At 40.9% G+C, this 125,432-nt stretch overlaps 2 protein-coding genes across 7 annotated transcripts; both read right to left on the bottom strand.

The window, feature by feature from the left end:
- Nucleotides 1-4,101: 4,101 nt before the first annotated feature.
- On the bottom strand, nucleotides 4,102-5,571 carry LOC146625421 (apolipoprotein D-like). The gene is made up of 4 exons (XM_085362063.1): nucleotides 5,425-5,571; nucleotides 5,203-5,333; nucleotides 4,921-5,006; nucleotides 4,102-4,334 (listed from the first exon to the last, which is right to left on the bottom strand). The coding sequence occupies exons 1-4, from the start codon at nucleotides 5,533-5,535 to the stop codon at nucleotides 4,102-4,104; spliced, it is 561 nt and encodes a 186-aa protein (XP_085218189.1). The 5' UTR covers nucleotides 5,536-5,571.
- A 10,686-nt stretch (nucleotides 5,572-16,257) lies between these two features.
- Nucleotides 16,258-118,909, bottom strand: arhgap21a (Rho GTPase activating protein 21a). Of its 6 annotated transcripts, none has more exons than XM_085362811.1 (24): nucleotides 118,541-118,909; nucleotides 117,596-117,704; nucleotides 68,296-68,484; nucleotides 64,662-64,683; nucleotides 48,554-48,646; nucleotides 47,634-47,712; nucleotides 43,843-43,897; nucleotides 37,415-39,383; nucleotides 30,714-30,860; nucleotides 30,521-30,623; nucleotides 29,963-29,999; nucleotides 29,549-29,668; nucleotides 28,951-29,250; nucleotides 27,196-27,260; nucleotides 26,960-27,102; nucleotides 25,948-26,090; nucleotides 25,699-25,857; nucleotides 25,323-25,401; nucleotides 25,160-25,233; nucleotides 24,957-25,046; nucleotides 24,539-24,784; nucleotides 23,453-23,558; nucleotides 19,990-20,021; nucleotides 16,258-18,615 (listed from the first exon to the last, which is right to left on the bottom strand). In XM_085362811.1, exons 2-24 carry the CDS (start codon nucleotides 117,671-117,673, stop codon nucleotides 16,930-16,932), a joined length of 6,015 nt encoding a protein of 2,004 aa, XP_085218937.1. In that variant the 5' UTR covers nucleotides 117,674-117,704; nucleotides 118,541-118,909; the 3' UTR covers nucleotides 16,258-16,929. The 6 variants fall into 6 exon arrangements, with proteins under 6 accessions (XP_085218937.1, XP_085218936.1, XP_085218934.1 ...); XM_085362810.1 differs by having other exon boundaries at nucleotides 117,596-117,851; XM_085362808.1 differs by lacking the exons at nucleotides 117,596-117,704; nucleotides 118,541-118,909 and adding an exon at nucleotides 72,998-73,729 and having other exon boundaries at nucleotides 24,539-24,580; nucleotides 24,659-24,784; nucleotides 30,521-30,593.
- Between the last annotated feature and the right edge of the window lie 6,523 nt (nucleotides 118,910-125,432).

Consider the following 125,432-nt stretch of genomic DNA (forward strand, 5'->3'; position numbering starts at 1 on the left):
TCCAGTCAGGACGTCAGCTACTGCTGTTTGCTCGTTTTTTTTTATGGGCGATCGTTTTCAGGCTTCAAGTAGCACCATTATACCAACATTTCACATTCTAGACATTGTTTTAGGTGTATTTGACCAAAAGTTTGACTGAAAATTCACATGCAAGCTTTTTTCAAGGCTGTGGTATTTGCCCGCAAACAATACCTTTCAGCTAGCTAAAACAGAATGTTATGCTATCACCGAGCAACATGGCTAATGCCTTTCACACAGCTTTGTCTCAACTCCAAAGAGCCACAGAAGTAAAAGCTCATAATAATAATTGAAACAATCTTTGAAAAAATGACTTACCAAGCATGGCAAACAACTCAAATATGTAGAGCAAAATGTTCCGAAACGGCTTCACTTCAGCTTCGATTGGAGCCGTGCTGGGGGCGGAGTCTGTGAATTTACTCTGTTGGTGTCATAGCCCCTGTAGGAGTTCAGAGTTAAGAGGTCAAGAGTTAATGTTTCCATTGTAACACCTCCAGATTTGACAGAGAAACACTCATTTTTAACACTCGATTTTAACTACTATCATTTTACACCTCAGAGTTACATTAAAAGAATGTGACTCTGCTTAGAGTAAAATTAACTCTACTTTTGCAAGAAGACTATTAACACCAAAACATTTAACACTTTTGAATTTGCTGTGTGAGATTTACATGGAGGGAAAACAGTACACCTCTCTGAACAGTGTCTGGGAGGCTGTGGTTGCTGCTGCACGCAATGTTGATGGTGAACAGATCAAAACACTGACAGAATCCATGGATGGCAGGCTTTTGAGTGTCCTTGCAAAGAAAGGTGGCTATATTGGTCGCTGATTTGTTTTTTTGTTTTTGAATGTCAGAAATGTATATTTGTGAATGTGGAGATGTTATATTGGTTTCACTGGTAAAAATAAATAATTGAAATGGGTATATATTTGTTTTTTGTTAAGTTGCCTAATAATTATGCACAGTAATAGTCACCTGCACACACAGATATCCCCCTAAAATAGCTAAAACTAAAAACAAACTAAAAACTACTTCCAAAAACATTCAGCTTTGATATTAATGAGTTTTTTGGGTTCATTGAGAACATGGTTGTTGTTCAATAATAAAATTATTCCTCAAAAATACAACTTGCCTAATAATTCTGCACTCCCTGTAAGTTCAATACAGGGCAACGCGGCTAACAGCCTTGGAAACGCTTTACATGAAATTCAACTTTTTAGAAAACCCTTTACAAGAATAAATGTGATGATCTGTTTTAGCTGAATCAAATGTATTTGTTTGTTTACTTGAAATAAAACTTATTTTGGAAACCCTGTACATGAAGTAAAAAGTATTGTGTTGTAAGTTCTGGCTTTAATATTTCCAGCTGATAAGGAGACATATTGCATTTCAAACGCTTAATACAAAAGACTTTTAAACGTCCACTTTGTCTGTAATGACAGTATCAAGCTACAAAGCATTGTTTTTACTAAAATTCAACATTTTCAGATGAAAATTTTACTGCTTTTAAAAAAAAATTATTTTACTGTAACAACCCCCCGAATGCAGTTTTAGGATGATGTTCTTGGAGATTCCAATTATATAGATATATGCTTTTGGAGTGAGGGTGTCTAATACACAAGTTGTCACGCCACCGTGCGGACTTTGACGTCGTCCATTTTGATGTTGTGGGCAATCAGCAGACGTTGAATGGAAGGAATGAAACGAGGGGTGAGGAGACTCTCTTGCACGAACTGACATCGGTAAGGAAAGTCTTTGACGCCATCGCCGAGGCATACCACAATCTGGTGGGGTTGGACGAGGTGAAAATCGGGCAGCTACGGTTGGTCACAGAGTGTTACAAAGGAGGCTGCTAATGTTTTCTCTGAAACACTGATTCTTTCCAAAAAACAAAAAACGTATTGTACCGTATCTTTCAAACAGCTACCCTGCTTATTTTTTCAAACATGCATCCAGATTTTTCTTTTTTAAAACATGTAACCTGCATTTTACCACGTTTTTAAAAGCATGTATCCTTTTTCAAACATGTATCCTGATATGGCCACCCTTCCAAGGCCCTGAGAAATTACCCAAATCACTATGGGTTAAAGATGAGGACTTACCCTATGAACCCACGTAAATGGTGTTGAATTGTGAAGTTACAATTCTTTTCTGTAAAAAAGAAAAAAGCATTTTTATTTTGTATATAAATAAATGTTGATGTTGTGCGACGGGATTGTGTGCTTCAATTTTACTTATGTGCCAAATCGCTACAACATCAACATTTATTTTAAAAAACAAAACAAAACTAGCTGGCTCTGTCTCCATCTAGTTCAACATCCCGAAATCCCGATTTTTAAATAAAATGGTCGCATCAACCCGTGAAAGAAACCCCAGTAGATGCGTAAAAAACTAGTTAAACTAAAACTAGTGGTATGATTAAACGAAATGCTTGTGAAAAGGCTGAAATTGCCCATTCAGAAGAAATTGACATTGTGCCGTTTTTAAAATAAAATGCTTCCATCACTGGAAGCAGGTCTGTTTCCTTTTGGGTGTTTTGCATACCACATGTTGCCACACCAGATCTTGTGGATTCACAATCACTATTCTATACTGTGTAACAATTTAAAAAAAAGAAAAAACTAAAAAAAGAACAATTAGGAATCATTCAATTACATGAAACACCTGTTGATATTCCGAAAGTACTTGTACGTGTTTTATAACATATTTAAATAAATAACATCAAACTTTTAAGATTGCAGTTTGGTGTATTTCCCTTTGACGCTATTAAAGTTTTCTTGCCTAAACTGTTCACCGATGTCATATGGTGGTCTGACGCTGGTAGGCACCGAGTGTATGAGCTCCTACATAGCAGCTGACGTGCCCAAATTATGAAAACACTAACTATGACAAGCAATAAAATATTTAATTTATCCAGATCCCATGTGTTTCTGCTTCTTAATCATTATCTGGTTTGATTAGATTCATATAAATATCTTGAAAAACACGAGGATGACTGGCTGTTGACTGGCTCTAGATAAGGCTCTACTATGCCCATTTTCTGATTGGGTGAGCAGCCTACAGACTGTGTACAAAGTCTCCCACTGCTAACTCTTCACATGATCAGAAGATAAAGTCAGTGGATCAGGTGAGTAATCACAAAGTACGAGCATTGCGAAAAAATACGCGCACACACACACACACACACACACACACGGTGTGATATTTATAATATTGTGATTCTAACACCTTTAACATAACAGTAAATGCCAGCATGTTTTGGTTATGCATTGGTGTTATTGCTGGTAGAGAACTTGCACTGTGTCAATGACAACCTTTCAGTTTGCTCCACATTACAGTTTTGAATTGTTATTTCTCACAGTCCTACATGCATAACAACATGAAACAAATACATTCCTTATCTAACAAGCATACATTTTTCTTCTTCTATGAACCAGAGACATTCAGTGAAAACCTACATTTTAATTGATTATTTTAAATTTGCAAACTTTGGAACAAATGAGTGTTCTAAATATTAGTGACTATAAGTTTGTCTAACACTTCTGTCATCTTCCACATTAAATACCATCTAACCTTGTTGGCTTTTCACCTCCAAATAATCAGATAGTATTCGTCAGGCTTTTGTTTTTGCATTTTCTTAGTTTGTTGTTTTTTTTTGTCTTTGTCGGCCTAGAGACCGGTCAGTGAACCCCTAGCAACCAATTACAACGATCAGTTATAAAAATGTTCAGCAGAAGAATGAAAAGAGATGAAACAATTGAATAATGGATGTAACTTTAATTTATACAGAAGCTTTATAGTTTTTTAATTACCAAAAGTAGCTTGTTTCACTGATTATTGTAAGTAAATAAACATTGTTCTGTTAATCAAATAATATCTTAAATGAATACCTTAACATGCTGATATAGTACCAAATGAATATTTTAGATGTAACTTATCATTTAAGTGAAAAATGTACTAAAATTGTGACAAAATTCTCTGGCCCTAAAGAATTCAAAGGATTAAAAGGCCACAGAGTAATACAGGTAAACTGAGTAGTTTATATAAAATATTCAGGAAGGAAAACTCTATGTATTAGACCTCAGTTACACAATTCACAGTTATGATCTGTGTAGGTCATCTTGGAAGTGTTGATTCCTTCTTCATTCAGCAGCTTTTTAGCATAAGCCACAATTACGCAGGGCAAGGTGGGCGACCGTGAGAAAATCCAGGCGTAGTTGAAATGGAATCTCTTAAAGATGTCTGTGCAGGAGTACACTACAGAATAGGTGGTGTAGTCAGTCGACACAACCCAGTATGGAGAGTAGGGAAGAACTGGAAACCAAAAAAAAAAAAAATCAAAGATACTCAGACAAAAATGAACAAAACAATACAATTTTCCATTTAAAGTTGACAGGCTGTAAAGAGAGAGATTTCTTCAATACATATTGTACATTTCTATGTAGCCATATTTGCTCCTCTCTTTGGGCAGCATAGACTATAATACTTTGATTACATGACAACATTTTCAGAAAGATTTCATGTCAAATTTTTACTTATATAAGTGGCAGTATAATCTACATGATGATGATTTGGGCATTCATTAGGCTACAGTAAGAATAGTGATCACGTGTTTGGTGTCACGGTTTTTTAACGTAAATACTACTGTTAGCATGCTAACATACGAGCAGTGTTAGATTATTTATTCAACACCTTGTCCTAAAAAGTGCAAAAGTAAGCTTGTTATAGCCTAAACCAAGCAACAATTTCCAAAAGAAAAATTAAGCCAATACAGACATGCCATACAACTTTTAAGAGCCTGATCATCCTTATGAGAATAAAAGGCAAGCAAAAAAAAGAAAAGCAAAAACAGATAAAGAAAAACACTGTTATAAAAGAAGTTGATAAGATGGGTACTTACAAGATGTGAACTGGACTCCAAGCTTGGCTGGTTCTTTTGGTTCCATGACTTTGGCTGTCCCCTCTACAACCCACCTACCGCCATTCCTGAGACATACAAACATGTGCACAACATTATATATTAAAAGACTAATTATTTCCCAGAATTTTAAGTCTACCACACAGACAACACAGTGGTACGAGTCTCCTGATCTAATCTGCCACACCGGCAGACAGACAGAATAAGTTAAAGATAAATTTTGCCCTGCTGAATCAGCATATGGCCCAATCCTTCATCACTTACCGTACGTTTAACACCTGAGAGGTCAGTACTCGCACAGTCCCATCTTCCCTCATAGAATAGTTTGCCCGGACGCACTCTCCTATTGCAAAGTAAGCAGGCAGCTTCTCAATCTCGTACCACTCTCCCAGGTACTGTAAACAAAGACAAGCCATTAGTTCAAACTCTTTATATACCGAGTATACATAGACAGTAAACCAAAAATATTATGCTATTTGTGCTCACCGGTTCAAGGATGAAGTCAGATTGCACCTTTGGAGTAGGGCAGGGACCCCAGTGAAAAGTCTGAGCCGAGATCACAGGGACCAGCAGGAGGAGAAAGTAGACAGGAGACATGCTTCCTTCAGGAGATCGGGGAAGATTACTTGACGTTATGCTGCACGGGTGTGCCTAAAGCTCATCGTTTGTGTCCACTTTGTTATTAACAAGGTGGGGCTCATGTGCACGTCAGTACTGATTAGGCAACCCTTGTGGCACACCAATGAAACAAAAAAAAAATGTCACTCAACAAGTTTTCAGACAAAACACAACATCCTCGATTCTGACATGAAATAAGGGGAATCACTTTTTTTTTTTTTTTTTTTTAAGAGAAATGACAAACCCTTGTTGCTTGTGTATAGTGTAAGGGTTACAAAACACCCCACATTATTCTCAGACTTATTTTATGATGCGAGTTGCTGAATAATGTTTTTATGCCTGTAGTCGTTTAAGTAATGACTTGAAGGTAATGTGCAATGTTAGGAATCTCTTCATCTCTCTGTGTGGGCTTTCAATCTTTGCAGAAAAATCACACAATGCTACACCTGTTCTTCTGGTTTCACACGAAACCTTTCAAGGTTCTCCTTATGTTCAGCATTATGTAAATAACAAAGCTCAAAATATTTAAATCGGAATTTCAGGTTAGAAGGAAAGAAAAACTGAATTGGTAGCTGCTCTACTAAGCCTACCTCCCACTCTCAACACACCATTCTCAAGCTTAGGATTAAGCCTATAGAGCTCACTACTCTTCTTCACCTTTTCACCCCTCTGCAACCTACTGATCTCATCTGAATATCTCCTCCTTTGACAAAAACAAAGAACTGCATTCTCTGCCTTGTTAAGTTCTTTTACAGAGAGAAATCCTTTAGCAGCATGGTCCTTGACAGTTTGCAACTCTCTTTTAAGATTTTCCTCAAGATTTTCTTTAGTCACGCTAGACGCAAAGCTCTCTTTCAGCCGTTTCCTCTTTTTACTAAGTTCCTGCAGCAAATCTTTGAATCTAAGAATCCATGCAACCATCTTTTTCAGACGAGTCCACGAAGAAAAATAATTAACTTCATCGCACCATCTTTGTATTCATTTGCATCAACAGCATTAACTAAAACGCCCATTTTAATCTCTGGATCATTTGAAGAGATCTTTCCAAAAATCAAGGTTCACTGGCCAATTAATTTCTGGTTGAGCAAGAAACTTTGGCCCTGACAACCAGGAATCATCCATTTTTACCTGATTGCACCTAAAAGGTAAACCAATGGTGTAATGACCATCAACCAACTTAACAGAATCCATCATTGACTTCATAAACTGCTGATCTTCTCTAGACAAAGCAAATTGCTCATCCTGAATACATTCTGGAAAATCAGCCTTCATTTGACGTTCCCACAGCTCATCCAATCTTGCCACGGAAATCCTATTGACACTCACATCAAAAATGTCAGTCTTACAATCCTCTCTGAGAGGACCATTCACCGTCCAACCCAGCATAGTTTTTACTGCACAGGGACCTCCATCCTGACTTCTAACAACATCCCATGGCTCTAAAGCCTTGGGCACATTAGTCCCGATCAACAGGTCTACCCCGGAATTTATCTCCAGTATCTTAATATGGCGCAAATGTGGCCATCTATCGAGATCTTCCTGTCGGGGAATATTACATTGATGAACAGGCATGCTTTTCTGAGTAAATAAGTCAGGCAAGTCACAGTAGTGATCTAAATCCAAACCAGCTACTTCCAAATCTGAAACAACATAACTACTGACCATTTTCTCCTGACCCATTGTCTGCAAAAGAATGCCAGTTTTCCTTCCTGAAAGATTCAGCCTATTCATGAGCCCTTCAGTACAAAATGAAGCTGAGCTCCCAGGATCTAGAAAAGCATAGGTTATCAGTGACTGATTACCTTTCTTGGCCTTCACTCTAACTGGTATTATGGACAGAGCACTATTTTGCTCACCGGCCCCAGTAACACCACTGCTTTGCACAGCACATGAAGGACCTTCATCTGGTGGTTCTCACCCTCCTATAGTTTGCACTGAAACACTTTCCCTCTGCTTGGAGTGGATATGTAAGAGTGTGGGGTGTTTCTGTTTACAGACTTTACACAAGAGACGTTTCCTACAGTCCTTGCTTCTGTGCCCAATGCGCAGACAACCAAAACACACACCATTCTCTTTCAAAAAAGATAATCTTTCACAGTGCAACTTTCTTTCAAATGAAGGACACAAATCCAACATATGCCCTGCTCCACAAAACAAGCAAACCTTGGTCACAACTGAACCACTCTCTCGCCTCAATACTGGCTCAATCTTCCACCTTGGCCACAGTAGTAGCAAAACTACTCCGCTTAGCCTTAGGGTAAAACTGAGACTTACCATTCCTAGCCTCTTTTCTGATGGCTGTCAGAGGATCCTGTATATCTCCAAACAATGGGTCACTTGTGATCTTAACTTGCCTTTCGACAAACTCAACATCGCAAAAAACCACTTTACGTTGAAACCTCTCCTGCAGATCGCAGACAACATTCCTCCACTTATCCCTGAGCTTATAAGGTAACTTTTTTTATACCTGCTTGCATATTAGCAGAGACATCCAACTCATGCAAGGACTCAACGTCTCCCATTGCATTACAACATTGCCTTAATAAAAACCCATATTCCTGCAAAGCCTTCACATCATCAGATTTTATAGGTGGCCATTTACTGACCCTTTCAATGTAGGCAGCAGCAATTTTCAGCGAATTGCCAAAGTTCTCCTGGAGCAAAGATTTAGCTTTAGCATATCCATACTCAGCAGGGATATACTGACAGCTTCTGACCATTTCTCTTGGATGGCCTCTAGTATATTGCTCGAGAACATATAAACAATCCTTAGCACTGTGAGCTTGACTCTCCACCATGTGCTCAAAAGCTCTCATAAATGTTTGATATTGCAAAGGATCACCATCAAATAACTGAATGTCACGCCTTGGTAGCAAAAACAGAGACTGCTGCTCAGCCAATAAACTTGTAATTTCATTTTGTTTCTTCAAAACTGACTAGATGATCATGACCCTCACCAACTTGCATTGTATGTGTAAGAGGTTTTGATTGTGCGTGAGACTGCGACATCATCTGAGTAGTTGAAACTGCACCTGGAAATACTTGATATAACTTCGCCTCTGACTGTTCCAACAAAACGACCTTAGGCTGAGAAATATTCTTAACCTTGGGCCTCACATCCAATACATGTGCTTGATGATCACTTTCATCAACACCCTGATATGGTCGCTCTGGTAACACAGTATTGAACGTCGGAGCATTAGGATTTAAAATGCCTAAACGCCCCTGCTCTCGTTCTAAATACAAATTCATTCCATCAGATTTACCATTAACAGCACTTGAGACTCGGGACATTTCAGAAGCTTTTAAAACATTCACCTTTGCTGCTGAGGCTGCTATTTCAGTTTCTAAGTCAAGCAGCTCCTTTCTTTTCTTAAGCTGTATTTGTTCTTCCAAAGCATGCTTTTCTTTCAATAACCTCTGTCGAACAAGAAGGGCAGCCATGTCAGCTTCTGCCATTATGCGTGCTGACAAGGCAGATGAAACCATTGAGCCACTGAGTGATGATTTACTTTTCCTACAACTTCTGCTTGCAACATTAGAGATGCTATCACTTTGATTAACATCATCTATCGCAGCACCTTTACCAACATTCCCGGCGTGCCTAGAAGCACCAGAACCATTTCCAGCAGGTAATACATCAGAAGACTCAACACCAGGTGGATTTAAATGTGGCAAATCAAGCTCAGACACCTGATTTCTACTCTGCAGGTTTCCCTTTGCATCATGAAGCCATTTCTTTATCTCTTCCATAAACTCAGTATTATGTGCTCGCACACTTCTAAACCAAGCAGTTTGTTTTTCTTGCTCTTATTGAGGAAGCAAAGGAAGCAAGGTTTCATGCAGACGAGTTGCCTCATTAAGCAACACAGACAAATTCTCTGAGCCTGAACAGTGGAAACATTATCTTCAGATTGCTTTAATTCTTTAATAACCTTTATGACCTTTTTAATTTTATTAATCTTAGTGGGATGTTCTGTTTGAAGTCTTTCAATCTGATTCGCCAAAGCCTTAGCAGTCGGTTTCGGCTATCTTTTTTTCCATCCACATCACCACATTGTATTAATTGGTGTGTCTCCATTTTTTTCACAACATTACAAAATCCAAACGCTGAACTGCACCTATGCCACACAGCCTCATTCCAACACATCAACTTGATGACATTCCCTTCAATAAACCTTGGACACACACAATTAACAGGAGAAATATCCCCCTCTGCCTATTAAACCTAACTCACTCAACCTAGTCTTCCGTACATACTAGCGGTGGGTATTTATGTACCTCCATACCGTCAGCTGTGAGGAAGACAAACTGTCTTAAACACAAACTGCGGCGGTACTCCCAAGCCAATGGCTTCAGCCGCCTGATGCACAATAACTAGAAAGCAAATCAGTACAACGCCTTGTGCAGCTGTACTGCTAAAACCTAACAGGGGAATATGACTCCTGACAGAAATCTATTTTGTGTAGCCAAAGGCTTAATCTAAAAGCTGCGTGGACAAAGGCAACAGCAAACTATCATCAATAAAACTCATCTATATATGGTAAATGGCCTGTATTTATATAGCGCTTTACTAGTCCCTATGGACCCCAAAGCGCTTTACATATCCAGTCATCCACACACATACATTGTAGTCACAGCCACCCTGGGGCGCACTGACAGAGGCGAGGCTGTCGGACACTGGCGCCACCGGGCCCTCTGACCACCACCAGTAGGCAACGGGTGAAGTGTCTTGCCCAAGGACACAACGACAGAGACTGTCCAAGCCGGGGCTCGAACCGGCAACCTTCCGATTACAAGGCGAACTCCCAACTCTTGAGCCACGATCGCCCAGTATATAAACAATCTAATAAAACCTAAAAACACTTTCTGTTGACAATTTGTTGCGGCTCCTCCAACCGCGGCAGGCTAAACATGAGGACACAGATGACGCGCAACAATAAAGGCATAAAATACACTTCTGTACCATTTGCTCCTTTTATTCCACATGCAACTGTCCAATATATAAATCAGCACATGGGATTAACTATTAAACAAATGCACAGATTGCACAAACAAATAACTGCAACTCAACAATAACTGCACTAATTACAATGCCAACTTACAATTTGGCCTATGGCATCAATTAGTGCACAAATATACATAAACCATCAAGTTCCAGTGAAAATACATCAAAATCATTCAAGCTGCGGGCAACAGAAAGTTTTGCTTCATGCTCACCCTGCCTTTCTGCTCATCATCAGGTGCCGTGAACAGGTGAGTGCAACCACATTTATCATCTACCACACCCATGAGACATGCCCCACACCCCTGCACTTCTTCTTCAGTCAAGTTTAACGGCAGCTTGCATCCAAGACGGGTGTGTATGGCTACGTTCACACTGCAGGCGAAAGCGCATCAAATCCGATTTTTTGGACCCTATGCGACCCATATCCGATCATGGTATGACAGTGTGAACGTAGCCTATCCGAGACTGTAGATTACAAAACCGTTCTGACCCACACTCCTTTCCAGAAGGTGGTGGTAAATGCACCTAAAAGTTGTTTGCCAACCGCCATTAAAATGTAGAAGAAGAAGCTTGCATCCAAAACTGTTGCATTACTGCCATCTCCTGGCTGTTAACCATCCGTCACTCCTGAATCCTCAGATCCTCTTGATGAGACCAGTACTTCTCAAAAAACGAAAAGCCACCACTTTCCCTTCACCATGACTTAACTTATTAACCACTTGTTCAAATGTAAGTTCCCTTCCACCACTCATTTCACCCCACATCACCCTCCTGTGACTTACATACTTCCTACAACTAAGGAGTACATGCTCAACTGTCTCCATATCAGTGCACCCATCACACAACCCAGTCGGATGTTTCCCTATCTGAAAAAGAGTACCATTTAAAAAGCAGTGGCCCGTTCGTATTCGACTGATAACAACCTCCTCACGTCTCTGCAATCCGCTACTCCTCTTAGCTTCTATTGTGTTTTGCACCCTATATAAATGTCTCCCTTTTGTTTCATTATCCCATGCCATTTGCCATAAGTTCCGACTTTCTGCCCAAACTACACTTTTCCCTTCAGATTTTGACAATGGTAACTGTACATCTATGTCGACTCTTTTAACAGCTGCTTTTGCCAACCTATCTGCCAACCTATAGTACTGATTGAATAACACTGCAAACAGCCGGGCCCCAGGTTTATAAGATATAAAGCAACAGACGAAGAGATATATGTGAACACTTGACCAAAACTATTGAGCCTAGATTATAAAACCTTTGTGTACACAGCTAGCTAACAGGTGGTACAATCTACACCTATTATTGAAAACTCTCATGATGTAAACAGCTGCACTAGCTGACATGTTTTAAAGCATATTCTTATGATAATTATTCTTATTGGTAATTGGTTTTGGCTTAAATGGCTGACATCTACTACCAATAATTTTATCCTACAAAGGGAGCTTATGCAGGTGAGCACAGTGTCTTGTGATTTACGGGATGAATCAGTTTGAAAATTCTGAACCCATGTTGTCGAAATCACTGTGATTTTACTTTCCACAATAATTAGCTAACACGACATAACACACTTTTCAGCTTTCATTTATTTTGAAACTGTGTTGTTGTTGTTTTTTAGATCTGGAATGTAAAAATGTTTGTCTGTTTAAATGTGCTGTGGGCTGTAAATTACACCATCATGAAGATCACCACAAAAGGGTTCAGCAATTTTTCACAGTGTATGATTGAGGTTTATTTATTTATTTATTTATTTAACAGAATTTAGTGGGCTACATATTGAACTTCTCAATATTCCCCTGAGCTGACTTCTTCCCAATGTGGAGGAGTGGCAGCTTCACTCCACTCAATCTAGGCCAAAGAGCCTAATAATCTCTCAAGTGTAATGAAAATTTCAACCACATGGAGGCAGTATTCTACTAGTATGTGTGCTTGATTTTTACAAGAACTGGGTTTGCTTAAATAAAGCAGGAATGTGTCATGTAAGAGTCAGGGTTGAATGTTACCCTGACTTAATGTGGTTTAAAAACAGAAAGTAGTATTAGTGAGAGTCCAGCCAATGTCAGGTTCAGGGTATTGTTTTAACACAAAACAGCATGGCTGTTTTTAGTAGTTTAAAAGCTTTCAAAGTTAAGTAAATGTTTTAAACATGATTGTTTTGTAAAAAGAATTTAACTTTCAATGGTAGACACCATGTATACACAATACTTGCTTTTTTGTAATTGTTTGCATTGTTTTACTTTATTTTACTTGAGAAAATCTCTGCTGCTCGGTGTTTTAGTTTCGGACAGCAAACAGGTTGTTTGTCGCACCTGTTACACCTGTTCTTCTGGTGTCACGTAACAAATTCCTGTGGGACTCAGGTGCTGCTTCTTCTCAGTGCTATGTAACAAGAATGCAAATATTTGAAATATATCCAAAGACGGGATTCCATAATATTATTAAAGAAAAATCACAATAAACTCTCATCTAAGACAACGGACGGTTAAACCAACGAGAAGAAAAGAAGATCAAACCGTAGAAAATAATCTTTTGTTTTGTTATCTAAAAATTGAATAAACAAAACAAAACCAAAAAAAAAAAACCTTGCCAAATAAACGCATGCCATCTTCCACTTTCAGATAGGTGCTCTTTTCGTTTCGTTTATTAAAGTAAATAACTCTGTCTTACCTGAGCGGTGCACAGGCGTCAGGTCAGGTGGAGGCTTGCATAAAGTGAATGTCTCCAGCTCTACGGAAAAACACGCCTTTACGTTACGTCACGCGAAGCAGAGCTTTATGTGCGCTTTATGTGGAAGGACCGTGACAATTGTGCATCTTGGTTCATGGTTATTGCAGCTTTTGATGATTTGGTGCAATGACAGGGCAAGGCTCAGTCTTTTGCAAAACATACAATCAATAATAATAAAGCAAAATATGCTAATTGCCTTGCTGTGTCAGTGTAGTAAAGGATCCATTCAGACCCCACAGGGTTGATGTTGTCAGCTCTGATTCACTTTTATGTATTTTGAATTGTTCAACACGCTTATGTATGCTGATTACGGAAGTGTGAGGCTGATTGGTATGTCACCCAGAAACAGGAAGTATAGAGTTGCCATGGATACCATGAGTACTGCCGTACTGTGATGGGAAACGACATTTAATAAGCCATTATTTATTTATTTATTTATTTGTTGTTTTTCCATAACTTGTGTATCTGCAAATATACACATTCTGTATTTTTCATATGAAAGAAACTATACTGTGGTGGGGCTTGCTAATTTCTTGTTTTTGATTTATGTATGTTATGTTTTGTTTTACTTCATATGTTTATATGTTTCATATGTTGTTTGTTTAATTTAAGACAAAAAAAAAAATTAAATGAATGAGAGGTAAAACTTGAGGGGGTAGGGACAAATAAGTAAATACTTCAGCCTACTCCTTTTCAAACAAATAATGGAATGATATTTTGTAATGATTGTGAAGGCACATGTTTGAAATGTTTGAAATAAAAATGAACTGAACTGAACTGAACTATTTATAACACATATCAAGAAATGAGCGAGATTTGTGTCATTTGTATCTGCGTCCTAAACTCCAGCCTTCTAATTCTAGGTTTAAAAAAAGAAGAAAGGAAAAAAAAAACAATCGCGAGGCATTAGAGTAAATATAGTGAATGAAAATGTCCTTCATAATGAAAACAAACTCCATCTCACTCTAGTAAAAAATTAGTAAAATAAAAAAAGAAATTCTTCAGGAGCAGTTTAATCCTCTAAACCAGTTTTCATGCTGTATTTGTTAATATAACTTTATTCTGATTTTAACCACAACTAGCAAAGTAAGACAGGGTAACGACACCCATTCAAACCTTTACTCTGATCAGCTCTGATCATTACAAAAGCAGAGAGCTAAGTAGTATCTGTCATATTCTGGGTTATGTTAGTGCCTACATTGAGCCGTGGGGTATTGTGGATTTACGCCATATGATATGCTTTTGCGGCAGGGCTGTCTAGTAGTTTATTCCTAGCTGTCGTACCCGTTATTGTGTTGTTCTAAGTGATGGATGCTGAGCTGCTGATAAGGAAAGCTACCGAGTGGTCATTCTACAGTATCCTTTGCGTTTTCATTTATTCATTTAGCTCTTCTGGTGTTTTACTTGTTGAAATTCATGCTCCGCGAACAGCTTCACTTTCCAAATTAGTTCTTCCCAACTAATAATGATGGACCAGAAAAGAAAGTAGTTCTTTTCAGAAGAAAAAATAGAAAAATCAAAAAAATTAAAATTCATCAGATCCTTTTGGTTTACTGTGCAACTTATCCTACAATTTCATTCTGTTTTATTCTGTAGGATTAAGTCATATAAAAGAGTCGAGAATAAAAATATAAAAATATACATTCCTATTTTTAAAAGATACAATCTTTAATATGATAATTCATGTTGCTAATTATTTAACTGAATTTCAGCATACGTCTCAGGTTTTCTGCATTTTTAAGAAAAGTTACTGTAGTTAATGAAAGCAATCTGTCAGCATGGCTCTTTGACATTTAATATTTTGAATCAATTTATAAAACTACAGGAAAAAGTTGGTGGAAAAACAGGAACTTTTCTCTTTACTAAATTACTTTTGTTTAGTATGAGTGGCCAATGATGAGGTCTTCATCAGTAGGAAAAGTTGTAAAACCCTCCTTCCCGTTTTCCAAAGCCTTTCTTTCTGTGGGCTGCTTCTGGACCCCGAGCCTCTGGTTTGCCACCCTAATTATGACTTTTGTTATAAAACAGGAAAATCTACAAACTTTGGCTGTAAATTACAAGAGCAGTAAGTTTTTTGTGTCAGTTATTTGTAATTTGTTTATTTCTGCAACTATTTATGCTTCATATTATTTGCAGCACATGACCTGATCTCAGATTTCTATTTAAACTTCTTGGAATGAGGCAGAATTTTATATCTTGAAGGCATCAAAATTAAGAAACATTTGTCTACGATCCCTGTCAGTTTCACCCCATCTGTTTAAAGCAGGAAAGTAAGCCAAGAGATCATTGTATATTCCTGAGCTTTGAAGCTGGTGTTGCATTACAACAGCTGTCATGATTGTTGTGATTTAAATCAGGCTGTTGTAATATTTCAACGTGATGCAAGCATACAAATCTGAAGAGCAACACAATGCTTTGATAAAAACATATGCGATTTATTGTAATAAATATATTTGTTTGGACAAAAAAAAAATCTGGTCTATTATTCTTCCCAGATGTTTTCTGAGAATAACAACAATGACGCCAAAGAGACGAGGGTCTAAATAAAGGTTATTTATTTCCAGTGTTTGTTGAGGGGAGGATGTGGTGTTGCGCCCATGTTTTTCTGTAAACACGGGCGAGATGTTCACTCTTCAGCAAACATTGTCTCATGCAGTTTCAAACATTTTTTTTTTCTCCCAGCTTTTTAAAGCACCCGTTCAATTTTTACTGCAAAACCCGGGGGGGGGGGGGGGGGGGGGGGTGGAAAACTGAAATAAAACTATAATGAAACATTACCGCGATAAAAATCCGATGTTGCTCCGATGCTGCTGTGAGTTTAACTAAAAACAGGATAAAATCTGGAATGCCTGTGAGGTTAAAAGAAAAAAACAACCCTCCTTGTGTTTCCAACCATCCATAAAAACAGTTTAAAAACAAAACAAATAAAAGAGGCACTTTTTTTTCGTATGTAAAAACTCACTTTTTGGACTATACCTTCACAAAACTACTGTACCAAGCATTACATACTGTAGTATCAGCTTTTATTACTGTTTTCTCAGTCTTTTATTTCATAAAACTATAATAATCCCCCAGTTCCTCAAGCTAATATCTGGCTGTTGTGAGTGTGCTGTGAAAATACAAAATAAAACGACAAGAAACATAAAAAGAAAAAAATAAACTTCCCACAGCACTCAGCTCAGAAAGCAGCCCTCAGTTACTTCCACGTACTTCAAGTACAGCCGAGAAAAACACAGACATGCCGTTTTGAAAAAGACATTATTGTCACAAGCAACTCATGTTAGTCCAAAAAGTGTAATACATTCTTCATACCGCTCCAAAGAGGAAGAACTGAGTCATGATTCCTTATTAAAAAAAACTCTTGCACCTGCTTTCCTCAGTAATACTCGAGTTGACCCTTATATTTGTCATCGTGTCCTATTAAAGTCAGATTCTTGCACTCGTTGGGTTCGATCTTACAGGAGAAAAGTCTGTGTTAGACATCTCTTCAGTCGAATTCCAGTAACAATCATAATAAGTATGTACAGTAGATACATAAAGTATACTTTGTAGAAAAAATATTGTGCAGTAACCTCAGCTAAAATACCCACATTCATACACGTACACATTCATCCCGGTTTTGTTTTTTGTTTTCCATTTCACAGATACTGGTAGAACCGTGAGCGGACAACTTGCGCTCCAGAGAGTTTGTGTGGGTGAGCGTCGTCCCCTAAGGAGCCTTTGTTTTTGCTTTGCAGCCCTCTGCCGTTAATGTGCTCCCCGGCTGGAGGCTGAGCCCCAGGGGAATCCGAAGGCGGTGGAGGTGGAGGTCTTTCGGGAGGTCTTTCTTCATGCACTTCTGCGTGATCATCCTCAGGCACCGCTTTGGGCGCAACCTCGACGCTTGGCTCGGAGCCTCTGCTTTGCTCCCTCGCAATCCAGTCTCGAATGGATAAGTCCTGAGAGGAGCATCTAGGCCTCAGGGGGTCTAGAGCTGAGAGTTCAGCCGCCTGGTCCACCCCACCCTGCTCCCGCCAGTCGTTGATGATTGCCAGCTCTGCGAAGTCTCTCTGCCCGCCCATGGTGTGCCTCCGTCGGATGTTCTTTTTCTTACTGCGACCGTCGGGAGATCGGTTCTTCTGAGTAAACATGTCATCAGCGGACGTTCGTAGCCTAAACTTGAGCCTCTCTGTGATCTTAAGGTGCCAGGCTGGTTCGGATCGCTCTGACTCACTGCGCGAAGAAGAGCTGAGGCTGCTCGTGGATCGGCCCTTTTTCATCACCTCCAGGACTCGAGACAACCGGCTGGAAGACTCCGCCCTGCCCTCGCTTCGCTCCCCGCTGCCAGCAGCCCCTTCGACTGATGATTCACTGTCTGTTTTCTGTTTCAGGGACCACCTTCTTGAGAGGGTATCGCACTCGATCATGCGGTGTGTTGGGAAGAGCCGCCGTGCTTCCAGTTTTGGTGAGGTGCCCCCTTCGATAGCACTGCCCCCTTTGGCCTCTGCCTTTTCTTGACTTTGCGCTGGGCAGGGTGTGGACTGGCTGCTGCCGCCGCCTGGAGCAAAAACTGGAAAGTCGCTCTCGCTGTCTGTCTCCATCGGTCGTCCCTCGCTGATGAGCTCACTGCGCTCATCATCTGCCTCCTCGCCACCCTGCAGCTCTGGACTCAGCACGCTTGATTCCGCTCCAGTCAGGAACGTGATAGAGGAGGTGGTGGAGTAGTCAGAGGTGATAGAGCTCACCTCTGCGCCAGCGGACGCCCCCGCACCTGCTCCCAGAGCGGCTCCTGCTGGCAGGTCAGGGGACACTCCCGCAATCCACTTTTTCGGTCTGGATCGTGGCACTGATGCTCCAGAGCTCATGGTCCCAAGGTCTGAGGTGTTTTCATCAAGCTGGGACGGAGGGTCTGACAATGAGGATTTTCCCTGAGGAGCTGTTTGGTAGCTGATGTTGGGAGAGTTGGAAATCTTTGGGGAAGGTAAAGGTGAAGGCGAGGAGCGTCTGGGGGTAATCTTCTCCCTCAGGAATAAAGAGTTTCGGTGCTCTCTCTTAGCTTTAGGTGTGAGCTCCACTGTCCTCCCGTTCTCCTTCCTCTCTTCTGTCCGTGCTTGCTGCTTCGTGCTGGGTTTGGTGTTAGGGCTGGGACGAGTCTCGCCCTGTGCCTCGGTCTGCTGGTTTGGCTTCTGGCCAAGGATTTCCTTCTTGAGGAATACAGAATCCAGATCATCGTCTGAGCTGCTAGGCTGCGGCTTCTCCCTTGACTTCTTTCTTTTGCGGCTGGCTACAGCAAAGATGGAGGAGACCAGGAGGTCTCTGCTGCACTGATCCTTCCCTGAGGAACCCTGCACAGAGGAGAGGGGAACAGAAAGAGAGAGCACAAGAAGAACAAAATGAGCACTGCTGAATCTAAGAAACACAAAAGACGACACAGAAACTTTTAACCCCAACCCCTTTCCTCAAGTCTGTACTCCACCTGTTCCCATGAAGCACCAGACAAACAAGTAGACAGAAAGAGGGACATTAGCAGCATCATAAACAGGGAGCACAGTACTGATTCATGCTGGCTTTAAAGCAGAAGCAGAAGCAGCAGCACAGCATGAACTGAAGCGCGGCTGAAGCTGAAGAGAACAGCAGTGCAATGATGGAAAGCATCTGCCTTTTTTTCCCTCCTACATCCTAACAAGCTGTTGAACACTCCCAAGTTCCTCAGCCACAAGTTTTTAATCCAGGGTGTCCCCGAGAAGGACTTCATGAAAGACTTGATGCACAGCAGCCTTTATGGCTCCAACTCGCTGACCATCTAACCATGGAAATTGTTTCGTTTTCACTGTGGATGTGAGGGTCAAATAATGTGTGGTCACAGCACTGAGAATACACAATGGGCCTCAATCACTTGTATGTCCAGACAAATATTCTGAATTACCATCAGATTCATAGTGAACTTTTTTGTTATTCACCAGGACAAAGATTTTCCCAGAAACTACTGAGAAATCAATGAAGTTGCTGTAAAACGGAACACTTGCAAAATGCAAAAAAGGAAGACTTTGGTGAATGAAAGCCGGAAGCGGCACACCTCCTCCTCGGGTAAACTGAGAGAGCTGGGCTGCAATAACAGATGTGGAGCCCTTTGAACCACAACTAGAAGAAAATGAAAGAAGCAGGTGGAGGACAGGGACCACGTGATCTTTTAATTTTTGTGAATGAGGCCCAGTGTGTAGCAACAGATGAGTGAAAACTGTTCACAGTGAGGTCTGTGGGTGTTTTGAAGTACAAAATCCCTGCACCCTGTGACAGCAATCGTGCATGTTTTCAAACGCCAAACAAATTTTGTGGTCAGTCATTTGTTTAAGTTTTGTGTTTACAATCTTTCTTTCTGATCCTCTGGTATTTAACACCAAATTATCTTTTTAACGTTCCTTATTTTTTGACAGGCTGTCTTTGAACCATAAAACAAAGTCCAGCATCACATCTGTCTCTTAATGAGAACATTGCAGATGTTGCTGTTTAACTTCTTATATGTATTCTAGTAGTGTTGTGAGTACCACAAATTAGTCTTTTTCACTGTTCAGGAATAAGGCAGAAAATCAGAACAAGTAAACAAGATGCTGCTATAAATTAAATTAGGTGAAAATGCCTTCAGCAGTAAGTTTATATCATCTGTTCTCTTCCTACCTCCTCTCATCTCACACCATCAGACACTGGAGACACACACTCACCTTTGATTTAGCCGAGTCACTAGTTGGGGAATCTGTAGGTAAAAGAGAAAAAGAGAGACACGTTAGATGATTTAACAACACAGGTGAGCACACAGAGGGGGTTAAACGTGTGGAAATGAGTGTGACAGGAAACAAAGGAGGAGAAAGAACCATGTTGATGAGAAGAAGCATGATGAAAAACACGAGACCGATGAGAGGTGAGAGCAAACACAAGCGGACAACAGGCCATGCTGCACACGGGGACAGATGAGCTCAGCGTTACACTCAGGTCCACGTCTGTATGTGTGACATGTGACATGACATGTGACATGACATTGTTTCCTAATTAAGTGTAGACCAGAGGGTGTCAGAAAACCCACAGAAGATGCTGACGGCTATTTCCATCAAAGCTCATCTTGGTGATTCTGAGTGCAACTTTTGCAACGAACAGCAGCGGGGCAGATGACGTGCCATGCAACACGAGGATGGTGATCGATTTGTTATCCAGGAATGAAACCGTGGTCCTGTGGTAGCATTTTCTGATAGAAAAAAAAATTGGTAGTGGCCACATATGAGGATTTCTCCTGATACTTTCAACAATTTCTTGGGCTGCACTGTAAGAATTATGAACAAATGCTTCTGTTGTAATTGTCACTGCAAGTGTCAACCTCTCACGTGTCTTAATCTCTGTGGTTTGTGCTACTTTTCAGATCATCCAACTAGGTTTTAAAAAGTTTCTTTAGGTTAAGAAACACTTGAGTTTACTATCATTTTCAAAGCCATGAAGAGGTGAAACTCTCCAAAAAGCATGTAATTTGTTACTGTAGATGACCCAGTTCATATCATTCACATGCTAGAATATCAGCTAGGAGCACTGCACATTAATGTTGATTGCATCCTGATGACACAGTAACTGCTAGCTAGCTACAACCCATAGACTGTATATAAAAAATGCAAGAGCCACCAAAAAGGCTTCTATTACCTGTACTTTTAAAATAGCAAGCACAGACTGAAATTGCTTCTTTAAAAAGTCAGTGTTCAGCTGATGTTCATACAGTAAATTATGATTTCATGTAGCGTAAAATGGACAATAGAGTCTGGCTTCATTTTGACTGACTGGTCACTATTTTATGAATGGGCAGTATTTTCAGTTCCTCAGTGAGATCCAAACCTCTCGTCATGTCAAGTTTAAGGTGAAAGTCTAAATTCCCAGTTCATGTTTTACACAGAACCTTAAAAGTCAACAGAAGCGGTTGCTTCCATCTTTTACATACAGTCTATGATAAAACCACAGTATATAGAGATTTTGGAGACACGTCGTCATAGCTTCTTTTTTCTGACTAAGATTCGTTTGCCAGAAAGGAAATAAACACATAATAAACAAAGTTGCAAATAATTTGAATGATCTGAATATTCTTTTTCTGATTTTCCAGATATTGCAATAATGTTGTCATGAAGCTTTTTAGCACAAATATTTGTACAGTGACAATCTAATGATGTGACAGCCCTTTTCCTAGCCATGTTTTTTTGTAACTGTCAACCTTATTTTAAAAAAAGCCTAAAATTAAACTTCAGTATTAAAATAACAAATATGGTTTAAGCTTCTAACTGGAGATCAATGTCACCGATCCATTTCTGTCAAAACAGGTTGATACCAAATTTGCCAATGAAGCAGTGTGAGATGATATGAGGTCTCAGACACATTGACACAGTGATGACAAAAAACATCTATGGAAGAAACCAAATAAAGAAAAAAAGAAATGAAGGTGACGGGGGGGTCACAGAGGGGCTAGCTATATGAGAAGAGAGGACACTACATGAGAATGAGTGTGTCAGCAAGGAAAACCTATAATCAGTCCTCACCTGCTCTGCAATCTGTCACTCATAGCATCCCTTAGCTAAAATTTGTGTTTGTGTGACATAGCCAAGCCCCCCTATACACCCCTTACAATACAGATGGAGGCACAATATGCAGGTGCACACTGACCAGTGACGTAGAAACCGTACCATGCTATCTCTCCTGTTGGCAAGCTTGCGAGACAGTGAGGAGAGACAGCGGAGAGCCTTTCAGACAGTAGCACCGGCCTGTGTTAGGTATACTCTGATAGAAAACCGGACACCGTACAGTACCGTGTTGCCGCTTCGCTTCCCCTTTTCATCAAGCTTTCTTTGATTAACTTTTTTGTTTGTTTGTTTGTTTTGTTTTCTTCTCTCTCTTTGGCATTTCTTAATAGAGCTGCGGGTTCCTGCAGACTAGGCAGCTACACTGCGGGCAACAATCCTCCTTCTTCCTACAGTTCCAGCTGTCCATCACAGACATTATAGAGTCCATCAGTGACATCATGGTGTGATAGACTCCTCCCACTTGGCCTGTGTCAAGATCAGTATGTGTGAATGCTGGGAAAGCCGTTAGGACACCCGACAGAGCCTCACTAGAGACAGAGGAATCAGAGGTCGCCTTTTACTGTAAAAACATCTAGTTCTGACGTGCCAAAGAACATGCCGTATTAGTGCAACAGTAGGCAGGAAAAAGAGGGGGAAATGGGGGTACCAAAAAGGGCAGAAGGTTGTTTAAAAAGAACTGCTTAAAAGGCTAGCATATACCGAAAAGGAGGAATAGATTTTAAAGCAAATGAAGGAGGGAGGCAATTTTTTGCATCCTTTTGGGGATGCAAATAAATTGCCCACTGAATCCCACACAGGGATTTGGACCGGCCTGTTCTCATATCGGGGCTGTCAGATAATGCCGTTTTGTCAAAGCTGCTGGCGTGTCTCAGCAGAAGGTGTCCTTTCGCAGTAGCGTGCATAACACGCCGGGTTATAGAATCAACGAATGGATCTTTAAAGAGGTGTAAACTTAACCAAGGAATAAATATTAAGACAATCCATGATTTTTCCCTGTGCACAAAACTTGGAATAAATTGGAATAAAGATGTTTTTTTACCAGGTGAGCTACGTGGGGTTTCATTTACAGAAGTTAAGTTCTTGAAATGGTCAGAATTAAGATGAAAATTCAGACTTTTGTTATGTAATATGTGGCCCCCAAAAGCCCAGTTTGAGGTAATAAAAAGTCTTCTAAGCTCAAAACAGGATGCGAACCACAGTGGCATCAACCACAATAATCGTGCTGTTAAGCTTGTAATTTCTGACACTGCCACCCTTACCGATGTCCTAATTCCTAACACCTAATAAGTTTACAGAACTGCAAAAGCAGGGCCAAAAGACACCTGACAAAAGGGCATTATGTAACGTCCCAGAATGAGAATTCATTGTTTGGACTCAGTGTTAGCCATTCTTCCTAATGGCAACAGCCAAAGGAGCAAAAGGGGAAGCTTGGCCTGGGGAAGAAGCAGCATCATCAACATTTGTTTCTAATCTTAAACACAACCGGTCCCTCCCAGCTTTGACCACAGTGCTCAGCGGTGAAAGGGTAGAGAAAGGTTAACCCACCACAGAGTTGGCCTGTCAAAATGCAGCGTGTTACCTGATACTTCACCCTGCGATGTGCCCGTACGGCCGATGTTGGTGAGCAGGTGATCGATGTTGGGGAGGGGCTGAGACTCCACTGCACTCTCCTCCTGGGACACAGTCTGAAAGGAGGAAGGAGAAGTTAATGATTTGATTTGGGTATCTTTCATCATAAAAGGTAAAACAGTTTTTTGCTGGTTTGTTAATTTTCTTCATTCAACGTCCAATCAAAAAGCAGGTCAACTTCATAGCAATGTTCAGTGAATGCAGCTCGGTGTTGGGCACCTCATTCTTCCATTAACTTTGCTGTTGTAACTGTGAACTATCCTTTGAAAGAACACATACTTGGGTGCTGCATAAGTTAGTTGAAACCAATTTTCAAACATGTACTCTGAACAACATCAGGAGTCTAAAGCTGTCCTTTCTCACATGTAGCACACAGCACATGGGAAATACTCAGAAACACCACAAGGGACAGTGGTGTTGCTACTAGAGTGTTTTAGTTGGGGTAGGAAGCATTGCTGCAGTTGTACTGTTACTTCTTTCACACTGATGAGGTTCCACATTTCAACCAATAGGAGAACGAAGCATTACAAAGATGAAAGTGTTTCTTTTAGGAAAATCATGGTGGGCAGATTCTGCAGGATGCAACTGAAAATCACATCCAGTAGCCACAGAATGGCACCAGCAATTTGTTGGTGGTGGAAGAAAAAAAAAAAACACTAAAATTTTGTCCTACCACTTTTTGCTTTTCTATTTGATTTAGCAGCACCCACAAACCCTCCTTTCCCTTGCAGTCTGCCTCTTTTCTTCGCCTTTGGAAAACCTCTAAGCAATAAATACCGTGGCTGAGCCACGTCCATCTGGTTTTATGTTACTTCCCTCCTTCCTAACAGAGCTGGGTAGTAACACCAATCATGTTTTTGAACCGCAATGTTTTTGTTTTCACTGAGTAAAAACTGATCAATGCTTTCGAACTGATTCAGTGTTTTTTCTCTTTGCCATCTACATTTTTTTTGCCAACTCCCTTCACCAAAACTGCCTTTTTTGTTTTAGTATTTAGAGAAGAAAACAATGTTATTGTAGTAACGTCTGTACCCACCACTGGCTCTCCATTTCCATCTTCAGTGAAGAACCAATCGTACTGCAAGACACGAAATAAACGTGAGAAAATAAAAATTTGTGTGCATGTTTGAATCAGTGACCCAACACTGAAACTCACATTTTGAATGAGGGTCTCCACTATCTTGTACTGGTCGGGCATGTGCGTCACCATATGGGTCATGTTGTCCTCGGTGGTGCGCACCAGAGTTGGGCCGAACACGATGGCCAGGTTCCTCGGTTCCATCTGACATTTTTTTTTAAAAAAGTTGTTTTTTTCTTTTTTTTGTTTGTCTCCAAACTGAGTAACTCAGAACAGAGGGGTCTACATAATTGTATAATAAGACTATAAATTACACTACAGACAAGAACAAAAATATGTAAACAACAAAAGCAACAATGACAACAACAACAAATACCTTATTTTTCTCAGAGTTGTCAGCCACAGTTTTCAGGTGAGCTGAGAGGAACTTGAGGGTCTCGTAATGATGAGCCGGTAACTCGTGAAGCTGTAAGGAAAAGAGAAATTACACAAAACACAAATTGAATGTCTGACATCTTAGTTTCTTGCATTTTGTGTAATTTTAATGAGGTTAAATGTTACAAAACGACTTCTACTCACCAGTCTCTTCAGCACTTTGAGTCTCTCCACTGGGTCCTCTATCCTGTTGGCCTCTATAAAATCTGAGTACCTCTCTGCAGGACGAAAAAAGAAGACGTAAAAGTACTTTTACAGATGACAGTTCTCCTTTTTAACCACTAGATGGCAAGAAGAATCAACTTACCATTGGTGAACAGGGGCTCGGGGAGTTTCCGAAAGAAGGACTTGAGTAAACTACTGATCACATTGAGGTCCCTCCATTTCTGTACAAAAACACAATTAATTTAGCAAAAGGCTCATTTGGGAAAACAAGTATGATGGTTTTCTACAGCTTCCACTGCTGCTGCATAATGTTTGTGATCCAGAAATACAAGCTTACCCAGCTTCTGCAATAAATAGATATTACATTTTAAAGATTTACCCATCACTGGCCAGAGTACAAAGATGTAGAAAAGAGACCTGTCAGTCTGCAGCTTTTAAAAATACTTCAGGCCATTAGGGAAACGCACTTCAAGGAGAGTTTAATTAAAGCAGCAGCAGATCAATGAAAGGACACTCACATCGTCTTGGATGTCGATATCATTCATGCCCTTGTTATTGAGCTCCTCCTGCATGTTGGAGATCGCAGCATTGTTTCCAGGAACTCTGTAAATGCCCGTGTACTCCAGCCCCCTCTCTTCCACCAGCTTACAGCAAACCTCCACAATCAGAGGCACAAACTGGAACACAGAGGAATGAGGACCGTGTTTTAAAAGGCCCATTCCAGAGCAGAACATTGGGTTTGTGCACTGAATAAAACCAGCCCGAACCTTGTTGGTCTGTGCAGGAGGACAGTCGTCCAGTCTCACTCCAAACGTGACTCCAGGAGATGGCTTCTTCTCGAAAGGTTTCCTCATCAGTCCTGGGATGCCCTTTCGCCATGTCCCTTTATCCTTGGGAGGGCTGGTGTCATCTGCACACACAGGACAACACACAGGATACCGTGAATAGTAGCTTCTAATTACAACATGTCTGAGAAGGATAAGTTAAGGATATGTAGTAAAATCCAATAACTCCTTTTATATGATTGATGTTTAGCTACTGTGTGTAAATCCTGAGCACTTCTGCTTTTATTCTTATCTGGATCCAAATGCTGTCAAATACAGGATTTATTAAGCACAGAATGGATTCGACTGTCAGGATTATTGTGATGCTCCAGATATGAATACAGAACTATACTGACTGTTTTCTTGCAGTCTTCTTGCCACTCTAATACGTTTTGTACTGCTAAGCTGAGCAGTTTCTGGCACAAGGTGCAACAATCTTCAAGTTTATTACCTTTAACAGGCACGAATCAAGCTCTACGGGTGTTGTACTTGAGGCACAGCTCATTGAACGTGTACTTACTTGCATTAAAGTAACATTAACTGTAAAACAATGAGTTATTACTTCCAGAAGTGATACCCTCCATCGTCATCATCAAAACACCTTCAACGCACTGTGCAGTTTGCTCTGTGAGCATTTATGATTCATTTCCTTTAACCATTTGTACCCCTTTAAAAACAGCCTGTAAGAGTTTAACTACAAAGCATTGTATTAACCATATAGTCACGCTGCCTGATCTAAATATGTAAAGGCTGCATAAAGCAGAGGCACCGTGTACTCAAAATGAAAACCAGTGATCAAACTGCCAGCCTTCTGATTTGTAGATGACCTGCTCTGCCTCCTGAGCCACAGCCACCCCAGTAAATGTTTATATACTACTTTTACATAACAAATGAAGGAAGCATTAGTAATTAATTTTATTATTTATCAGATATAAAATGTTCTTCCTTTTCATACCTTTGTGCATGTTCTTCCTCTCCTGCTCAGCTTTGGGTGAGTGTGGGCTTGTTGCTTTGGTCTCTCCTTTCCCTCCCAGCAGCGTCTGCCTTAGCGACTGGCGTGAAGTTCTGGGAGACGGCTCCGTCTTGCTGCCAGTCGGGCTGCATGAGACATGGACACGAAACTTTCAGAGCTTTCCCATGAGCTATGAGACACCTCCCTTCCCCGCTCACCTGCTTTCATGTCACCCTTACCTCATCAAGGTGTTGTACTCTTTGATCTTCCTGCTGATGAGGTCGTGGCTAGTAAAGTCGGCATTCTAAAAAAAGGGAAGACGGAAAAAACGACAGGGCGTGATATGAGACGTGATAACAAATGTTTATGGGAATCTGGTGCAATTGTGCCCTTCAGCCCGGCCTTACAGACTATGACAGATCGTTATATAACCTGCAGCTCTCAGGTGTCACAGGGAGGACTGTTAGAACAAAACATTTGGCTGGTTAGGTCCTCAAAAGAGTTTATATTTCAAATACGGGAAGATGCACCTACTTTGTTCTTCATTTCATCTCCAAAATGTCACAAAACATTCCAAAAAGTTTCATCCAACCAAAACTCAAAGAGATTCAGTTTATTCAGTTTTAGTCACATAAATGTTACCCAGAAGTCCAGAAAAAGAAATGAACACAACGAGTCCTGCTGACAGAACTCTGCAGATGAACACACAAATTCAGCTATTTTATTGTCCCTGTGCAACTGAAATGTAACTGTGTCATCCTTAACTGTCACATTTATTTTGAAATCCCGCATATTTAAAACAAATAATTAGAACTAGAATAAGCACCATAATAAACACCATGGAGTCGCAAGCTAGCATACTCCTAGTCCTGATCCCAAGCTCGGATAAATGGGAGGATTGCGTCACGAAGAGCAACCAGAATAAAATCTGTGCCAAATCAAATATGCGGCTCTATCCACTGAGGCGACCCCCTGGGAAATAAGGGAGCAGCCGACAGTACCAAGAATCACATGAATGTTTACAATCGAAAGAACGCGGAAAGAGCACAATTGAGGAAACAAGTAAATACAAATTTGAAGAAAAACTAACTGGTGTGGGGAGTTTTGATGAAACGCCATGCAGAAATTCTGCATTTATGTAGCAAAGATCGTCGCTGCCTCAGTGGCTTTTAGAAAGCCCCTAATTATTAGAAAATATCAATAACTGAGCGGAAAATTAGAGCAGCACTGTATGTGAGAGAAGAGGGTGGCTTATGGATCGCTAATTTGATATTTTCCATTAATATTTTAATTCGATAACTTGAGTAAAAATATTCCAACAGCTCATCTGTTTAAGAAGAAAGTTGTAAATCTTTGTTTAGATTAGAGCTGTACAACACATGTTCTCGCTGAATCTGGAAGCTGTTTTCTGTGCTAAACATTATGAATTTTGTCCGTCTTTTACAGGAATCAAATTCCCGTTTATCTGCTTTTTAAACCCCAGTGTACTCGCATATGTCAGCCTGTAACCCATGCACTGTACTTCATAAAGTTTCAACAAATAAACAGATGCTAATCACACAGCTATGGGTTGAGGAAAATGTCTAAACTTGCCTTGCAAGAAGGTTACATGCTTTAAAAGCTTTGCTCAATCAAAGGAGATGAAAGCTAATGCGCATGAAAGCCCCCGAGGACACTCTTAGTGAGAACTACTGAGCTGCAAGCTGCCAAATATATCAGTAAAAATCATAAAATTAAAAATGCCAAACCGCTTATTCAACCCGTGACGAACATGATAATATTGGTATCTGTTTTTATGACTTTATCACATCTGAAAACAAAATTTTTCAAATTCTTTCAGTGTTTTTTTTTTCTCCCGAGGAGATGAGCAGAGTCACAGCACTTGGACTCAAACAACTTAACTTTAACTTAATTTGCCTGCTTATGAAAGTTTGGGTCTTGTGACTGCTTTTTGTATAATGACTGTCCCAACAGTTTGAACCCAAGACTCGCACCTCGTCATCCAGGTTGCTGTTCTCCTGTATGACTCTGATCCAGGCCAGCATGTCTTCCCGGTCCTCAGCCTGGAACAGGTACTCGCAGTCCGACGTGGTCAGCCTCAGGACGTTCTTCCGCTTCGTGTCGCTGTAGGAGATGTCAATCAGGCAGGACTTGATGCTGATCGGCAGCGGCTCATCCACTGCTTGGCAGTTGGCGTGTGCTTGGCCCTCCTTTTTGTCTTTGTATAGGCAGAGGTAGTTTCCTCTCAACACGGCGTACATCTGTTTCCACGGCCGCATGCCGCCTCCGACACGCTACATAAAACACGTCATGAAGAAGAGAATAGTTTACAAAGCAAAACAGCAGGAATTCAACCAATCTTAAAAGCACTACTATTGCTTTATAATCACGGTGTTGTGGACAATATGAGACAAGAAAATCTAAACTGCTCAAGCAAGTAAAACAAACAGCAGAGGAAATATAGATAAGATATCATCAAGAAGGAGCTGTTATGGTTAATAACCCAAATTTCGAGCAGGTCAATGGATATAAAAGTGTGTGAGGCATGATTTCTGTGGCACTGTGTGGGTTTTAAACAGAGACGGTGCACACCTTGGCCTTTTCTGTATGAAGCTGCTTAAAATGCAGCAATCCCTCCTTGGTGGCGTCACAGAAGACGTCTGATGAGGAATCTCTCCTTGACCCTGAATCATCCGATGACCTGTCCACAGCCTGAAACGGAGACGAAACCAATGCAAACGCATGAAAGCCCGAAAGGTTTTCAAGTGCAAGACGAGGCGAAAGTGCACCAGTGATATACAGTAAATTAAAAACTCCTTTTAAATGAATCATTTACAAAAGCAGCATGACGCAACTCCCACGGCTCTCCCAGTTTCCACAATATATTCACATTACGGTGAGAGACGTTTATAATGTGGGTGTGAAACAAAGGTTGCATAAATATCTGAGCAGGAAACGCTGATAAAACAAAGAGCCGACAGTGAGCTCATAAAAAAAAAAACTTACCTTCATAAGACTTTTCAGACCAGGTATCAAGGACCGCCTAGACAGAAATGGAAAAAAATGTGAGGGCAGCAGAAAGTATGAGATGTGTGTGAGAATAAGCGTTTAAAACTACATCAAATAATAAAACCTGCTTCAGTGGGATTGGTTCAAACAAAATGTGCTCGTTCTCTTTGGTTTTGGAGTAAAACAGAACCAAAACAACCTCTGACTTTACTGCTTAGGAAAGACAACACCCTCTCTTTCTTGAGAGTGTAAAAGCAAAATTGATCAGTCACAGGAGTAAGGTACCCATAAATCCATCCACTGCCAATAAGCTTTCCAGAAATGTGACCTAACAAGTGATCAGTAAATTGTTAAAACTCTGCACACAGCTGATGGACCCGCATCGGAGTTAAACCCAGAGGTATGTTTCGCTTTTTGTGCAGCGCCATGTTTTTACTACTAAACTGTAAATAATCTACTAAAACCTGCCTTTGTTTGTCCTGTTTTTTTTAAATACAAGACTGATAGTGGCTGTTTTCACAAGTTTTTACATGCACTGTTGTGAGAGCATCTTACCCTTTGCCTTCTTCCCGGTAGTTATCGAGGCCTTCATCGCACGACTTGGAGCGCTCAGTTTTAGAACCAGAATCTGACTCAATAATTGTGAGACGGAGAGAATCTATTAAAAGAGGGTCACATAATTATTTGAAACTGTCCCTTTCTGCGCCAAATTCAGCAGCTGACTAACCCTTTGATATGGAAAACACACCTTGGTCATGTGACAGCTGGCGGCGAATGAGAGGGGACGGAGAAGGGGGGCTGGCTGGGATGGTGGTGATGATGGGAGTTCCAGATATCACGGCTGAGGCGGGGATGTGCGCACTCTCCAGGTCGATGCTCGGACTGGACGGTTCATCTGAGGACAGAAAAGAGGAAACTGAGTTCAGCAAGGCAAGAAAATCATAAAACACTCCCCTGAACATGAAGTATAATAGTCAGAATATATCCGCTAAAAGCTTAAACATACTTAAAAAAGGATCACATGAACACTCAGGCTGGTTTTAAAACATTTCTTAAACAAACTGTAGTAAAATTACAACATGTTAACTAGGTTTTTACCCAAATATTCAACTTTTCATATATTTGACTATTTCACTGGGTGGATCCCTCGGGTTGGTTGCTTGGCTACAGAGTGTCTAACATAAGGACCAGGCTGGCTTTGGAAAACGTAAAATGCGAGCATAAATGTTGGACTTTTAATTGCATTTCTAAGTTTCACAGCTTTTTCTACTAATAAAGATCTCCCCCATTTAAATTCATGCTACACCAAAATAATTAAGTTACAGATTTCTGTAGTTTTACACATTTAATTCTTAAAATGTAAGCTCAAAGAGTGCCGCTGACAGGAGGCTTTTATACAGGTAGCACAACACCTGATCCAGAACTGTAATTAGGATTGGCTTTAAACAACGTGAAAAACTGTGTGCATGTAACCAAAGTAAATGTGCAAACGTATCGTAGCAGTCGTAACCAGATTCCTACTAGCGCCCTGTGCATGGGGCTTGTATTGTAGGCAGCCTGGTAGCTCACCTGGTAGAGCAGATGGTCAGAACCTGCATGCAAAACGGTCACTGGCCAGTTTTGCATAGAGTCAAACTTGCAAAGAAGTCATTAGTAATTCTAGTTTTTCACTGAAGTCCATCTCTTATAAATTATGCAAAGATTCAGTGAAAGTTGTATTTAAATTAGGAACTTCATCATAGATTTTCACTAAGTTTATAATAAGATTTTAAAAGATTTTTTAAAATCACTATTATATTAGGGTAAGAAGTAAAGAAGAACATTTGTGAAACTAATATGAATAAAAGTCAATAATTTATACAGCATAAGAAAAAACATCAAAGACAAAAATCATCATGAAGTTAATAAACTACTGTGACTCAATCAGGCTTGTCACAAATGGCAGGCACATCTATGAGTACAGACACAGGCCACTTATTGTTATGAAGCAGCCTGAGCCCGAGGCTCAGAGAAGACAGACATGGTGATGATTCAGGAAGACCTGACAACAAATCAATGATTACATTAAGTCCTCAAAAGTTCACAATTCAGTTTCAAACTGTTCAAGTCAAAAACATGAGGCTCTTCCAGTGTATGACAGAGGTTGCACAACCACAGGAAAGTGAATACCATTAATGGTACACGGCCATAAAGTGTACAGATAAGCTGACGCTGTCACTTAAAGGGAAGAGAGCTGTGACAAACCAACAATTCCAACCATGGCATAATCATGATCCAAATATGTATTTTCCTAACACAGTTAATCTGCTGGAGATGCTAATCATACCACATCTTTGAAATGTATTCAACTTAACTCAATAGGAGCCATAATACTGCAAATTAGAGCAACATTAACCAAGGTCTACGTCATGTCTGCTGTCTCAACTTGAATAAACATTGCAGCAAACCGCAATAAAAAGCAGCGATAAGACGTATGGAGAGAAGACTACATGATGCAGACAGAGACTCAGTCAGTCAGTCAGCTGATAAGCACTTCAGTCCAGATAAGCTGCTACAACCCCTTTCCTTTAAATACACAGATGCAGTACAGTCAGCTTGCATTATATCATCACAGGCGAGACTGTGTCATAATGAGTGATATGCAATATCTGCAAAGCGGCAAACCCTAAAAACAAATTAGGAGACCGGTACAGCGAACAAGTAGTTGCAGAAATGAATCTTATCAGCGAATATGGTGATGAAGAAAGTAGGGCGAGACCACACCGCGGATATTGTTACTGAAAGCTCTCTTTATAATAGTGCAGAGCACAAGTAAATGGTTCAACCAGAGACTTCAAACTTGTCAGGTCATTGTGGCACACCTGAAGGAAAGAATACCTTTTTCAAATTCTTACAAATTCATCTCCAGAAACGTAACTGTCGCTGTTATTTAACTTGAAAAGTGCCCTGACTACAAAAGACAAATAGCTAAAAAGAACAACAGCGAAAAGATCTAAAAGACACAATTTCCTTGCAAACTGTTTACTTTCAGTGGTGCCATTTAACGTGAAACATGTGCTCATTGTAGGGTACAGATTCCTGCTGTGAAACCTCTCTTTCCTCAAACCGCAAAGACATCTCCCATGACACTGCAAACCTCATTTCTGCAAGCAAGCCAGATGCCCATTTGCTTTAATCACTTGTTTATATACCTCTAACTCTGTTTCTGGGAAGATGGTGGCAGCCAGCGAGTTTTAACACGTACAATTACAATTTATTTATTTCACTTTCATACATCAAGACTGATTTGGCTTTAAGCAGGAGAACATGCACCTATCCACATCTAGACAACATGTTTGGTGTCTTTTTGTTTCTGGTCAATATAGTAAATACAAGTGTACGTCGTTTCTGTGGGTACAATAAAGTTCTCATAAAACATCTCTACAGATATGACTTTCATATGGTTTTATTTGTGTTCCGTGTGGAAAATAACAGCATAAACTCATTAACCTTCCAGATCTGTTCCAATATATTTACCAAAATCGTTAGAATATAGGCACACTACATAAAAGCAAATGGTGACTCCAATTCAGTCAGAACCACTGTAGTGAAAAAGCCTGTTACTGTATTTCAGTCTGCAGTAATTCATATTATGCTTCAATCACAACTGAAGTACAAATAAGCCTCTACCGCCTTGTGACTAGGAAAAATCGGTGGTTGCCTGGTAACTGCATCGAATTTTTCTGCTGTCACACACCGATGGCAAGCGATTGGGTCACCACTAATGACTGCAAAGCAATTGGACAGGTTGCCTGATGGGAGGCAACCTGTCTCCAAATAATTGCAGCACAGCTTGGACCGACTGCAATCACTCATAGACAGACTGTCACAGGCTTACTAATAGCTAATTTATTGATGCAGACAGATTGCCAACACAGCAATCAATTTACAGCAAAATACATTTCTGTTTAATGTAAATTTCTCTGCATGCACACAATTTTGGATTTTCACCAATTTCTCACAGCTAATCACTAATTATCACAAATAGATTGCACGTTAATGCCAACTTGACCCCAAATTGACTGACAGCTGACTGACTCCACCTTATTGCCGTTTAATTGCCATTGTTGATGCACCAAAGTTGCTTGGAAGACAACAGCTGACTTCCAAGCAACTAGCTCAAAGTCAACAAGATGCCATGTTCATTGCACATGCTGTGGTCTCCAAACATTAGGCAGTATTGCTCTTTTCTGGGGGGTCCCTACCTTCCCGTGGTAGGTAGCACTGTTGTTATCAAGTAACAGGACTGCAAACTGAGCTCAACTTTTTGACTTGTCAGCAATAAAGCTAGTATTTTAAATGAGGCTCATTTCTTCCTCTGAATCTTGGAAATATGTTGTAGTTCTGATTTTCAAAATAAATGCTTGGACTTCAAAGTACAGAATTCACAAACACAAAGTGGATCTAACAAGTAAATACACTGGAGTCTGGGACAAGTCTGCTGTTGCTTGGAGTAATTTAAAGTGAGAGGAAATGGGATAAATAAACAAACTACCCTCCAACTTTCATAGCAAGATAGAATGAATTTACACACTGCCATCAGTTTCTGTAGATTTAAACAGAGGGGATCCAACTAACCTAGATCTTGTCCAAAGTTATTACATGTGGATTTTTTATGTTTTGGCACTCATCCATGAGGGACTCTGGGAAAATCAATGCAAGAAGAAAGAGTCCAGCATGCAGGCTCCAGATGCTTCACATCAAGTAAATAACACGTAAATAGTAAATTAATGAGCTTCAAAGTTACTTGTTGGTTGATTTTGTTATCTTTGGGTAAAAACCACGCTAAACCTCTTTCCATCCTCTATTCTCAGCTAAACTAACTCCATGCTGTTGCTTAATATACAGCAGACTGCCATGAGAGTATAAGCAATATCACACTGCCGTCTCATAACATGATAAAAAAAACAACCCCAGATTGTTCTGATTTAAGGCACATTACTGCTATAGCACCAAGATCTCCATCTAATCTTGATCGAAATGCTGTGAACGAGACCATGAGATGTGAGGGCTGCCTCTGTGAAGTGCTGCTGGAAGAGGATGTGATTAATCCCTGCAGGTTCTAGGACACCAGACAGACACAAGAGCTGCTCTCATTGGATGGTAATGAGTCATCAATGAAGACACAACTGAGGATGCAAGGTCGAGTTCAAGCTTGTCAGCCTCTAGAGTTGTACGAGATTTGGAAAGACAGAAGATGCTTCAAACATTACTCAATAATGTCATTCTATAAACACCTCAACGTGTAAATGCAGCTCTCAGCTTCAGTTCATGAGGAAAAACACAGAAAAAAAAGAATCATCAGAAACATGAGCAGACGTGACATATCGCATGTTTTTCTAGTAGTGTATGTTACATTCTGTTCCCTGCAAAAGAAATACATGAAATAAAATAAACTTTTGGCAGGCAGATAATGTACAGCAGTTGTTCCACTTATTGTTTGGAAGCTTACAATGAAATGTAATTGAAGCAGATTGCTGCAGGAATGCTCTCATTTCTCCGCTATGTCATAGTCCATTAGGACGATACGCTTAGGTTTCTTTCTCTGTGCAACACTGGTGGAAATATGAGATGTTTCAGGGAGTGTGTGTGCGTTTATTGACTTGGAAAGCAGCTCTGTGAGTGCGTACGTGTGCATAGTGTGCACCCTGTGTACTTTTTCTGTGCTGCCCTTTCGGATGCCGAAGGATTGTCTGAATATGTCATGCTTACTGGCAGTACCGTGTCACGTTGTCCCAAGTTCAAAATGCTGAACACAAACATTGCTTAACAGCAGCAAAACTTTTTAAAAATTTAAATTTCTACACTGAACAGTGTCCTTTAAAAGGCAGTTTACCACCAAAACACAGGTTAACTGGATTCATTCTTATTCACACTGAGCAAACCTTGCAGGGAATTCCCCCACCTGATTATGCAATAGTATAGCCATGATGACATTTAGACACAATGTATTTCATTGTAGCAGCAAAAGTGGGGCAACAACGGACAAGCTTAAAGTTGATTTTTAATGCATTTTTCTGATGAAATGCTACAGAAACAGGAAGTTCAGACTAATTTTTTATTATAATTATTTGGCTTCCATGGTTTTTGGTTATGGTGATTTTTATTTCCTTTAAACAGGAAGATACTGAAGGCGTGTCTGCATTTTTGTCCTCAGGCAACCAACAGTGGAGAATATCACTCTCACCACCTTAAACTGTGGATTTTGAGATGGGAGTGTCATGTGGAAGGAAAATATGTTTCTCACTTTTCATTTGATATCACTTTAAACTTGGGTTTCTAACTGCTAAATATGGAAATTACATGTGAATTAATTATGAATTAATTACTCTTTTTTTAACATTTAATAAATTACAAACATAACCAAAACATGCATGAGAAGGTATCACTGGGTATTATAGATTTTTAAAAAGATTTTATAAAAACCCAAGGAACCCCTGAAATATAGCTATGAGCAAACCAGAGTGTGAACTCAACAGCCCATTACTGCATGATCATTTCACCTACAGAGAATTAAATATGTCATATGTCTTCATCTATTGATCTATAAGAGTGTGTTAAACTACTGATTGTATTTTTACTGTGAAGTTCTGCCTGTCCTGCAAGATTAATGCCCATTGTCATGCATGGCTAACAGTAGCATTCAACTTTTCGATACAAAGCCTTTTATCTAGACTCAGTATTTACACATATATTATTTCAACACTGAAGCATGTCAGTATTTATTTTATGTAAAACCTCTTTTTATTTAAAAATGAACTTGATCATTTATGACAATTAATTTTAGTCACTTAAGTCAAAAGAAGACAGTTCTTCGCATCCCCAGTTATTTATATTTGGTGGCATGGCTCTAGTCTTTCACCTTTCCATCTTTCCTTGATGCATTCATATGTTGAAAACCTAAGACGGGAGAGTAGCAGCAAGGTCCTCGTATAAAAAGGAGCAGGCATCAATGACCACAGACATTATTTAAGTTAGACACAGCATAAATTGAAGAGGTGGGCAGCAAAGCGGCTTGCAGATGAACAGCAGCGGTAAAGCAGCTTATATAGCTTATATAGCTCACCCTATGTAAAATCAGCCAAATCATTAGCTGATGTGAACTCACACTAAGATCATTTGATCTGTCTATACTAATACTATGCTAAACTCTATGCGTAATGCCAACAGGTGCCAACAACCATCCTCAAATTAACTGCAGTCTGAATTTTCTGCTTCCAAGTTCTGAATGGGGAAATACAGTTTTACCTAATAAGTAGACATGAAAGCAAGATTGTGCCTGATGATTTGATGGCAGCTTTCTGATAGTTGAAGCTTAAAATGAATTCCAGCAGTACTTTAACAAAACAGACTGTTCTTGTGTCAAATTTGTTGCTATAGAAAGAACATATAAAGATAAGGAGGTCTTACCTATGAAGGGGATTGAATCCAGAGAGTCATCCAAGTTGTTGGATCCGGACTTTTGCCGTGTGTCTCCCAGCCTTCTCAGATGCATCTCCCTGTAGCTGTCACTAGACGTCCAGCACATCGCTGCATCTGCAGAGCCTGCTTTCACTAAGTGTGGTGACTTATGAGTCACTCCTCTCTGGTTGTCGTTAACAGCTATTACATAGGACGGAGGGCGAACATGAGCAGTTCCAGAGTTTTTGTCCCTTCTGAGGACCACAACGGTAGCATCAGGTCCTTCAACACCTTCTGCAAGACTGCCGTTAGTCCATACAAGAGAATTAGTGGAACTAGAGGTTTCTTTGACCTTTGGCTTTTGGGTGACAGCTCCATTACTGGTAGAAGCACTGCCAGCACTTTGTAGTTGTCTCTGCGTGGGCAGTTTAGACAAAGGACCAGAGCAAGAGGAGGATCTGGCTGCTAGCCCCGCCTCTGACCTGCTCTCTATTTTCAGACTGTCAGCCCTGGACCTGAGCTGCAGGTGCAGAGGGGAGGAGTAGCCCATATGGTTGCCCATGATGTTAGCTCTTTGGTCTTTTAGAGGGTCCATGGGTTTAGTGGAAGGTATAGCAGGTGAGGCGTCTGAAATGGCATTTTTGACAGGCAGACGTGACGGCCTCATTATGATGCCATCTGTCCTCGATGGTAGTGCAGAATCTGTTGTACCTTTAGTAAACACAGGAGCTGCTAGAGGCGAGTTGGAAAATCCCTGTCCTTCTTCCTCTTGTCCAGTGAGACTCCTGTTTAGATGAGGTAAAGCCCTCAACTCAGATCCCTGCCTGCTAGCCCTGGCTTCCTCTCCCTGACCCAGCTGAAGCCTGTCCTCCACTCCCAACCTGTCTCCAGAGAGACGCCCACCTAGCTCTCCGGGATGCTGACCCAGGTAATCACAAGACCGAGCACGAGGTTTGGTGACTCCTGTTGGGGTTGAGAAAGGCAGAGCATCCTGTGAAGCGCTACGAGGCCAGTTCCTAGTTGTTATCGTCCTCTCTGCCCCGCCTCCTAGCCTCTCCTGGGAGGCGCTGCGTAAAGGAGCTGTCACTGCAGCACCTTGACTACCTGTATCCACCCCACGGTCACTGGATGCACTCCTGCGTCTAACCTGGGATTCCAGTGCCCCTCTCTGACTGGCAACGGGAGGAGATGTTGTTCGTTGCTGGGTGTAGACAGAACTAGAACTGGAAGCTGCACGCAAGGTGTCCAAGCGTTCCTGGATGGTGCGGCAGCCATAACTGTGCAGTCTTTTGGCATCAATATAGTCCTTATAGGTGGTGTAGTTTTTCCAGTCAATGTTCTGGTGAGGGGAGGTGGAGGGAGCTGTGGGAGAGGGTGAGTAGTGGTTGGCGCTGGGTGAGATGGCAGTGGAGAACGTGTCCTGCGAGGCCCGTCCAGGTGGAGATAAGGTGTCAGGATAGATTCCAGGTCTAGAAGTTGAGGAAGGGGGGTAGACTGGCATTTCTGTGGTGCGTGAGGAGGGGTACTGTAACTGAGCGCTCCCAGGGACTGAGGGAATAAGGGGTCTTGGTCGGGCCGAGCCAGAATCTGTTGTAGGACCATACCGGTTTTCCTCAGTCCTGTGGCTGGGTCCAGCCCGGGCCACCCGAGACCCCCTCTCGATCTGATCAGGGGGCACTGTCCTCACATTGTCATTACAGACACACACCACTGTCTGAGACTTTGACGTCTGCTGGGGAGGAGAAGGAGGAACAGGAATTTCCACCCGATAGCTCTTCTCTGTGGCGCCCCCTCGCCTCCCTGGTCCTTGAACTGGCCCTCTGGGAGTCTCAGTGACAGTGACAGGCTCTGATGACTGAGCCATGCCTGCAGCCTTGACTTCTATCCGTGGGTAACATATGGGAGGGGGCTCAGGGATATTCTGGGCATTTCCGCTGTATGCCTCATTTCCTTTGAGGTATGCATCCTGGGAATACGCCTGCAAGAGATTATAAGAAATTATATCACTTTGGTTGCAGAGAGGTTTAAGAGCTAAACCAATCCCATCACATCCACAGAGATCAACCTAACCAGAGAACAGATATTTTAAACTCTCTTAAAGGACAAGCATGGAGTGGGAAGTGCTGTAGAGTTGACACAACAACACTTGACACAAATATAACTGGTGCAGACGCATTTCCAAAAATATCCAAGAATACAAAGAGTGGGATATCCATTTTTGCCCTGTCATCTCATTTCTCAAGCAGTATTGCTAAAGATGCATTTACAACCACATCTCATATTACACCTCCACTGCCATTTCAGCCACAATAGCATGTTCCTATAGAAATACTACATCTGCAGTACAAAAACATTGTAGCTCAAGTTACAAAACTGGAGAAGGGCTCGTAATCCACAAGTGTCATTTATTGACAGGAGTCTTTGTATGAGCTGACAAGATTATCAGAAAGTCAAACACTGCTGCATACCCACAGCAAACTGGACGTGACAGATGGGACAACTGGATTGATCCCGTCTATACCACTAAATGAATAGCACGCCATTTCTTCAAATCAAACACAGCTCTGCTCAAAGTTTCTCAATTCTTTTTCTAGGAGACGGCAAACAAATGTTGCAGCCTAAACTCCTCTGTAAAAAAAGAAACAAGTGGGAAAAGGAGGCTGCCAGAGAGGGCAATAAGTAGAGAAAGAAAGCTGGAAAATCCAGAATAAACCCTCAGAGTCTGAGTGAGGATTAATCTGGCAGGGGCTTACCCACCTTTGGTACCGAAGAGTGTGCCCTGAGGCATGAGGAGAGGGTGAACGGGGGTCTCCTCTGTCTGCCGTTGGCAGCTAACGTTACTTCTGTCAGCATGGCTTCACAATTCTACAGTCACTGAAGCCACCGAGGTACTTTCCGTGATAAAAAGTTAAAGAAAAACACTTTGTTTTGCCACAGATGGCGTCAGGAAAAAACTCCTGGCTGCATACTGAACAGACTGTATTTCCACATCCTTTCAGCACAGACGTTCTTGAGAAAATGAAAGGGAGAGAGTTGTGGCGTTGGACTTTAATCGATTGCACTCTACCTGAGGTGTCAGATTACAGCTGCATTAACAGTAACAGCACTACCTCAGCTGCCGGGTGCCTCCCTCTGAAACTACGTTCAATCCAAGAGAAGTCAATTTCCTCACCGTGGAAAGCACAGAGGGAAATTTAGAAGGTCTGTTGACAGACGATTTCAGGGCATTTGTTTATCCTTTAAACACATCTTTCCCGTCTTTCCCTTAACCTACTTATCAGGGTAAGAGAAAAACACCCTGCTCTACCTGTCCTACCACTGCAAACACAATCTCAAGACAAGGGGAGATCTTTCATAAGAGGTGAAGGAAAGTGGAAGATGAGAAGATTAGTATGATTTCCCTTCTTACCAAAGCAGTGATATCCCTGGAAAACTGCAGTCCACAGGTTAGATAAATGGAAGCAGAGAGAGAAAAAAGGAAATAAAGAGAGTAAACAGGTAAGAATAAAGAGATAAAGAGGTACCAACGATAGACTTCGGCAAAAGCTAAAAATACATCTCGCTGTAGGAAGGCTGAACAGAGGCATCACGGTCAGTCAAAGTGGAAAAATAAGAATTGAAAAGAGCGCAGCTGCCCATTTGGTGTTCGTCTTAGACCTGAATACCTTCCTGAGCCTCGTTGTTTGTCCCCATTATTTCGTCCCCTCACCTTCCTCCGCCTCCACCACACAGCACAGTCGCTGTCAGAACACACTGGCAAATATATTCTGCTGGCTTTTTCTCCTTCTACATACTCTGCATTTCTTCCCTTTGCTCTGTCACTCTCACCTGCTCACTGTGGTAACGCCCCTCCCTTGCCCTTCCTCGCCGGCTCCTGGAGCATTTCGTCGCCCTTGTGTGTTACACTCTCTCCACACTTGCCTCTTTCCTCGTCTTCCCTCTGATCTGTCAGATGCTGCACTGTCAGATTTTTTTTTTTTTTTTGCTCTTTTGGGTGAGCACCCTTACTTGCCTGATCTGCACCAGCTTCCGCCTTGTAAACAGAGCACTGAGGGGAGTCAGCTGACTGCAGCTGCACTCCCTCCGGTTAGGACTCAGTATCTCCCAAAACATATTTACTGGTACTTGTGTTGCCGCTTCAAGCTCCTTTTATCTTATGGAAACAATATTAGATCGAGTCTTCTCAATCTTGTCAATATGAGCTCCACATGAATACCAGAAATTTCATATATTTCCGTTTTATGGGATAGAATCTAATGCACAAGATCAAATATTAAATATGGAATGAGAACTATGAGCTTGTTTATTCACATTTCACTTTTATGTGGGGGCTCATTCTAGATTTTAAATAGGTCAGATTGTTGTGAACTGTACATTAAAATGGTGAAATTAACTCTGATTGTTGTTTTCCTCCATGAGGAGAAACAGCTAATTGCTTCCTTTGAATCCCTTGTGAGCTCTGATTCATTCCAAAAGGCCAAAAGCAACTTTCTGTGGCTTTTTGGTGAGCTGAGGCCAAACTAACAAGCTATGTGAGGAATTTAGCAACACGGTGGGATCTGACTCAGCTCTCTGCTTCAACGGTGATTTTCCCAAGCAGAGGTGAGAAACGTGTGGCGACTGGTTTGACACGGCTTTGCAATGTTATCGTCTGAGGTGCTCTGGACCCTGACTGATGCCGTATGCTGGTTGTTTGCGTCACTGAGCTCCTCAGGCTGATCGGTATAAACTCGCGGAGCTGCGGCACGAAACCCGGCTAGGCGGCGTTCCTATTTGCTGGTTTTACTCCTGGCTTTTTGAAAACTAGCCCACCCACATGGGACAATCAATACAAGCTTTAAGTATAAGAACAACCCTTAAGAAACATTGCATAGAGTGGGTGGTTAAACATTGACTCAACACTGGAATGATTACTAGAGTTCCTCCACAGTGGATTAATCATGTGACTACAAACTGCAGCCTGTAAATCCCTGCTAGTCTTGACTAGCTAGCCATAATCAGACGTTAACGACACATTTTTCTCATCATAAGATGTTTTCTCCTGATGCTCAAATTGATGTAAATATTTGTTTTATTTAAAAACGTAAATAAAATAATAAATTATGGTGTAATTGTCATTAATACTGTACTGTGGCGCCATATGACATCTGAGGTCATCATACTTGGTAAACCCTAACACAACCCTAACCCTTTCATTTGGAGAAAGGTAAAACAGACTCTTTTAGATAAAAATGTGAATAGTTTTTGACGTGTGCCAGTCAGAATGATTATTTTAGTTGTTTATTGATTGCAAAGACTAGCAGAATATTTTAATGAAAACAAAACTTGTGTATTCTGTTTGCCTGGGTTATGCATGATTTGCATCTATGCTGAATCCATGTAGAGGCCACCAAGTAACCTATGCAAGTGGCCAGTGCTGTTGCCAGCATTGTGCCACCAACACACTAGTTGGTTCTGGAGTTTCTCTATTTGAATGGATCCATTGTATTCCAGTCAAGGTGAAAAATGAAGATAAACCGATGATGGTACTGAACAGGCCAATCACAGTCTTTACAGGCTGCACTGATGCAGCGCAGTTAGTTTCTAAGAGTCACGGCGTCGGGTTTCAGAAGGGTTTGTGGTCACAGCGTACCTCCGGCATAGATTTAACTCAGAAGCTTAGATCCCACTTTAGAGTCACAGACCTCAGAGGGTTAGGCAAAACAGCATAATTTGCAGCCAGTAACACAAGTTGTCTGCTTTGGAGTCTGGACACCAAACTGACAATTTAAAGCAACTGTTTGGCTACATGGCAAGCATCTGTGGAGCTGCTGCAAGAAAAATCTGACAAGTAAAGTTTTCTCTGGCTCCAGCTGCACAGTGGAGAGCCACAGAAAATGAATCTAAAAGCAAACTTCAAGAATGATCTTGTCTGTAGCCAGCATTTTGAAAGGGATGATGAATGTGACTATTGTTGGATAAAAAAATTCCTTACTGAGTCATATTTGTTCATTGAGCCGGGAAACCAGGTGCAACCAAGGTAATGCTTTTGTATATTGCTACACAGGTTAGCTGACTATACGTTACTGTATATACCCGACTGTTTGACACAATCACAAGCAAAACAGTGACAGCGAACAAAGTAAAATACTGTAAAGTATCTCATTGAGTCTGGTTTGTTTGACACATCCAGAGCATTTTTCTTCAGCAGAACAAAGGTGATTATTTAATGTAATTTCAAAAGATTAACAGGTTAAGTTTTAGTATGCCTGCACACATACTGCACGATGGATGGAATGAAGAGACAGACATTTTAATGTCAACATAAGTGAAAATTAATTATAGCCATTCATAACCTAATCCTAGAGTCTTAAAAGCTGCTCTCCAGTTTTACAACTGGGGATTATCTCTTTAGATGTTTGTGCACTTGTGGTATTTACAGATAAACAAATGCTTACCAGCTGCAAAATGTCCTCATCCTTTGGCATCACACAGAGTTCCAGCAAGGCATCACTGATGGATGATAAACATAAGAGAGAGAGAAAGTTATAACATAGACCTCAAGGACGTGTGAACATTTCTCGTAAGAAATGGCCAGGTGACATATTAAAGGAAAAAAAAACTTGACTCTTAACCACTGCAGTGACAGGGTTGGGTGTCTTTGTTATGCCATTGGGGGCATTTCAATGGCAAACTTTGGATTGTAATGTGATTGGTATCTTCTAGAATGAGAACCTGGGCCAGGCCACACCAGCAGGACATACATTAAAGGGCTGAATGACTAAAGTTTCAAAGCAAATGTTAAATGAGATCTCAACCCAACTGAACATCTCTGGGAGATGTTGGACTCATCAGATTAAGGTCTCGCCATGTCTGCATTAGAGATGGACCGATCCGATATTACGTATCGGTCCGATACTGACCTAAATTACTGGATCGGATATCGGAGAAAAATAAAAAATTTAATCCGATCCATTAAATATCACGAAAGCACCTCACAAAACTTGCAACACGCCGTAACTCACCTCAGAACGTTAGCAGTCGGAGCAGTATGCATCAGGTGATAGAGCGGCTGTGGCATGCGGGACCTGTCGGTGGTCTGGATAGCATGTGGAGCTTCGCTAGCAACCCGGCATTTCATCTCCGACAAAGTTATCCCCGAGAGAAGTAAAGCAAGTGTGTAAGTCCATCTCTGAATGTTTGTAAAGCATTCCTGCGTTAAGCTTACCAAACGATATATGGAGCGACTGCTTCTTCTGGCTGCTACTTCAATCATGAAACTGCTTAACGATCAGCTGATCGGCTTTTCTGTCGCGAGTCCATCTCTCTGGTTTGTTTTTGGCCCACTTTGCACCAGAAAGAGGAAACCATCGGCTGAACAACAGCAGCACGTTTAAGCTTGATAAGCTGTTGTTAGAATTTATTTATTATTACTTTCTACTCGAGGATCTTTTTCTACGTAGCTGACGGCTGGTAACTGTGCAGGGGCGGATCTAGCAAAGTTTAGCCAGGGGGGCCGATAGGGCATGAACAGGGAAAAGGGGGCACAAAGACATACTTTTCTTTCTTATTCTCATTTAAAATGTCTAGCTTTTAATAAATAATTATCCGAATCTTACACCCAAAGTTTTAATTTGATGTAAAATGAATAGAAGTCCATTACTGTATATAGTGACTATTAAGTCTAATATATATACCCTAGTAAGCTATAGTACTTTTTCCTTTGGGAAGGTACCATCTGTGCAGTCTGCAATTTTGTTGAAGAAAGATGTTGAATCTATTTAATATTTCTTGAAAAATAATTGATTTCTGTGCATTTTTTTTCACACTGCATCAAATTAAGGTTGATTACGTTGATTAAGCATCATGAGGTGGAGCGTGAGGGGTGGTTCCCTATTTTTTATTTATTTATTTTTGTTGTTGCTGGGAGTTGGAACCCTATTAGTTAGGTTGCTTAATATTTATGCTAAGTACTCTTTAAAATACCAGAATAGGGAGGATGGTGTAGGTTTAAGTTTATTAGATTGATCAGTATTGCTGAACTATGAAATATTTTTTTTTTGCATATAGGTATAACAGAATAGCTTTAGTGTAGTTGTTGTTTTAAACTTGAGTATGAACTTATACAAAATGCAGCAAGATATTTAAAAAAAACAGTTTTGTTGATTAAAAAACATTATATCGGATTCATATCGGTATCGGCAGATATCCAAATTTATGATATCGGTATCGGACATAAAAAAGTGGTATCGTGCCATCTCTAGTCTGCATGTGCTGATGCGTGGATGACTCAGGTCTGCTGTAGCTGTGCACTGTCACCAGAAGGAAGAGTCAAAAATATGAGGGCTACTCTTATTTGTGTTGTTATTTCTGAAGCAGGGATGTTAAACTCATTTCACTTTATGAGCCAAATACACCCCACTTTGATCTTAAGTTTATGTTAATTCAAATAAAATGTCTGGATTGGAGTCTTTTCTGGGCCACGGGCCTTATGTTTCACATTCCCGTTCTTCTTTTTTCTGGTTCACCTCCCGAGCTTGTTTGTACAACATTGTCCTTTTTTGTTTTTTCAAAGCACCACACTGAAAGTCCCTTTGACTAACAGAAAGTGTGCGTAAACGTCAAAGCATCTGCCGGGAAGCACTCATGGGCTTAGCTGGAAAGTGTCTCAAAGTGTGTGAGGCTGTTAAGCTGGACACTGGGATTGGTCTATTAAGAATGACGTGAAACCGAATGTTAAAAACAACATGTGCTGCTATTTAGATTGTTTTTTCCACATTTCTTCCTCTCCCTGGTGAAGCCTGCTATCATTCTCTTTCCTGTTCCATTTCAAACATTCACCATTCTTGGGAGGACTGCATGCAAGTGTTTCTCCAAAGCATCTGCATATTACAGTCTTTCTCTCTCTAAGTGCAACCAAAAAGTCATGCAAGCAAACACAAATGCAGGGCCTCATATTCTGCATGAGGCAGCACTCTCCAAAATCATAACGGTGTTGCCACAGAGTAACAGAAACTGGCATTTTCCCAACTGTAGTTTGTTTACTTTGGTCTGAATCAGCTGATAAATTTGTAAAACTCTAGATGTTTCCCATTTTTTGGTTTCTTTTAATAACACTAACAATAAAAACTACGTGAGAATGTTGAGTCCGCTTATTGGCCACATGTGTCGGAGACGGGAGAAACAAAAATCAATCAATATGGAAGCGTACCTTGTTGCTTGTCTAAGCGAGCTCTTTAAATTTATGGCCAGTTGCCAAGGTTATCATACTCAGCATACTCGGGGCGATTACCTGGAGGACTACGTAACCCTGCGCTGACGGATGCTCCACGCCAGTCCGTTAATCACCTCTCTGTGGTAACTAGACTCCCGCGAAAGCGTTGCGCTAATGTTTTATTGGAACTGCGTTAAACCTGCCTTCTTGTGTTTAAGATTTCGATCCGGCGTCCAGTGTCTGCCACCTGCCTGTCCTCCTGCTCGATTGGATCACCCGGTGCTTCATCTGGCCTCGTCACTAACTCCACGAATTCCCTTTTCACGGACCTTCCCACTTCCCTCCCGAGCCCCACGGTCCCACTCCGAGTGTAAGCCCGCTACTCTAACCTTGTCTTGTTGTGCTCCCCAGCTTCCCGGCTCACTAGTAATCTTCTCCCCTTTCTGTTGCAGCCTCCCACGGTCCCGATTCCGGCTTCCCCGTGTCATTTGTTTCCCCGGGTTTTTTAGTTCCTTATTTGCTCCTCTGGTTTTCCCGGGCCGCCTTTTGTTATTTACAGTAAAGTGTCCTTTCCTGCTAACACTTGAGTCTGCTTCTGGATCCTTTTGTGCACACGCACCTCGGTGCATGACGACAGGAAACATTTCACTTAGACTAGGTGGGCCAGACTGGGGTCAGATCACGTTTTCATCATAAATGGAGATCATGAAAAAGACTGTTTTTTGGTCCACAACACAGTGCCCCAATCAAAGTGCACCAAAGAGGATAAAAGAGTCAGACTTTGATTTATGCTAGTATTCTTTTGTCACGTCTCTGTACATCTTTTCACAGCTAAATGTAACACGTGGATGTGAAAGCATGTGGGCTTTCTCTGAGAAGGAAACTCTCTGCTAAAAAGGAACATGTTTCCCAACATCTCTAACTCCTTTCCCATCAATAAGCCACAAACATTTATGAAAGGATTAGATCTTGTGAGTCATTCAGGCTTTTTGTTTTCCCTCAAAATGAATCATTAACTGAAACGTGCAATCTTACCTGTTCTGGATCAAGGCTATGACTTGAGAGTATGTCTTCCCAATGATGCTCTCTCCATTCACCTTCACTATCCGATCCCCTGGGCAGAAAAGAAAAAGAATAGATGAAAGAGCAGCACGTGTTTGTGCTCTGAAAAATGATCTGAAATCACAGTCAACGTGATTATTGACTGAAGAAACCACGATGGAGTGACTCCTTCCAGCACAAACACACATTTGTGTTCAGATCAAAGGAGAATCGTAATACCAGCGCATGTTTATGTATGTAAAAACCCCATGTTAGGACCTATCTCCAAGTTTTCTGAAGATGGCCATCATACAGGAAGAGAGGGGAGGTGAGTTTAGGAGTGAAACTAAATAATTGTGGGAAAATACCACTTGCTTGTCCCAGGAGGAGAGCGAACAGATAAAGGCAGGCAGCTTTAGACGGCTTGTCTGGACCGCTTTACATTTCCTGTAAAACAACGTGCTAACCTGGCAGTAATTCTGGCAGCAGTAAGCCATCACCTAAATTCCAGGGAAACTGTAAAGAGCAGGAGCTGATCCATGCTTTCACCAAAAAGGGGATATTTTTATGTTCGCTGATTAAAATTAGAACTGATTCCTGTTTTGATAAGACAAGAAAAAAAGTGGGAGATGTACAAAGACAAATTTAAGGAGAGGTCAGAATAACAGCGTGCATATTACACTTTGCTCAACCCCCCACGAAGGAGCCATCTGTTATTTTGTAACCTCATATCTGTTTTGCCTGGCAGTTTACAAGGAAGTGAGTTACCTACAGTACAGACGTGAAGAAATCTTGGCATAGAAAAGCACTTTGAGGTCAGATATGAGACAGGCAGAGTTAATCAGATCTGCCGGTTATTACACTGTGTGTGTGTTAATGTGACTGTGTGTGTGTGTGTGTGTTTTTGTGTGTACCTGTACAGAGTCCAGCTCCGTGGGCGGGACCTCCCTCCTTCACTTGCTTGACGAAAATCGTGTCCATTGGCTCCAGACGATTCCTCTGTCTCCCTGGCAACCAGAGAGTGAGAGAGAGAGTGAGCACACATGCAGAATGGCGATTGGTCACACAGTTAGGAAAAGCAGCAGCAGTGGAGTCATAACTAGGCCAAATTGCATTGGGAGAATTTAACAGCTTCAATATTCTGCTGATGATGCTGATTATTGCATATTTCCCCTTTGAAGCCCTGAAATGATGTAAATGCACACAGTTTGTAGCAAAAACACGAAGTCCAAGGAAAGTATAGAAAAAGGAGAGTCTATAAATTTTAGACTGTTGATAGATGATGACTTGCAGAGTTTTTTTTCCTGTCTCAAAGAGTTATTTTTTGAAGGTGATTGTGTACATGAGTATGACTGCTACACATACACTTTATGGATAAATATACTGGGCCACCTGTACTGGGAGCTGCTAAGCTTGGGAAACTGATACTACAAAGGTTCTGGCGAACCGTTTTTGTGCTGATGTCAATGCCAGAGGAGGTTTGGAGCGCTACAGTTCAATTTATTTAGCAGCTTTTACACACTTTTAACACTCTGCGATTCCCGCTCTGCAACTTTATGCGGTCTGCCACTTCATGGCTGAGTTGCTGTGGTTCCTAAACACTTCCCCTTTGCAATAATACCACTTACAGTTGATGAATGAAAAGCTAGCGCAGAATACATTTCAAGAACTGACTTGTTGCAATGGTGGCATCCTGTTACAGCACCACGCTCAAATTCAATGAGCTCTTTGGAGAAACCCATTCTTTCATGAATGTTTGTAAAGGCAGACTACATGACTGGGTGCTCGCTGCTATGGGACTGAAAATTCAAAAGTTTAAGATGTATACCCCAATATGTTCATATTGAGTATAGTTAGGGCAAAGGATAGTCTGTGCATTCTCCTGTTATTTGTGAGAATACCTACTTAGTAAAGATAACTTTACTCAGGAAAAACAGCTTACAAAAATAGAAAAAGAATCCAATGAATAAAGTTGGAAGGTTCAGTAGTGATAAAAATCACTTCCATCAGAACTAAATATTTGGAAAAATTTTCAGCCATTTTCATTTTTCCTCTTGTCCAAAGGAAACACCTGGGTTTTCAGTCAGTTTAAAGCAGCAGAGATTTATTTTGCTCTTTCTTTACTTTAAAAGTCGAAATGCAACAAAATAAGTGCTGTTAATATATAATCAAGTTGCCTGCTGTCACCAGATGTTGTATTTTGGGTGTTTTTCACTATCTTACTAAACATGCTGCAGCTAACAGTTAGTCAGCTGTTTGGTGAATGAGAAAAACCTTTCATTGTCATATGCACTGTCACAGAGGGTTTCAATTGTCCTTAAAGTCCAAGGTCAGATCTTTTGTTGTTTTTCTTATCAGTAATTCAAAAAACAAAAGGAAATGCATTGAATTAAATTAAAACAATGAAAAACATATTACAAGCTAGGATTAAATAGCTAAAATGTTTGATATCTGCTCAGAAAATAGCCAAACAGGTTAATTTTATTACATTAGCTAACACTGAATGACGCCTTATTTTCAGTTCTGATCAGTGTTGCATTTTCAAACTTAACACACCGACTTCTTTAGCAGAGCTACACAGAAAAATATATTATTTCACATCTCAAAATGTCATCATCATAACATCCAAACACTGTGCATCAGTTCACATCCTTTCACTGGCTAAGGACAGCGAGGGGAGGTCACAGGATGCTGACATGGCTGCACGCGAACAAGCCACAAAGGAGGTCACTTTCATATGGCAGAGGGAAAGCTACCACAGCATGCCATGTGACGTACAGTGAGGCAGGCTAGTGGAGAAAACGTAGCTGATTAAGGATCAATACTATCATATTTCAAACATATTCAGACAGCATCTATCTAAAGGTATAGCCAGCAGTTATCCTTGTGTGTAATGAAGATAATAACTGTCTTTAACTGAGCCCATTAAGCCACAATCTCAGTTAACATCGGCTGCCTTTGAGAGCCCACGGGCTTTGCGGAAGTGCAACATCAGAGCATCCCCACTGTTCTTCCCTCAGGGAACGCTGACGACCGTGCCCTGCTTTGAGTTCACACATGCATTTACTAGCCAGAGGTTACTCTGACAGTCGGTGTGTTTTAGAGCTCTGAACAGCTGGACCGGAGCAGATGTTGCTAAAGAAAAACTTCAAAGATGAGGAAACATTCACTGAGTTTACACATGTTGGTCTGGGATCCAACTTGTAACACTGTGTCCCTTTTTTCCTAAAATCATGACTACATCCAGACTGCATGCATTTAATGTCGAATTCCTGCTGGGAGGAACCACAGAAATGTTTCCAGAAGAGCCCGTTGTAATGCAAGTGTGTCACCTTAGTCGTCCTCTTTCCCTGCAAGCCAGCATGTTCAATGTTTATACCACTGCCTCCCTCCTGTGGCTGAATGTGTTACTGCAGGAAATTAACATCCATTATACTGGAGGTTTATAATATTTACTAAAAGGAACAGCATCTGCTGATAAATGTTGTCCCTTGTATGTTCTGGTTTATTTAATCCTCACAATGACAATACCATTATCTCAACCATGTTAGTTCAGGAAGCTATAATGTCACAGATTTCATATGCAAGCTTTAGGTATACAAAAGTCAGTTTATTACTCTGATGTCAACATTAAATGCACTTCAGAGTTTGACTGAGAGCAGCTGCACGGTTGTTTCTGATCCAGCAGAAGGCAGCAGAGGCTGTAAAATGACTCATCACCCAGGTATAGCGTAAAACTGTTAAGAGCAGCTTTTCACTCTTCATGCTGATATGATGTCATTGAATTACCCGGTGACTAAACAGTTACCAAAACCTTTGCATGCTGACATTGTGGCTCTTCAGCACTCCAAAACAAGCGATGAAAGCTGCACTGATGCATTAGGGCGTGATGTTACAGGCACATTTAAGGACGTGACTGACCCATGCCGTAGCTACAGATGTCAACAAATACTCTCCCCTCCCTCCCCCCTCTCAGTGTGTGTACTAAGCAGGTTCCCCCTCTGCTATTAGCCAACCTCAGCAGGCTCCAGCTCTGCAGCAGAAATTGGATTGTGGAAGTTTCCATGCGCTGCAGCTGGATGAACGGGATTAAATATGGAAAGCTTTGGATAGATTTAATGCTCCCAACTGTCTTAAAGCAGAAACTATTATGTGGATTAATGAAATACATCAGTCCGCCTCAAAATGATTTCAGCTCATCTGAAACACAGATGGACAGCTGAATAACCGCAGTGATTTTTGGCGGGAAAATCTTTCACAAATAACACTTATGAACCAGCTTGCGTCACCCTTTTACGTCACAGTAAAAAGGCATATGACTAAAGCAAACTGTGGCAAAGAAAGCATGTGCAACCTGTAAGGTGCCAGCATAGGTATATACACTATAATGTCAAAGGTACTGAGCCACCTACACTCTACCACCTACCCATGATCTGTTCTACTATGGACACCCATGCCAAGAAGCTCCTGGCGTTCAGTTTTGTGCTGCCGGTAATGTCAGAGGAGTTACTGAGTCAGCAGAGCATTGGCAGTTTTTACACACTAGGCCTTTGCACTTGGTGACCTCGCTCTTTAACTTTACCTGGCCTGGCACTTCATAGCTGAGTTGCTGTGGTTTCTTAATACTTCCAGATTGCAATAATACCACTAACAGCTGATTGTGAAATATCTAAGAGGGAAAAACACTCACTAACATACTTGATGCAACATTACCCACTGGTTCACAAAGGTTTGTAAAGGCAGACTGCTTTCATTTTATGCACCAAATGGACTGAAAACATTTAATATGTGTGGCCCAGTACATATAGAGTATATAAACCACAGACTGTATATAAAAGATGGGATTAGAAGCCATATCATCACCTATTAATTTCTATAATCCTAGATATAATCCTACATAGGTGGTTGGATTAAACTATAATTGAGTGAGATATCAAATCAGTCTGAATCCTAAAGCAGCCACGCTTTAAGATACTATATAACTGAAATGGTTGACCTGCTAAAAAGAAAAATACTACTTATAGACAAAAGATCTATAACAGGCAATAAACATGTTTATTTTATCTTTAAAAATGAGAATTTTACAGTTGACTCCGTGGTGGAGCCAGCCTCAAGCAGCCATTAGACGAAATGCCTTTAAAAATGACTTCAGGTATTCTGTTTATCCATGTAAAGGCAAGGGAAAACATCGAATGGGATGAGCTCATTTGCTTGAAAAAAGGTCCTTAAATGACTAATCCATTACTAACATATTATTATTTTGACTTGTTTAGAGAAGCAATTCTTTCAGATGTACTTTTGGTTCCACAAATGTAAAACTGAAACGCAATGTTGACACATCTTAATCCATTCAAACCCGAGACAGCTTCTTATCAAGGCCTTTTGGCACTGTTCAAATAGTCTCCAAATACCAAATACCATGCATTTTTGTTCATTTCCTCCATAACTGAAACAAAGTCAGAGAGAAGAGGAAAGCAGACATACGTGCATAGACATGCGTTCAGTCTGTTTTTTCTGTTGTTTTCAGTTTGAATCAGTTTTATCAGGTAATTCACTTGACTTTTTGAACCTAGATTTAAATGCTTAATGGATGCTGCAAATTAGCTCCAGCTAGATGCTTTGTATTCATTACGTCTGTATTACGGCTTGCACATATGCAGCAGTATTTATCTGTATTTCTTCCTTTGTATTTATGTTCCAATCTAGAATTTTACAGTCAAAGGCTTCAGCACTACTTCCTGACTTCAACAAGCTTGTGTCTGGCTCAGGTCCCTGGCTGCACAGCTGGGCCTGGTTGCGTGGGCCAGCTCCCCGGCCCCCCGTTGTTTTGGGTTAGATAATGTTATTCTACAGAGGGCTGGGCCCGCTGCCCACTCCCTGGATTAACCCTGGCGTAATGCCTCTCTGTCCATCTCGCTGTTCTCTACCACTTGTGTCACTCGTGCATTTGTAAGCATTTCAAATACTAATAAGAAGGTCTGTGCTGGAGTTTAGATGGTTATCTATGACAGGTCCGCTCCATTGGGGAAATATCAAAATGGGAGGTGCCTGACCCTGACACAAGGCAGTCCCCCCATAGTGCAGGAAGGTCAAAGCACAAGTACACTGCACATAAATCCATAAACTCTAACTTCCTCGAAAAGCAGAGCTTGTTTTAAGGCCAAACATGCGCTCAAAGAAACTGAATTGCTTCAAGGCAGAAGATCATGAAAATAAATACTGTAATTCTGCCCTTCCTTCTTCAGTTTCCATAAAGAAACAACGTACACAGTTCACACAAGCCAGTCCAAAGACAACTCTACTGTGAAAGCCTAAACTCTGCTGAAACACCTGTGTACCCGAGCCCCGACCTCTCTGAAACACTGAACAAACCCACATCCTTACAAACTGCATCAACAATGATGCGGCGACTTGTAGCTGCCGACATCAGACGGGCCAGTCTTATTTCACTAAACACTGGTTTTTGTTAACAGCCACACAGCTTTCTGACAGTAACATAAACACACGCTGGAGCAGGGCATGTCAATACATCTTGAAACCCCTGTCATCACCATTCGAGTTAACTCAGGAGTGAGTCAGCTGTGTTTGTGGCACCTCTACACAGGCCAGAGTGTTGCTGTATTTTTGAGGCCAGTGGTGAAAACTGTTAAGGTTTCGAATGTTGACTGAAGTTGTGGCTTGTCAGGAGCAAACAAGCTGTGATTGGTCAGCTTCTAATTCCAGTTACACAGAGTTAGAGTTGTTGTCATCAATGATGATGTCTCAAGATCAATTTCTACTTCTGCCTTTAATCCATGTAAATGCAAGTGTCTGACGCTGTTGCAAGTATTTATACTTGTATCCATACGCCTGAACTTTTATGCAATTTTGCCAAGACACTAGTTGGCGAAGGGAGTTTCTCTCTGTAAATCTAAAACGGAAAGTTTTCACATAAATATTAATCAAAACCTAAAATGTAGACATCTCAAAAGGGACCTACTGTATTTACTATATAAAAGTAATAACATTCTCTTCTGTTCATTTCACTGGAAATCTAATTTGTAATAAAGAAACTGCACCTCTTCAACATATGAATAATGAAGACTGACCACATGCTATTGGTTGAGCAAGAAAAACAGCATTTATGCGCCCTGAAGTACCATGTTTTCATCAAACAGATTCTAAAATACCTCAAATACAAATTCCTGGTAAATTTGGCCACCACATACAATGCTACTATTATTCACAATCCAAGTAATGATATCATCAACACAATATGTAGTAAGAAATGTAACCTAATATGTATGTGTAACACCCAGCAGGGCTGGATTCCTGCAGTTCCGGGATCATTAGAATATAAGTTACTTCCAGGACTCCAGCATTCCTAACCTGGGACACACGCCGAGGTAGAAACACATGCCTAACAGTACTGTGTGCATATGTCCACTCATCACATCAGATTTACACACAAACATGTCTGGTGTTTTTTCTCACCAGGGCAGGAAGGTGGTGGAGTACTTTCCATCACTTTTTTTCTAAGAATCACACATACCACAATCCACTGAGGGGAAAGCGGATATGTATTGACATTACACTGACATGCACAGCAAAAAGAAAAAAATCAGTATTTTGTTTTCTTTCTGTGAAACAAGCCAAACTATCCACCAGGGGAGTTCAAGTTCAAGTGAGGGAACAAGTGACAAACATCTGGAGGCACATGGGGTAATTTTAGTCTAAAATGTTGTCTCGGGTCTCTTGGAAAATGAGCTAAACCTGTCCCCTTAACACTAATTTTCCACTTGCAACTCAACAACAGTAACCAGGCCTGTCGAGCTTCTAATTACTTCACACATGTTGAAGCTGCATTCATGGGTCTGTACTGTGAATTATTGCTTTCGTTGCCTTTTCGTAACCAAAATACCAAATCAAATATCGAAGGAGTGGCAAAGCCCAAGAAATGTGCTATTCGCGTTGGCTGTTAATTGTTCTTTTTACATGAACGTGCAATTTTGTAGGTGGATTACGGTGTAATCTATGCTTGAGTCATTCAGTTTAATAATACTTTTTGTCCATTTAGGTGTAGTTAATTTTATCTTACCATCACAGCTTTATAATAACTGAAGCTGTTTTGAAATTCATCCACTTAGAATGAATTTCAAAACAGCTTCAGCTTTGAAATTCCTGCTCAGTGTCGTGCTCCTTTCAAACACATGCCAAGCAAACTGATCACACCGTGCACATTTTGTACAAAGGGCAGGTGTTACTCATGGAGCACCGTGACATCAAAACTACTGATTTACTTGTCATGTGGGTTGAAATGTGACATTTTCATATACTTTATTACCTCTTGAGGTGAGTTTGGCTGTAGTTACCAGTGTGAAATAGTTAGTAGTTTGTAAAATTCAGCTTTTAAAGTATCTTATTTAATTCTGTTTGTGAGGCAACCAATGTACTGATGTTTTTAAGGGGGTTTGTTTTGTTTTTGTATTTCCCTTTTCTGTGGATTTTTTTTTTCATTTGACTCAGAGCCATCTGGTCAGATGATTTTGCCTGGGTTGTTTAATGTTTGCATCACTTTTTACGCACAACGATGTAAGTAATGGGGGGATTTATATTTTTGCATTAAATCTAATCTTTCCTACATCACAACTTATGCCATAACCTATTGTGAATGTAGCATAATCTCATGTCACTTCAGCCTACAACAACTGTGATTGGCCAGTCTAGTTGCACTGGTGCATTTCCGGCTAGCTCTCCTTCTGCTGCCACTTTTCAAGCTGACTGAAAGAGAGAAGATCAACCTGATGAGCCAAACCTCATTGGCAACTTAAGTTGCAATGGCAAAGTTGCAGAGGAATGCTCGACATACCGCGCGCAAAGCTAAGGGTCTCCCACAAGCAAGGACCTTAGCCACGTGCGTACGCAATGTAGCAGGCTTTACATAGCTTCACCCAGAAGTCCTAAATAGGCTTAAGCAGCCATCAAGTGCATATTTAAGAGTTGTTTTTACAAAATACTGACTTTAGAACCAGTCAAACAAGAACATTTATAACTTCCCTCACTCACTATATCTGCAACCGACAATTGTTGTTTCAGGAAAAGTGATGTTTGCCAGGTAGAAGTGATTAGCCTGTAGACCAATTGCTCTGTGTGTTCTCTGTTGCAACAGAAAGCTAGACAGTCACAGCAAAGATCTATTTACAGTAGTATGTTGAATCGTTGCAGAGCTGACATAATGCAGTAAGTGATGTTCGTTGTTTGCATTTATAATTGAGCACTGGTGGGTCTGCATTGCTCTATCATCACAAGTGAAACCAGGCTGTTTATATTGGACCTGGACCTGATAAATCAGTTGGGGGAGTTGGCGTTGGGGGTGGGGTGATACTTCAGTACATGTATTTTCACAGCTAAGAAAACAACCAAACAGCATAAGTCCACACAGGCAGACTAATGGTTATTGCATTAGCACTGTGAACTAGCTAGATACAATTACAAAGCTTTGCATTTCAGTTTACAGAGGCTCTCCATGGGAGTCTTCAATAACATATTATGATGGATAAAAAATAAATTTGTGGCTGGCCAACAAACAACATTTTTAAGAATAAAGACTTACATTTAAATTTGTATTAAAAAAATAGAAACATTTCTGAAAGGTAAAAACAAATTCTTGAGACAAAAAGGCAAATTACAAGAAAATCTTGTTTTTAGAACCTTTTTTCCTATTAGATTTCCCAGCTTTTATACTCAAAATATCTAATATGTTCAACCATCGATCCAATCTCTTCTGGTTATCCAGTTCAGGGTTGTGAGGGGCTGGAGCCCTACCCCGGTGCAAGAGGTGAGGTACACCCTGGACAGCTCACCAGCCTGTCACAGGGCTAACACACACAGACAGGCAACCATTCATGTTCGACAATTAAGAATCATCCTGATAATTAATGTCACATTTTCAGTTTGAGTGGGTGTATGAGCTAAATAATACCGATAATATGTTAGATTTACCATTACTCATACATGCCTGTGGAGTCGGTGCAGAAAAACACTGATTGAGAGCTCAATGGGGTGAAAGAAGGACATGACAGGAAAACTATTTGTAAGAAACTAGAGTTGCAGAGGAAAGAAGTCACTATGGGAATTGAGAAAACAGAGAAAGAAAGGGAAAGACAGAGGGGGAGAAAGGGAAAGAGCAATCAAAAGAAAGGCAGTATGAGAAGCAAAAAGGGGGAGAAAAGATTAAACTTTGGATGTAGCTTTGTTAAAAAAGGTGGGGCATCAAAAAGCCCACTGGAGAATACAGGGGAATTCTGTTTGCTTGTGCTGCATTACATTCCCTCTGCAGAATTTATGGGAACAATCTGAAATTTGACTTTTAAAATAAAGCTGCAGAGAAAATAAAGCTGCAGAGAAAAGAGTTTCACATTGAATGAAAAACAAATATTTGAACAGATGGAGAAATTTTTGTGTTGCTTCTCTCGCTGTGTAGTTTCATAAGCATTGCACACTACGCCTCATTCAGATTTCACCCTTCAACAGCTCGCTAAAACACACAACTGAAGAGAAAAGACATACAGGAAAGGGAGAGACAGGCAGAAGAGGGAGGGAAGAAGAGAGGAAGTGAGATAGAGAGGACGATTTGGGATAACAGCCGCTTGGTATGTACACAACCGCTGTGAAGGGAAATAAACACATCCACATTTGAGACAGGCACAGTAAGGAATATCCATGTTGTTTTTATGTCTCTGTACGTCAGGGTTTACGTATCTCTAAATCTACATCAGCGTATGTTTCTGCTTTCTAGAAGTTTGAAGTGTTTCCAGCGGCAACACCCAGCTAGTCGACATGCGGTCAGCTCCCCCCCTCCCTCCTCCACTAAACACCAATAGACTCATCACACGCCCTGGCCCGGAATCAAGCAAATAAACTCCAGTGCAGCGCGATGGGGAGGCCGCAGTGAACCTCGCAGACCTGACTCGAGCTGAATGCAACTTTTTTTCATTCTATCTTTTTTTTTTTTTTCTCGAAACATTAAAACAACCAAGCACATGGGACGGATTATCTGTCTGGGTTTCACATGGTTTTTCGATGATGCTATGAGTGTTTTTGAGCGTATGTCGTTTGCTATGATAGTGATCAGTGGTTGTCACATAGCAACATCCACAATTTGAACACATCAGTGAGTAATAATTCCAAAGCCGAATGTTTAGAAGCACAAACACATGCCAAAGTCTTTTATTGCACTCATCCTTCTTAGTTCTCTGCCGCATGCTATTTTATGACATACAGCAAATAACAGATTATTAGGAAATTGAGGAAACATCTCCTTCTGGAAAAGACTGTGTAATATTTTGTAGGATCAAAAGCTAAAATATATAGATGTCATTTAGTGACTCATTTCAGCATTTTATTTATTTCTTTTTGTCAAAGAAAGCCAAGCCATCCACGACTGACTTAAACAGTGGACAATGCCCTCTACTTTATTTTAAAGGGTTGCTTTTAAAATAAACTCAGGTGTGATGTCACTACCAAGTTCCGGCATCCAAGTTCCGAGATATCTGGAATGTGGCGTCAGTCGTTTACCAGGTCCCAAATACAACATTGATATAATCGAGCTGCTAACTGAGGTTACAGAGCATAAGGCCTCAATAATAATAACAATAATAATACATTTTATTTAAAAATCGCGCCTTTGAAAGCACCCAAGGACACTGTACAACAAATAAAAACACAAAAACTGGAAATATACACAATAATAAGAATAACAGATACAAGTTAGGAGCATACAGAGGTTTAAACATAAGCAATTTTAAACAGATGAGTTTTGAGGGTGGACTTAAAAAGAGGGAATGAACTAATATTTCTGAGGTCAGGGGGTAAGGAATTCCAAAGTCGAGGGGCAGAGCAACTAAAAGCCCCGCCCCCCATTGTAATCAGACGAGCGGAAGGAGAGAAAGAGAAGATAAAGATCTGAGGCACCGGGATGGGAAGTTCATCTGTACTAAATCAGAGAGGTATGGTGGAGAGAGAGAATGAATAGCCTTAAATGTATAAAGGATTCTTTTAAAATGGATGCGAAATTTAACCGGGAGCCAGTGTAGCTGCTTCAGGATTGGGGAGATGTGGTGGGTAGAGGAAGTTCTAGTAATAATACGGGCGGCAGAGTTCTGGACACGTTGGAGCTTGTTAATGGATTTTTGTGTAAGGCCAAATAATAGTGAGTTACGGTAATCAATTCGAGACATAACAAGATTATGGACGAGAATGGCAGTGGCATGAGGAGTGAGGAAAGGGCGGAGGCGATTGATTTTACGGAGTTGAAAATATGCTGCATGTGTGACATTATTGATATGTGAATTAAAGGATAATGTGCTATCGAGAATGACACCCAAGCAGAGATGGGCAGTAACGCGTTACTTGTAACGCGTTACTGTAATCTGATTACTTTTTTCAAGTAACGAGTAAAGTAAGGGATTACTATTGCAAAAACGGTAATTAGATTACCGTTACTTTCCCGTAGGAACGCTGCATTACTGCGTTACTAAAACCGTGATTTTTTTTGCGAGAATGTCTCACGACAGTGAGGTAAGCGAGTGCGCCGTTAGTGACAACAGCTGTGTGCAGATCAACAATGGATCATATATCGATTGTGGGAGAGAGCATGAGCGTGCAGCGTTTAAAGCGTGGAAGTACTGACCTTACTTTGAGTTTGATTCCATAAAAAGTGACAAAAACATTAGTGTCCATTGTGCGTGGGAAGAAAACTTCTTTTTACAGGGAAAAAAAACCCCTAAACAAGCACCGAGTGCGCTACCACGTAATGGGAAATTCACAGAGAAACTCGCGGATTCTTCAACTGACCGCAGCACACCTGCACCAGGGTAAACCTCCGCCTACCCCAGTCCTGCTTTACAGGTGAAAATAGAGCAAAAGGACCGCTGAGTCTTTGACTTTATTTATTTTCTGCTGTGTTTTACTTGCATCTATTTGAAAGACTGAATGTAAACACAAAAAATATTTTATTTTATGTGCTGGAATGTGCAGAAAATAGGTTTAAATGTTAAACTAATTTATTCAAGTCAGAGAATGTTGCATATAATTACATTTTTGCTTGATGCATAAAGTTAAAAGATTAAAACTGATAAAACAAGTTTTTAAAAAAAGATACTTTTCCATTTGATTACATTTTGTATGATGGATTGTGCAGAAAAAGTAGAATTGGGCTGAAAGATCTATCGCTTTATCACCTATTCAGGTTGTAAATCGTGTTTTTAAAAAGTAACTAAGTAACTAAGTAATTAATTACTTTTGAAAATAAGTAATCAGTAAAGTAACAGGATTAATTTTTTGGGGAAGTAATCAGTAATTAGTTACTGATTACTTTTTTCAAGTAACTTGACCAACACTGCACCCAAGCTTTTCACAGAGGGAGAGATAGGGACCAACGAATTATTGATAGTGAGAGAAAAATCGTTAATTCTGGATAGCAATCGTTTAGTGCCGACCAGGAGAAGTTCTGATTTATTGCTGTTGAGTTTAAGGAAGTTGGAGGAGAACCAGGAATTGAGTTCAGCTAAGCAGAGGGTGAGGGAGGGTGGAGGAAGAGTAGAATCGGGTTTGGTAGAGAGGTAAAGCTGGGTGTCATCGGCATAGCAGTGGAACTGAATGTTATATTTACAAAAAATGTGTCCAAGTGGAAGAAGGTAAATCATGAAAAGGAGGGGCCCGAGGACAGATCCCTGGGGCACCCCAGTAGATAAAGGAGAAGGCTGAGAAGTGAAGGGTTTTAATTGAATGAACTGAGTGCGGTCAGACAGGTATGATTTAAACCAGGCTAATGGAGTATGAGAGAGACCAAGAGAAGCTAATCTGCTAAGAAGAATGGGATGAGATATGGTGTCAAAGGCTGCACTCAAGGAGAATAAGGATGGAGAGGAGACCAGAATCAGCTGCCATAAGAAGATCGTTTGTTATTTTTATAAGAGCAGTTTTAATCCCACAAGCCTACAGACTGGTTGGTGACAACCTGGTCGCTAGGGAAAAATGTATAATCTGGATGCTTCCTGGACCCTGTTGAAAACATTGCTGTGAGTGCTGCGAGAAATGATCAAGTGTGCCATGGAAGAGTATCTGGTTCCACCTGATTCGTATTCTAAGCGATTGGCGAGAGTAACGGGCAAAACAATTATATTGCCTTCCACTAGAGGGCAGTACAACTACCTGCTCTAATTAAATGGGTTGTCAACTGCCAGTAACACAGAAGAAGAGGAAGAAGAAATTACATAATAGTCATGCTTTTATGAGATGACACAGCGCATAATAGCAACAGATAAATATTTGAAATGAAAAAGTAGTCAATCTGGCCTGGGCCCTGGAGAAAATTCCCACCCAGATGAAGGCCCTAGCATGAGTAGTGGTCAGAAAAAAGCTCAAAAAGGTACCGCTGTCTGGTGCGTGGGTAAAATTATCAATATGCTTTTTGTGACATTTTTGTTTGGTAATTTTTCTAATGTGAAATATGTGCCGTGGCTCCAAAAGGTTGGGAACCACTGCATTAACCAGTTTCTAGGCCTATGTGACTGGGACGTAAAAGGACATTTAGTTGCAGATGGAGTACATCTGTGGGACAAGAGACTAACTGGGGGCTAACTGTTCATTATAAAACTCAATTGGAGATGGTTTACCAGACCAGTTCTTTACAAAGACTGAGAAATGCAAGAAATCAAATTTATCAGTACAGTATTTAGCGTCATAGCAAAGTCTGTGGCATTTTAAATATTTTTTTATCCAAACAGTAATATTCAATTGTAGACTAATAAGACCTTACATTTTGAGACTCCACAGACATCCTGATGGGGAGACTGTTATTAGCAAAAAAACTAGACTAGTGTAGACGTTCAACATTACAGCTTATTACGAAACTAACTAAAGTTAGAATTTAACATAATTTTTAAAGCCTAGTTTTTGCTAAATGACTTTTTTTTTCCACCCACGTGTAAAATTTTAACAAGCTTCTGATACAAACAGTCCCAACAACTCTGCATTTGAGAGGAAGTCGTTACAATAAATTTGAGTCCTGTTGTCCACACCAGTATAGTGTTCAGCGTCTTGCCTCAACATAGAGTATCTGGTGACACACATAACCAACCCTATAATTAACTGCCGGTCTCCTCCACCATTTGAACACAGTCAGCTTTTATCATTCAAATATCTAGCTCCATGTCGAGAAGCAATTTCTCAGTCAGCTTAAAAGCGTTTTACCTTTGCTTCTTTCATCTTATTCAGCTTCTTACTGGCTCTAAAACAGGACCATCAAAGGCTGCTCTGTCTGTCACGATAGCGAGAAGTGTTTAAACACGTCAACAAGAAATCAAATCCACAAACAAACACAAGCATGCGGCAGCTTCAAAAAACACTTTCAGATTGGTGCATTACAATGATTGCTGTTCATCAAATCAATGTCAGACCTCGGATAGAAACACATAATAGGCAATTTCTACTACTATTCCTACAACTGGTAATAATAGTAATAACAATAATAATAAGAAATTGCCTTTAAGTATGTAACTACAGTCTAAGAACCCACAACATCAATATTTTATAAGTCATTATGTGCTTATTGTAGAGGCCTCACAGGGAGGTCCCTGATGTCCCTGATATCATACATCTAGGACCCTTCAGCATCATCAACACTGCCCTCTGAGACACAAAAAGGAATTTAGTATGAGGAGCTAAGAGGCTTCCTGCTCAGCAGGAGAGAGGCTCTCAAGACCAGAATCATTATTCTTCATCTAGTGAGTTTTAACAGGAATTGCTCTAATGCACTTGAGCTAAATTCACACAAAGAAATTAAAGTTCATAAACTATAATACTGCCATGCAAAGAATGTGCAGACACTTACTCCCTAAGGGGTTTCCTTTTGCCAAAGCGAAGACCCCACGTGCGTGTTAAATACTTGGAGGCCTGCTTTAAATGAGGATGGATAAGCATGTAGTGGTTAAACTGGGTAGGGAGGGGGTAGCATGAGGAATGTGACACCACGAGCAAAGAGAGATGATGAAGGTCGCTTGCAGGAATCTCACAATTTCCCACTGAGAGGCATTTAAGAGTCATATTTATAAAAAGCCTAACCCTGGATTTTTCACTTTCTCTTTCCGCTCATGCCTTAATGGTTTACTGAAACACGTCTGGCAAGGCTTTAGGGTCACTGCAAGCTAAACAAACATCTAATTGTGGTTATCTTCTCAAATTTCCATGTTTACTTCAGTTTAAAAATACACAACTTTGTTTTTAAAAGGAAATCTTAGATGAGTAAATACAGAAGACTAAATAAACTGATGTCTTAGAAAAACACAGATATGTGCAGCAATAAAAATGCTTTGGATTATTTCTTTAAGAGTGCGCTGTAGCTGTCCTGTCTGTGTGTAACAATAGGAGTCCATGTAAACAAGCATTGTGTTTCTATATACAGACAAGGCCTGCTTAGGAAGGCTTTTGATGAAGAGCAGCAGAGCGACCCTCCTGCATTCATGCTGGGCTGCAGACGTGAGCAGCATACTGAGGGACTGGAATGACAAGCCGGATGCTCCAAGGAATGCTGAGGCCTTGCCAAGCCAACGGCACATGCAGCTCTGACTGCCCCTCTAAAGAGTGAGGGCTTGAAATGCAAAAGTGCAGCACAAAGCCACCCTACTGCCACACAGCGTGCAGGAAAGACACCTTCGCCTTTAACGTGTTGTTTTTCTAAATGTTTTACAACCACTCCTGGGTGAAAACTGTGCTTTTATAAGGCACTCAATGAGATTCAACTCCTAGTGTTAATGTGATGCTCTAACAAAGACTTGAAAATGCATTAATTCTATCCACGCAAAGCAAGAACACATTAGAGTAATGGACTGTCAATCCTAATTAGATAATCATTCAAGGGGGCTTGTGATGGAGAGCTGCAAGGAAATGGTTTGTGTGCATCTCCCTCATGCAACACCTGAGGTCCAGCTCACAGTGCACATCTAATGCATGCAGAATTTGATAATATACTCTCTGACTTACCTCTGCTGCCATTTTCTTCATCCTGGTAGAGGAAAGAAAAAAGAGAAAATAAGCATCAGCATTTTCCTCTGTTGATTATTTCTTAATATTCTTTTATATTGGCATATATCTCCACTGCATTTCATTCGGAGAAGCCAAGAAAGACTCTGTAAACACAAATGCAGATCATTTCTCATGTCAATCATCAATACCCATCCTATGCTAAATATTAGCCTATATCTAATATGCTAATATGCTTTCGTGAGAATTCAGCTTATAAATACAGTTTTGTGTAATGAAGCACAGAGCTGAATACCACCATACGATGGTGCCTTTTTGTTTTTGTTCTGTGATGCTAAAATGGAAATGTGTACACAGACATCATGTGGGTTGTGGGGAACGCAAGTGTAGCATCAAACTGTGGTTGTTGGACTTATAGCAGGTGCTCGGAAAACTTCAACGTATCACCACACCCCATGTTTACTCACAAACGTTTCCAAAAATGAAAGTAACAAAAATGAACTACTTGTGAAGCACAAAAACGCTGGCAAATCTTACTATGATAGACTCAAGAGCTGAGAAACCAAAGTAAGCGTGCAGGTACGTCTTACGCTGTGTGCACGGTCGAAGCATTTCCTTTTCTGAAGTTTTAGGTGAGGGACTACAGTGATTGCCAATGAAAGTGAAGATTACAACAACAATCTCTTAAACAGTTTAGACTAAAGGAAACACATTTCATAGCCATGCTTGTGTTTTTCCACTTATTTAACACATAAAACTGTTATTTCCTTCAGAGCCCACACACTTCTGCTTTAATCCACCTCCGCTCTGTGACACACATGTTCTGCATGTACCCTCTAAGTCACCCTGCTCTCCCAAGGCTTTGCTTAAGACGGCCTGACCCTCTTCAAACTAACTCCAATATCCTCACATTGCGATTAGTCAAGAACTCGAATCCAAGACTCTAAAAGTAATTACAATGAGAAGAAGTGATGGATGTACAGGCATGAGCTCCTTTTTAACTGTCCTCTTGTCGGCTAAGGTTATGTAATAGAAGAGCTCGTTATGGTCAAATGTAATGTTTCATTCTGAATGCTTTTTCACTGAGCTAAAAGGAAGAGAAATCTTGCGAAACAGCTTGTAATTCTTTACACCAACATAACTAAAAGAACAGAGAGAAAAGTGCTAATTGCCAAGTGTGGGAGACGACATTAGTGCCTCGAGTTTTCTTTCTAATGCCAGCTCCATATTGAAAATGTTACAGCAAGATCACAGAAAAAACAAGTAGACCCAGACTGGACTTGAAAGTGCCCGAAACAACACTGTGATACCCAAGAAGACCTCTGGGAGAATCTGTCTATCTCTCTGGTTTCATAAAAGTCTGAAAATCCTAACTGTCGTGCCACAGTTTCTCTTTCAACATGCAGAACCGAAGCCAAAAGCTATAAACAGAACATGCTATGCTGACTTTGTAGGAAATCCTTCTGTGCAAAAACAAGAGGTTGTCAAAATAGACTTCAGAGGAAAGTAAACGCAACTTATCCAGAATTATCACTTACAAAAACTAATAAGAGGCATGCTATGATAAGCTTTGAGTGAACTGACTCAAAACATCGGCACATTTTCCCATTAAAGGAGACCTATGTGTGCAGCCAGAGCCCTTTACCCCATGTTAGTCTGTGCCCATTCAGAGCCGGAAGCACTGCAACGACTGGATTAATACCAAAGGGCAGATTGGTCCTGATGTTATCTAGAGGATGGCTGGCAGAGTTCCTAGGTGGGATCAAAGAAGTGAGGCATGGCTAAAACCCCTGCTGTTGAACATAACTAACACTACACAGGAATATTAACATTAGAGTTTAACTAAAACACAGTGAGGTTGGTGTCTGTGATGGCGGAGCTTCCAGTTTTCCATAACGCTCTTACAAAAGCAGATGCCGAACTGCAAACTAATTCCAAGCAGCTCTTTGACTTTTGTCCACACTTTAAAAGTGGCAAAAGTTTGTATGAAAGATATGTGCTTTATTTTTAGCATGCCATTTCTGGACACTGTTTTTCACATTTTTATTTTAGACACTGTCGTTACATTTATAAATCCAATAAATCTTTTCCTCTTAACACAGTTGGAACACTTTTATGGCTTGGATAAAGAAAATAATCAACAACTTTCAGGAGAATAACAAAAATGTTACATTTTTATTAATTTGATTATTTTTTAAAAAAGAACAAGATTAGCCCTCTGAGGTTTAAGTCATCGTATTTGGCACCTCTAACTTTAACCCTTAATCTATATTTTGGAGAAGGCCAGAGCAGACGTTTTGGAGGGAAAATATGACATTTTTTATCTGTGCCAGTTAAAAAAAGACTTGGGAGAATCTTTTAATATGACCTGAGTTGGGCTTCATGGAGTTTTTAATAGTATCCAGGTCCTGTGGCTGCAAAACAAGCTTAAATCATCACCTCTCCACCTCTGTGCTTGACAGTTGGTATGGGGCATTTGTGTTAATATGTTGTCGTTGGTTTTCCCCAAACGCGGAGCTCTGTCTCCACATTGTTCAAGAGGTCTTGTGGTCTCCTCAGAAGCAAATTTGCAAACCTAAGCTGTGCCATGTTCTCTTTAGAGAGAAGAGGTTTTCTTCTGGCCACTTCCAAACAATCCATACTTGTTCAGTGTGCTGTCCAAAGTGAGCCCTACAGAGTCTGACATGCAGCTTTAGGGTTTTTTGTAGTTTCTCTGAGCATTGGGGTGAATATGTCGGGACGTCCAATCTTGGGAAAATTTGCTAACTGTATTAAATGTTGAATTTCTATCCTACATCTGTAGGTTTCTCTCTATAGAATGATGGACTTCAAATTGTATGGAAATGGCCTCATAAGCCTTCTCAGGTTGGTGAGCAGCAAAGGTTTATTCTTTAAAATTAGTTTTTAAGATGTCTTTCTCTCTCAGCACTGTGTTTACACACCTGAATACTCCTGGCAGCTACTTATTGCACCTTCCACATAAAACTGCATTTTGGCTTGGCAGGGTGTGATACATCCTGTAGTGTTGTTCTTCTGATGTTGTAATACCATAAATTTAAGATTTGCTGGGAATCGCATATTTTTTTCTTATCTACTAATATGTAAAACTTTTGAATTTAAAGAGAATGTGCTATCATTTGCATATATGACTGTGTTAAAACAAACCCAGCTGCTTTTTCTTGGCAGTTAAAAGAACTGGGATTATGTATTTTTCTAGTCTCACGCAAATTTGATGATCACTAATCAGTGTGGCTACCATAAAGCTATTTAACGTAAAAGAAAGATAAAAAAAGACTAATAAAAGGATGAAAACACTGAAGTTGAAGTTCCTCCAAGTATAAAACTTTAAAAATGTCTTTAATATCAATATTGTCCAATAAAATGTGGATGCAGTATAACAGAAGCTAAAACAAAGTCTAAAAGATCTCCTGAATGTTTATATATGAAACCAAGTTTAACATGCCTCAAAAATACCAAAGGCCTGATATCAGATCCCCAAGTTTGATCAACCAATAACCTTTTATGGAGGCATCTTTATTTTAAATTAAGTGAGATCCTTCTTCGGTTGGTTGTATTGGGAGTTTTTTTTTTTAATATATTAATGTCACCAGAGAGGTCAGAGATATTCATTGACCTTTAGTGAGTTGTGGACGGCAGACTCAGGCGGGTAGACGATAAAGTGTCGCAGTGTGAAGCCGAAGCCCTGGGATGTCCGGCGCAGGCGAAGCGTCTTGGGCCCCGGCCAGGAAAAAGGCTCGTCGTCCACTCCGGGAGAAGCGGCGGCTGACGCCTCACTCTGATCCCGCCCATCCTTCTGCTTGGCCTGAAAAGAGGAAAAACAAACAGGAACTTGAGTGTTTATCTTCAGAACAGAAAGTGCAGGTGGAAGCCGGACATAAATACTAGAAAGGAGGTCTTTAAAACATTAGCTTGACGTTTTACAAACTAATTTTCTAGTGTTAGGTTAATGATATGGTTTCACTTTCTTCTTAAAATAAGAATTTGCTCGGTAGCTGACGTCAGCACCACTGGTTTCGCTTTTTTCCGAGGTCGTTAATGAGCTGTTTACTTATTCCAGCCAATCACTACAAAGGTGGCTTAAAGGAAGAGGAACTAAAACAGCTTATTTCAAACAGTTAATGAGCTGAGGGGATGCACCACTAATAGAAAACTAGACTAGTAGAGTGCAAAAATAAAAACAGGCACGAATTAGGATAATAGGTTCCCGTTAAATGTCTAAGATTGTAAGTATAGCTTGACTGAGAATTTGTTTTTAACATGAAAACTAAACAAAAAAAATTGCATAATTGATCATAACCTCACCCCTAAAAATGAGTGGAAATCCCTGCTGCAGATGTTGTTCTGCATTATCAGATATGAAATCTGCTATTTCAGAGTCAGAACAAACTAAGAGCCACATAAAAGAGCACTCACTCCGCTAACAACACCCCTGATAATTGTGTAAAGCAAAGTGGTTTTTGGTCAAACAAAGAGAAGTGTGTTTTTACTTTTAAAAAAAACTGCCCATGGCTATGCACAGATCTTATTCATCAACTTGATGTAAAAACACGAGAAATCCCTTGTTGGCGATTCTTCACAGGTATCACAGAGGAGCAGGTTGTTCCAGCTGAATAACACCGGGTCATTTTGTGGTTTCAGAAACAGGAAGATAGAATCAACAAGAGGGTTCACTGTTAGTTCAGTGTGTTTTCATGTTAAGTAATACTTCATAAATAACTGCCACCTGAAAAAAGAGCTGTTGAATATCTTTCTTTGTTCCTCTCATCACAAACACTTTGGAAGATTAACACCATCGCAGTGGATGATTAACATTCAGTAAATCTGTAATATAACATCTGTGGGAAGTCAAACAGCTACATATTTTTATGATTACTTCCACCAAAGCACCTGAAGCTCGTAAGGGGATTATTTTGGTTTTGTTTTATGGACTTTTCTAAACTTTGACTTCACTGACATTTTGCACTCCAGCTCAAAATGTCTCAAATATAAAATTATCAATACGATCTGCCAAAATGGTGAGAAATTCATCAAACTCTGTGAAAGCTGTTGATTAAGACCTCATTTCGGGCACATGTTTTTGTTTAAAACAGTTGAAATTCTGACTAAAAACAGTAAAAAGATTTTGTTCTTGGGTTGTGGTTAATGTCAGAGATCACAGTATCTGTCAAAATAATCAGGACTGTCATTTAAGCCTTTTTCTGCTTCCTCAACCTCCACACAGCCATACAGTACATATGGCTTCAGTTATTGCACATTCGGGGCTTTGCAGGGCTATTTGACATACTTGCGTGATGACAGACTTATCTTCTACATACCAACTGTGACTAGCACAAGATAAAAAAAACCCCAAAACAACCTTTTTAAATGCTGGCAGCTCTCATGTTGCGTAACATTACAGTTATGCCTACGTAACACAACACATGTGGCACATGAGCTGCAAAACTCTCACTTTAATCGTTGTATAAGGGGGGGGGGGGGGGGGGGGGGGGGGGGAAGAAAGTGTAGCCGAGATGATAACACAGTGCGTCACTGACTGCACACCATGCTCATTTTCTGAAGATGAAAATTAAAACTGTATGTGCAGAAAGGCTGTGTGGTTGTTCATATCTGGGCTTATAGATCTAGGGTTGCATGTTGATGAAATGTGATCGGTTTGTGAGCCAATACATTTTTCAAGAGCATTATGTGGAAAAAAAGGAGATATGCATGTATATAGATGAACATAACATACAGCAAAGTCCTAAAAACTATTAAACATTATTAGCTTTAATAGTGCATTATTAGTTAGTATCATTGTTATTATTAGTTAATTACTCAATAATTAGTAATCTGTTGCGATTCCTTAACCATTCCTAAACTTTTGGACTATTAAGTGAAACTAAGTTTTTGGAGCACTGAGAATATTACTGGGAAAATTTGAGTAGTATTTACTTGTTTTCCAATTTCGACTCAATTGAAACCAAAGTAGCGACTAAGTATATCACACGGTGTTTGGCTGAATCGATACTGTGTTCATAATGAATAGCCACATTACAGGAAGGAAATAAGGCTTAATTATCTTACTGCCATCTGTTCATGCTGCAACATTGCTGGAACTTCTAATGTTATTTCTAATCTACAAGAGAAGTCTATCTGATATAAAATCATTTCGTCTGATGCAAGAGTTTTTGTAAGAATTCTTGGATGCACAGCTGTAGAAAAACTTTATTTACATGCCCACATAGCAAAATAACCATTGAGGACTGAAGAAGATTTGGTGGCAGAAAGTACCACAACATACTGGAGGGGTGAAGTAATTTATTTCTCATCTAATACGAGCCGCAGACTGGATTTAGGTGTTAGACTGATTGAAGACTGCCTCCATCAAAAAAAAACAAAGGAGATGGAGGTCCATCATTCTCCTCATCCTTCCACTGAAAGAGATGCAGACACCCGGAGTGGGTGCAACTCTGTTGCTCTGTCTTCTCATGATGAGACAGGACACAGGGAAAGAGCTGAACACCATGAGCGATCAGCCTTTCATCTTTCAAATTTTCCCACAATACCATTAATAAAGTACTGATGGAGGAGGAAATAGCCGCACTTTTGAGTAAAAGAGTACAAATGAGCTTCTCTTCCAATGCTTGGTGTGTTAAAATCAACTACGAAGCATTAAATCACAAGTAATGATCTTTTGCTTAGTCCAAAGTAAATTTTCAAACTATTTTTGTAACCTTTACAACAGTACTAACATTGCACCTTGTTCAAGCAATAGGAAATATTTTATCGTCTCAATCACAGCGACTCAGTATGACGGCATAAGCGATCTTTCCTGGTGCTGTCTGAGCAGCGAGACTCCTGTCACATCCATCACCAAAGTAACGATGGAGCTGAACCACTGCACCACAGGGCGTGCGTTAGCGGTTACTGCTAACACTACCATAGTCGTTCCAGGATGCGGGAGCCTGCCAAGAGTTTCAGCCTCAACCCAGATCTCTCCACAGGCTCTTCTCCTACCAAAATACGGCTTAGGTATGGATCCAAAACAAAGACATTGTTTCTCTGGTTCCTCTTTCCTCTCTCCTGCCTGTCTGCCTGGGAGCAGCACATGTAGAAACCTCCAGAGAGTGGGATGGATGTGGGCCTAATGGTATGACTGGTGAAATCACCACCAATATCCAGTGGTGTGGAGCTGGATGTAAGCCACAGTCCATAATGTAACCAGAGGAGAAGAGGGAAAAGAGCTGACGCAGTGCAACTCAGCTGTTTGTTTTGATTTCGTGTTTAAAATTTAAATTCGCATTATGCAATAGTTGAGCTATTAGGCTTAAATGCCTATGGCAAAGCTTTATTTTTCTTACTACTGAATTATAGAAAAAAGAGAAGCAGGATAGAAGGGAAACTATTACTGTCTAGATATTTGAAATGTATAATGCTATAAATCTTTTCTAAACAAGCTCACAATTACCTGATAAATACTAATCAATTATGCATGCAATCTGTTCATCAAAACACTCACCATTATGTGCACGCTGAGGGCTTGCTGCAGGCTCTGGTACCATATGGCAACACAGACATCAAAGTACATTTCCAAACCTGTTCCCGCTTCTTTATGTATATGCAGTTTGACCAAATCTAAATGGCATTACTTGTGGACTCAGTTTTCTTTCCTTTTCTTAAAAAAAGTGTGTGAGTCACACTCTGCAGCTTTCATACTGTCTTCGTTTTCTTTCCAAACTTCTCTCCCCACAGGCTCTAACATTAGTAATCCTTATTCACTCTATCATAGGAAAATATGCCTTTAATTCCCTAATTTGGCAGCGCAACGGTTGACTTCATTTCACTAAGGTTTAGCCCACTCCACAGAAAATAAAGAATGGCTGCTGTCATGGTTATATTTAAGAAAATAATCGTGAAAATATGAGGTGCAGATGGAACCAAAAACAATATTGTCCCCTGACAATGTCATTCTGAATCTACCCTAGGGACCAATAACAATAAACGAAACCTAACCCAAACACACAGAGACACACTCACATTACCAGAGATATCGGTCAGTGAAACAGGACTACCCTGCTGTTGGGGAGCAGGATGACGCACACAAAATTCCTCAGACAGTACAACAAAGTGTAGCTGCCCCTAACCTCTCCTCCCCGCTCAGATGCTTCCTATGTAAACCTATATGCCTCTGCCAGATATGCCTTAAACACATTTTTTAGGGAGTTTGGTTATCCCCCAGCGCCTCAAAACTCGAGCACAGCTCCACTCTTTCACAATCTCAAATTGCCAAGATGCTCTCCAGGATGCTCTCATGCACATGTACACCCACTCCTTACCCGAGATCGGACGCAGTTCTTCCTGGAGGCTTCTCGAAGCCGAGCCCAGGACACGTTGCGGTTGGGACTGGTGAGCCCCAGTTCCACTTCGCCCCAGTAGGCTCTGGCCAAAAGCTGGAACCAAAGACAGTATGGCTCTGACAAGCAGCCATCCACACCCGCTAGTCGAGCCCAAGGGCATCCTCCGGAAGATGGGGAAGGAGAGAGAGAACAACAACCCTGGGATTTCACATCCACATCCCGTAGATCAGGGTGATCCTTCAGGTGAGCTGGCTTACAGCCTGGAGGGAGCCCGTTCCTCTGGGCCAGCATGGCATAGCCAAGACCGAATAGATGAAAACTGCCTTCAAAAAATGCCCCTGTTTGTGTGTCTTTTCTTCTGGATATTCTACTTCAAGTTTCTGGCAAAGCTCATTTTGCTGCGTCTCTCTTCCTCGGTCTGTTCTGGTCTCAGTCTGGGGAAACAAGGCTGTTCCTATAAGCGTCCAAGAGATACATGATGTTTCCAGTCAGCCGAGAGGAGAGCACAGCGGCTGAGCGCACTGCAGAGAGCCCAGGCCGACTAACTGACGCACCCACCCACTTACCACACAAAACTCTCCTTGAAGTATGCACACACACACAGACACACACACACTTTCAGGCAGCCTGAAGTGAATTCTCCTCCTTTCCAGTCCCCTTCATCTCTCTCTCTCTCTCACTCTTCTCTCCCACAGCAAACCCCCTTAAAACTTTTAGTTGTGCGCTTGCCAACTCGCGCATGCACCAACACGTGCCGAGGGCAATCAATAAATCATAAGAACAAATAAAAGGAGAAAACAAAAGGCGCACACAAGTCAAAGGAAAGAAAAAATGTTCTCAAATTTAAAGTTTCTGAAAGTTTTTCAAGTTATCTGACAGGAAAAATGAACAACTTCATCTTTGGAAGGAGGCAAGTGGGCCTAAGGCAGATAAGGAAATATATATAGTCCAGAGAAATCTATAACCCACAAAAATGTACTAATAATAATCCACCCACCTTTACATGCCTGCAGCTCATCTGGCAACTACAAAGAGCTGATGCCTGGGTGGCACACACGGTGGTCGGAGAGAATACCAGAAGTTGCACAAACACACGGTGACTGCTGCATATTTCCCCTTTATTTATTTGCTTATTTAACAGAAACCATACAGTTAAGCAGAGCTACAAAGCGAACGTTAATCTGCAGCATGTCCCTGTTAGGCTTCTGGCCACATTTTGCCTACAATCTGGCTGAGTTAGCAGCTGTTGTCCAAAGCCAAAAGACAGATGCCGGAATAAAGTTAATAGAGTTTAAGATTTTCAGGGATTGTTCATACACAGCCAAGACTAAGAAAAAAACCTGTCTGAACCACAGTGTTTACTGCAGTCTTAAGCCTAAGCCTTAGGCTCAGTGTTTACTAGTACAAGTGCTGACCATCTTTAATAAGAGCATCCACTGTTACAACAGGAAATAATAGGAGGTGATGTGTGAAAGTATAACAGGTGTCTTTAGAAAACCTTTTTAATGTGGTGTTTCTGTTGCTACTATTCCATGAATAAAGAAACAGAACCCGAGGAAACAGAGTGAGCAAGTGTCATTTCTAAAATTCCCTTTTATCTGACTTCTCCGACTGCTGAAATAATCAGATGAACTTTAGAATTAATTTATATACTGAACAAAAAGCATGGATCTCTTTCCCATCTGTTATTATATAGCTTTCAACTCATTCCAGGAAATGGGCAGCAAGAGGTTTGTGGGATTCTTAGATCACTTTACAGCGTTAGCATTGTAGCTGCTTCCTCCTGAAAAGTGTGGGGAAAGACAGCAGGGGAATTAGATGCACTCAGATTAGACTGGAATTCAACCAGGGACTGTCGGGTAGTCTCGTAATCCATTATTACTTCACGTGACGTCTTGGAAGTAGCAAGTCATTGAGAACATCTGTGAGGCACCTTTAGCACAATAAATAAAGGCGTGCAGACAAAACAAATCCCACAAAAACACAATTTGAGGTCTTACATGTCACAGAAGGTTATCTACCTTCACCTGTGACGTCTTCTGCATGCACACTCTGGTATTTTAAACTCTGTCTGCAGACACGAGGGGACACAACTGGTACAAGAACCACTAACTGCATTTGAGCTTTTCAACATTAGTTGCGTTCCATAAAACCCCCAAATAACCTTGAGCATGACAGCGATACCCCGCCTCTTTGCCCAGAACAATTTGTTCTCAATTAGACCCTCAAACTCTGCAACCCTACAGCCAACGCCTTCATACGTCCCCAAGGGAACACCTCTCAAATCCTTCCACCTCTCAAGCTCCACAGAGGCTCAGCAACTGCCTTTTATTTTAGGAGCAGTGAGATGTCTGGGATGACCTCAGCTCTCATACCTTTTAGTAAATCTCTCCGGAAGAGAGCACGGCCCAAACATCAACTTAATATTTAATCACATTTTTCATCCAAGCACTCTCTGGAGCATTTGTGCCGCTTTAACAGCAACTTCAGGATTCCGATGTTCAATGGGTGCGCTTTACACAAAGTGGTGCCATCTTTAATAGCCCGGCGTGTCTCCAGAGTGAGGCATTATGACTGGACAAATTAGCAGTTCACTTCTAGCAACAGCTAATGCATATCAGTGAACAGCCGGCGTGGTGTGTAAAGTCGTTTAGAATGAGAGAGAAAATGTAAATACAGGCCTATTTTGATTCTGAGGAATATTTGCCATCCGAGACAGCAGCGACCATGAAAACAACATCAGGAACCCAGTCGTGGAATGTTCCTTCTCCGCGTTTGGTTATGAGCATCTTGTTACCACATTCACTCGGCTCGATATAGCATGTGGTATGCTGTATGGAAAAGACGGCAGAAATAGAAGTCGCCAAACACAGGCAGCTGAGACACTTGACTTGAGGAAGCCAAAACAAGGATTAAGTCTCACAAGAATGGTTATGTACAAGATGCATACAGTGTGTTACACACATGGGGGGTAAGTCATGAGGTACCGCTTGTGTCTCAAGGCAAACAAGACTTCTTACCTCTATTAATGCATTTAAGGATGTTATAGGGTTTCAAACCACATCATATGTATCGGAATTCCTGTAAATCTAAAACACATGATAAGAAAAATGAATTTGTGTTGGCTGGGAATTACGCTTGGTGCCAAGCAAACAGAAAGAACCAGACACGCCACACAGAAATATTATGCCGTTACCCCGGCAATATACCTGACCACAACAATGCCATCCACTGGAAACGGGTGTTCTCAGTGTGATTTCATGGTTTGTGTGTGTCCGTGATCAAGAGGAACAGCAACTAGTGCTGATTTGAGGCTTGACGCTGGCTGTCCGTCTCATTTCTCCTGATGTCTTTTAATGTTACCACACACAGAAGGTGATGATTTGCCACAAACTGGACCTAAAGGGGTCATGTGTTACAGCCGTGCATGATTCACAGTTAAAAGAATAATTCTTATCTCTCCTTTACTAGGCTTTGGTGCAGCCCCTGCATTCCTCCACTGAAATAATCCATTTTAGCTGTCTAAATAACTACATAATTGTTCTCTTTGTGTGTTTTTGTGCAGTTATGGTAACAGATTCTCTTTTCCAGCCTCAGGAAGTTACTTTATTTTTTTCAACTTTTGCAGAGTTTAGCAGTTGAGTTGAAATCGGTGAATGTGAGTGTAAAAATAGGATGTCATGTTTAAGGATATTATTAAGTATACATGGCAACTTTCATACATCTTAATAATTACAACAGTGTCCTTTTACATGCTTTCTTTCCCATCCTGTTCATTTTGATCAGCACTTGCTTTGCTTTTTTTTGTTTTCTTTTTGTTTTGGATGTTAGTTTGTTTTTTGCAAACAATTTCTACATGGATGGTCCAAAAATTAATTAATTGATTAATTGTCTTGGTGCTGGTTTAGCTCATTGCGTGGAGTAGGCAACCACATGCCATACGACTGAGAGTGGCCAGCCCAGGTTCGAATCAGACCTACGGCCCTTTACCGCATCTCTGCCCTCACCTTTCTATCCTTTCTAAACTGTGTCTATCAAATAAAGCTGAAATAAAATCAACTTCATCTTTCTAGCACTTTTTTGCGTCTTGAGCTATGAAAACTGTTTGTTTATCATTTCCTTTGACTTTCTTTGATGTTAAAAATCATCATTTTCTTCACATTGGACTTAAAAGGGATCTGATATGCAAATTTCTAGCTAAATGTTTTTATTGAACTCAGTTCAAGTAGCTTTACATGATTTATAGTTACAGTTATAAATACTTACCGTGAACCTCAGTGCAAGCTGTTTTAGTTCCTCTCCCTTTTATCAAACTTTTGTTTGACTGTCTCCCACTTGCAAACAAAACGTCTTAACGGTAGGTGGGTGGGGTTTCTAAGGTCACGCCCAGAGCTGTGTGACTGACTCGACCACAGAGAATATCTGCCTTTATTGTCTTCATGCAGAGCCAAGAGTATAATAAACGGCCTCCTCAAAATGAGTGTTTACTGTCTCACAGGGATTATTTGCACATACACCTAACTCAGCATTTGAAATTTTGGTTATCTTCAATATGAGCGTGCAGCATTATAATCAAATATTTGACAGAAAATAAGGAAGACCATAATAGGTACAACTTTTTATATGGATATAAAAGTTTGACACAGGAGTAGTAAAAACTTTAAAAAGTACTGAGTTGTGGATTTGGCTTTGGGTTTTTTTTTTATTATTATTAGGGGAAATTGGATTGTAGGCTGAAATATTCACAGCTTCTGGGATAATTCAGGGCATATTAGTGAATTACCATAATTGCTGCAAGGACTGTGTCTACAGAGACATTTCATGGCAACATTCATCGGGCGGCCAACCAAAGAAAAAATCTATTCAGAAAAAAAAAAACTAATTCAGTGTTTTCCATGTTTGTGTAGTTGTAACTTAACTGTATAAAATACACTAAGCTCAAACCTTTGCAGTCTAATACTACAAAAAAAAAACCCATTAATGCTACAAGGCCTTAAAGACTCAAGTCTTTCTCAGGCTTTTGTGTAGCGCACAGCCTATGTTTTTGTTAGTTTATAAAGAAAGTGAAATAAAATAAATGTCATTAACTTTAAATAAAAAACACTAAATAAACTTCATAAAATGTCATGAAATCTGAAAAACTGTCAACCTTATCGTGTCTTTCAGACAGCCAAAAAACCAAAAGTATTCAGTTTATTAAACAGAGAAGAGCTGCAACAGGTTAATGGGGCGCTGCCCATGTTCAAACACATAATAAAACAGCTCTTTAACACCAACCACGAAAATACTTTGAAGAAATTTATGAGACAACACAAATGTGTAAATTGTCCAATGCTGTCAACCCAAGAAAAGCAGTAACAACAACTCGAGCCTGGACCAGCTGAGAGAAACAACCTGAGGCCAGTCACGGATGGTTGTGAAATTCTATCAGTGGGTGTGGAGGGTGGCACTGTGAAAAACTGACCATCAGACAGAGGGTTTACTGATTGTTGCTGGTCACTGCCCTTGTTGTTGCCTAAACCCAACACACTGCAGTTTGGACTTGCAGAGTTGTTGCCCATTCATGAACTCCATGCATCCATCCATTACACAGAAAAAAAGACTAGTTCTGGTCATATTTTTAACCAGTCTGGTGTTGTTGCTTAATCTAAAACCCGTTCTGAAACAAAACAAAAGGCTAGTCCTAAAATTGGTACCATGAAACTAATGAGTAAGTATATTTTGTCCATTTTGGTTATCCACCCATGAAAACTGCTATGACTTCTATAGAGTTTGAAATGTTTGGTTCAAAGATCTTTCCACGGTCATATCCTCTAAAAATAAATAAATAAATAATAACTCTGCATTGTTGTGGCACACTTGTGACATGTTAGTGTCAGAGTTCACTCTGGATTGTATTTTGACAGATTTTGACAGCTGTAGTCGTCTATAGCTTTGCATGTTTGCAGAGTACCATCTAATCTAATCATCTAATGCCATCTTGGGCTGGTTCTCAAAAAGCACCAAAACTGGATCTAGTGCTGGTGTTGTGTTGCTGAGAAGACTGGCACAAGATGTTACGACTAAAGCAAGAGCTTTGCTGTTATTTTGACAACTGTGAGCGGCGTTAAGCCCAGTCTCTGCTACATAATGCTCAGCTCTACACATTCCTGAAATGCTGCGGTGTTCTAAAAGGACAAAAACTGGCTCACCATTGGCAGTGGCACCATACTGGTGAAAATTAGGTACTGGAGTCTCCCCTGCTGATAATTCTACAAATGGCCTTGTGGTGTCACACAACATCACTTGTAAGGCCAAAGACAACTTAAAGACTGCAGCTGTGGTGAAATAAAGGCATAGATGAAGAAACAACCAAGCGTTTTAGGGACTAGTGTGGGATTTTTAAAGACCACTTATGAGTCTTTAAGATGAAATCACATTAGTGACATGCTTATACACTAGACCAGACCAGATCAGATCAAGTCCAGTTTGGATTTCTGGATTTGGATAGCCTAAAACAAGCTGGAGCTCGTCCTGTTCTTTTACTTGTAAAGGAATAAGCTAGCTCTTACAACAGAAATATCCTCAAAATCTAACAGCCAAAGTTGTGTTTCGTCAGTTGTTAAACTCATATCAGATGTTTATATTTCTAAGGGACACAACACAATGGAAACGAATTGCTGCTTCATTTTAATCCACTCAAATCTTGGAGTCTCGGATTTATTAGATGATTATCTGCAGCTCTTATTTGTATAACAAAGGAGAAAAGGCCTGTGGTCTGTGCGCAGCTGACAGGATCTCTGGATGGGGATTAAAGACACAAGGCACCGACCAGGCTCCAAAAACTACAATAAGTAATTTTGAAGTCTCCAATTAGTGTGTGTATGTGTGCGTGTTACCCATTATGTATCTGTGGCTGTGAATGTGTGTGTTTTTGTGTCTGTGTGTGGTGCAGAGAGCCAGAAAAAAAGAGAAAGTCTTGCAGGAGGATTAGGCTCGATTCAGGGGTAGCTTTTCAAGACTCCTGGCGGGTGTAAGATCTAATCTGGACATGCTGCATCTGGGATCCGCGCGGTATGGCTTACTGTAACAAAGGACTGGCTAATGAGGGACAGGGGACAGACTGCACCCACACTGTTGCACACCCATAAAGCCCTTCTTCATAATGCTCTCAGAGGGGTACAGAAGGGGTATGAACCCTGCAAGTTACTACTGTGGGGAAGTAACAGGCTGCTGAGCTGATCAGGCAGATATCCAAGCAGACTGAGCTTGTTTTAAGCTCAGTTAAGTACCCAAATCTGAGTGTATGAGGCCATGATTGTTTATAAGGGGTTATAATATAATTTTAGTGCACTCTATCTGCCAGGGAGGACAGAGTTTGGGTGTACATGCACAACCAGCCTCTTTCTCTTGGAGGGAAGGGATAGTAAATAAAGACAAAGCAAGAAAGTCAGGGAAGCTGTTGCAGTTAGAAATAGTATAAACAGTGTCTTTAAAGCAGCAAAAATCAGAAATACTTTAGTGAGTTAAATAAGAACATACAATAGGAGAAGCTTGCACAAAAACATAAATAAGCGTCTTTTTATTGCTTAAGTTTGTGTTCACATACATCAATAGATGCATCTTGTTAATCTTTGTTTCCTTGTTTGCCATGGTAACGCCTCACTTCTACCTACTTCCTATCAAAAAACATTACGTGTGAATTTGAGCTTACTGACATGATAAATACCTGGCAATTCATGTCCATGACTGCTAAAAAGCTGATACATTTGCAATCGATTTTCAAAAGTCAAAAGCCTCAAGCTAAAAAATCCTCTACCAACACAACAGCGGACTTTTCTCCTGCATGCTTTGGTCATGAGGAGGATGTTAGCACAAGCTTTCTTTCTTTTCATGTTAAAAAGCATCCAACTCAAACATAAGCCATGATGCAACATCTCAAAATCTACCAGTCCAAGTCCCTGTGAGTCATGCCCACGACATATTTATGAACCAGTGCATTGCTTCTCTTCCACTGGCAAAAACAATTATCAAAATCCACAGTTTGCTATGGAGACCATCTGTGTGGAGCAGAGAAGAAATTGCATGACAGCCTCAAACTTCCAGGAAAGAAAAAAAAACCCAGGGGATTTCCTTCAGGTCGGCTGCAGTGAGAAGTATGTGTTGGACACTCACGGAAAAACTAACAGTTGAAGACAAAAGCCTGGGTCCAGGAGGAGGAGGAGGAGGGTGGCAGGGGTGTGGGTGGGGGGGTTTGCATAAGCTTGGTGTATTAGCAAGCTCCCCTGTGAAGGAGCCCTGCCTGATCTGGACAATTGTCCCCAGGCACCTTCAGACAAATGCTTCTGCCAATCAAGCATTCAGTAGTCTGCACATTCACTCCTCAGCAGCTGCTCTCACACAGAAAGAAAAGCAGCAAATATGTTTCTGATGACAGCCCGACCCACACCTCTCGAATGAAAAAGAAAAATCGCTGCCGATGTTTAATTATTACATCTCTCCTTCTCACTCAGGCAGTTTCCCTCAGGGAGAAACCATATGGTTCAGAAGAGGTGAGATGACAAAGAGGCCCAGATCATCTCAGAGCGTTAATGAAGACACAGCAATGCTCCTGTCGGACTGACAGAGATGTGCGATAAACCTTTGTTTGAAGTCCGCCTCACTGGGTCAACATGCATCATCTTACCCGCCGCCGCTACTATGCAAACAAAGCAGGTCTGACATGGCCCTGCTTAACTCTCAGACATCTCAGACTTATGTCCCTATTTTTGGCTCTTCTGAATTCCATGTTTGTAAATGATTATGTAACCTCAAGCGTGTAAGACACAATCAAGCTATATACTTTTTATTTTTTAGGAAAATCAGGGCAATCAGGATATGTGTTTCAGTCATGTCACTTGGTTGCATTAAAAGCTATAAAGCAATAAAGACAAGCAGATGGGTAGACCACTGGGTGTTTTCCACTGGGTTTGTGGAGCTCACCAGTTAAAGGGACTGGAACGAGAAGGTTGACTGGTTATAACTTAATAATTTATCAGACAGGCACACAGTAATCACTACAAGCTTCACACAAAATGCAGAAGGACACACATATCTACCAATTAGACACAGCTGAAACAGACAATGTGTGCCTCAAGCTCTCTTCTGAGCCTCTTAGCTCCAGCTGAAAGTCATACACAACACCGCAATAATAAGATCCCAGAAAGTAACAATCTACAGATTCTGACAACCCTGTTTTTGTGTTGCATTATCATAAAGATTTTAAGGCTGACTACCTGCAAAGAATAAAAGAGTGGGTTTCTCAACTCTTGACACTATACTATTGCTTTTTTCAGTCTAGGACTATCCAGATTTACAGAATACGAGTTGAGCACCAAGGTGATGATCTTAACGAGTTGGGATAATAACAAAAAAGCGTTAAAATGATCAGACAGATCAGCTGTTTCAAGCAACATGGGACCCGTTGGCTAGCCTCTGTGGACACTGGTCAATTTTTCAAGACTTCCTGTGTAGCCAAAAACTATTAATGGGCTAATAAAGAGCTAAACCATCATAAGTTTTCATTTGTGCAAAGAAAATCTACTTCAGACAGAAAGCAAAAAGCTTCCAGTTGCAGATGAATGTGCAGAATTTGTTTGCAGTGATAAATAATCATGCAGAGTCGCTAAACATTCGCAAGTTGCAGCTGTTCAAATTGCTTGCAAAAAATCCATAACATGCAGCTGACATTTGCTTCTAAAGAACTAAAAAGTGAATTGTGAGAAGACTGGATGTTTATTCACAGTCAACCCAGTTTGTCCTGTTATTCCTTAACAACGACCGTTCTGTCACTGATTTTGGGACAGATGGTCCTCAAACCACGTGATTCTCAAAATTCCTTAAAATAAATAAATAAATACCTACACAAAATTATTGGTGACTTTAAACTCTCTTCCAATGTCACCTGGGATTTCTACTAACCCCCCGTGACCCACTGGAGGGCAAAGAGGATATAGATTATGGATGGATAATGCAGAATAATGCACCACTTCACACATATCTGCTTTGTTCCATTTCCAGTACAACTGCAACCAGTACTGATGAACCTGACATGAAGAAATCTCATTGAAGCAATATATTTTTAACCATGTAGCATGGCAATGGTGTGAATGACTCTACAGCAGTAGCAGATGCTACCAGGGATTAACTGTGGGAGCAGTTTGATGTGACTGGGTCAGATTTAACACATCATACACAGGATTTGTGATTAAATGTGGTTCTATAGGGTCTGTTTAGGCTTCAGAAACCAAAAAAACCCGATGAAAATGAAACAGGATTCACCGTACATAAGATACCACTATTCATCCAGAATGCCATAAACCACCCACATGTGGAAACTGAGCGCAGACATCATCAATCAGTCACTGGCACGTGCGGACAAACACCTGAGTCAGAAATGTGGGAATATGGTACATAGGCTAAGCTGTCCACCCTGAATGTAAACTCTGGCTTTGGAGCTGTCTGAAAGGCTCCTTTGAGAAGTTGTATTACTCCTATTTGCCACCGTGCGCTTCATAAAGAGAGCATATAGCAACGGTGTAAGCTGATCTTGGAATTCCAATAGCTGAGGTTTGAGGCTACACTGCTGGAGGGAGGATAGGAGTGGAGGGTCCACTCATTCCAGACGCATGCCTGATGGATGCATAATGATGGTGTAATGGGTGACAACACATGGAGAACAGCGCCCAGCCAGGCAGACACACTTGGCTCAGCATAAAGAAACTTCATTTAATAAAATGTTGATTCATTAAAGCAAAGATAATGTAGTGCAGGCTGTCACTGTGGTTTAACTGGTGCAGCAGGAGTTCAAGCGGCGTATAATGACACATAAACCATGTAGGATTAACAGGGGCTGATGACGGCCTGTGAGAATGGGAGCAGAATGTCCGACTTAGCACCTTTTTAAAACTACTTTAATAATTAAATGAGGGATTATTGGGATTTCAAAACCCTGTTTCACATGTGTGTTTGTCATTACTATAGGAAATGAAATAATGACTATCAACCTATAGTCACTGGCTACTTTATTAGGTATAACAATTCAAATGTTAACTGTCAAATGGCATTGGTTTGTTGGTGTCAGACAGGCTGGTCTGAGTATTTCAGAAACTGCTGAACTACCTGGATTTTCCCACAAAATCATCATTTTCACAATGGTGTGAAAAAAGAGCACCTTTGGGATATGGTGGACCAGGAGATTGGCATCATGAATGTGGAGCTGACAAATCTTCAGCAACTGTTTGAAGCTATCATATGTACAAACCAAAATCTCTCAGGAATCCTTCCAGCACCATGTTGAACTTATACAAAGAAGAACTGAGGCAATTCAAGAGGCAAACGAGGATCCAAGCTGGAATTAGAAAGGTATGCCTAACAAAGTGTGAATGTATTTAGCTAATATTATCAATTTTATGGCACAATGAAGAGCTGAAATACTTCAGAATGGATGCACATTGAAGATTTGTTTTGTTATCGTGGCACAATTTGAGAGATTAAGCAATGTAAAAAAAATAATGTGCAGCACTAACCAACCAAATTACCATTTTAATCACTATTCATATGAGCCCAGAATTGATTGGAACTGATTGGTGCATACCTAATTCAGACCATCCTTACTAAGTAACATCAAGTAACATCAAATCCTCACATCCAAAGACACTAGAGCCAGAGAATATTTTACTTTTTTATTTGTTAAAATCACTACAACAAATACTGGTAACTGAAAAGTTGCCAAATAGTTTTTCTTGTTGATTGGCTAATTGATAAATTTGATATTCTTTTCAGCTCTAATCACATGCTTTACATTTAATCTACAACTCATCTGTTATTTAATTTAGAGCAAATCATATCATGTGATGCCATCAAAACAACACTTAACTGCTACAGGAAGACGATTAGTGAATGATTGGAGAAGACAACCATTAATAAAAAGACAAGGCAGAATGAAACGCGCGATCACCTGTCACTGCACCACTCAGTAAATACCCAGCCTGTCATATCTTGCATCCAGCCCCGGCTATTCTAGTCGACTGGTGAAATATTCAAAGCTGCCATTCAAAATTCATAAGCTACTGGAGAGATGCTATCAAGCTCTAAAAATACCCTTTACTACATAACAGAATATGAAATATTCATCTTGATATGAACACTTTCAGCTTGTCTGGCAATGTCTCATGTTTACTTCTGTCACGTGCAGCACATTGCTGAAAGCAGCAGTAAATATTCTCTTGATTGCAATTATTACTGCTGAGAGTCATCTACTTTAGAGAGGACTGACACACAGCTCTGCAGAACAGGAGTGAGCCTGCTTTCAGGATTGTATCACTACTTTTCAGGCTTTTGGCTTCCTAATATGAATTTTTCATGTTTTCTTTGAAATGTAACCAACTATGACATGTTTAACATGTAGTTACAAATACAATTTCAATTCACTTGCTAAAGGAGGATCGTCAAAGTGGCCTGCTAAAGGTTTGATCCAGCCCACTGGATGGGTTTGTAAAATGTGAAAATTAGTCATTAATTCCAATTTTATAGCCCGAGGCTCCATTGCAGGAAGTCTGCAGGTTCAGATGGGTGCAAAATGACTCTCAGGTAGCAGCAACCAGTAGAGCAATGAAGAGCCAAAACTGTCAGCCAACTGACAGCAGAAACCATTGGTGATTGGAGACTAAGACAGCTTTCCATAGGTTCACCTACATGGCGCTAGACAGACCACATTGACTAAAGGTTGAATTTCCATAATTTTGGCTTCAGCTGAGACGGTGAGTTCGGGCTGTTAGGGTGGGGTGAAAGCATACCTCTGTAAAGTAAAGGTGTGTGCTTGAATTATAACACCAGGCAAAATGAGAACTTTATAACAGAAATTAGTTCATTTTATCTCAATTATCGTGTTTTCATAATCACTGGAAACCAAAATCACACTTGAGATTTAAATAATATTAATACCCAGCCCTGATGCCCTGTAATTTTAGTAATTTAACATTGAATTCATTACATAATAATGAAAATAACAGCTGAGGGCCTTCTTTTCACTAATAGATGAGTCCTGGTAACAAAACATTTATGGGTATTTGGCTAATGCTAACGCCAACATATAAAAGATAATCTGTAATGCATTTCTGCATTTAGTGGACTGTAACAGATCTGGTATGTGACAGATCTGGTACTGGTTATGACAAGAGGCACTCTGCACTCGAGCCAACACTGATGAGGGCTGTGGGACACGCCCTTTAAAACACACACACACAGTGCTGGTCTGACCAAGAGCTGTAAATTACACCACTATTAAGACCCAGGAAGCGAGGGACTGTGTGATGGAGAATAGTGAGACAGAATATGAGAGAAACAGAGAGGAAGAGTTAAAGAAAATGAGCACTCTGAGTGTGGAAGCCCAGAGTGTGTGAGAAAGGAATGATGGTCCTTGGAAAACACCATGGTGCTTTCCCTGCATACACATGGCCTGACTTGGAGAACATACAGTACTGCAGATCTCCCCTCCTCCTTCATCCACTTCCTTTCATCCCTCATTTTTCTGCCAACGGGCGTGTCCTCTAAACTCCCCCTCTTCTCCCGACGCCCTTTGCTGCACTTCATCAGACCGCCGAGTTTAGCCGCAGAAGCTTCATCAGTTTAAACGTTGACATGCACGCCCAGCAAGTCACTCAGTGACATCATGTTGCATTCAATCAAAATGACCGCTCTGCAAAACCACAGTTGTTGCATAGTAACAGTCCGACACAGCACATGAGCCTGTGCCATTATGAAGATGTGATGTAATATGTAAAAATAAAACAAAAAAACAAACAAACAGGATCTCTGGGACAGAATTAAACTGTCTAATTTCAGCTTTATGAGAAAACATATATGTATTAATAGCTGATTGGGTTCGGGTATTACTTCTCAGCTCGCTGGGTGGCATATGATCCGGGTCTGATTTATGATGGATCAACATTAAAGCAACAAATATTCCAGATTCAATTATATAATCAAATATTAAAACAAATTCAGTATTTGATGGTGAAAATGAATAATCGACTGTGGGAAAAAGCAGCAGCACCAGCAGCTTTTTGTCTCCTTAATGGCACAAGACGTAAAGCTGCATCAGGACCAGAAACATTGTTAGACAAAGCGCTGCTGGGGTTAATTGATCACTTTGTATTTGCATTACCACATATGTTGTTGCAAATTAGGAACAGCCACATGGCAATGGTTTATGTTTGATGTGTTGGTCACAGGTTGTGTGAACCCAAAGAGCATTGCATGCCAGCAGTTGTGAAGTCTATGAATTTGACAGGCTGGATAAACTGCCTCCTGCTAGGAGGGAGAAAGCAGGAGAGAACAGACTGAATTAACCTAGTGTCATTTGGAAATATAAATGGAGTGATATGAGCTGAACAACTGGAAGTGAATGAGCAGCATTAAGTCATAACATCTGTCTGGTTCTTTTGTTTTTTACTGCACTCTTTTAGGCCAGTCTGTCAGATAAGTGGAAGGAAGTGGGCGGATGGATGAATGGATGTAGTAGTTTTGTATCTCCTAGGGATTTATGCCAGTGTTTTGAAAGATCAAATGTGATTTTGTCTGATTTTGCCATGACTTTAATCACAGGTGGAAGTCAGGACTTACTTCTCGCTGTGTCGTTCCAGAAAAGATCGGAATGAGGATGTGACGGAAGCGGCAGTGAAAAACAGAGGGAACAGTTCAGAAACTGGACGTTCCAAGTTAGTGTCTTCGGAAGAAAAAGGAGGGCCAGGAGACATCAGTGAGATAAGGCCATGAATTCAGGGTGAAATAAGGGATTGCAGATAAACTAAGAGCCCCAAGAGATGATGGACTCAACTGAAAAATGGTCTGGACCGTGCATAGCTGTTGCTAACGTCAGCCAGCACTGCCGCTCAGGGTGGAGTTCATGAGGGTTCGTGTGACCTGCTGCAGAAAGAGAGACAGACATTGGATTTGTACGGGGCGGGGCAGGTGTGGCCGAACAGTAATGTCCTGTATTAGCTGTGGAGACAAGAATGTTGTCTTTCAGCTGAGCGCTGACGTCACCTGGAGGAGAACAGTTCCCTGACTGATGCTGTTTGATGTCCGTCTGGGTTTTAACAAGCGCATTTGAATTATTGACCAACATCTAGCATCCGTTCGAGTCTAAAGGCTGCCTCGTTTCATTCAAAGAAGGACCATCACACAAATACTGAATCAAAGCATTCTTTTAATGCAGAGTATTTACACAAACAGCATCCATGTATTCAGCTGACATCACAGGCTCTCTGCAGCTACACAGGTCCCTGCTTTTCTTAGACCTGTTCTATTCTGCTCTCTGTGAATCTATCCAACAAAACCCAGTTATGTAATAAGGACCTAGGCCAGCTGAGCTGAAGAAAAGACTATTTAGCTTTCCACCTCCCTCCCTACAGCACGGAGCAGCTCAAGCCATTATTCACTGGAATGTTTTCCTCCCATGTTTGTCCAGAAGGACAAAAGCTCTGAAGCCACACAGTCGACAAATCAGCACCACGTATGTTTGTGTGACTGTACTTTTTAAATCTGGAGTAAATGAGACCACTCTGACTGATGAGTAACCTTTTACAGGAACCACTTAAACAATAGCTTTTCTTAGACATGTTTAAACACTTTTAATCTGTAATGCCTTGCGCATCAAACATGTCCAGAGTCTATAATAATGAGTTATGTGGGCAAATCCCCCAAGAACTTGGAAGGGTTTTTTTGTTAGTTTGTTCTTTATATCAAAATTAATATCATAGTTTCAACAAAAATTGGGTTATTTTAATGTCAAGGATGTAGAGGATCAGAATAGGAATGACACTAGGAAACAATAAGAGATCTTTCTAATAAACTCAGAAAACATGCCAGTACTTGGTTTTCTGAAGCACTGCAGGTACTGTAAGCAGTGTACATACGTAGGATACAATTCTTCCGGAACCGATAAAGGCAGCAGACACCTACAAGTGTTAAGTCTTACCTGCTGAAGAAGAAGAAGCAGAAGATTGCCAGCAAAATGGAAAGTTGGTGACTAGTGCAGTAAAAATTTGGTGTGGAAGTACTTTACATCCTTCTCCATGTTACCATTTTGCTTAAGAACAACTAGCATTGGCTCACAGACAGTAGAAAACACGGAGGTGGCTACTTTGATGTCATCTATTTCTTACTGAAGTCCCATTTTGAAGCCTTAAGATAAGAACTTCTGTAATCCCCATCACCATTTTAATTCAAATTTACCTAAAATGAGTGAGTGGGCTTATCATGAAAGTGTTTACGGAGGTAAAGACAGAAAGTCGTTTTCCCGCAGACTTCTAAAGGACCCGGAACAATTTTTGCAACCACAGCTATCGCCATCTGGTGGCCTCCATGTGAAATGCAGGTTAAAGACACTTTTTTTTTTCTGACCCAGATGAAAATGTTTTATACTATTCGTGCACAAGATAAAATGTTTGCAAATAAAAGGTTATGCTCATGCAACGACCTTTTTAATAACATTATGTAGACTACTTGGCAACCATCCTACGATTTCAGTCAATGTTAACATTTCAAATAAACTGTCTAATGCCACTATGTTGGGGATTTAAAATTTAAGCATATGTGATACTAATTTTGTTTTGGTAGCAAAATGAATATCAAGCATGATGCAATTCTAATTTTACTTTTAATGGCGTCAACGCTTTAGCGCGGTTGGCTCGTTGCAGCCCCACGCACGGGGCGATCCACGTTAACTCGCTAACAGAGATTTGCCACGTTAATGCAGTTATGGCGTTAACATAATTTTAATGAGATTAACGCTGACAGCACTACTTTTAATTGAATTTGGAATTATTTAAACTTATTCAACTGAACTGAATAAGTCAGTTTTTGGTACATTATCTCATTTCTACGTGCACTTTGATACAAGGCTTATCTTCTAACCGTAATGAATGTAGCCGTTTATGAAATAAAGGAACAACGCTGCACATTTTCTATAACAATTTGGACAAATCACACTGATCAAACAACTCAAGGTCCTGAAGAAGCTTTGTAAAATCCCTTCAACATGGCCACGTAGAGGAGCCTGGATCACAAAAGGTTTCAGGATGTTCTCTTAGCAAATTGTGGTTTGTAGCCTGTTAAGCTTGTTGCAGTTTTCTTTTGGCATAAAATGAGATGTCAGTTTTATACTCACTTTACTAAACTTTAGAGGAAAACATCCGGCTGCTCTGACAGTTGTGCTCCGAGTCCTCATCTGTTGGCTCATACTCAGATTATCTAAAGGATCTGAAGTGTGACTGCTAACTGAGGAAGAAAGTGTGGATCGACAGTAATTGTTAACATATGTGCCAGCTGCCATGCACAGTCGTAGAACTTTAAATTGAAATTTTCTGTCTCACTGTCACAAATTTCCTTACTCCCCACTTGGGGCTGTCCACACGACCTAAGCATTAATATACAATCTAAACATGAATTAAAATAAATCACTGCTTGTTACTCTGCTGCATTTTTTAGCTTTCAACTAAAGCTTATAATAGCGAACACTGCTGCCTAGTTATTTTAAAACTGGCATTTTGGTTAATTTATTTGTGAGCATCATTATTTCAGCTGCGTTCTTCTTGTGTCAACATTCTTAGCATTTACAACCAGTTCAGGGAGAGTCTCCTTTGTGCTTATTAACGATCTCCCCTCAAAGAAAACTCGGTTTGCAGCAACCATAAAATATTCAACCAAACATAGCATGCATAAATAATGTTTACAAATATATACAAATGAGCAAAAACCATTCCTGGAAAAAAGGACTAGCAGGCTAGCAGAATTAGTGGAAGGAAAACAAAACTCAAGAATATAAAAGAGGGGCCCAACAATACAAACAATTGCATGTCCACATGAATAAAAGGTGTCAAAAACTGTGACTCAGCAGCATCTATTGTTTATACTGGGATAAGGCACATGTGTGAGCTTATGTGCTACTGTAAAAGGGAAAGAGAAAGGGCTGTTGGTGCTACTGCATGTCCAGATTGAAGGCCAGATGGCTTCACAAGCAAACCACTCTGACTGCCACTTGCTTGTGCCACCACCATGGGAGGAGGGAGAGGGTTTGTGTGTATGTGTGTGTATGGGTGTGTTTGTATGTACAAGAAGAAGTCAGTGATGGTGGTTAAGTGATTAAGTATTAAATCTGTTTCTAATCTGCTGGCGGGTGATTTCTACAGGAGACAGAGAGGACTTTTGTGCAGCTTTCACACATATTAAAACTAAAGAGAAAACAGTGCCGAAAACACTGACATACACAAACACACTGAGCTTTCACTGGCATGTAAAATGGTGTAAGGTTTCAAGGTTAAGGCTAAAGGTCAAGGGTTATAGGAGAGCAGCACACAAGACACTTAGTCTTAGTGGAGACGCCAAGAGACAAAGGCACCGAGTCAAGCGAGGTGGGAAGGCTTCAGACAGTCTTTGTTTATTTCACAAACCTACAGTGTTTTGATACTTAAACAACAATTTAAACAGGTCATTGTTGTGGTAGTCTCCTGTCTGGAGGTTATTTTTTACATTAATGCAAATGCAAAAAAGCTTACTGGAGGCTTAATCCATCTAAACTGACATGAGAAAAAAAAATCTAAGGTTAATCTTTGGAGGAAAAAAAAGAGGGAAAAGCAGAGAAAGTAGTTCAAAACGTAGCAATGGTACCCTTAACCTGTTTATAGTAGGAAACTGCCACGTAGTGATACTAAGAGGGCTGTGGATTGCTGTAAAAGCAAAAAGCTACAATTAAATAGCTCTCAAGGAAGAAGTGCAAAGACAAAAAAAAGGCAAAGCAGCAGGGGTTCAGCTAAATCCAGACCTCATTAATTTAGCACCTTGGACATCTAAATTGGCATGGACCAATCAAGCAGGTAAGAGTGAGACAAGACTGGCAGCAATACAGCCACAGATAACTTTAAGTAACAGTATCAGCCGTCAAAGAATACCTAACATCTACTCTGTACGCACAACAACTCCTAATCCATTTAGGAGAGCCAAGATCAGCTGCTAAACAGAGTAAACCTCGCCCAGTCAATCCCATTGACAGGAATGTTCCACCAATCACATCAGGAATAGTGGCAGGAGACACTTTATAGCCCTGCGTTGCTGCCTCAGGACTTTACTGCAATAAACTGGAAGCAAAAGCTGAAGCAGCCATTCTCCAATCAAGGGGCCAGAGAGTGAACAAGTACTGCATTACTTTATGACACAAGGTTAGATGTTCTTTTGCACCATCATAATTATTATGTTTAAATAAGGTAAGAAAACAATTATGTTCATGGTTGGAAGTGGGATGTTTTGGGGTTTTTTTAACATTCTGCATTTCTGCGTAAATGGACTTCCCTGTTTGCATCTGCCCTAATTATACAATAGCCACACGGCTTTGTCACTTGCCGGGAAAATACCACTTTTAACTCCCAAAGCCTCGTTTGCAGACAATAGCTAATGATCAAAACATCACCTTTACTCAAGCTTAAAATAAAATGTTGAATGACTGCTTTAATCACACATGGACGATTCACGCATATTTGTATAGTGACCCGACTACATAAAAAGGTCTATTTTAGGCCAGGAAAATAAAAACATTGCATGCTCTGTCCCTCAAAAAACATAACAAAGACTAATCCTAATCCCTCAGACATTTTTTAAACCACTGAAGGCGTGTGAAAATTGGGAAATATCAGTGACAAAGTTGGTAAGTTGGCAAAAATTACATAAAGTGAAGGGTAACAATCACTGCTACTGAGCTCAGTGTCACACCACATTTTGTAAATTGAACCCACATTCTCTGTATGAGGTTATGAACTGCTCTGCTTGGGGTGAGCTTTGAGGAACAACCTGTGTGTGTGACCATCCCAGACGTTTCCTGTAGCGCGGATGTGTTGTGACCTTCAGCCAGAGTGCACGTCTTCAGCCCGATAGGCCTGCACGAGTATCAGCCCAACAGGCCTGAGCTGAGAATGAGACAACAACAGTCCCCGTAATGTGACACCTCAACATCAAGGGAGAGAGGAAATGGGAGATTAGTACTACAGTATCCAGGTAACAGTCATAAACAGTGCCAAAGCACAACTGAACTCAGAGCGAATCAAAGCCCTGGACCGCATAATGATACGCAGACAAAGACCAGCTTTTGTGGTAGTTAACCAACTGAATGGATAAAATTACTCACTGTGTTTGCGTGCTTGCTGTATGTCGTTATGGCTCGTCTGCTAGGCGGAAAGTGAATATTACACCTGCCAGTAGAATCGTTCATTCAGCCACTTTTTGGCTACTGATCTGCACTTTGCTTCACAAAATTTCCTTAGCCAACTTCTTCCTTTGATATTCATTCAATTGAAGACTCAAGATTCTTTATTTGTCACGTGCATGGTTATACAGGTATAACACGCAGTGAAATGTGACCTGATACGCTCCTCGACTGTGCAAAGAAAAAAAGAGACAGACAGACAGAACTTTATTTGATATTGAGCAAAAGAAGGACGCGAAGCATCCACAAGACCACATTTCTACACGGATTCCTGGACTAAAGAGACTCAAGCCACATTCTGCACATACTCTGTCTTCAAAATCAAGATATTCTGCACTCATTGAACTCAGCAACTACATTTCAATGTACACCTACATCATTGCTGAGGCTATAAAAGCAAATCCTGTGATGATGTTCTCCAAAGGCACACAGTGCTCCTTTCAAAACACTCGGAACATGCAGTCTGATGATGGAAAATGTTTGCTTTTAAACCGCTGGAAAAGTGTGAGCCTTAGAAATACATGAGCTGAAGACCGTAGGGCCAGTGTAGTGCGTGCTGTCCAACACAGGTCTCTGAGGAGGGTGACGCAATACAGGACGGGAGGGGATGTTGAGGAGAGAGGAGAGGGGGCTGAAGTATGTTGACTATTACGAGCTGAAACCCCCCCCCCTCCTCCTGCTTCTCCACCACGTCCGCGGCAGTCCCACCCAACGCTGAGGCCCATCTGGAGTGCCTCGTGACCTGGCTGATTAAAAGCAGTTGGGGCCTTCAGTGAGATACGGCCAGTGGAATGTGGAGACTGTAGAAAAGGCCCAGAGTAAGTGTGTCTAAGAGGTGTGTAAATTCATAAAAATGTGTATGGGATATTCAATGTGCTCTCTGTGTGTCTATGCATCCATTAGAGCATTTGAATCACACATCTGTGAGCAGCCTTGCGTCCATTAGTGCCAGTCAACAGCAATCAATCAAATCTGAGACGAAGGGGCCCTGAGCTCAGCTGATGGATGGATGCCCCTCTGGGACTGATTGGCTGGCTGAATGGGAGCATCTCTGCACCAGAATCACAGCTCTGTGCCTTACTGTTCCTTGACCCTGTTAGCCTACACATAATGGCTCCTGCACATCCAGTGTTTAGGATTATGCCCATTGACCTCCATCAACAGCAACTAAAAGTCTCCTTCCACATAGACTGAAGTGTTTTTCCTGCCTCTGCCTTCACTTTTTCTACCTAACCATCTGCTCCTCATCCACCCCAGACCTGCCAACCTGGCTTTCTACACCCTTCAAGCCACGAGCATTTACTAGCAGCACCCGTTGAGCAGCATCACCCTAGTCGAAATGGAAACCAGGCCGAGAGTCTCATGGCAGCCGCTAGAGCATGATATAAGAGCCCACGGTTGAGCTTTACTGCTCTCGTCCCAATAGGGGCTCCTCCATGCGGTTAATGTCAAGCTTAACATGTGTTTTACGGCTTAATTGAATAATGAAGCGATGAGAGAGGAGGAAAAACCACACGACCGAGATCTGCACCAAAAGGCTGCCAGAGGAGGATTGTGCGGTGAGAGACGAATACTTTGGTTTAAAAGCGGTGTTTTCATAACCGCTGTGGCTGTACGACTTGTCAGCGACACTTTCATTATCTCACTAAAAGTGAATCCTGCACAGAGCACCAAAACTGACCACCCCACAGCCCTCTGTCACAGGCCATCCATCAAAGTGATCACAAAAGCAACTGTTTTAAGTCTGCCATTATGATATTTAATTGAATCCATGCTTTCTAATTTAGTTTGCCTAATATAAGTCAATTCAAGCCAGGTTTTTCGCTAATGGGTTTTTTTTACCGTCCATCTGGCTGCCTGTTTTCTTCCCGTAACTGTTTGGATTTTTTTCCATCCTATCTGTACACAGTGTCTCCACACAATTATCAGTGAATAATGAAACAATGAAGCTGCAGGTGTTTCTTTACTTTTCTGGAAACTGGAAAACAGAAAACCAAAGCATGTTTCACTCTAATGAAAACATTCCTCATCAGTGTTTCACATAGATTAAAATTTCATTTATGGTAGCAGGCTGAAGCCCAATCATGCATTTTTAAATTAAATATTAAATACTGAATAAAGCATACAGTGGGGCAAAAAAGTATTTAGTCAGCCACCGATTGTGCAAGTTCCCCCACCTAAAATGATGACAGAGGTCAGTAATTTGCACCAGAGGTACACTTCAACTGTGAGAGACAGAATGTGAAAAAAAAATCCATGAATCCACATGGTAGGATTTGTAAAGAATTTATTCGTAAATCAGGGTGGAAAATAAGTATTTGGTCACCTCAAACATGGAAAATCTCTGGCTCTCACAGACCTGTAACGTCTTCTGTAAGAAGCTTTTCTGTCCCCCACTCGTTACCTGTATGAATGGCACCTGTTTGAACTCATCATCTGTATAAAAGACACCTGTCCACAGCCTCAAACAGTCAGACTCCAAACTCCGCCATGGCCAAGACCAAAGAGCTTTCGAAGGACACCAGGAAAAGTATTGTAGACCTGCACCAGACTGGGAAGAATGAATCTACAATAGGCAAGCAGCTTGGTGTGAAAAAATCAACTGTGGGAGCAATCATCAGAAAATGGAAGACATACAAGACCACTGATAATCTCCCTCGATCTGGGGCTCCACGCAAGATCTCATCCCGTGGGGTCAAAATGATCATGAGAACGGTGAGCAAAGATCCCAGAACCACACGGGGGGACCTGGTGAATGACCTGCAGAGAGCTGGGACCAAAGTAACAAAGGTCACCATCAGTAACACACTACAACGGCAGGGAATCAAATCCCGCAGTGCCAGACGTGTTCCGCTGCTGAAGCCAGTGCATGTCCAGGCCCGTCTGAAGTTTGCCAGAGAGCACATGGATGATACAGCAGAGGATTGGGAGAATGTCATGTGGTCAGATGAAACCAAAGTAGAACTTTTTGGTATAAACTCCACTCGTCGTGTTTGGAGGAAGAAGAATACTGAGTTGCATCCCAAGAACACCATACCTACTGTGAAGCATGGGGGTGGAAACATCATGCTATGGGGCTGTTTTTCTGCCAAGGGGACAGGACGACTGATCCGTGTTAAGGACAGAATGAATGGGGCCATGTATCGTGAGATTTTGAGCCAAAACCTCCTTCCATCAGTGAGAACTTTGAAGATGAAACGAGGCTGGGTCTTCCAACATGACAATGATCCAAAACACACCGCCCGGGCAACAAAGGAGTGGCTCCGTAAGAAGCATTTGAAAGTCCTGGAGTGGCCTAGCCAGTCTCCAGACCTCAACCCCATAGAAAATCTGTGGCGGGAGTTGAAAGTCCGTGTTGCTCGGCGACAGCCCCAAAACATCACTGCTCTCGAGAAGATCTGCATGGAGGAATGGGCCAAAATACCAGCTACTGTGTGTGCAAACCTGGTAAAGACCTATAGTAAACGTTTGACCTCTGTTATTGCCAACAAAGGTTATGTTACAAAGTATTGAGTTGTATTTTTGTTATTGACCAAATACTTATTTTCCACCCTGATTTACGAATAAATTCTTTACAAATCCTACCATGTGGATTCATGGATTTTTTTTTCACATTCTGTCTCTCACAGTTGAAGTGTACCTCTGGTGCAAATTACTGACCTCTGTCATCATTTTAGGTGGGGGAACTTGCACAATCGGTGGCTGACTAAATACTTTTTTGCCCCACTGTATATCATAACAACATAAAACAGAGCTATTCTTCCTGTTAAAAGGGAGTTTTTCCTTCCCACTGTTGCCAAAGCGCTTTATCATAGGGGGTCATCATAGGGGGTTTTCTCTCTTTTCTTTATATTATTGTACGGTCTTTACCTTCCAATATAAAGCACCTAGAGGAAACTGGTATTGTGATTTCATGCTATATAAATAAAATTGGAAAATGTTTAATTAATCAGCTGACTCTGTGGTAAAAAATAATAATACTACTAATAATAATAAACCATTAAAAAATAATGGTTTGGGCAAGTTGGAGTTATTTTCCCTGTTTGTTGTGATCAGTGTTGTGGTCATTACATTAAATAATGTATTATGCACATTACACAGAACGATTTTCTTAAAAGTAATGCAAAAGTTATGTTACTTTCATGTTTCTCCATAAAATGACACAAAAAGCATCGTCTCACAATTACCATTTAACAATATAAACATCTAGGCTACAGTTCCACAAATCAACATAAATCCCTATGCTAATGAGGACATGCATATGATCTTTGTCCTGGTACTTTGGTAAGAACCCAAAGACAACAGCAAAAAGCAAAAATGAAAACCAGCACAGAGAGACTTTAAAGCAATCGCCACAATGATTCGACTTTAGAAACATGAATAGGTGGAAATGGAGGCTGCAGCCTGATTGTTCATCAGTTTGTTACCTGTTGAAGTTCAGGGTCTGGCTGCTGAGTGAGAAGCAAAAGCATGCCAGCGTAAACAAGAGGGGTCTGCTTAATGTATAACATAAACAACAAAAAAGGAAAAGAAAAATGTGATGTGAAATGCAAAATCCTATTTGATTTTTGCATGCTATGGTTAAAGAGACTCCAGAGCAAACTGAGGATCGCTCTCACCAGCTGCACTCCATGACACTGGAGTAGGAGTTCATGCAACCAGGATCAAGATACTCTAAGAAAATGACTGTTACTACCAACATCAAGGAACCCAGTAAAACAGCAACCAGGTCAGGCTGCTAGCAGGTGCTACCTGGTTAACATTTAGGAACAACTGAAATGTGGGTCACTCTTTTGGACCAAATGGAAAATTTATTTAAAATGCTAAAATTTACCCATCTATCCATTTTCTACCACTTACCTGGTCCAGGTTACAGGGGGGAGCAGTCTAAGCAGAAAAGCCCAGGTCTCCCTCTCCATGGCCGCCTCCACCTCCTCAGAGGAGACATAGAGGCATTCCCAAGCCAACAGAGACATAAAATGCCTCACTCAGGTCCAGGGTTTTCCAGGACGCATCCTAATCAGATGCCTGAACCACCTAAACTGGCTCATGTTGATGTCGAGGAGTAGCAGCTGTATTCTGAGTCTCTTCAACCTAACTCTGAGGGAGACTTACATTGTGCTTAAAAGAAAGCTTATTTCTGCATCTTCTACCCACAAACTCATCCTTCTAGTGACTACCAGAGCTCGTAGCCACAGGTGAGGATAGCAACGCAGATTAACCAGTAAATTAACAGTTTGCCTTTTGCACTCAGCTCTCTCCCCACCCCAACAAAAAGGCACACAACTTACACTGCACCAATCCACTTGTCAGTTTCCCTTCACTTCTGAACAAGACACTGAGATGCTTACATTTTTTTCAATTCAATTCAATTTCGATTCAATTTTATTTATATAGGGCCAAATCACAACAAAGTGACTTGCAAAATCTATTTAGGCAGCCATTAATATACCTCAAAAGCCTGGCTAAGTAAACTGTATGGGTGGGAAAACCCTACCTCGTATACAATGTACAGTATTCATGTACATATAATAGTCTTTCAACCTGTCATGAAAGACAAGACAACAGTGATGACAATGAGAATACACAGTAACCTGACAGGACAGGAAGTGCTGACTAAGTTGCAGCCTTGTCAGTTTTTACCTCAGCTGACCCTGAACAAATAATAAAACATGTCGCAGCAGCATCTAGTTTGATTTACAGGCTGCAGACACATATCTGGAGTTCCTGGGTTTCCGTGCATTTCAACAAATCACTCTGTCAAGGAACCTGCACCGACTGCAGCCAAACACTGCTGCTGCACGTTTACAGTCTGCACGTAAATCCCTAAAATTGAACAATTTCAATGAGAAATAATGTCACACAACAGCGGAATTAAATCACTATTAGGTCAAACACATGCAGGATCATCTGCAGCAACAAAACAACACACAGAGAAGCCATTTGGCAGATGGATCAGGGACTGTGAAGGAGCAGAAGTAAACGCAGCAGGTCTCCGGGCCATGATGGCCACACCCGGGCCCAGCTGGAAATGATAAAGCCTCGTGCTCCTCATCTCTTTCACTCCATCTCTGGTCCTGTATTGTTGCCCCTTCTCGCTGCTCCTGACAGCAACTTTAGATCTCAGTCTCTAATTTTGTGTCTCTTTCCCTTTGCACTTCCATTCCTTTTGTCTGCTCGCATCGGATGGTTTTCCAATCATCTGTGGGCCCCATATTACAGAGCGGGAGTGTCCACTGCATTCTCCATCACCACAGTAAACACATAGTCAACCAGTGAGCCACCCTCTCTGGCATGCACAGGCCTTTTTTAAAAAAAAAAAGAAAAGAAAAGAAAACACAGAGCGAGAAACAGATGGATGTCGTTTGCGCGATGAAGACAAACAATGGCAGTGAAATAGATTTCAGACTGCCAAAAAATAGCAAATTTAGCCCCATCTTCCTCTTGTGACCTCCCCTATGACACTGTCAAATTGGTTTTGGTTGCAATTCATCACTGCTGATTAATAAATCAGGGATCAGCCAATCTCTGACATGCTATCAAAGGACCATAGGTGTGGAAGTGCTCTGAATGCTAATGCAGTATCATCTCATCAGCATGAGAACAAAGCTGTGCTCACAGGCTGAGTGATAGGGGACAGAGGGCATCATTATCACTGTAAAGCCTGCACTGTTTGTGCTGCCTGCCAATCACGTGCTCTGGCTTTGGACCGGCAGCCAATTAGCGCTTCGTTTACTGCGATGCCTCAGGGTTGTGTGAGGAAAACACAAAAATATGCTGGGCTCACCATTTTATGGAAGAGGAGAGAAGGAGGACGTGGTTGGGGTTTTGATGCTTTAAATTACATACTGAGAGGGGAAAAAATCATCTCAACTTATTCATTTATCCATCTCAGCTAAATCAGCCACTGAGGAACAAGGGTTTCATGGAGAGGGTGACCGACACACACCAGTGATCTATAGATTCTCTGTCAGATGGATTATCACTCCTCCTCTGCCCGTCTTGTATGACGTAACTGCTCTTAGTGGGCTGCCTGAGTTTAAATATACAGTGTGCATTTACAGAAAACAAACCCACACAAATAAAAATCAGTATAATCAGCATTTCTTCTCCATCATATGGGTGATATTAATAACATCACCTCAACAGATCCTGAGGGGCGGTCAAAAAGGCCAGTGTGCAGTGTGTAAACAAAACAACACCTTCTCACAATCACACGATCGCACATACATGCATGCTCACACAGCTCCACCCACTGGCGACGCTCCTCCCAGCCCTGTCTGCATTGCACCAAAGAGAGCTGCATGTTGTCCAAGCAGGTTTTTCACCCAAGCCAAGGAGTCTTAGCAGCATCCAGACACGTCCTATTCGCATCCTGCACTCTGCCTCTAGGAGACTGTTGCTCTTGATTAAACTCAAAAGAAGAAAGGGGTCTACGCTTTCAAGGATGAGGCGTTTGCTGGTTTTGCTGATTTTTTTCAGCTCCACAGAGACCCGTAGAAACAGCATCCCTGTTTGTTTTTACGGCAGCACTAAGTACATATGTCGGCAGGATTATGCGTCTGTGTGGTTGCGTGCGGAGGGGGAGTGAGTGAGGGGGTTATTGTGGCAGTAAGGGGTGAATCAGCATTCTGTTCACGCCGCTTTTCACTACAGCTGCTGAGGACTCAAAACCAAATTTGCGGCAGTTTGATGCAGCAGGAGTAACACCAAAGGATGCAAATGTTTCCTTTCTAGGTATCAGACGTGACCTAATTTTGTGCGAGAACAAAAAAAGTATAAGTCGATTCATGATTTGATGTTGCTAGGCTGTTTAGCTGTGTTTTGTGCTCAAATGAGCACAATTGTGTGCCTCCAGCGAGCACTGCTTGTAACAAAACCCTGTTAAAATGCTTCTACTGTCATCTCCAAGGTTCATGCACCCATAGATAAACTATCTTCACACACAGGGTTTTGTTACAAGCAGTGCCCTTTGCATGTAAACATTAACCAAGTGGCTCCATAGTATAGTGGTTTACACATTTGCCTAACAAGCAAAAGATCCTCGCTTCAGTTCTGGGAGGAGACACGTATCCCTTTGGGGTTGTTTCGGGAAGGGCATCCTCTCCTAAATCACACACCCAGAGCTACCTGCTATGGCAACCCCTTGTGAATAAGGAAACAGCCAAAAGTGGCTTATATTTCTAGTATGTAAACATTAACCTGTCTCAGTGGGAGGCATTGCCTAATGGTTTCATGCCTCAGTACGCCCAATGTGGTCCAAAACTATAAGTGAGCAGTTTGGTGTTGGAGGTAATCTTCGAAGAATAGCTGAATAGTTTTCAGTGAAAATCAATTTTTTTACTGGAAATGTCCACTACCACTTGTTGAGCAGCACTTACTGTTGATTAATTATTTATATAAGCAATAGTTTGAAATATTACCCTTTTAGCCCTAACCTTTTCAAAGCACAAAACTGTCAGTTTCAGCTTGCTCACCTTTATCAAACAGAAAAAGCAACATGTTTTACCACTTCAAGTCAACATCTTTCACAGCTCAATGAGCTCAGCGGACTATTGAAACCCCAGCAGAGACTCCTATGGTGGCATGTGGACTGCACTAGGCTAAACACATCACTTTAATACACGATGTTGTCTTCCACAGTGTCTTTTATCCTATCTTCCATCCACAAGATGATTGCCCCTCCATGAGCCGGGATATGCTGGATGTTTCTTCCTATAAAAGGGAGTTTTTCCTTCTCACTGTCTCCAAGTACTTGCTCATAGGTGGTCATCTGATTGCTGGGGTTTTCTCTCTACTTTTGTACTGTCTTTAACTTACAGTTAGCTAGTATAAAGCGCCTTGAGGTGACTGTTGCTGTGATATTGTGCTATAAAAAAATAAAATTGAAATTAATTGAATTGACATTTATATCAGTTTAATAAGACAAAAACAAAGCATTTTTCTGTTGTACAGTTCTGCCTGAGTGCTGCTACAGCCTACTACCAGAATCTTTTCCTTTTCTAGCTCCTTTCATAAACATTAAGTCAGTTAGAGCCATGAAAAATGTTCTCTGCTGGGGATGAGTATGAAAATCCACTCTTACAAAATTATGTGTAGCAGTAATGTCAACAACCCTCCCGTCCTCTCTTTTAGTGTTATTATGAATACCAAGTACAGTCAGTCCACCACAGAAGGGCACATTCAAACCAAAAACCTTTGGTTGAACAACATGTTTCCTTCAAATGTGTTGCAATGCTGTGCAGCAGGATTTGAGGATTTGTTTTTTTCTTCTTTCGTGGGAGTGTCAGAAGTGTTACCCAATCGGCAGCGACGTATATACACGCACATATATATAAACCCACAGATATTAACCTAGAAGTAAAGGGGATTTGCTCCCAGTAGTGCCTTGTTTGCATAACTTAAGTGCTGTTTAATTTAATAAAATGTTTTCCTATTTTTTTTTTTCTTGAGACTGAATGCAGCCCAGGTGCTGGAAACCCTAGATACCCCATGATGGAGGTTTTAATTCTTTAAATTACTTACTAAGAGGGAAAAAAATCTCAAGTTATTCATCAATCCATCTTAGCTAAATGAGCCACTGAGGAACAAGGGTTTCATGGAGAGGGTGACCGACACACACCAGTGATTTATGGATTCTCTGTCAATCAAACCTATCACTTCCAAAAAACAGAAATTATATAAAAATCATCAAATACTGAAAATGTCAATATTTTCACATTATTTTCTTCTTCTAGTGTTGATGACAGAATGCTAGAAAGTCTCAGAAAACAAGTGATTAGATGTATCCTCCACCTTATGATCTAAGTTCAAGGAATCAAATCCTTATGAATGACTGATTTTATGCCTGAGACAAGCACATGATCAGACTATATCATCATGAGTGTTCGGACATTTCAGGCTGAAAAAACGTAGTTGAACAGATAAACAAGTTTCTCTCTCTTTTTTTTTTTTTTTTACTGACATGCTCAAATTGTCAAGCATAATAGTTCAACATAATTCGAGAGTAAAACCTCAAGCATCAAACCAAATGAGCAGACAACTATGCGCTTCTTCATTAACAAACATAAAGATTTCCCCGAGGAAAATGCATGCCACAGAGGCACATGTGCTAGCATGGGGCTGATTAAAGTTCTGAAGTCTGCTCGGAACTGATTTGAAAGTTTTATGACTCCCCTTCCCTCCCTTTTTCCCGCCTCATCTCACTGCCCCTCGGCTGCTTTCATATGCTAATGGACGGGCAATTGTGCGGGCCAACAGCCTGGAATTCCTCTCCACAAAGGAGAAATGGAGATGGAAGGAGAAAGGAGAAAAAGGGACAGACGGACAGAGAGAAAGACCAGCCGACAGTGGGCCGACACACATCAGACGCTGAAAAGGGGTTTACTGCAAGACCACACGAAGCCAAAAAAAAGGTTTTCTACTCAAGTGTATGCCAGTTTAATTATGTTTAGAGCTATTAACTAATCTGCAGCTTCCTGCTGCCATTAATTAATTAAAACCTCAGCCCCAAGAAGTAGTCAAAGTGCATTAACATACCCAACACCTTGAAATAAACCATCGCATTTAACTTATTATTAATATACACAAGGATCTGCTGTTTAGGAAAATCATTTTACTAATACTACTAAAATACCAATAAAAATACTAATAAAGCTTCATGGAGCGCTTGGAAAGCCCTTCCTCTGGTTTTGGGTGTGGTCCATCAATATGGGGATGTCAGAGATGGCTTCCAACACACCAACAAAAAAAGCCATCCCCCCACGTGTACAGCTCAGAGCCAGAGGCATCCAAACAAAGACAGTGCGGATATACACAGCGCCCTTACATCCAGTCACCTCACCAACCCCTTAGAGAAAAGAGAGCAGGTGGGCCAATTAGAGTCCCCAGGGTCCCCCCACCCCCAATGCAAGCAAGGCCCTGTATAATTGCTTTCCTCATCGATGAATTATTAATTCTAGTTGCTCTTTGAGGTCTTTTGACAGCGTAAGGTCGTGACAGTGTGCCCCCATGACACATACACTCTCATGTTTAACCCCCTAGTGCCATGTCAGAAGTACTCCTCAGACCAAAGTGAGGTGAAACATCCAACCAGCCAAGGTGGAACTGATGCTACCTACGACTGGTAGTTGCTTTAGTTTGTATGCATATTAAAAGAGACTTAAACCTAAAGACAAGAGTAACAGTTTTTACTCATAACAAGTTTTTAAAATAGTGAAACTGAAAAAACCTAAAAAAAAAAAATAACACTATGCTGTTTGATGAAGTTTTTTTTGTTTTGTTTTTTTATCAACATCAACACATCTGCATGATGCTAATAATCTACCAGTCTGTTAGCCACTATTAGCATAACACAAGCTACAGTAAATCTTTGATTTAACTATTGGAGGTGAGGCTGCTCAGAACAAAAGAAAATTATAATGAAGGGTTTCTTTCTGTTGCCTAATTGGCCTTTGGGGTATAATTATGCATGCAAAGATGACTGAAAAATTAAACCCTGCTTAAAAAATCTGGAAATGATTTTATTACAGTGCTGCATGAAACATATTTGTTGGGCATCAGATTTTTTCTAGTAGTATAAAAAAAACCATAATCTCAAAACAACATATATGACCTTGACCTAGAGTCCAATCTGGATGAGGACCCATCGGATGATTGTTGCATGCAAGTTTGACCAAATCCTTCCCAATACTGTAGGAGGAGTAGCAATGCATGTGAACTGTGGACAGATGGACAGTGGGACACTCCCAGGATACAAATGGGAGTTTGGCCAAAACCAGGATGTGTTTTTTACTGTGAATCTTGCATCTTGCGAGCCACAGAAGGTCTACAGCAGCAGTGATTATGTTCATCTTCAAAAACACTGATACAACTTTTTAATCTTCTAACAGCTCTGATAACCAAACACTCTCTTTCCTTCATCTTGGCTCAAGTGAATCTCAACAGGGCGGGCTTCACGAAGGAGAGTAATCAATCTTGTTTCCATGATAGTTGGACCCCAGGAAGCCAATTGTAATGTGAAAATAAAATGTGATTAATTGGCCTAGTCCTAGTTGGAGTTAAGGTGCATTGTTTGGTGAAAAAAATTGGCATTCGTAGAATAAAACGGCAAACAACCATAGTTCTGCTGGAGAAATTCTATTTCTAAATGTCCATCACAAAGGTTACAGCACTTGTACAAAGGTCCAAGTAATGGCCTCTCAGGAGGTTTTCATATACATAACACTCCAGTAATAAGTAATATATGGAAACAAAAAGAACCAAAAGTAGGCTATATTACCAGCTACTCTCACTGTCACACAGCTGGTCAACTGTTGGTTTCAGAGGGTTACAGATGTCGCTCCCGTATCCAATGCAGTATAGAGGGGAGGTTGAAGGAGTTTCCAAAATTAGGAGTAGATCCAACAGCTTTAACTTAACCCCATCTGGTGCCTGAAAAACTTTCTTTTACTTCTTTATTTAGACATGCGACTGATAAAACACAATGTTTAAACAACATGACATTAATTTCAAGTGTTATCTGATGTATAAGTGTTTAATTCAAACCTGTTAAGAATAAAGCAATCCCCCAACCAAATAATAACTTTGAGATAGTCTTTGATTATTTGTTTAACTTGAATATTAATAGTGCCGGGGCCTCACAGTTATTTGGTGGCAGTGTTGTTGATTCCCTGGCCTCTCTCTCGTAGTTTCACACCAGGTGTGAGCCTGTAAATATTTTATGGAGCCTCGGTGCTGTGCTACTGGCACACAAAGGCTGTTTTCAGCGCCCTGGACAGCAGCGGCTCTCTGGAAACAGAGGCCTATCAGTTCGGCTTGGGACGCAAACAATTTTCAGCGCAGCTAAAATTAAATTAGGGGAAGGGGCAAGCCAGAGAGCAGAGCTGCCACATTGCTCAACACGGCAAGACTTCTTTAGTCCTCACATCAGGCATTCCATGGCAAAATGAAAAAAGGGAGAGGGGAAAAATGCATGAAACAATGAGCTGTCTGTGTGGGTATCCAGTGAAAAAGCCTAAGAGGCATGTCAGAGATATGAAGGGTTTGTTATGGTGCCAAGTTGACTTCTCTGCATGTAAAGACAGATGGATCCAAACTAGATAACACAGAAAACAGCATTGTATGGACGAGACATCCATATTCATATACTTGGATGTCCTGGCGCTTACATCATTCTCTCAACATAGGACGACTTCACCCTTTACTAGACATCCCACCCCCATTAAAGAGTAAAAGTACAACTTCCTCTAGATTTCAGCAGCCAGGCTTTGATTCTAAGCTAACCCGATAAGTTTATTCTTCACTTTTGAACACCAATCAAGAGTATTTTTTGCATTTACAAATGAGCCCGAATCAATGTTGGGCGATATGTTGAAGCCGGCCACCGCCCAACGGTAACTGCCGATAGAGCTAGCAGCACACAGACGCAGCTAAACACCTGGCATGTGCTCTCAGATAGCTTGTAAGCTCAGTCTGCATGATAACGTTGCCAAAAATTTGGAAAATGCCTGTTTCATTTGCTGCTTCAAGCTAAATTTTTAAAAAAGTTGTTCAGCATTTTTTTCAGTCTTTTTCTATAATTTTAAGGTTATTTTGCTTTCTCCAATAGCTATATAACAGTGATATTCACATTATCCCAACACCTTTGCTTTAAAATATGTCCAGCATTATCTTTCCACCTGAATTTATAGAATCAACAAAAATTTAATTTAAAAAAAAATGCAAACCAATGCAAGAAAACAACCATCATCATAGTAATTGATGCAAAAAATGTACCACTGCTCCCAACTGGGTCAGTATTTCTCTTATCGCTCTTATCGTATTCAATCTAGTTTCTCCTCCACAGTCCTTCCAATAAGTTGTGCTGGACAGAGAATACTTCTTATTAAATCACTTCGTAAGACTGATTTTATAAAACCAAGTTTAGCGTCGAGCCACCTGAGGCTACACGAGGCACTCTGTCTGCAAGAACAGGGACACTCAGAGGTCAGCATGCCAAGCACTCCACAGTCTCTAATTCCACACTGCACTTCTGAATGAATGCTGGCTATTAATACCCGAAATGTCAGGGATGCCTTTGCTGGAGAACTCCAGAGAGAAACAGGGGCTAGGGAGGAAGGCGAGTTCGTAAAGAAGAGTAAGGAGAGGTGACTGATATCTACAGGTCAAAGTAATGCTGCTGCATGACTGCTGCAATGGGAATGACTCGCGTAAGGGAACTATGTTAGTCTGATAGCTAAAAACAGCCTTACAGCAAGATGGCTCTAAATATTGTTATAATACCAAAGAAAAAAGAAAAGAGAAGACTGACCTGATTGCTCCAGGCGCAGTACAGATCACAGATCAACCTCCAGTTGTTGTTAATCATACAGTCGAGAACTTTAAGATGAGCCATTATCACTGAAGAAACATGAGCCGCCCAGACACCTGCCCCTCAGCTGTGTGTACCATACCCCGCTGTGCCCAGCGGCACCCTGCTGGCACCGTCGCTACTTCTTCTCCACCCCGGAGAGGCGAGTGCGAGGAGCCGAGAGAGAAGCATCAGCAGAAGGGTACGTCCACGTGCCCATCTGCAAGCCCAGCAGGTACCCTGTCAGCTGTGGCCATCGCCCCAGACACGCTTAATGAACAATATGTTAATGATTCAGGCTTCACAGAAACTCGGGGGATTATCTTTGCATTTAAAAGAAAGAAAAAAGAGAGAGGAGTAGGAGAAAAGAGTTAACAGCATGCTGACCGGCGGCGGCGACGCCTAAAAGACAACGCAGAAGGATGCGCCTCTCCTTGCTATGCGCCTCTGCGTTTTGCTAGGCTCTTTTTGATGTTCTCTGTCTCTCTTCCAGGCTGGCTGTGCCTCCCGGTGCTCGTCTCTGCAGTGGTACCAGGCACAGGCAGCTTGAGATTGAGAGCGGCACAGGATCACTCTTAATCTACATGCATCAGGCCACAATGCAGGACAACCAAATGACTACCCTCCTCTCTTCCTCTGCCTCCTTAAAAGTCTCTGTCTTTGACTTGATCCATATCTTCCTCTGCAGTCTCATACTGAAGCTCAATTAAATGCTTGTAATACCTAAACGGGGCACAAGATATTCTGCAAGAAGGTATAGTAGGGAGGCGCTATGCAGGCGCTCTGCCTCAATCTGAAAACCTGAGTGATGCTGCACTTTGCCGGCAATGCGGGACGCTGTGCAGCCTGAGTTATTTATTTCATTACTCTGCAAAAAACTCTTCAGACTCCCTGACAAAAGGCTGGAGGAGTGCCGCAGCCCCCACCCTCACAGAGCAAAGTCCCACCTTGCGCTCTTAAGTAAATGAGCGTCCAGTTTAAGACTTCCTCTCGCTGTGGGATATCAAAGAAATAAAGCTTTTAAAAGAAAGAAAAAGTATGCAGTGAATCATTTTAACATGTGAGAAGACAGAATCTGCAAACTACTGGATGCCAGTAAACAGCTGCCTGGGACTACTTATGTTTCTTCCACTCCTTTGATGCTCTATGACGTCCAGATGCTTGTGACTGTGACAGCCTGCTTCATCAGGGAGATGCATTAAATCCACTTCAAATGAGAAACGCCATAACTACAAAGCAGCCTGAGGTGGGATTTAAAATATTCATACATTTTTAATAAAAGCTTCTGTTTTTCTCCTTCTCTAAAGATTGCAAAGCCTAAACAGGAATTATAATTAAACGTGTGCAAAATTCAGAATATGTAATCCATAAAATTATCGTGCCCTCATCTGAAAACGTTCAACTTTTGAGTGACATCTGCACACACAAGGGGACAACAGTGAACTGGCACCAACAGCAGCAGCAGTACTCCTTTCATATTTTTAAAAGAAGAGTGAGACAGCTTAAGTAATCATGCAGACATGAGACTGTGTCAGGTCAGGAGGCTACAAACACAGTCTGGCCCAAAAGGTCAGCCAAGTCCCCACACTCGACCGGAGACCAGACATGGCTACCCAAAACTCAGTGCTCACCAGCTCGGGAGATGAACACTCACTGGCTCTTCTCTGCTTTTTCCTCTGGGCTATAGTGCTATTTACCCACCTAGATTGCTCTGATATGAGTTTCCCTTTTTTAGGGATATCATCTATAGAGATGTCTACTAAACTTAATTAAAGGGGTGTCCACTGTGGGAGTTTGTGGTGAGCAATTTCATATAGGAACTATTTTCATTCTATCAAACTACAAAATCAACCTGTAACAAAGTGCAGACACAATAAGTACCTGAAACTGCAGTTCCTCACCTGGCCACTTGAGGCTTGCTTCAGTCACTATGGTCTCACATGTTAAAATGCTCAACGTTACACCAAAGCATGCTTATTATAGCCTAGTATGAAAAACTGTTTAGATCTATATGGATAACAACTATGCAACATGTGAATTTACTTATAATAATCCATGTGGATTTTAAGCCCAGCTTTAAGCATTTATAAAGTGTGGCCAGTGTGTGCAAACACAGTGTCCTAGGTCTCAGTACACTGTTTTTATTGTAATTATGTGACAAACATTACAGCTTATTGAGTCAAAAAAATTTTGCTTCAGTTCCCGTGAATTTCTTAGTCTGTTACTTACCATTAATGACCTATATCTGTGTCTATACACTGCACCCGTACTATTTATAAATGTACATTTTTAACCAGTTGCAGTGACTCTAGTAGTTAACTTAGTACCTCACCCTCTCACCATAATATGGTCACTTTCAGAACAAAAAGATAATATGTAAATAAGGATGAAGTCACAGTGGCTATCTCTATCTTTTATAGGCAGTCGATGGCATATAGCTGTGAGGAGAGGCTGACATTCATGGGAGTGACAAGATGTAAATGTAGATGTTTGGTGTGAAGTCTGCAGACTGGAATTAAAACATGCATATTTGATTTTACTGTGAAATTGCTTCTTTAAACTTACAGCTAACTTTACCTCCAGAGTGGAGGCACCAAATATGTCTGGTTAGCTTAAAAAAAATAACCACATGGGTGGAGGGGGCTTCTGTCAAGATGCTCAGCAAGACAAGCCAAAATATCACATAGAATAAGTCAAAACATGATGTCAGTCAAACCGTCCAGCTGTCTGCAGACTTCCTGGCGAGATTAAGGACGTCAAAGCCGATGTTTTGACATCTTACATTTAAAACAAAACACAACAAAATGCTTAAGAAGTCAGGGGGATTAATACAAGCAAATCTTCGACCAATATCTTCAACGAGGACTCACTGTTCCCACAATATCTAAATCTAGGCCAGGCAATTCTAATAAAGTGCGTCATTCCTTGGCGATGTTTCAAAAAAGTGAAATTACCTCTTAAAAGGCATCAAAATGTTTCTGAAAAATATTCTGAAAGCAGTTTGTGAGAGAGGACTTTGCATCAGTTCAGTTTTCCTTATAATAGCACGTTAGTCCAAATTATCTCATGCTGGAATAATTTAAAGCATAAAATGCTGAATTACTGACACACAACTGTCTAAATAACATCTAGACAGTAAACCGCTGTGACATAATGCAGCACCATGTGGCTCCAAAACTCCCCCCGTCACACGCCAGGAATAGTCCGGTAAAGAGCAAAAGCATGTGCCCTCCCCCCACGATGAAGCCAATATAATCCAACCAATTGTGAGTTATGGATCTCGTGGCGCTCTCACGCAGGCAGTGCCACACGACCTCGCATTCAAAACAACACACAGCGCATGTGTGTTCCACAGATATCCACGTTACCTCAGTTCACTGACGGAAAATAGATGAGGCCATCAGGAAGAGAATGCCATGAAAGTCACAAAAGGACACGAGGCTTATTGAGACAGCAGATGGATGAGGTGGGTTATTAACATCAGTGGAGAAGAGTTAATACACATCAAAATTAGCATTTTTATTCAGTCCAAATCCATCCAGATAGCTAATTTTTATAACTGCTAAACAGAAAATGCAGGTAAAGAAATCCCAAGGAGGTGGAGCAGGCGATCCGCTAAGAGGAAAGTACGTGGAAGTGCCTTTAGTCAAGAAACTAAACCCTCCCACGGTCCCACCCCAAAAAATCATTGCGCTATGTATCATTAATTTGTGTATGTGAGTGATATTTAAAAACTGTACTTTATGTGTTCAAACTCAAACCTCAGACGGCAGCATGCTAGCTCAGGTTTAGTTCTGCTTGGACCAAGATGACAGTAAGAAAGTCGTTATTGAACAAGAAGGCTACGACAAATTAAGCCATTTGGTAACCTTAGTTTCAAGAAGCCAAACAAGAAAAAACAGCTGCAAATCAATTTGTTTTGTTAAGCTCTTTCAAAAGTTATTGAGTTATTGTGTTAAATAAACATGACGTCAATGGTGACCAGAATAATCTGATTATGACTTGTGCTGTGAGACATTAATAAGTCTAGAAAAGCACTGCCTAAATGCAGCCGATTTTACCCTGTGTAATGACTTCAGACTGCTTGTTCTTTCAACCTAACGTTTTAAGACTAATTTAGAAACACATTTGCTATTGTTTGTTTGTATAATGTGCAAAATGGTTTCATTGATTATTATTACATTTTTGTCAAAACAAATAGCTGATCAATCAGCAACACTTTCCAGTTCCACCAGGGGAACTTGAGGCGTTCTCAGGTCAAATGATATATATATATATATATATATATATATAAATAAAATCTCTTCAGTAGGTTCTGGGTCTACCCCAGGGTCTCCTCCCAGTTGGGCGTGCCTGGAAAACTTCCAAAAGGAGGTGCCCAGGAGGCATCCAAACCAGATGCCTTAACCACCTTACTATCTCCTTTCAACATGAAGGAGCAGGGGCTCCGCTCTGAGACTTCTATCTGACCTCCCCACCCTGTCTCTAAGGCAGAGGCTAGCCAAACTTCCGACCTTTGTATTTGCAACTTTATGCTTTCGGTCATCACTCAGCTCTCACAAACATAAGTGACGGCTGGAACATAGACTCTCTGCTCTGGTAAAATCGAAAAAGACACGTTCCGCTCAATCCTCTCTTGACTAAAACTGTCTGGTACAATGCTTTTATTATTGATGACATTACACCAATCCGCCAGCCCAGCTCGTGCTCCACCTTTTCATCAGTCATGACTAAGGCATCCCCAGCAGCCAAAAGGTCATTCCCAGCTCCTTCTCCTGGGGATGCCACAACCCACTGGGACCACTTTTTTCCACCAAAGACCCATGGTCTAAAAGGTTCCCGTGTGGCCTAGCTCTGATTAAAATTATATTTAAGGCTTCAACAAACAAAAAACATCCCATATTCCCCAACTGTAAATTAGAGTATTAAATCGCAGAGGTTTTCTAGCATTAACTGTTAGCTTGTCATTTAGTAACTGTGGTCAAGAGTTCCTACCAGCAGCATGCATCCCGACAGTCTGGCAGGCCTGAACACCTGCAACAATAACTCGAAAGAACTATAAAGAAACTTTAAACAAACATAGAAAACAACAGGCAAATATTATGACTTCATACTTATTTGCCTGTTCAGTTGACATGCTTCCATGTCTCTCCTCTCACCCACCATGTGCATGCAGAGCAGCACTTGCACAGCTCACCTATTTGTCTTGTGTCACTCAGTTAGCATTATAGCAGACCGAGAGCGCTCCAGTATGTGCAACATTAAATATACTCACGCTGACCTCACCAGTTCCACTTATTTTTCTGTGAACAACTGCCAGACTGTGATCAAGAAGCTGTGTTCAGTTTGGTGTTGTACACTTTAAAGGCCATATTAAATAAACCTCCAACAGCTTCCAGTGGCTTTGCTGCCATCCATTCATGAAATCATTCCTTCATCAGAGTGCCCTTGTTCACTTCCACTGCTGATGCTAACAGGAAATAATGTGGTTTCCTGCAAAGACCTCAGAACCCAGACTAACACCACAGGTTACGATATGTATTCTGATAACAGCCTGTTACATAAGGTCCTTTCAAAAACAAACACTGCTAATGCGCTGAACTGAAGAAGTTTCTCAGATGAGAGGTGAAACATCTTCAAGAAACTTTAAGCTCATTAGATTACCATGACCTGGATGACTGAGAACCTACGCAGACACTGCTAATGAATAACAGCTATACAGTATATGCTTCACTTCCAAAATAAATAATAAATGTAAGAAAAGGTCATATGAAATGTTTGCTCTTTTTCGATGTATGTGTTCCACATATTCATTATCTACCAGCAGCCACAGTGCAGTGCATTACATAATCTGTGGTTCATGAAGCGTGCAGGGTGTAGAATATGACAGGATGAAGGAGGAGGAGTGTGAATACCGCCTTAAGAAATGTGCTATGCAGATCAACTGAGCACACATCTGAGCAGTGTATGTCATGCCTCGGAGCCAAAGAGAGCCAGATAGGGGGCAAGTGTTGATGGAGGTGCCTTGGGCATGTGTAATGGATAGTGTATCATGCTCACTGAGCATTAGACTGGTTCTGTTCTGCCTGTCTGCCTACATGTGCAACCCCCCCACTACCACCACCACCCAAACTCCTACCACCCCCCTGCCCTCCCTTAATCTTACGTAGGGGCGGGGGCATCCAGGCAGAAGAGGCTGCGACACTGAGCCAATTGGCAACAACAACAAAAAAATAAATAAATAAATAAACAAAAGATGAGGAAAGGGGGGTATTTTTTTTTCCACTGGATAAACTCTCATCTTCCCGCTTCCTGCTCCCACCCATTTGTTTCCCCCCTACACATCCATCAATCATCTGTCTGTGCTTCTAACTAATGGAAAAATAGCGTCCAGCGTGACTGCGGCCTGTGTGGCCGAGCGGAGAAGCCTTACCAAGCGTTAATGTCACCCCCTCCACAAGAGGAAAAGATACGGGTGCGGTCCAACACACATATGCACACATATCCCGGGTGACCTTGATTTGAGTGCAGCATGCATGCAGATTTCCTTTTTTGTCTTTTCCAGGAAAAAAAAAATAGCTGGGAAGCTTGATTCCGATAAGAGATGCCAAAATATACACACATGCACTCCACTTTCAGTTTGATCACCAGAGCGAGGGAGAAGTGGCGTTCTCAAATGGGAAAACCCTTCAAAGACCGTGCTCCTGGTTGTTCCCATTACACCTTCTATGTGTGTGTGTGTGTGTGTGTGTGTGTGTGTGTGTGTGTGTGTGTGTGTGTGTGTGCGTGCGTGCGTGTGTGCTAAATCAGAAGCCAGGTCATGTCCAAGTCAATGCCTTGTTTGCAGAACATAAAAGCGGCCTGATCTACTGCAACGAGACACATTTGTTTTTCAGATGTATGCAAATCGACATCCCTTTGTCACTGCTTTGACTGATAAAACATCATGGCCCAAACACGGTTAGATCCTTTGGAGACTTTGCACTCCATAGCTAGATATTTCATTTTCATGAAATCATATTAGGGTTGGGAGGTGACACTGAAGACGTGTCCAGCTGGGTATCTGTTTGGAAAAAAAAAACCTGACTCTTTCTGTAATTTCCACAGAAACTGACCAGTGTCGCATTCCCTGAACCCTAAAATGATACTTGTGCTGACCAACATTCACGTGTTTGCTGCTTTTAACTGCATTCGGGAGAAAAAAGGCAGCGATTCCAGTACAGTGACTCCATTTTTCCCCTCTCAGCATTCGTCTTTCCACGGGTTAAATATAGCATCGTAGAAAACACGCGGGAATAGAGGACGGGTGAAAGACAAGCATGTGGACGGGTGAGGAAGAAGAAAAAAAGCGCAGGGGTTTACAGAATTAGTAAGGGCTATATTTAGTCCAAGAAAGAGAGCATCACCGCTGCTTAGAGCACCATCACTGGTCTCCTCCTCCTCAACAAGGGATGCAATCAATGGAGAGCTGGAGAGTTTCATACATGTTTCCAATCCTTTACAAACAATTTCTCATTCTCCTTTAGTTTGGAAACCCAAATTCTTTCTTCACCGAAAGTAACAATGAAACTGAAATTTAAGGGCTTTGGAGAGAGAAAGGTTTTTCCCAGTAGTAGTCATCGTGTGGACCAAAAAAAGCCATTTTAGCCTTTCTTCCTGTTTTTGCCTCATGTGTCCCAGAAAACCAAGGCCATCCATGACTAATCGTCTAGAGCACAACCCCTTCGTTCTTAGTTTGAAAGTTCGGTTGTTGATAACCAGACAGCAACCTCTGAGTCCGAATAAAAGTCAGCACAGTAGTGCCAAAAACTTGTTATGGTGGACGATTGAGGTTGGGAGCAAAAGTAAGTCAATGCCCAGAGACGCTCATGTGCTGACTGTGAGGCTCACCCTCTACAGATGGATACAGATGGTCTTTGAACAGTAGTCCCTGTTCTGCTCTAGAGATCCACCACAAACTGGAGGGTCTAACCAGAACCCACAGCAGGTGGAGAACTGCTTCATTTGTCTGTCCACAGGACATAGTGGCATTGTAAAGCGCTTTGGGTGCCTTGAAAAGCGCAATATAAATCCAATCCATTATTATTATTATAACAGAAGCACCTAATATGGTATTATTTAATAATGCATGCACACATGAGCTGCAACCAAGAGCTAACCTGCTTATATTCTTTTTGGTTTGATGTGTTTTGTTCTTGAAACAAAAGGTTATTTAGGACACACACTCTGACTCCATAGTAAAAAAAACAACATTCACAGATAGTGTAGTCTTTTGCTTTTCAATATATTTTTACTGGAACTTTGAGATGTAAACAACTCAGGGCCTCAGCTGCCTTATAGCTGCCCTGCTAGCCTGAACGTGACAGTAGGTCGACTAAAGAAAAGAACACAAATAAGACGGATAGACAGTGTGGGGTGTTTTTCTCCTAATGACCCGGGCAGCTGTGTCTAAATTATCACAGAGTTGCTGCCATTGCTTTGGCAGTAGCAGGATGGGGTTTGGTGGGGGCAGGTTTAGAGAAGCCACCCCCTGAATTCTCCCTCATTAACAAGCCAAGATGATGGAGGTGGGGGTGGGAAGCTGGAGAAGGAAGAGCGGGAGCACTCTCACTAGACCCCTGGGAGGAGACAGCAGTTCATAAGCAGCCAAGCTTTAAAATTGGGCGTTTGTCTGCGGCAGGCATCAGGTGGATAAAAACACCTGCCTCGCTCATATGTCAGGCCCCGGGCTGCAAATATTCAGGTTAAACACAGGCACTGACTCATGGGTGAGTCATGGGTGAGTCACGGCTTCAGCAGCGAAGCAGAGGTGTGATGGAGAGTCAGATTTCAATTGTATCAACCTGCAGATTCAGTGGGCTGTCCCTGAGCATGTTACGAGTATCAGCTGTGGTTCTCAGCTGATTAAAAGCTCTAAGTATCGGACTTCCAGTGAAAAAGGAAGCTGGGAGCTTGCTGGGATATGGTGATTGGAGTTTTCCGCAGTGTGGGAGAGTTAAGTGATGTTGTGGCAAGCATTTATTAGATTGCAGAAACAGGCAAGTGGAAAACTTCACCGCTGAGACACAAGGAAAAGGTTTTGCCTCATGGCAGTTTGTTTTTACAGACAACATATAAACTATGTTTGCTGACAATCCAGCCTGATGGCCTCATTAAGATTCACTTTAAACCAAAAGCATTAGCAGGCACCTCCTTTTTAACCCCATCAACCACTGCAAAAACAGTCCAGCTCTGCTAGGATGCTGAGTTACTCCATTCCCAAAAATGTATGTCCTCCATCCACAGCTAGTACTGACACAGTAAGAGGATTAGAGTCACACACACACACAAACAGAGAGAGAGAGAGAGCACTGTTGCCATTTTCTGATGATGGATTAATCCAAAACATGCCACCAGTCCAATGCTGTTATGACATGCTTCAAGCCTAGCTGGTCCGAGATGATGATTATGATGATGTAACCGCTGAAGCTCTGGCGCACAAGAGGAAAAGGATGAGCTCCACAATGTGCCATTTATCAGAGTTTGGCATGCAGACACACAAAGGACCCAGTAAGATTAGTGCCGCAAGTATAAAACTCTCTTTGTGCACTTAAACAGTTGCAAGAGTGAAGAAAAAAAGATGAACCCTGTCAACCCGAACACTGAAAGATGTGCTGTGCGCTACGCTCACACTCCCTTGTTTGCCCTCTTCTGAAATTTTGCCCCAGGTTTTGTGCAAGTGATGATACCTCTATATGACAGCGCTGATGATGTTAGGTACTTTGGAGGTTTTAGGTGATGAGTTCTGACAAGTGAGTCCACATGCAAGCACCTTGCACAACAGCACAGAACTCACATTGTGTCAAAAACAGATGGTCCATATGGAAGGGGGAAAAAAATGCCCTTAATGAACTTTGATGCACTCAATAAACAGTTATATGATCAACTGCCACCATCCTGCAGCTAGTCCTACCTTGCCACATGGAGTTATGGCTCTATGTTTACGCTCCTCATTGTCCTGGGGTGAATCACTCCAACGTGCTGCCATCATTTCATTCCAAGCCGCAGAGGGGGAAGAAGTCCTTTAGAGCCCACATTTAGGACGAGAGGAGGGGGGATTAAACCAAAGAAAGAAAGATAGAAAGAAAGAAAAAAGAAAAGAAAAAATGGGTAGGGGAAGATCCTAATCCACACCGTCTTCCTTCTTCATGTCCATCAATGGCTCAAACCTACGCACAAATAATTAAAAAAAAAAAAAGTTAAACTAAGTCAAGCTTTTGCAGACTTTTGCAAGCCTTTAGAAAATTACTACAGCCACTGAACGCCACATCCTTGCATCATTATTGATAGAAAACAACACGTCTCTAATAGACTTTATACCGCCTTAAATTCTTACAGAATTAGAAATATGACAGTGATAGCGTAGCACACAGATACCAAAGTGGGAAATCAGTCAGCACCTGTCTAAAATCTAGCTCTAGTTCAATTGAGGGAGAGCTAAAAGTGAGCGGTGGCAGGTGCATAGGGGGAGTGGGTTTGTTTTCTTTAAACGAATGCTTTTAATTAAAGACACACCTGAAATAATAATCTGCACAAATATATGCGCGTTAAATGAAAGCGTTATTCGTGACTCCATGGGGAGGAAAGTGCACATCAAGCCCCACGTATGCCACTGCGGTGTAAAGGCAATACATCAGCCACCGTGTATAATACTATACGCTGCTCACTCTCTCTCACACATGACACAAAGGCTGCAGAAAAAGCAACATTTTTGTTATTTTTCGGCTACTTTAAACAACAAAATCGTCCCCTGTGGCTATGAATACGGTTCCCTGTTGCCAAATACTAACCAGGCGGACGACAGGTTGTTGCCATAAATGCGAACATTGAAAAAAAGAGAAAAAGAAGAAACCCATACCTATTACAAATTCAGAAAATAACGCCCAAAAATATCCAAAAAAAACACACAGTCCATATTTCTGTTGAGAGTAGACAAGCCTCCGTCGAGCCAAAGATGGGTTAAAAAGGCTGTCAAGAGATTACAAAGCGGGATATTCAGTCTCCTTACAGAGCTGCACTGACTGAGCGCTCAGGCTCACTACCTGTTAGGAAAAACACACTGGAAAAAATACGGAAAACGCCCTTCAGTGTACATTTCTCCGTCAGGGAGACCCGACGAAAATTAAACCTCATTCATTTCCACTCATTTGCGTGTTTCACTTCGATGTTAAATTTCTCCAAATAGAGACAAAAAAGTAACGTGTACTCCTATGTGGTCCCGGTTGGCGGCGCGACAATCTGTACATAGATTGACGAATCTCCGGACCAGCACAAAGCTCCGCCCCTCGGCCTTGCCTTCCCGCTGGTGGAAACCCAATCAGGTGATCAGTTTAAATTTGGAATTTTAAAGCGGGCCAATGGAAAGCATTGTTACATAACAATTTCAGTAAAAGGTAGAAGCTGGTTCATTCTGGTTACTGGATGAAAACTATTATTTGCTACATTGTTACTATAGTATTTTATGTTACACTAAGTTTGTATTCCGGTGTGTACGGTATTTCTTACCCCAGTCTATGAACAAAATATATTTTTTACCCATATATTTTTTTTCTAATTAATTTTCCAGTTAATTTTTATTAAAGCATAACATGTTGTACACACTGAAAAATAATTTCAAAGTACTATACATACTCCTTATAAATCTTCTGATGTAGTTTTTCTGATAACACTTTTTCATTTAAACTCAAAATAAATTTGAGAACAGAAGCTTTACTCTTTGTTTGAACAGGCTTGTTACTATGTTACCACTTTTATATTCAAATACAGCTTCATGTTTTTACATGACTGAGATTGTCTTTTTAAATTCAGTAATGGAAAATTTAAATAAATGAATGAATCAATAAATAAAAGAGGGGCTTCTCAAGTGGTTTCCTAATCTTAAGTACTTTAGCACTTTATTTTTGCTTTAGTGCTTTATACGTATTGTCAATCTGCTTATCTGAAAATTACCGAAGTACTGAACTCCTTACCCTCCCACCCCTTTTTAAATCATCTTCCAATACTGATGACTAATGATCGGCATTCGTGACAATGACAGGGACAACTATACACTCACAGAATAAACAGCTAGTCATTTGCTAATCAGCACTTTATTCCTATACTGTGTCAATAAGCCATTTAAGCCTTTTAAAGACAGCAAATTAAATCACAAGAACATCATTGTAAATACTGAGGGGGGAAAAAGGCTTGAGGGCTACACATATGCCGAGCTTCTAACATATTTGCCTTTCCATTATCAACTGTAACAGCAGTGTCCTTAACTTTATTACGGTGACATGTAGGGCATGGCAGCCACATGGGGCTCCGCAGAGCATGAAAAAACAGGGATGCCCAGCTGATCCGGACAAAGACAAAGACTGACAGTGTTCTGTTTGCAGGCTACTCCAGCAGCACAATAGAAGATAGGACAATAGGACTCTTTTCACCCATACTGTGGTGAGGTTTCCCCGGTTTCAGAGAGCATCTCTATTGTCTAAAGAGCCGGTGCACCCTCATTCAGACAATGGGGAACTTTAAAATGATTCAAGTGAGACTCTTGCATTATGTGATGGTAAACATGAGGTTCATATTCATTTAATTTGTTTACTGAACCCGTGCCACATTATTCAATGCAGTTGACATCAAGTGTTATTCTGCATCAGAGACAAAACTCAGTTGGAGGTGGAGTATTTTCCCACACAAACAACCCACAATCTGCTTCTCTATGAATCACACGTGTGCATAAAAATTCTCCAGAAAACTATAAAATAAAAAATAAAACGTTTTACTGGTTTCTGTTTACGTGGGGCTTTCCCTCCACTTCAGTTACTTCAACACTGCAGACTCTGACGTGCACAACACATTGAGTGCACGCAGTTCTGTTTTTATGAATGGTGAGGACAGAGGATTTTAGATCAATGAACAAAGCTCATTGAGAGCTTGTAGAAAGTCTGCAGGCTGCTGTATTCGAGTGGGTGAAACCTCTTTCATATCTCACTGAAGCAGATAAATCTCCCCTGCATTTTTCCAGGGTTTCAAACTCTGTTTAAAATACTTTCACTGCTGATTCCATCGTGCCAAACGCTGCAGAGTCAGACTGACTCAGACATTCAGCAGAGAGGAGATTACCAGCTCTCTCGTGGCAGCAAAATGCTTGGCTGGATTAGTACATCACATGAAGCCCAAGTTCAAAGCCCAGCAGCGTTAGGATTAGGACAGGTGGAAACGCCTTTCCAGCACAGCATGCTGAGTGTATGTAAAATAGGTTCTCAACAACCCATGAGGCATAAACAATCTTTGGGCAAGGTTTACATTCATCAGACATGGCATATATAACTTCATTAAGGATTTTTTTAAGCTGTAGCAGAGTTTGAGAGTTTAAGAGGATGAGGATCACTCCCTACTCCAGGTTGTGTAAGTGGATCTGGCACACAGTTTGATGACTGGACGAAAGTCAGCGGCAGTCAATCTATCAAGCACACTGGACAGCCAGTCACTGAGTGGAATACAGAAGCGGAGAGGATGTTCTTTCTATTTGTGTACTGAGACACGTCAGTAAAAGTGAAGCAGTATTTTATTAAGATCCAAATTCTGTTAATTAATATTATGCATATATATAATAAATGGGTAGAGTAAAAAGTCCAGTACATAATAATTTATTTTAAAGCTGAATCTGCAAGCATAAAGAAATAACAAGGTTTTTGTGTTAATTAGTGAAATTTAAAGTTTCAAACATATTTTTCTAATCAAGCTCTCAGAAACAAAAGGTTGTGCAATGATTGTATTTCACAAAATTTCTGTTCTTTTTTGTTTTTTTGTTAAGCCAAAGCTGATGTGTGATAAAATGAAGACAGTGTGGCAGAGCCAAAAACTGCAATTCATCTAATGGCCACTTGACGTTGGTTTCAAAAGTGAGTCGGGCTCCATTGACTCCTGTGTTAAAATACCCAACTTTACAGCAGAAATAAACACCTTTAAAGCCTGTAATTTTAGCCGTAATTACAATTTTCTGCTCATCCGTGTTCTGCCACTTATCCAGGTCCACAGGGTAGCTATCTAAAGTGGATCTATTGCTCATTAGGGAGGTTGTGTGTTTGCAATCTGCTGGCAGTCCAGGTACAGCCCATCTACCCGAGGAGAGCTTTGTTGTTGATGGAGGCAGTGTACAGCGAATGTGGAAAAAACACTCTTGAGGGTCAAGAAGGTCTGGTGTCGCTCGCTTCCCTATTCTGGCCTACTTGGCAATGTGCACTTGGGTTTTTGGAGGACTACATGTGAGCATATGTTGGGTAGTGGGTGGAAATGGTGGGTGGAAACCCCTCTCCTTGCTGTCTGATTTCATAAACAACAAATTGGTTGTGGGGTACAGGACCACAAATTACGCTTTAGCAGAGATACCCTACCCAGCTAAGTCTGCCAAAACACAAGACACACCATCCACAATAAGAAACATGTTAGGTGTGTGATCACAACTGTACAGGGTTTTTTTTATGACTTAGCTGCTTAAATGTACATAATGCTTACTGCTGTGCATTATTGGCTACATATTATTATTATTATTATATAAAATGCTTTTTTGTGTGTTTAAATGTGCTAAAAATGGTACAGAGAAGCTTGTACTCTGGTTTTCGTGAGTTAAATTCTGGTATCTTATTTATTTGTCATCAAAATTAGCATATGTTTGTGTTCTTCCATTCCCTATGCAGAGCTAGTCTAACAGACTGCTGGCTGTGTATTTAACAGACATGAAATGTCAACCTCTCCTCTAATGGTAGAAGAGCCAAATAATTGCCATCAGGAAAAAAATATGCCTCATCTGCTGTGCTGGTGAGATGTAAATCTATCCAGCTGGCTGTTTCTAACTACAGGCTTTATATGTCAGATGCAGGGATGTGTGGCCATTCAAATGCACAATTCCCATTTTGTTCCTTTTGTACTGATCGCAGTTTACCTGTAGCCTACTTTCTGCGGTCATCCCCAACCTCTGTTCCCTCGACGAAGCGCTACAAAGCTGCAGCATGTGAACCCTACAAGGCTTTTTGTCCCTTCCTCCTTTCACCAAACTCTGCATGGAGGTGAAGGACAATGGCCTGCGAGTTCCCAGGGCAGCGCAGGAGGGCATTAGCGCTGGGATAAGTTAACAACTACCTCCAAGTGCTGATGTCTTATGATAAGGATACACAGCAGTACAATGGGGGTATTTGTAGCTCAGACTGCACAGAGCTCAAAACCAGACAGCTGTGTGATTTATTTGTAAGTTTTTCCTATTTCTTATCTCACACCTCTGCAAGATTCACAAACAAGAGTTGAAATCTGACTAAATCCAGGGTTCCCCTAAATATAATAGCTAAGGTGCTGTGAAACCTGAGAGTGTTTTCTAATGCAGGAGCTGAGTGCTCCAAACCTCCCAGAACTCCTTTGTTTGCACTCATTCATATTATCCAAATAGCAACTCATTTAACAGGTCATTTAATGCGGAGAGGCCTTGTAGCTGGAGACGCATCATTACCTTTGGCTTGGAAACATGTTTTTAAAATGTGAGAAAAACACACGTTTGATTTTTGAATTACTACAGAGAGACGATGAGAAAAAAATGAATTTCCTTTTAATATATTCTTTCAAGCCAAGAATCACTTCACATCTTGGTGGCCTCTACGTGAAACAGCGAACGCAGTCACAAGTTATCGGCATTAAGTGATGAAGACACCGACTAAGAGTAAACATAAACACACTAATTATTTCATCTTCTTTTAGCTGAGATGCGATTTCAAGAAATCTTTTTAGATCTTTCGAAGGATACCTCCGTGTATACATGCATTCCTGTTATGTGATGTGACGGCTGTTTGCAGTTTCAGGTGATTGAGAATCAAGAGCGCTTAGCCACATGATAACACTCCCCGAGTGCTTGCTATGCAGTGAAGCGTGCTCTGGTCTGTCTGTCGATACGCACAATTGACTCCTTTAGACTTAAACCTCACTATGAGTGTGTGTGTGTGTTTGTTTGTAGAGAAGGTTCCTCTAGACTGCAGATATTTTAATGTGGCAAGTGTAGAGCAAGCCTTTTTTCCGGAAATCAGGAGCTCAGACAGTAAACATACATACATAATATAAATATGCAGTGATTCTTTGCGGCTCAATCACACTAAAGTAAAAGGCCTCATGAGTAGGAAAAATTGATGGTTACCCGATTTTATTTTTGATGTCAGACGTCAGACATCGATTACAAGTACTCGCGTTGCCCAGATGTTGAGCTTGTTGGTCGTTCAACTTCTGGGCAACCAGTTTCAATCAGAAGGTGATTACAGAGTTCGCCTGGTGAGAGACAAAGTGTCTCCATTGATTATGGTATGACTCAGACTGACTGCAATCATTCTCAGACAGAGTGGCAAAAGTTTGCAAATAATTGTTGTCTCGTTTTTAAATGCAGGTGGATTCCCAACACAACAATTTGAGTCTCTTTTCAGTAAGGGACTCGACTCATCTGGTTGCCAAATGTTTATAATTTGGTTAAATTCCTTTATGAAAGCAAGGCTGCTTTGCACTTCAACTATGACTGGCTGAGGACTATTTTTTATGACTTGTTATTCTTTAGTTTTGAACTTTTGCTTTCAATTCAGGTTTGTCTCAGTTTGTTTCCTGAGTGTGTATGCTCCTTTTAGTTTAGTTTTTTTTTTTTTGACCAAGCTACTAAACACTAAAGCTAAGGGCATTTCCTGTATATATATATATATATATATATATATATATATATATATATATATATATATATATATATATTTTTTTTTTAATTAAAATTTACTTTATTTAAAATGAGAGTGTGGCTTCCCATGATGCACTGTGTGTTTCTCTTTGACTTACTATGAGTTTATACACCACTCCTCATTTATTATTGTAGTTATTCATTAGTTATAATTCATTTTAGGTCCTGTTTGCCTTCTCTCATGCCCAACCGGTCAAGGGAGATGGCAAAGCCTCTCTGAGCCTGCTTCTGTTGGAGGTTTCTTCCTGTTAAAAGGTATTTTTTTCTTCCCACTGTTGCCAAGCGTTTGCTCATAGGGGGTCATCAATAATTGTTGGGGTTTTCTCTCTATCATTGTAAGACCTTTACCTTACAATATCAAGCACCTTGAGGTGACTTTGGTTGTGATAAGGCGCTATACAAATCAAAATGAATTGAATGGTTTTAGTATTTTAGCACAAATATTCCACATGTTATGGTACTGTAATCTTTATGTGGTTAGGTAAAATTTCTCATTGGTGTTGGCCACATACAGTTTCCCGCTAATGTGTTTTGGCTTGAGAGTAATGTAAATGTCAGATATGACTTGAATACAAATACACATATTTATTTATAGATTAAGAAAACAAAAATTCATTTTTCTTTTAGCTAAAGAATTTTTGTTTTAAAAGTCACTCAAGTAACGTAACACTGAAATTACAATTTTGTAGTTTCCAGCTTTCACGGCACTTTTGTCAAGGCCACGTGGACTCCCACGGGCCAAGAAATTATTTTTCCTAATTAGTCAGGCTTGTGCATCTTTGCCTTACGCTCAAAGGTATTGCAACTTTTAGCAAGTGAAAGTAAAAACATCTACTGTCAAACGCTACACATACATCATCCTATATAGAGAAGGTCAAACTTACACAGGAAAAAAAACCCCCACTGACAGAAACAAGCAGATACAGTGTGGTGTGGAGATGCAGTACCCACTGTATGCTGTGGGCGTCATCCGGGTACGAGGATGCCAACGTCCATAAGCTCTCTCCATCTG

Source organism: Diplotaxodon limnothrissa, linkage group LG9, assembly GCF_057381915.1.
Source record: "Diplotaxodon limnothrissa isolate DT_005_m linkage group LG9, D_limnothrissa_male_GT1.1, whole genome shotgun sequence".
Classification (NCBI taxonomy): domain Eukaryota; kingdom Metazoa; phylum Chordata; class Actinopteri; order Cichliformes; family Cichlidae; genus Diplotaxodon; species Diplotaxodon limnothrissa.

Bases quoted from the DNA above. Each gene is read 5' to 3' on its own strand.
- LOC146625421 (XM_085362063.1), bottom strand. From the start codon at position 5,535: ATGTCTCCTGTCTACTTTCTCCTCCTGCTGGTCCCTGTGATCTCGGCT. The intron at 5,334-5,424 runs GTGAGCACAAAT...CTTTGTTTACAG, and splicing joins CTGACTTCATCCTTGAACCG to TACCTGGGAGAGTGGTACGA. The intron at 5,007-5,202 runs GTAAGTGATGAA...TGTATGTCTCAG, and splicing joins TCTCAGGTGTTAAACGTACG to GAATGGCGGTAGGTGGGTTG.
- arhgap21a (XM_085362805.1), bottom strand. From the start codon at position 73,309: ATGCTGGCCCAGAGGAACGGGCTCCCTCCAGGCTGTAAGCCAGCTCAC. The intron at 27,103-27,195 runs GTAAGGGTGACA...TGTCTCATGCAG, and splicing joins GAGTACAACACCTTGATGAG to CCCGACTGGCAGCAAGACGG. The intron at 20,022-23,452 runs GTAACACGCTGC...TTTTACCTACAG, and splicing joins ATCGCAGGGTGAAGTATCAG to ATTCCCCAACTAGTGACTCG.